General features: G+C 38.6%; 6 protein-coding genes across 11 annotated transcripts; 2 read left to right on the plus strand and 4 right to left on the minus strand.

Annotated features, from left to right (window-relative positions):
- Positions 1–11996: 11996 nt before the first annotated feature.
- On the plus strand, positions 11997–16854 carry h3f3c (H3 histone, family 3C). Its single transcript, XM_079813940.1, has 4 exons — positions 11997–12355; positions 13240–13383; positions 13473–13626; positions 14748–16854. Exons 2-4 carry the CDS (start codon positions 13256–13258, stop codon positions 14874–14876), a joined length of 411 nt encoding a protein of 136 aa, XP_079670066.1. The 5' UTR covers positions 11997–12355; positions 13240–13255; the 3' UTR covers positions 14877–16854.
- A 13903-nt stretch (positions 16855–30757) lies between these two features.
- On the minus strand, positions 30758–34435 carry crx (cone-rod homeobox). The gene is made up of 3 exons (XM_079814740.1): positions 33932–34435; positions 32692–32843; positions 30758–32326 (listed from the first exon to the last, which is right to left on the minus strand). The coding sequence occupies exons 1-3, from the start codon at positions 34026–34028 to the stop codon at positions 31730–31732; spliced, it is 846 nt and encodes a 281-aa protein (XP_079670866.1). The 5' UTR covers positions 34029–34435; the 3' UTR covers positions 30758–31729.
- A 4731-nt stretch (positions 34436–39166) lies between these two features.
- kptn (kaptin (actin binding protein)) lies at positions 39167–43280 on the plus strand. The gene is made up of 12 exons (XM_079813693.1): positions 39167–39712; positions 39793–39875; positions 40034–40118; positions 40204–40258; positions 40384–40462; positions 40557–40630; positions 40740–40846; positions 40942–41037; positions 41516–41579; positions 41656–41791; positions 41938–42111; positions 42221–43280. Exons 1-12 carry the CDS (start codon positions 39502–39504, stop codon positions 42374–42376), a joined length of 1320 nt encoding a protein of 439 aa, XP_079669819.1. The 5' UTR covers positions 39167–39501; the 3' UTR covers positions 42377–43280.
- Positions 43281–46768: 3488 nt separating this feature from the next.
- hnrnpl (heterogeneous nuclear ribonucleoprotein L) lies at positions 46769–70612 on the minus strand. Of its 4 annotated transcripts, none has more exons than XM_079816254.1 (14): positions 70502–70612; positions 69741–69859; positions 66553–66790; positions 66329–66414; positions 66067–66163; positions 65127–65199; positions 61153–61188; positions 60832–60900; positions 50852–51123; positions 48200–48321; positions 47748–47949; positions 47516–47573; positions 47269–47364; positions 46769–47086 (listed from the first exon to the last, which is right to left on the minus strand). In XM_079816254.1, the coding sequence occupies exons 1-14, from the start codon at positions 70583–70585 to the stop codon at positions 47028–47030; spliced, it is 1611 nt and encodes a 536-aa protein (XP_079672380.1). In that variant the 5' UTR covers positions 70586–70612; the 3' UTR covers positions 46769–47027. The 4 variants fall into 4 exon arrangements, with proteins under 4 accessions (XP_079672380.1, XP_079672379.1, XP_079672382.1 ...); XM_079816253.1 differs by having other exon boundaries at positions 47269–47373; positions 47513–47573; XM_079816256.1 differs by lacking the exon at positions 61153–61188.
- A 2445-nt stretch (positions 70613–73057) lies between these two features.
- Positions 73058–80416, minus strand: srsf7a (serine and arginine rich splicing factor 7a). Of its 3 annotated transcripts, none has more exons than XM_079816050.1 (9): positions 80310–80416; positions 80125–80206; positions 77389–77613; positions 76849–77028; positions 76695–76763; positions 76564–76602; positions 73976–74095; positions 73764–73856; positions 73058–73678 (listed from the first exon to the last, which is right to left on the minus strand). In XM_079816050.1, the coding sequence occupies exons 3-9, from the start codon at positions 77604–77606 to the stop codon at positions 73627–73629; spliced, it is 771 nt and encodes a 256-aa protein (XP_079672176.1). In that variant the 5' UTR covers positions 77607–77613; positions 80125–80206; positions 80310–80416; the 3' UTR covers positions 73058–73626. The 3 variants fall into 3 exon arrangements, with proteins under 3 accessions (XP_079672176.1, XP_079672177.1, XP_079672175.1); XM_079816051.1 differs by having other exon boundaries at positions 80125–80194; positions 80310–80382; XM_079816049.1 differs by having other exon boundaries at positions 80125–80412.
- A 3945-nt stretch (positions 80417–84361) lies between these two features.
- slc8a2a (solute carrier family 8 member 2a) lies at positions 84362–97873 on the minus strand. Its single transcript, XM_079815258.1, has 11 exons — positions 97793–97873; positions 95963–96100; positions 95193–95420; positions 94827–95081; positions 92381–92824; positions 91473–91822; positions 90086–90189; positions 86781–86893; positions 85837–85936; positions 85440–85706; positions 84362–84761 (listed from the first exon to the last, which is right to left on the minus strand). The coding sequence occupies exons 1-11, from the start codon at positions 97856–97858 to the stop codon at positions 84385–84387; spliced, it is 2442 nt and encodes an 813-aa protein (XP_079671384.1). The 5' UTR covers positions 97859–97873; the 3' UTR covers positions 84362–84384.
- Between the last annotated feature and the right edge of the window lie 15838 nt (positions 97874–113711).

The raw sequence follows: 113711 nt of genomic DNA on the forward strand, positions 1-113711 counted from the left end.
TGCATTCCACAAATCTCCATCAACTTGAAGATGCTATCCTATCAATATGGGCCAGCATTTCTAAAGAATGCTTTCAGCACCTTGTTGAATCAATGCCATGTAGAGTTAAGGCAGTTCTGAAGGCGAAAGGGGGTCAAACACAGTATTAGTATGGTGTTCCTAATAATCCTTTAGGTGAGTGTATCAGACATACTGAAAATCTAGTGATGTTTTATTAAAGGTCCCATGGCATGAAATTTTCATTTTATGAGGTTTTTCAACATTAATATGAGTTCCCCTAGCCTGAATATTGTCCCCAAGTGGCTAGAAATTTTGATCGTTGTAAACCGAGTTCTGGGTGTCTTTCTCTGCCTTTGAGAAAATGACAGCCCAGACGAGCTGATCTGGAATTTCCCTGTTATGACATCATAACAGGAATGGTTACCTCCCTTTCCTCCGCCCAGAGAATCTGGCACGCCCATGCGAGCGCCATATTTGTCCTCGAGAGATCATGGCTTGTGAACGAGTGAATGCTGGCAGTTTCTCAGTGTTTGGATGTACAAATGAAAACATAAGTCTTTTTTCAGTTCCTTCTGATCTGTGATCAGTGATTTCTGATGTGTAGCTAATTCAAGTTCACACATAACTTTATTATTCGTGCACACGCTGCGGCTTCTCTCTCTCCCGACAGAACAGTGTTTTCAATCTTTTGAGTCAGTGTTTTTGTACGTCCTCGTCGCGTCTATCTGTTCTAAAATGTGGATACAGTCGTGAGTTTCTGCTCAACATCGGCAGACTCACATCTCTTTAGAGATAAACCTCACGCACACCGAGGCTCGGGCTGCACTGACCGGTCGGCCTTCAACATCACCGACCCCCAGTACTGCATCTGGCCCACAGCGGAGGCACCATACACGCGCAAGATTAAGCAGAAGGGGGGTAAGCGTGAGGGTCTTCGGGCTAGGCTAGCCAGATATCCCCACAATAAACTAGATTACATTCGATTACTGCTGTTGTGTCTTTGTTTGCGCTGTGTACTCAATGCTCGTCACTGACGGTTTTCATATGATAGGAAAATATCTAAAAATAATGCTATAATCAACACTTACTCGTAACTCGTTCATATCGACAGCTGTAATGGTACATTACATGTGTTACAAAGTTGGTAGAATAATGATGAAGATGGACTCGGTGTGACTGGGACTCGTGTTGATTCAGAACTCTCAGATACAAACAAAATAAACTCGCGCTGACAGCTCTCATAACTCAGTAGTTACTATAAATAACTTTGTTAGCAATCGCTCAGTCTCTGGTCCGTGATGTCCGGTTCGTGAACGAATCATTCTTTTGAACCGGTTCTTTTTAGTGAACCGAACCAGTTCACCAAATCGGACTGAATCGTTCTAAACGGTTCGCGTCTCCAGTCAGCGCTGATCCATAATTTACTAGAGTTACTAACTTTCTGACATGAGAGACAGCCCCTCCGACTAGAAATAAACGAATAACCTGTAGTATATGCCAGTAACTACAACAGTTCACTGAACTGAGACGTGCTGAGAACTGATGAGAAGTGAACTCGGGTCCATCCGTCTCTCTGGCAGCAGACTCGTGCCTGCTCGTGCCTGGTAGACCTCGTTAAACCACGCCCCCTCCACTACAAGATCTGATACTCATTCAAATGCAAAGATGTCAGCCAATCACAACAGTGGGCGTTTTTACTGAAGTCTCACAGCAGACACACCTCTTGAAACAGGGCATTCAGCCAGAGGGCAAACATCAGTATAGAAAAAATGCCTTTTATTTCAAAATTATGACATTTTGTGATGTAAAAATCATACTAACAATATAACTACACCTCAGGAAACATTATAAAATAATAGAAAAATGCCATGCCATGGGACCTTTAACAAATTTCGGGAGGAGCATGTGCAGATCATTATACCTAATTAAACACGAGTGGAGCACATTAGGCTAATTATTTTATTCAATGATAAGAGCTATACAGCAGATTTACCTTCTTACGTTTTTATTTTAGCATCCCTCCACCACCCCATCTCCTCACTTAGATTTTAATAAACTCTTATTAGACGTCAACACAATCCATAATATAATACAGTCTAGTCCAGACTATCTCTATCACGGGGGGGGGGGGGGATACTCTGGGTTCGTGCCAAAATTCCGAGCCCGGACAGCACGCCAAATATGCATCTTTACTTAATTTAATTTGATGTAAGTGTGAACTCGTGAATCCGTTTTTCAAAATATATCTATTTCTAATTCTTTATCTTTATCATTGAATAATCCTGAAAAAAAGCTATCCACAATATAGGCCTTTATCACAGTGTAATTGAATACCGGAATACCGCTTCACTTATGGGAAATAGGAAGTGTGATAAAGGCCTATTAAAAGAAAATTCTACTTTGATAATAATAAGAAATGTTGCTTGTGCACCAAATCAGCTTAGAATGATTTCTGAAGGATCAAGCTTTGACTTAAAAGGAATAAATTAGATTTAAAATTAAATTACAATAGAAAACAGTTTTACATTTTTCATCAAATAAATCTCTTATTATAAATAAAGCCCAAATAAATCTCATTGATGCATAAAACACTTCTTTTTTTAATGGAAGTGTATATGATTATTGTGGATATCTTTTGTCATATCTCCATTGTAAAATACAATCCAAATTTGACACAGTTTTTAGGCTGCCTTAAATGCATACAGTATAGGAGAGGCCACTCATCTGCAGGGAATTTTCAGGGATTCTCCCAATTCTATGCTGGGAATGTTCCAAATTTTAAGACAAACCAATCACAGAACCCTTAGGAAACAACATATCTTTTATTAACACTCAGCAATGGTAGACACATGTATTTATTATTTATAATGATTAAATAGGCACACTAATTTATCTGACCACATGAAGAATAATGAGGACCACTGTTCAACAAAGCAAATATTAGCTGGTTTAATTAAGGTAATGTATTTGAAATATAAATCCTATTTCTTTAAGAATCATATAGCTATCAGATATTCTTGGAAGTTGAAATGGAATAATAGGGTTTATTTAGCCTGGGAAAACCCAGACAACTTCCGGCAAATTTAGATTTGCTCTGCAAGTAGTCTGGCAAAGACCCCATTCAAACCCATTTCTAAACCCTAGAAATCGCGGCACCAATTAGAAACGTTGGGGCGGGCTTTAGACGATGACGACAGCGCAGCGACATTGAAGCAGATTTGCCGCTACTGTGGAGCATCACTCGTTCGAATCAGCTATCGCGTCTGTTTTAAGCGATTTAAACTTTTCCTTTTCGTTAAAACCCGAGCAAAGAACAACACTCGAAGCCTTCATATCTAAAAAAAGATGTTATCGCTGTCTTACCGACTGGATTCGGCAAAAGTCTGATACCAGCTTGGCCCTTTGGTGGCTAAACGAATGGGTCTTAGCGAGAGCCCTCTGGTAGTGTTAATGTTTTACAAAATATAGTTTTAAGTCCTTTTCAGGCGTGAATGTAGTTGTTTAAAGCTCAAATATGTGGTTTATTTATAAAGAGAGCGCCTTTTTTTAAATTTTATCTGCCGTTTTCGGAGTTGTGAGCGCCAGTGGTTCAGCGGCGCTCAATTGATCATTGAGCCCGCCGAGAGGTGCCTTTCCTCGGCCAGTCCTTCTGCCGCTGGCTCTGATGTCTCTGTAGTGGTTAAACCGTCTCGTCTTGTGTAGATCTAACGGCTGATCTTTGCTCTCATTATTCTATAATTTGTTCCTAGACAGATCGTTTTGTCTGAGGGCAAAGTGAAGTTTCATAACTTTATATTTTTAAGATATTAAACTTTACCGTTGTAGTCTCCTAGCGCTGACTTTGACTGAATTGCTTTATTTATTGTATAGCTTCTTATACCTTTTACTTATACTTTTATGATTGCTATGGATGATCACACATAAACTGACATTTAACAAAAAGAGACTGGGTTGTGTTTTGTGTCATATTTAATTTATTACAGTGATAATCATAGCCTATATTATGTGTATGTGTGTGTGTTTTTTAAATGTAAACGAAAAGAGGCTGGGTTTTTTATATTTCGTTTTGTTATAAACATGCATTGAAGATAATATGCATTGCCTGCACTACATATACAAATATATAGCCTACTGAGTGATACTGTCAAGAACGCTGCTTGTCCATTAGCAGACTAGGCGGACTAGTTTCCTCCCGTCCTCGGGAGTTCATTCTCCGGAGTCAAACTTGGTAAGTCACGGAAGCAAGTCAGAAGTTCGCGTACGAAATATGTCATAAAAAACACCACTGCCTCATTTCATAAAAAAATAAATAATAATAATTAAACATAATAATAGCCACACGAATGTGGTTCAGGCAACGCATAGCTAGGCCTACATTGATTATCTTATATATTTATAATAAAACGAAGTATAAAACACCATGCCTCTTTTCGTTTACATTTTAAAAATAATATATTAAACATTATTATGTGGTTTAGGTAAAGTGACCAGATTTCTGAAATGGAAACCGGGGACATTTCCTATTTGAGAACACAAGTACAGACAAGAACGCATATTGAGAAACGGCCAGAGTCTCATGGTGCGTTCACACCGGACGCGATTCGCGCGAGTGATTTACATGTTAAGTCAATGCAGAGACGCGAAATGGCATTCTGCGGCGCGATTCGCGCGAATGAGGCGGCGAGATTCGCGCGATTCGCGCGATTGAGGCGGCGAGAAGGACACGACTTGAGCGTTTTGAACGCGCGATTCGCGCGAATCGCGTGAATCGCGCGAAACGCTCAAGTTGAAAAATCTGAACTTTGGCGGATATTTCGCGCCGCGTTAACCAATCAGGAGCTTGCTCTAGTAGTGACAACAATGAAGAGAAAATCTGTATATTGATATCTGGTTCAGACAATATGATTATCACTGTGATAACATTAAATTACATGAAACACAACCCAGTCTCTTTTTGTTAAATGCAAGTTTATGTATGATCAATAATACAAAAGTATCAGTAATGTATAACAAGCTATACATGAAACAAAGCAACAATGCAGTCAAACATTCAAAGTCAGTGCTAGTAGGCTAACGTTACAACTGCAACGTACAGTTATAGCCTAAAAATATAAAGTAATGAAACTTATCTTTGCCCTCAGCCTAAACGATTTGCCAGGGAACAAATTATAGATCCATGAGACCTAAGATCGGCCGTTACAAGACGAATTATAGCTCGAGACACACCACAGAGACATCAGAGCCAGCGGGAGACGGCAGAAGGACTGGCCGAGGAAAGGTTGCCCTCGCCGGCTTTCACGTGCGCTGAGCGCGCTGTCCGCTGGAGCTCACAGCTCCGACAACGGCAGATAAAATGTTCAAATAGGCACTGTTTATGTAAATAAACCACAGATTTGAGCTTTAAACAACTACATTATCGACTGAAAAAGTCTTAAAACTACGTTTTGTCACACATTAACAGTAGATATGAACAAAAAAAAAGACGTGTAAACACAGCCCATGTCAGCCATTTCTCAACGAGACGAGCTGCTGGCGGAAGCCCCGCCCATGACGCGAATTCGCATCTGTTGTGCAGTGAATGTCACACGCGATTCGCGCGAATTTCACGCGCGATTCGCGCGAGTAAACTCAAAATGTACACGCGTCCACCTTCGCGCGATTAGCGCGAATTATTCGCGCGAATCGCGTCCGGTGTGAACGCCACATCAGATGTTTCTCCGTCGCTCTGCATACGTCATCTTCTCATCGCTCTGATTGGTTTTAGGTCTATCCAATTGCGCCGAGAGGCATTTGAGCGACACCCGTTGGTGACGCCCCTTTGGAAATTATTTGTCTATGAAGCTTTGCCAGACCATAACTCAGTTACTACTGAGAATGGTCTGGTTTTAACCAGGCTAGGGTTTATTTTCCCCAGGGAGCAAATGTGACAACACATGCATTTCTTAAGGCATTGAGATTGACTGGCACATGTTCGGACAGCAGTTGTTCCCCTAACCATTGTTCTAATTAAATTACATATAGGGATTCTGTCACAGAAACACAATCTAAAAGGAGGATCAATTGGGTCGTATGCTGAGTTAGCATGTGGTAATCTATACATTTGCTTTAGTGTTAACTGCGAATGAGATTCACCTATAGACTGCTACAGAGGTTATAGTAATGTAAAGTTAAATATAGAGCTGGTTTACTCTGCTGGGGCACCAAATCAGGCCACTAGCAAAAACGGGGTTGGAAGGAAGTGGACCCGTGTGCACAAGACTAAAAGGGGAAAACATCATGTGGATAAGATTTTTATGATTTTATTGCATTAATATCATTTGCATTTAATCATGTCCTAAATTTTTTATGCCTATAAAAAAAGCCATCATGAGAATGTCATGAGGATTATGAGTATTCTGTCAGGTTAGATTGCTAAATTCTATTAACAAAGTTAATTTAGCATAAAGAAATGTAATGACTTTAATTGTTTCTGTTGCATGTGTGTGTAACCATAGAATATTAGCATTATTTAAATTTAATTGATATTTATTGCATCACATCAGTACCACTTTGGAAAGAGACATGACAATGACTAATTGTTGTACACCAGTGTACAATTTAGAATCATTGAGACACTCTTTTAGTTTTTAAATGATATTTCAAATTAGTTATATATATATATGTCTATTTAGTTTTATTTATTGTTGTACATCAAGTTAAATAAAATAAAAATGTTGCATGGCAGCTTGCTGACATAAAAGTGCCCCCTCCCCCTTTTTTTTCCAGTTAACGTTTCATTTTATTTCAGGTTACAAAAACTGTTTACAAAACATGGAAATTTGAACACACACAAAGATCAGCGGCTTTGTGCTTTATATCGTTCAGACATTTCGAACATACAGGTCTCTTACCTGCACATTTGCATTTATCTTACTTATTTACAGTGTGTGCATGTCTGTAATGTACCATAATGCACTAAATGCTTAGCCATCATAAAATAATAATAATTTTCCTAGAAACTGTAAAACATATGCAGTAGTAAAAACAGACTCTGCAAACTAAGGACATAATCCACAACTGGTTTAGCTCTGAGAATAAGAACAAAGCTTTGTGTTTTTAAAATATGAGTGTTTGAGGGCAAGACAGAAACCAACATGAATGCTGCTGGGGGTTTTCTTACTTATCTTTGCCATTTAGCAGATGCTTTTAATCCAAAGCTACTTACAGTTCACTAATTGCAGGCACAGTCCCCTCCCTGGAATAACATGGAGCAAAGTGTTTGGCTCAAGGGCACACAGAGCCAGATCCTATCTTTTGCCTTCAAATCTCCAGCTTCTGTCCTAGTCTTGGTTCATATCATTGTCCTAATGCCTCCCCAAAGGTCTAATGTCACCATTTTAAGGGGAAATTATTTAAACCCATGCTTAAATAAACTACAGACTGGCAGCTCAGCAATCATGTAATTCTGTTTCTGCAGTTAATAAAGTGCTTAGAGCAAATTCCACATTTAAATGCAATTTAATTTTTGTGTTGAATGGAAGTTATTATGTAGTTAAATAGCTGCTGGGGATGTAAAAATTAAAAAAATTGAAGGGCTGAAGCAGTGATAGTCGTGCATTTTTTACCACAGTGCTCTGCAAGCCCATAGAGCAACTTCCATACCATACTGTGTTGCTGACCACGCTCATAAACATGGTCATTGTTAAACCTTTTCAGCACTCCAGAGTTTATACTTGCTAGTAACTCAGCAGTATCATGCTGCCCAACAATACTGTCAGAATGTGACTGGTTTTGGGATAGGCTACGCCCCTTAAGCATAAAAAGTAAATGCTCTTAAATGGCACACTGCACATCGGAGGTTTTGGAAGAAACCTGGTCCAGAACTGTGGGGATGGAAAAAGTGTTCTGTGTGGAGATGAGAACATATGGGCTGTAACTGTTTTCCCACTGAGTCTCACCTTGCTGTGATACCTGGCTGACCTTTCAGAGCACAGGCGTGGGGGTGGGTGGAGGATTAGGTTGGATTGTTGTTTGCCTTATTTGTGAACTAAAGCTGTGTATATAATATATCATTTGTTTTGATGTATATATCACATTCAAAATAAGAATCTTTTCTTTTTTCTTTTTACAGTTATCTAAAGGTACAAAAGCTGTCACTTGGGCGGCCTGTCACTTAAGGCACTAATATGTGCCATTAAGGAACTAATATGCACCTATTAGAGCTAAATAAAGTACCAAGGTATTCCTTTTGAAAGGGTACCGCTCCAGTGACTCTGAGAGGCTGTGTTTTAATTCATTAAAATTATGCGTTGTCACTACTTTAAGGTCATATATTAATGTTTCAAACAAGATGTGCTCTTATATTCTTATATAGCATATGTTTAGGCAATGAGGAAAAATAAAATAGATACTGATATTAAAAATACACTATATTGCCAAAAGTATTGATACCACTCCAAATCATTGAATTCAGGTGTTTCAATCACTTCCATGGCCATAGGTGCATAAAATCAAGCACCTATGCATGCAGACTGCTTCTACAAACATTTGTAAAAGAATGGGTCACTCTCAGGAGCTCAGTGAATTCAAGCGTGGTATCGTGATAGGTTGCCACCTGTGCAATAAGTCCATTCAAGAAGTTTCCTCACGACTAAATATTCCACGGTCAACTGTTAGAGGTATTATAACAGAGTAGAAGCAATTGGAAACAACAGCAACTCAGCCACGAAGTGGTAGGCCATGTAAAATCACAGAGCGGGGTCAGTGCATGCAGAGGCGCACAGTGCGCAGAACTCGCCAACTTTCTGCAGAGTCAATAGCTACAGACCTCCAAACTTCATGTGGCCTTCAGATTAGCTCAAGAACAGTATGTAAAGAGCTTCATGGAATGGGTTTCCATGGCTGAGCAGCTGCATCCAAGCCTTACATCACCTAGTGCAATGCAAAGCGTCGAATGCAGTGGTATAAAGCACGGCGCCACTAGACTCTAAAGCAGTGGAGACGTGTTCTCTGGAGTGACCAATCACGCTTCTCTGTCTGGAAATCCGATGGATGAGTCTGGGTTTGGTGGTTGTCAGGAGAACGGTACTTGTCTGTCTGCATTGTGCCAAGTGTAAAGTTTGGTGGAGGGGGGATTATGGTATGTGGGTTGTTTTTCAGGGGTTGGGCATGGCCCCTTAGTTCCAGTGAAATTAATTCCTAATGCTTCAGCATACCAAGACATTGTGGACAATTTCATGCTCCCAACTTTGTGGGAACAGTTTGGGATGAATTAGAGCGGAGACTGCGAGCCAGGCCTTCTCGTCCAACATCAGTGCCTGACCTCACAAATGTGCTTCGAGAAGAATGGTCAAAAATTCCCATAAACACACTCCTAAACCTTGTGGAAAGCCTTCCCAGAAGAGTTGAAGCTGTTATAGCTTCAAAGGGTGGGCCAACTCCATTTTAAACCCTACGGATTAAGAATGGGATGTCATTAAAGTTCATGAGCACGTCCCAAAACGTTTGGTAATATAGTGCATGTTCGTCTGCCACTGAGAAGACTGTTTGTTGAGATACATTTTTTATAAATGAAACAGTGACATCTCTGTTCATTAAAACTGGCTCTTCATCAGCATAGCAGTTTGTGAATGGATCCACCAGAGGTTCTCCACTACCTCCTTACCTAATCAGATGGTTTGTTTGATTTTATCAGGAGGACAGTGCTCTCTGTTGTTTGTAAAAGGCACTGCAGTTGATACTAGGCAAAAGCTTTGAATGAGCCTTATATTCCCATGAGAAGCACAAGGAAGTGGAATGAAAAATACTGCAATAAAATTGCTGAATTTGCAGTATACCACACCATCTGTATTTCCAATCTACATGAAGCATCTCAGTGGGGCATCTCATGTTGTCTGTAATTAATCTCACAATAATAAGAGGTGGACATCTGCACTCATAAGTCAGTAAGTATTTTTTTTTTTTTTAAGACCACTTTGCATCTTCTACCCAGCAGCCATGGCTAATCTGTTAATGTTTCTGATGCATTACCCACTTTATACATGAATTAGAGACTGTGTCACATTAAAGACTTCAAAGCACTTTTAGCCTGAGACTCACTGATCCTTAACTAAAAGCTTTCAGGACCCTTGAGACAATCACTCAACACACCACATGATATTACAGTCCAGTCAGACTTTATAGTATCAATGCAAAACTACATTTAGTAGCTTTTCCACATATGCAACTATTACAAGGCACATTATAAAAAAACCCAATGTGTTTTGGTACATATAAAATGGCACATCCTTCCTGAAATGTCACAGAAGCCTTAAAGATAGTGAGTGTTAGAGAAAGGAATGACGCTTTTGATTAAGAGGCATAAGTTCCTCTATGACTGGAGGTTGGTTTTGAATGTCAGCCTGAAAGTAAAACATTGCATGACTGATCTGGGATCATCTATGGCTAGGGTTGCCACCCGTCCCGTAAAATACGGAATCGTCCCGTATTTACAAGCAAAATGACGCGTTCCGTATCAAACCAATACGGGACGCAATGTTCCGTATTTTTCATAGGTCCACACATAGTTCAATAAACACACAAGGATTTTGCAGTGTGGAGAATACTGATAGCAAATATAAACAAATCAATTTCAAAAGTAGTACAGGAGCTCATTTGTGCGTGATTGCGTTTTAGCGGCTTTGTTGTCATAGCGGCGGAGTCTCGAGAACATGCGCTGTGCCGTGTGTGCCTGTAAACTTGCGCGTTTTTTAAAAAACATGTCGAGCTCGCGTCGCGTGCGTCCACCGTTTAAACGCAAGATGATCTCCAGATATAGAACTGAATATCAAAAAGGTATCAATGGGTCTGTCCAGTAACTCATGATGAACCTCAGGCGAACTGCACACTTTGTGAGAAGCATTTCAGTGTCTCAGACTGACTGTCTTAAAGCAACAGCGCTGACAGACACATCTGTGCTTCTAAAGGTAGCCTATAGTTTTTTTTTTAATGGATAATATATTAATATAATATTCCATACATTATCAGAGCTTGGCAGACAGAATTATTATTTTTTAGGCAGGTTAATTAATAGATTATAGCCTAATAAATGTAATTATTAATTTATAATTTAGCTACGCTATGATCATACATAACCAATAATCCTGCCATATAAAGTTTATGACATTTAAAATTTTTTAGATAAAAATGGGACAAATAATTACATGATAATATAGTCATAATTTAAGTAAATTAATTAAAAAAAAATTACATTTTTGAAATTCAAAAAAGTGATTACTGGTTCAGAATGACTGCTTAAAGGGACAGTTCACCCAAAAATGAAAATTCTGTCATCATTTTCTCACCCTCAAGTTGTTCCAAACATGTATACATTTCTTTGTTATGTTGAACACATAGGAAGATTACTATGAAAGTCAATGGTGCCCCCGAAGAAGCCTGGTTACAAACATTCTTCAAAATATCTTCTTTTGTGTTCAGCAGAAAAAAAGAAACTCATACAGGTCTGGAACATCATGAGGGCGAGTAAATTATGACAGAATTTTCATTTTGGGCTGAACTGTCCCTTTAAAGTGCACCAAATAGGCTACTAAAGAGTTCTTTAGAAAAAGAAAAAAAAGTAAAATAATATAAAATGTGTTCTGTTGCAAGTTCACATACTTGATCTCATGTTTTCTTATGGTTTATTATTGAGCTGTCAAGTTGTCAATGTAGAAATAATAATTTCATGACGTGGTTTTTTTTTTTAGGGTCCGGGGGTTGTGAACGGGTGTCCCTTATTTTGCCACACCAAAGGTGGCAACCCTATCTATGGCCAACAAATGATGTGTGTCTGAGGCATACATTAGGGCCCCCTAAACAATTCTGTATCCATACAAAAGTATAGGCCTAGTACATTGACTGAAATACCTTAAATCAAAGGGGCCAGTGTTAAATTAAAGCTGTTTTTGTAAATAGTAAATAAACGGAAAATGCTTAAGATTTGTAATAATATAAAACATTATTATGATTATATAACCATCAGTGGATGAACCCATCAGCCTGTCTCCTCGAAACCTGATGACCTCCATGGAACAAAAAAAGAAAAACAAAGGGATTGCAGAAAAGCCTCATCTAAAAACACAGCTCCAAATGCTTAATATTAATCAATCTATTTACTTGCTAAACAAAACGCAAATCCGTAATTGAAATCGTACTGTAAAAATTGGTAATTTTGTGTTTACAGTTTTATTGAGGTGCATTCTGGGATAGAATGATTGACATCGCGGCCATTTTGGCTCTGGCCAACCCGCTCCCATTGTGTGTGAGATAGTAAATACTGACACTGCCAGACAAGCCGAGCACATATTTCACTGCGCGAATTAAAACACGTTCACCTGAGGTAAGTGCCCCAATGCATCACTGTCTTCTCTCTGATATACTTTTCAACAGCTTTGTGAAACTTTCCTCGAGAATAATGTTTATTTTAAGCGTTAAAACGTTAAAATCTCATCGTCTGAAAACGAGAAAGCCGATGGCGAGACGCGAGAGAAAACAGGCTCTCCTTTTCGTGTCGGAGGACACACTGAAATCCGTCCCACTTTCGTATGCCTCTGTTTACTTCGGTTAAACGGCGTAAATTCGCGGCAGATATTCCTTCTAATCGACTATTTAGTTGCCCACGGATGTCTGCTACCGTATTGTGTTGTTGGTTTTGCGATGCATGCATTGGATTTTGAGTTTTATTTCAAAGTTTACGTCCTCCCCTGTGCCTCAATGCACGGACGCTCTCCAGTTGCCGTTCAAATTGCAGCCATAATCTTGCGGTTTAGGGCGGGGCTTAGACGGACTGATTTGCCCCCACAGCTGGCAGAACGGCCCGTGATTGGTTCATTTTTTGAGCTCCTCAAATTCTACTGGCTACTGCTTTACTGTTCTTGTACGGTCGTCTGTGATTGGTTGAAAGGCTGTCTTAGTCTACGGCGAGTGGTTTCTTTATTTATTGGTTTTAATGTGACGTGCTGGAGGAAGTGGCCTGAAATAGCATATGAGACAGAGAGTCAAATACCAAAACAAGTGTAAAACTAGTGACGTTATTTTTAGTAGAGATTTACTCCCTGTTATAACTTAGTCTGTGCATGAGACCCAATACTTAATATTAAACAACTAAGAGTAAGCACTGCTAAATTATTGTAAGTAAACGGTTTTATATATATATCATAAATGTGCCCGTGATTTTCTGACTTAACTGTACTCTTAAACAGTAGGTGTTTTCCTTTTTCTCAGGTGATATTGACTAGCAATGGCCCGTACCAAGCAGACTGCACGTAAATCCACTGGAGGAAAAGCTCCCCGTAAGCAGCTGGCTACCAAAGCTGCCCGCAAGAGCGCTCCCTCAACTGGAGGAGTCAAGAAACCTCATCGCTACAGGTGATATTCCAGACTTGTAATTGTGCACAGCAAAAAAAAAAAAGTTTTACTGTAATGAACCCTATATTAAGCACCTTTTCTGTCTGCAGGCCCGGTACTGTGGCTTTGCGTGAGATTCGTCGGTATCAGAAGTCCACTGAGCTGCTGATCCGTAAGCTGCCGTTCCAGCGTCTGGTTCGTGAGATTGCCCAGGACTTCAAAACTGACCTGCGTTTCCAGAGCGCCGCCATTGGTGCACTGCAGGTGCGTACAGTAGAGCCCTGCGCGGGACTGTTTTCTTCATCCCGCTCCTGCCCGCACCCGCCGAATTTCTGACCATTACCGCCCGCCCCCACAACGTATGTGTTACACTCCCGCCCGCTCCCGCAATATGTATGTCCACTCCCGCCCGCACCTGCAAAACTCTGAGAATTTATTCCCGCACAATAATAGAGATGCATTGATTTTGTGTCTTCTCCCGTCCCGCAGGAGAAAAAAAAACACGTATTTGTATTGATATTATTAAAGAGATTCATGGGGTTGTTTGTTTCGTTTCCCTGGCCTGCATGTAAAAAAAAAAAAAAGACAAATACATTCAAATATAATTTCGTTTTTATCAAAAACTTTGCACATAAAAATAGACTGCTTTGCAAAACAGAAAAACAGATTGAGAAACAAAAAACAGATCCCAATTCGTCGGTCAGTTCCGACGTACGTCGAACGTGACCGACTGAAAGGAAACCTGAGAAAACATGCTTCAACAGAACGTAATGTGAACACAAAATAGCAAACGGACATTTAGAAACAATCCATTTCCACTCACTAAACTTCTATGTATTGTTTGTCAAAAACACCAAACAGTCAACTTGACCTGCAGGGAGTGCTGAGCGTTTTTGGTGAGGTATGATCAAGTATCTATGTATTTGCCAGCTGCGCAATATGTGGATACATATAACGTTATACCGCATGACTTTGCCTACCAAAACAATTGAGAAACTTCTCCAAATGTCAGACTTTCCTTGCTTAGCTTTTGTGCTGTAAATACCTCGTTTGAGGTTCTTTTCTACATCATCTATTGACATCTTCTCCATCATGTCGTTAGGCAACCTCCCTATCCCGCCGATTCCCGCGGTGTTTTTTTTAGCCGCCCATTCCCGCCCGCAACAAAATTCAAACCGCCCGCTCCCTCGAGATTTGCGTTGGGTCCCGCGGGACCCGGCGGGACTCAATCCCAATGCAGCCCTCTCGCGTACAGCCTGTTATCTGGTCTTGCTTTCATATGTTCCTTATAACTTTTTTGTATACGTTCCCATTTGAAGATTTACGTTTGGTTTTGATGATGTTTATGCATCATTAACAGACTGATTTTATGTGTATTCTTGCAGGAGGCCAGCGAGGCATACCTGGTCGGTCTGTTTGAAGACACTAACCTGTGTGCCATCCATGCCAAGCGTGTCACCATCATGCCCAAAGACATCCAGCTGGCACGCCGCATCCGCGGAGAGCGTGCTTAAACTCTCCCCTTCTTTGTATCACCCTCTTTATTTCTTTCTGTCTCTCCACTTGTTCTCCTCCTGCTTTTCTTGGTAGAGTTTAGAGTATCAGTGATGGGGAGTAACTTTGTCTCAGTCTGCTAGTGCTGTCTAAATTACGCGTAGGGTACCTATATGTGCATGTACCAGGTGCTGCTGATCACACACACACAAACACACATGCACAAACACATACACATACACACAAACACATATTCTCACACATTCACATTTGGAGCGTAAACGAGGTCCACCTATGCCCGGTTTAGGGCTACACATTCAACATATGTGCAAGGAGAAGAAGTCTCGCACTTACTCCACTGTCCAGAGAGAAAAACAGGGTGGTGTCTGGGGTCAGTCTGCTTCAGGGGAGCGGAAACTTCCACAGCAGGGTGCTACTAAAACTGCCTCAGTCCACCTTACTGAAACCTGTCCATGCAAATCTCCTTCAGAACCCAGCCCGGTTTGCCCCGCCCCTTCCTGATCCATCCTGTCCTTACTTGCCCCTTAATAGTGGAAGTGAGTGTGGAGCCAGACTTCTTCTATCTGTGAGTGTCTGTGGGTGATGTGATCAGCAAAGCAGAATCGTATTCAACTGCAAACCAGCATCTATTGGTTAAAAAGTTGTTAATTGTAATATTGATGATTACTATTATTGTTGATATGGTGTCTTTTTTTTTTTTTACAACGCATACATGAATTGTACTTTAGAAAAAAAATAAGAAAAAAAAGGTTTATCCGCCGAGAATCAGTTTGAATTCGTCTCCTTTTTTCTTTTTCATATTGTAGTGAAAGCCGATCCTGCTCCTCCTGTTATAACTTCAGGCAGCCACAGGGGGGCGCTTTAAACCAGCCTCTCATTCAACCTCACTGTTTAACCTACATCCTGATCTCCCTTCTCTTCTTTGTCTTCCTCCCTCTATTTCTGTCGTTTTTCACTCGTTCAATTCCAGTTTTGTCAAAATAAAGATCGGCATTAGAGTCACAGATTGTAGCAAAAAATATTCTTTACGTTTAGTACTCTAGTACTGAGTCTTTCACTTTATTTGGTTAGAACTTTGCTCCTTCCTTCTCTTCGTGATACACAGTGTAACCTCATGTTTGTGCTTCTTTTATTTTTCTTATTCAGAAATTTAAATAAGCTGATCTTTGTACTATCCAAATTTCTCATATTCTGGTGGTAATAAATAGATGTCACACAAATTGACTTTTCAGTGTCGTTTATAAACACACGAAACATATATATTTGGGTGGTATTCCAGCAAGGTTATAGTCAAACATACACTGAACTCTTGGTTGATTAACCCACACCTTGCTTAGTCCAGGGGCCCATACCATGAAGCCGGTTTAGCTGGCTAGCCAGATATGTTTAAGCTTAGTTTGTGCCACATTAAAGTGGTTTGGCTTTTAGCTGTGTTCATCTCCATAGTAACTTACGCTCCACGGATAACCTGCTCCAGGGGCCTGTACCATGATGGTAGTTTAACAAACTCAGGGTTACAGGATTAGTTTCGAGTTGACAAAACCAAACCAATCTATTCAGGCTTTGTTGGTCCCATGATGCTGATCATCAACTTTCTCTGTCAACTCAGGCTTTGATCCTGAGTTTAGGAATTTAGCTGTGACATCAGCAGTGAACAGCCAATCACACGCTGTGGATCAGTAAAACTGAGATTCACTTCTCGCGAGAGAAGCAGTGTGATTCACTTCACTCTTCTGCAGAATAGGCTTGTTTGAGATGCGCCTCGCCTCGCCTGCAGTTCAGCCGAGACTAGGCGGCTGCAGTGAGGGGAGGAGTGAAAAAAGTGCAGGCAAGCCGGACAGATCTCTCTTCTCGTAGTGGATCAGACACCTGCGAGATCAAAGGCGGATATCGCGGGATTCACACTCGTGCGCTTTGTTGCTGATAAACTGGATGTAATTTAAGTTCTGTTACTTTTATATGAAAATAAATATTATGAACAAGACACCCAAAGTTTTTGTTATTTATTTCCATTCGAAAGACGTGTTTATCAATCATTTTTACTTTAATTAGGCCTACATACATGTTTGTATATATATTTATAAATATGACAACAATCACATAACCCACAGAGAGATCGCCTTTTTTAGAGAGTTTGGGAATATTCACACCTAAAAACATGATATCAGAGTTTTAAAATCAAACATTTTTTAAAAAGGACCATACATCACGGTTGTTTAAACCAATAGCATTAAGCTGTGTCGTCAGCAAGTCGTTTCTCATCATGCTTTAGCTCAGCGCAGTCAGTTGAGAGCAGCTGCGCTCAACTGCAGAATCCGACACATCCGCCTTTCGCTCGCGAGAGTTTTTTGACATACGTCGGCATGACATCAGAGCAAGGCGGACCGCCCTCGGACACTTTTCTAACCGGAATGCATCTCGCGCTGATCACCGGTGATCGGTTCTGCGCAGATTTCGCTCATCTCAAACAAGCCTTATATTACATGATTGAAAAATATTAAGAATTTAAACAAATTTACACATAAGAAAATAGCTGTCGAGGACAACTTTAAGAAAAATCTTATACGTCAATGCAAGTAAAAGTTATGAAGTTAGTTTAGTTGATATATAGAGAGAATTGAACATTTATGCTCACATGTAATTTTTTATAGATTTAGTTATTGAATTTAAAGCTTATTTGTATGACCTTTATATAGGCTATTTATTTTAATATTAACAAAATGCATATTAATGATTGATTTACTAAAATTATACATGTGTAATTGATTAAGGGTATAATAATTACATAAATTATTTTTAAATAATTCAAAATTATTATTATTATTATAAATAAGCATTGTTAAAAGCCAGAGGCTTAAGTCTTTAATAGCCATTAGCTATGTAGTGACCTTTAATTTGGAGTAGAAAAAGGGGGAGTGACTTTATTGCATCAGATATGTGTCACTTTGCTCACAGCTGATTGGTCCAATTTCAGTTTGAGATCTCTTATCCAGAACATAACCTGCCCTGGAGCAGGTTAGCTGTGGAACGTAAGTTACTATGGAGATGAACACTGCTAAAAGCCAAACCACTTTAATGGTACCTAAAACCCAGGATTAGCACAAATTAAGCTTAAACATATCTGGCTAGCCAGCTAAACCGGCTTCATGGTATAGGCCCCAGGGAAGGTTGTGTTCTGGATAAGAGATCTCAAACTGAAATTGGACCAATCAGTTGTGAGCAAAGTGACACACCTCTGATGCAATAAAGTAATTCCCCCTGTTTCTACTCCAAATTAAAGGTCACTACATAGCAAATGGTTTTTAAAGACTAAAGCGTCTGACTTTTAACAATGCTTATTTATAATAATAATTTTGAATGATTTATATATAATTTATGTAATTATTATCCCCTTATTCAGTTACACATGTATCATTTTAGTTAATCATTAATAGGCACGTAGTTCAAATTAACATAAATAGCCTATATAAAGGGCATACAAATAAGCTTCAAATTGAATAAATAAAGCTATAAAAATTACTACTTTTAGCTTAAATGTTCATTTCTCTCTATATATCAACTAAACTAACTTCATAACTTTTACTTGCATTGACGTATAAGATTTTTCTTGAAGTTGTCCTCTTTCATAGACAGCTCTTTTCTTCTTGCTGTGTAAATTTGTTTAAATTCTTAATATTTTTCAATCATGTAATATTCTGCAGAAGAGGGAAGTGAATTGTGCTGCTTCTCTCGCGAGAAGTGAATCTCAGTTTCACTGATCCACAGCATGTGATTGGCTGGTCACTGCTGATGTCACAGCTAAACTTAGGACCAAAGCCTGAGTTGACAGAGAAAGTTGATGATCAGCATCATGGGACCAACAAAGCCTGAAAAGATTGGTTTGGTTTTGTCAACTCGAAACTAATCCTGTAACCCTGAGTTTGTTAAACTACCATCATGGTACAGGCCCCAGGTATGCTGGTTTTTTTATTATAGAAAAACATTATAGCATAGAAAACATCCTTTTGCAGAAAAAAAAAAAAAACATCTGCAGATCAATGATGTTTATATACACCGATCAGGCATAACATTATGACATCATCACATAACAGGTGATGTGAATAACACTAATTATCTCTTCATCACAGCACCTGTTAGTGGGTGGGATATATTAGGCAGCAAGTTATATTATAAATTATATTAGGCAGCAAAGTTGATGTGTTAGAAGCAGGAAAAATGGGCAAGCATTAGGATTTGATCGAGTTTGACAAGGGCCAAATTGTGATGGCTAGACGAGACGACAGAGCATCTTCAAAACTGCAGCTCTTGTGGGGTGTTCCCGGTCTGCAGTGGTCAGTATCTATCAAAAGTGCTCCAAGGAAGGAACTGTGGTGAACCGGTGACAGGGTCATGGGTGGCCAAGGCTCATTGATGCACGAACAGACGAGCAACTGTAGATCAAATTGCTCAAGAAGTTAATGCTGGTTCTGACAGGCGAAACCTGCGCTCACTCTCTCCTTCTCATCTCTCCTCTGCTCTGTCATCCTCCCTTCCCTCATCCACACAATTCTATTCTATGGATGTTAACACTGCAACTGACACTTTATGCTCCACTTTAACTTCATGTCTAGACAATATCTGCCCTCTTTCTTTTAGGCCAGCATGAGCTACTCCCTCTAACCCTTGGTTATCTGATGTTATTCGTGAACACCGGACGATACTCAGGGCAGCAGAGAGGAAATGGCATAAATCAAATCACCCATCTGATCTAGCTAAGTATCAGTCTTTGCTCTCATCCTTCTCAGATGAAGTACATGCAGCTAAATCTTCTTATTTCCAAAACAAAATCAGCAGCACCTCAAACTCACGCACATTATTCAGAACATTCAACTCTCTGCTCAGTCCTCCTCCACCACCTCCCACCACCTCCCTATCTCCAGACGACTTTGCACAATTCTTCACAAACAAAACAACAACTATCAGCAATCAGTTCTCACCCCCGCGCACTGTCGATTTTAGATCAGCCACTTCCACGACCGAACATACTCTCTCCTCATTTTCCACACTCACTGAGGCCGAAGTATCTAAACTTCTCCTCTCCAGCCATCCTACCACCTGTCCTCTCGATCCCATTCCCTCACACCTCCTTCAAGCCATCTCTCCTACACTCCTACCAGCACTCACACACATCATCAACACATCGCTCTGCACTGCCACTTTCCCTACCACTTTCAAGCCGGCTCGGGTAACTCCACTGCTTAAGAAACCCACTTTAAACGCATCACTCATAGATAACTACAGACCTGTCTCTCTCCTGCCATTCATAGCAAAAACTCTTGAACGAGTTGTTTTCAACCAGGTTTCATCCTTCCTCTCACAGAATAATCAGCTGGACACTAACCAATCCGGTTTCAAAAGGGGCCACTCCACAGAGACCGCATTACTGTCGGTCACTGAAGCCCTGTCGATAGCTAAAGCTGAGTCCAAATCATCAGTCCTCGTCCTCCTTGATCTATCTGCTGCCTTTGACACGGTCAATCATCAGATTCTTCTGTCCACCCTCTCATCACTGGGCATCACAGGGACTCCGCTCCATTGGTTTGAATCTTATCTCACAGGTAGGTCCTTCAAGGTTGCCTGGAGAGGAGAGGAATCCCAAGCGCATCAACTGACCACGGGGGTTCCTCAGGGCTCAGTACTTGGACCTCTCCTTTTCTCCATTTACACTACTTCATTAGGTCCCATCATACAGGCACATGGCTTCTCATATCACTGCTATGCTGATGACACTCAGCTCTACCTTTCATTCCAACCAGATGACCCCACAGTAGCTGCACGAATCTCCAGCTGTCTGGCTGACATCTCTGCATGGATGAGTAAAAATCACCTACAGCTCAACCTGGCTAAGACTGAGTTCCTCATCTTCCCCGCCAGTCCCACTATGCAACATGACTTCACCATCCAGCTAGGTACATCCCTGATCTCCCCTTCAAAATCAGTCAGAAATCTTGGAGTTACATTTGATGACCAGTTGTCCTTCAGAGAACACATTGCTAAGACCGCTCGCTCATGCAGGTTTGCGCTCTACAACATCAGGAAGATCAGACCGTTCCTAACAGAACACGCAACACAGCTTCTTGTCCAGGTCCTGGTTATTTCTAGACTTGACTACTGCAATGCGCTTCTGGCTGGACTCCCCTCTTGTGCGATCCAAACACTTCGAATGATCCAGAATGCAGCGGCACGTCTGGTCTTCAACGAGCCCAAAAGGACCCACGTCACACCACTCTTCATCTCTCTGCACTGGCCACCTCTCGCTGCTCGCATCAAGTTTAAGGCGCTGACGCTTGCCTACAGAGCCACCACGCGCTCAGCTCCTGCATACTTTGACTCGATTCTACAAATCCACACCCCCACCAGAAGCCTTCGTTCAGCTAAGGCTCTTTCCCTCCCTACTCTAGCTTGTGCTACACTGAGAAATGTACACGGACTAAGTATTTCAGGCACTTGTTGCGCTCACTCGACTCTTCACGACCAATCGCTTATTGTACCCCCAAGTTGTAAGCCGCTTTGGATAAAAGCGTCTGCTAAATGCATAAATGTAAATGTAAATGTGATAGAAAGGTGTCAGAACACACAGTGCATCACAGTTTGTTGCGTATGGGACTGCATAGCTGCAGACTAGGAAACCCTGGGTCCTGCCATCCATGTGAGTAATTTTTTACTCTAATTAATTAAACTAATTAATCTAATTAACACGCTAAATCAACAGCCCTAATTAGGACATATTAATGTTATGCCTGATCAGTGTATATACTACACTATAGCCGCGTTTCCACCGAAATTACCCGGAACTATTTGTACCAGGAACTTTTTTCCCAGGAACTTTTTCTCCCCCAGACCTGCTACAATCTGCGTTTCCACCGCGGTCTAAAGTACCGGGGAGATTAGGCAAATTAGTCCGGTGACGTGGCAATGCGCGCAACTGCTTCTCCCAGTCACCGACGGACATGAATCACTTTTGCGCGATACTGTCTGCAACAATAACAAGTGGAGGAGATGCAAGCAGCGCTGCTTTTGCATACACATTACCAACACTGCTTATTTAAACGTGCACTTTCACCTGGTTTGACCATTTTAATGCAAAATGGGATGATGGGCAATCCAAAATCTGAATGTGTTGTAATAGCTCAATTCCAAAACAAAATATTTTCTATAAAAGGATAATGAGGTTTCAGTCATTCATGACAGATGTGTGAAAAGTTAATGGAATGAAAACAATAGACTGAATTAAGCGGTTGAAAGATTAGGTACTAGACTGCAAGTATTTTATTTTTTATCACAATAACATCTCTTAACATTCACAAAAAAAAAACAAGTCACATGACTAGTATTACAATATGCTTCATTAAATGCATAATTTTAGAGACTTCTTCCTCAAATTTGAAATGAAGCAGGACCACACTTATGGCTTCACTTAAGTTGTGGTTATAAGTTATTATACTACATTCACATAGTTATACATTTAAAAATATAATATTTGGGTTTTCTAGATATGTTTATGTGCATATTCAGAAAGACTTGCGAGCAGCAGCCTTTTTATTTGCTTCCTACACTATATGAATACAATTAGAATGTGGTTATATAGTTAGAATGTGGAAATTAAAGACACAGTGACATTTTACACATTTGACTTTATTTTAGACAGATTAGTTCTTACAAAATTAAAATAAGTGTGCAAAGACAAATAAATTACTAGAACAATAAAATAAAAATATAAAATGTGAAACAATATAAAAAAAGTGTATTTTTCAGTAACCTGTCCAAGAGCTGTGCCAACACGTACAATATATAAAGTACAAATGTGGTAGTGCAAATGCTTAATTCAAGCGGCTGGTCATTGTGGCTACTTCTTGAACGACTGGACAAACTGTCCAAGAACAGACAGAAACCCGGTCTGAAAGTCCCTCTGCTTTCTTCCGCTTCTGACTGGTGGAATGCCAACTCTTGCCTCCTCATCTCTCCTCGGCCTGGCTCTCCAGTAACAGCTGCATTGGTCAGTTCTTGTCCATGCTGCAGGACGGCCCGGTTAGCATCCTCCATGTCCCTCAGTGCATCAAGAAAGTCACAGTCCCTTTTCCTTTTCTCTAAGTAGAAAAATTGCACTGAAACACATGGAAATTAATACACAAGGCAACCATGAAACAATAGAAACCATCAATTAATTATTTAAAGTGTTTTCACTACAAATAATGAACAATTGTTTGGCCAGCTTGAACAATGCCCAGTGTGCCATTTTTATCATGGGCAATTTAAGTTTACAATTAAAAACAACAAAACTACTCAAAACCATTAAGGATTACACATCAGTTTTTAAATATATACACATTTTTGTCAGCTTTATACCTCTGCGTGTGTGTGTTTTGGCAGGAGACACGGGGTTAACGTACTGGTGACCGCGGGGGAAAACATGCTGGTCTCCGTTGCCTGCAATTCATCAGGGCCACTCGTTACACCTGGAAAAGCATGTTGAAAAAAGTTACTGCAACGTGTTTAAACACTGCAACGAGTTTAATAGATGATACCAAGATGAGATATTTACCTTCAACCCACTCGGATTCCTGGATGGTTTCCAACAACGCACTAGCCGAGTCTTTCGTTACCGCTGTACCAGAAAAGGACGGTCTGTGTCCCAACAATACGCCGGTCGGAACCGCTCCGGTTGTTATCCTTTAATTTCTTGTAATCTTGTCTTAATTTCTTCAACTTCTCTCTGCACTGTTTTCCAGTGTGACTGGAACCGAGTCGATATCTTCAGGTAACGTTATACCTTTTCATTGCGGGTCACAGTTTCCAGTTCCCGCTGGATGTCCTCCTCCGCTTATATGCTCAATAAAGCCTGAGCCTCGTCGTCGGTCCATCGGTCGAATTTTTTGTTGAACTCCATTGTTGCAAAGAAAATATTTACTGAACGCAGAACCCACGAAACCCACCTCGCAAAAGACTTGTAAATATGGCGGTGAAAAAAAAAAATGCTGCGAGAGCTCAACCAATCAGAATGTTCAGCGCCCAAGTCCCACCCCCGAAAGTTCGCGAACTTTTCAAAAGTACCACCTCGCAAGCAGGGCCGTTTGGAGGGGGAAATATTTACCCGGAACTTCATTTAGACCCTGGTTCCTGCGGTCGAAACACACCGAGTTCCCCCCCAAAGTTCCTGGTTCCGGGGTAAAGTTCCTGCGGTGGAAACGCAGCTTATATTGCCAAAAGTTTTGGGATGTCTGCCTTTACATGCACATGAACTTTAATCACATCCCATTCTTAATTCGTAGGGTTTAATATGGAGTTGCCCCACCTTTGCAGCTATAACAGCTTCAACTCTTCTGGGAAGGCACATTTGTGAGGTCAGGCACTGATGTTGAATGAGGAGGCCTCGCTCAGTCTTCACTCTAAAACATCCCAAAGGTGTTCTTTCGGGTTGAGGTCAGGACTCAGTCAAGTTCCTCCACACCAAACTCGCTCATTCATGTCTTTATGCACTGCTGCGCAGTCATGTTGGAGCTGAAAAACAACCCCACACCATAATCCCCCCCCCCTCCACCAAACTTCACACTTGGTACAATGCAGTCAGGCAAGTACCGTTCTCCTTGCAACCGACAAACCTAGACTCGTCTCCACTGCTCTTGAGTCCAATGGCGGCATGCTTTACACCTGTAACGTACTGCTCTGAGACAGAAGGTAGAAGATCCAAATGCAGCATTATTAAAGGGTAATCCACACTCGTAGTCATCAAACAGGCAAGAGGTCATAACATGTAATCAGTCCAATAAGGCAAACAAGACAAGAGAGACAGGCAAACAGGTAATCCACGGAACAGGCACGAAATCCAAAACCAAGGGACATGAAACCAGGGAGAATGCTCAGAAATGCAGTATAGACAAAAAAAAAAGACTTCGCAGTGAATTACATAGTGAACATGGTATATATAGGCAGAGGTAATGAGGTAATGAGACACAGGTGTAAACAGTGAGTGCTAATGAGTCCGGGCAAAGGATTATGGGTAATGTAGTATTTTAATTGAATGACAGTCCGGGTTGGAGTGCCCTCTGGTGGTGATCACGGGCACTCACACTGGTGAATTGTGACAACAGCACTGCATCCGACGCTTTGCATTGGATGGGCTTGGTTTACACCTATCACCATTTCTAGCCACTTTTTTTTTACCTTTATTTGTCCAGGATAATTTCTTTCACAGGAGTGTCCTGGCCAAGAATGGGCAGCAATTACAATCACAAATTAACAAGACAAAACTAAAAAAATTTAAAACACTTAAAACCATTGTACATCATTGAGTCTTCTTCAAGTGACCAAATAATAGATTTAAAATGTTCCATAGACACCGGAGTTTGTAATTTCAATTTCATTTGGAGTAGATTCCAATCAGACGGTGCTGCATACGCAAAAGCCCTTTTTCCTAGTTCAGTTCTAACAAACGGAACAGAAAGAGTATAACAATTTTGAGACCGAAGGGAACAATCTGATATAAATCTTAAAGCACTACACTCTAAAAAAAAAGGTTCTATATGGCACCAAAAATGGTTCTTGGCTCGGGGGAAACCTTTTTTAGTGCTATATAGCACCAATTTTGGTGCTTCAGTGGTTCTTCAGCGGTTCTTCAGAGGTGCTATATAGCACCTTAGTCAAAGAACCTCTGAAGAACCGCTGAAGAACCATTGAAGCACCAAAATCATTGCTATATAGCACTAAAAAAGGTTCCCCTATGATTACGAGCCAAGAACCATTTTTGGTGCCATATAGAAATTTTTTTTTTTAGAGTGTATGATAAACGGCATCCAAGGAAAAGAGAAGATGAGAAGAAGCAAACTGGCACACCACATCACCGTAATCAAGTACAGGGAAAAAAAGTAGCAGAAACTAACCTCTTTCTTACATTAAATTAAAAACAAAACTTGTTTCTGTAATAAAACCTAAGCTTTATCTTTCATTTTTTCTTTAACTTAGTTATGTGAGAGCCAAAAGATAATGTATAATCAACAATGATGCCAAGATATTTATACTCTTTCACCAACTCAATCACATTGCCTTGTGAAGTCTGGAGAGGAATAAGATTATCTACTACCTTTCTCGAGCTTGAAAATAACATGAGCTTGGTTTTATCAGCATTTAAAACAAGTTTTAGTGTATGAAGCCGTGACTGAATCACAAAAGCCATTTGAAGCTTAAGCAAGGCTTGCTGTTTAGAGGGTGCACCACAATACATGACAGTGTCATCTACATAAAAGTGAAAATGTAGGCCTACTTCCTGAATACCACAATCAAGACTATTTATGTAGATAGTAAATAAAAGAGACCCCAACACAGATCCTTGGGGAACACCTTTAACAATCTCCAATTGAAGTCCTGAATGTTTACCTTCAGCCTGAACACATTGAGTTCTTCCACTTAAATAATTCTTAAACCAGAAAATAACATTGGTCTATGGGACCATAGACAGGCTAGGCCAGGGGAACTCATATCAATGTTAAAAAACCTCATAAAGTGAAATGTACATGTCATGGAACCTTTAATTTACAGGAAGAGAGCAGGTTGCACATACACATCTTTTTGTAACCTTTACTTTTTGTAACCTTCAATTTTTGCAACCTTCACTTCACATTTTACTTTCACTGTAACTGAAAATACAGGGGGAAATGTCAGAATGATGACGATCCTTTAAATAACCAGATGTTTGCTGGTTTTAACCACAGACAAGACCACACAGGGAAGTGACCGGCTATATTGACGTCCCTCCACTGAATCTCTATGATATTGTCACAGCAGAGGGAGCTGTTTCTTTCCAGCGGGATTCATAAAGCAGCAGAGAGGCAGACGGGCAGTAGCCTACACGCTTCTGAAAAGACAAACTTATTTTACATCCAACACCCAGTTTAGCCTACATCTGATCATGTGTGTTTGAACTTCTATGATACACTTGTGGGGGTACAACGAACTTCAATTAGTTTACTGTATGTTTTGTTTACCGATATTTGAGCTTCAACAGCATAATACAAAGTGAGAAAAGGACTGACTTTGATTTTTCCTTCTCTTTGTCTGATCACTCCAGTCACCATGTGTTTTTAGACCGCCTATCATTCACAACCTATATTTCTCCTTAAAGGGGTTTCACTTTTAGCATTGCTACAACACAGTTGTATAGTTTTGCGCGTGTGTGTGTGTCTGTGTGTGTTTGTGATATTTCAGGACACAAATTTGTATAATGACACGGGTATTACACTGGTATTACAATGTAGACATGAAATATGAGGACATGAAATATGTCCTCATGTTTAGAATAGCTTTAAAATCATACTAAACTATGTTTTATTAAAAATGTAAAAATGCAGAATGTTTCCTGTGATGGGTAGGTTTAGGGGTAGGGTAAGGGGATAGAATATAGAGTTTGTACAGTATAAAAACCATTACGTGTGTGTGTGTGTGTGTGTGTGTGTGTGTGTGTGTGTGTGTGTGTGTGTGTGTGTGTGTGTGTGTGTGTGTGTGTGTGTGTGTGTGTGTGTGTGTGTGTGTGTGTGTGTGTGTGTGTGTGTGTGTGTGTGTGTGTGTGTGTGTGTGTGTGTGTGTGTGTGTGTGTGTGTGTGTGTATAAACAGATAAATGAAATAATTGTACATTTTGTATATTTACACAGGACTTGTGTGGTCATAAAATTAATTAGAAAGCACACAAACATTCTGTGTTCACTGCAATTTTACTCATTAACCAGGGTCAATTGAAATGAAATTGAATCCTGTTTGGTTCTTTCTAGTGGATTTGGTTCTTAGATAGAAGTGTGATCTGACCGGACTTCTCCTCTCTGTACTCTCATTACTTCATATTCTACACAATTTTTTTCAGTCTGCTTGCTTTCGCCCTGTTTTTCCTCTGTCTCTCATTAGTACTGTATGAAGAAAGGAAAAGATGGAGTTCTGTCACTCTAAACATACTCACAGACATCTCTCTCCTCCGTGCCATCCTTCATGCCCTCTCTCACTTGTTCTCTCTCCACCCCCCCAACCCCTCCTGAGTGCTTCATAATCCCACTCTGACCTGAATAAAACCACATGCACTGTTACCAGGATGAAGGGTGTGTGTGTGTGTGTGTGTGTTTACACATTTTTATGTATTGTTCACAGTGAACATGTATATTTTTGTTTCTGAAAAGTTAATCATGTCACATTGTTTCTTCACATAAACATTTTTGTGTGTGTAACTTCTCTTAAAAATTAATAAGTAATTTACACAGTTCAGTTTTTTCCCTCATCTATCTATCTATCTATCTATCTATCTATCTATCTATCTATCTATCTATCTATCTATCTATCTATCTATCTATCTATCTATCTATCTATCTATCTATCTATCTATCTATCTATCTATCTATCTATCTATCTATCTATCTATCTATCTATCTATCTATCTATCTATCTATCTATCTATCTATCTATCTATCTATCTATCTATCTATCTATCTATCTATCTATCTATCTATCTATCTGTCTGTCTGTCTGTCTGTCTGTCTGTCTGTCTGTCTGTCTGTCTGTCTGTCTGTCTGTCTGTTATCTTTCTCTATCAACTCTCTTTTCCTCTCACCCTCCCCCTGTTTCTCCAGATATTAATCTCTCTCTGTGACAGATTGTTTGTAGTTCATACAAGACGACAAAAGGAGAAGCTGCTGAGCTTTCAATTCTAACAAATCACACACACACACACACACACACACACACACACACACACACACACACACACACACACACACACACACACACACACACACACACACACACACACACACACACACACACACACACACACACACACACACACACACACACACACACACACACACACACACACATATGTTGGGTTTTCTTGTTTTATGGGGACTTTCCATAGGCGTAATGGTTTTTATACCGTATACCGTATTTTCTATCCCCCTACACTGCCCCTGCCCCTAAACCTACCCATCACAGGAGACATTCTGCATTTTTACATTTTCAAAAAACATCACTTAGTCTGATTTATAAGATATTTTCCTCATGGGGACCTAAAAATGTCCCCACAAGGATGAGGATTTCGGATATTGCCATCTTTGTGGGGACATTTTGTCCCCATAACGTAGGGATTACCAGTCCACACACACACACACACACACACACACACACACACACACAGTGGCCCCACTTCTGTTCAAAACGTTAACTTTGGGTATGTTGGGCTAAAAAACATTTGTTTTTGTTTTTGTTTTTTTGTGTCATCTGTTTTCCATGAAACTTTACTAAACTTTGTAAAAATACATAATACATAAAAAAAATTAAAATAAAAGTTCCAAAACGGGGTTCCAAATCCAGCAATGACAGAAGAACCATTTTTGGTTTCCCAAAAGAACCTTTCAGTGAGCATTTCTTAAAATAACCGTTTTTCTTATAATGTGGAGAACATTCTGATCATCTAAATAACCTTTTGTGCAGTGGAAAGGTTCAATGGATTTTAAAGATTCTTCATAGAACAATCGATTCCAATACAGAACCCTTTATTTTTAAGAGTGTATGTTTGTACTATAATTCTTTTAAATTACAGCTCATTAGAATTTTTTATACTAATGCAAAGACATTCATACATTTGGGCAGACCACTGTAACTCTAATTATTATAATTTGTGACTAGAAATAAAGATTGATGGAATAATCATAGTGGAGGAGTCATAGCAGAGAGAGCAGGAACTGGAATCAACAGGAGGAGAGGTGTGGAGGAGGGAAAGAGAGAGAGGGAGGTTCAGTAATCCGGTTTAATTGCTTTAGGGTAGTGTTCTGTCGACAGTAAGGAGATTGAGGTGCTCTCTGGGTCATTGGCTAAAATAACCCCACACACCCGGCTACATGGGCGTGGCCACACCACACCATACCACACCATCACAGCAACACGATTACCAGACAACATCATCGCAACAAACTTGTGGACCCCAGATGCCTCCTCCGTGTGGGCCACCTGTGTATCCAACCCCAGGATGTCACAGTAATTCAAGGAGAAATACTGGAAGTATGTGAATCCTTCCACTTTGTGTTTTTAAACCCAAAGTTCTGAACTTTGCAAGGGCAATTCATCTCCTTTCCGTTTAATTGGTTAAAGAGATAGGTCACCCAAAAATGAAAATTCTCTCATCATTTACTCACCTTTAAGTTGTTCCAAACCTGTATGAATTTCTTTTTTTCTGCTGTACACAAAAGAAGATATTTTGAAGTATCAAACTACTCAAACAGCTGATGGACCCCATTGACTTCTATAGTGTGGCAAAAAAAAAAAGAAAAAAAAAAAGGAAGTAATTGGAGTCCATCAACTGTTTGAGTATCCATATTCTTCAAATATGTTCAGCGGGGGAAAAAAGAAATTCATACAGGTTTAGAACAACTTGAGGGTGAGTAAATGATGAGAGAATTTTTATTTTTGAGTGACCTATCCCTTTAAATTACGTGTTTGAATTGCCGGTTCCCTTGCTGATACCAGAAAATCCCCTATAGAGGCATGAATGCATTTTGTGTTTTAATGGTATACTTTGTTTTTATTTTATATTCATAAGTTTTAATCCTTATATAGGATATTTTACTTTACATTTTGTACTGTAACTTGTAAAGTAAGCACTGAATTTGTCATCCTGCTTGTTCTGCGTGAGGGACAGACATAGCCAAATGAATTTAAGTTCTGTGCTGTACAGACCAATTTAAATTTTTTTCCCCCCTTTTTCTCATGTAAATCATTTGTGCTACTAACTAAGTTTCCAGCCATGTTTTATTAATGAGAATAGTACTTCAACTTGCATGATCAATAAGAAACAAAGTTAGACAACTCTTGTTTGAATTCTTGTTAAACAAAGCCACATTTAATTGTGTAGTTAAACTAAGAATAAAATGTGAAACCTTTAGTTCCCATCTGAATGTATTCGGTCAAAGCAATATAACAACAATTGTAAACACCAACATTTTTCAACACAAGGTCACCCAAATAGAAAATATATATCAACATCATGACTATAATGCCATTAAATGAAGTTTAATTAAGTAAGTAACGAGTAACTCAAACTAACATAAAACAACATTACTTGTTATAAGTTAACATAATTTAAAAATACATAAATAACAGCAAGCTAAAAGCACTACACAAGAACTCCTAATGCCTCCCATTACAGACAAACCAACCAAACTTATGAAAAAAAGTAGAAAGAACTCTGTCCCACAAGAAGCTTGTATCTGCAGAGAAACCAAGTGGTTCCCCTCCAATTGTGTGTGTGTGTGTGTGTGTGTGTGTGTGTGTGTGTGTGTGTGTGTGTGTGTGTGTGTGTGTGTGTGTGTGTGTGTGTGTGTGTGTGTGTGTGTGTGTGTGTGTGTGTGTGTGTGTGTGTGTGTGTGTGTGTGTGTGTGTGTGTGTGTGTGTGTGTGTGTGTGTGTGTGTGTGCGTGCGTGAGTGAGTGTGTGATTTAGTGAATAGGGACATGTCCTCAGTGTGTTGTGAAAACTATTTGATTGTATGTGTGTGTATATGTGAGGTAAATGGTTAAAAATAATGACTGATCAGTAGACTTGAGGAGTCCCTTCACTCTCAGCCAATCACAAAGCAGATCTGCATTACAGAGAAACAATCTTCACCTGTTCCAAAATGGGCACCCCATTTCACCTCTGAGATCACATGAATCCTGCTGATTCAGTCCTGTTCATCATCAAAATGTCTCTGGCATTTCAAGCATTAGTTCTGTTTCATTTATTCTTCATGCATCTTCTCCTAATTCGCCCTCCCTCTTGCTTTTTTTTCTTCAGTCGCTCACTTTCTCTTCTACAGCACCTGGAATTTATGATCGAGGCAGTCCACGGTGCTGAAGTTGAGCTTCCAGGCCTGCTGGTCCTTGTAGTCCAGGCAATCTACGGAACTGAAACCCAGCGAAGAGGTGCTGTATCCTTGGGAGGAGAGGGAGGGTGACTGGCTGAGCGAGCCGCCCATGGAGGGCACGGTGAGGGGAGAGAGGGCACCCCCACTCACAGACAGCTGAGTGGTCATGGGAGAGAGGTACGGGCTGCAATCCAATCCACTGAAGTAAGGAGAGGAGCTGTAGCCCTGGCTATAGGTGGAGGGCTGACCGTAGCTCATGGGATAGGGAGCGGGGCGCTGCACGCAGGGCGTGCCGGAGCCACACAATGGATCGGGAAGGGGGGATAGAGAGGTGGGACTCCACACAGAAACGGGTGCTGTGCCTACACTGGCACTAGGGGGCACTGCCTGGATGGGGGCAGCCACCACCGAGGAGCTGGCACCAGGGTCAGAGGTCAGCTCAGGGGGTGGAGAGGACTTCTTTTTGGGGGGACGGGGCTTGGGCTGACCGCTGGTCTGCTGTTGCTGTTGGCGGCATTTAGCGCGGCGGTTCTTAAACCACACCTGAGAGACATAGGTTAAAGATTGAATAAATGTTTGGCTCATTTCTCTATAGGTCAAAAATTATGTTAAATGATGATCTCAATCTGGGTATTAAGACCTGCATTAATAATTCACTGTCAGAGTTTCACTGGTCACTTTCAATACTTGCGACTTAAATGAAAATAGATTCAACTTTAAACACACTGTACATATTTAGTTGCAGTGAGTGTTAGTTAGATGCTGGGATAAATGTATTTTAGTTTATTTGAAGAGCATCGTCTGTTTCTGCTACATCAGACATTAGGACAGGTGTGCTTAGAAAGACGTTATGCAGTTGGAGAGGTGTCAGAAAGATGTTTGACTCAGTTTGAGGAAGACAGACTCACCTGAACTCTGGACTCGGGAAGGTTGATTTTCAGAGCCACCTCTTCTCTCATGAATATGTCTGGGTAGCGTGTTTTGGTGAACAGGGCTTCCAGAATGTCCAGTTGGGTGCGTGTGAAGGTAGTGCGCTCCCGACGCTGCTTCCTCGGAGTGGCTATTTATAAAAACATCGACATCATACAGTAAGAAAACAACTTTAGGTTTTCTAGTTGAAAAAATACATATAAAAGAGAAAATAGAAAACTGTTTTTACATGATAGCATGATCAATGTTGATCGTTTTATGTGAGCTTGTAACAGTCATTAATATGGTTGATGTTGGTGAGAGAAAAGGGAGGGATTTGGACTATCCATTGTCATTATAGATAGATAGATAGATAGATAGATAGATAGATAGATAGATAGATAGATAGATAGATAGATAGATAGATAGATAGATAGATAGATAGATAGATAGATAGATAGATAGATAGATAGATAGATAGATAGATAGATAGATAGATGATAGATAGATAGATAGATTTAAGTGTATTTCATGGTTTTTTAGCTACAATACGTCCAGTCAGTAAGTGACTGAATTCCATCACTAAGGCAGCGCATAAACATCGTTTCTGACGTCAGTATTTTTTTATTAGTGATTTATTGATATTTACATACCGGTATGATTATTTAATCCATTCAGTATTATTTTTATTCTTTACTCAGTACTATTATGATCATTGTTTTTATTTGTAACAAAACGGGCGAATAAAACAGACTAAATATGGCAACATTTTTAATTAGATTAAGCTTTTCATAATGGGCTAAAAGTAGCTAACTTAATAAACATGCAGGAAAAAAACATACAATCACATAAAATTAAAATTTGAAAGAAATGTTTTTTTTTTATCAAATTCTTACTACGAAAAATACGTTCTATGTAGGCTAAATAACCCTCAATATGAATTTTAAATATATATTTCACATCTATTTTTATATAAGTCATTTTTGTTAGAACGGGCACTACGTTTGTTAGGCTACTATACGTGAGCAAGTTCCGTTCAAGTGGATATCAACTAACGTTAGTGAAATTATATTCACTTTGCCTAAATTGTAGGGGGAAAGGGGGACAATGCTTGTCAAACGAAACAGGAACGGTAAGGATAGCCTACCTTTTAGTTTGGTTTTTGACTTCAACGACCACCAAAATTTATAAAAAGTCTGACACAAACATATTATAAATTATTCATGAGAAATAACTGACCTGGGTAGCCGACGGCGGTGTGGAGCAGGTCCATTCCTGAGGCGGACAGTGTTAACCCGTTCACAGCATAATGGGGCTGCTTTATGTAGGACATCATTCTTGGGACGGCCGCGTCTCTCGCACACTCTCTCTATTGCTCTCTCTCCCTCTCCCTCCCTCTCTCTCTCTCTCTCTCTTTTTCTTTTGTGACGCTGTTTTTACGGGTCGGGGGTCGCGTTCTGCCTCTGACGGCCGCGTGTCTGTGCTCGCGCCTGGCGCGTGCGGTGCTCCTTCAGTCTCGCGGCTCCAAACACCTGTAGATGTTTTCCCGGTTCTCAGTGCCTTTAACAAGTTTATACGCTTGCCCGTTTAGCTATGTCATTCATATCGTGCGGCATATCAAAGATGAGATTAGTTGAATGTGAAATCGTAAAAGCAAATAGCTAAACAAAAGTTTTACACTCTTGGTCAGATTTTTGGCTATGTGGCGCGTGTCCCTTGGGCAAGACCGAACAGGCGGGACACTAGGAGAAATAAGAGACCGAGAAGCTAATCAAGGGGCATCTCTCTCTCTCTCTCTCTCTCTCTCTCTCTCTCTCTCTCTCTCTCTCTCTCTCTCTCTCTCTCTCTCTCTCTCTCTCTCTCTCTCTCTCTCCCTCTCTCTCTCTAGCTCTCTCTTCTCTCCAACTTTGACGTGTATCGTAACACGTGCTATGTAGCCTATGACAGTAAAAAAAAATTTAAGTCTGAAAACGATAAATAATAAACTATCGAATTCGAATCTATTGGCTTATAGCATGATCAGAAACCATGGCTCCGGGGGAAAATGCCTTGAAAAATGACACAAAATGTCGCATATATTTTTTTAATCTAACATAGGTTTGTAATAATATTCTCTAGATATAGTAGGCTAATCGGTTTTAGGAACCGTATCAACCATTAATTAATTACATCAGTGTAAGCATTTTACACAAATGTACTATTAGACACATAGGCTATGTTAGAAAATGTGCCCTAACAAATGTAAAAATGCCCCTGAAAACAGAAATAGTTCTTTTATAGCTAATTCTGACACTGCCTTACAAGCAATGTAAATAAATAAAAAAATATAGTATAATAGTATAATATAGGCCTAGGCTATAGTAAAATAATTTACATTCAGTTTACAATTTGCATCATAAAGATTTCGATTTTTTTTGTATTTCGATTTTTTAAAAATAAAAATTATAATTTTGTTTTTCGTTAATTGGCTCTATTTTTTTGCTATCTTTAAACGTTACTGAAATAACGCAACCGTCATTTGAATCTCATACATATTTTCATTCGTTAATCAAATGATTCCATATGAGCTAAATGTTTCTTGTGGACATTTTCTTGTTCAGTCCTCTGTTAACAGTTTACATAGCAACTTGAATAATATAAATAATTTATTTGTATCATAATTTAGTTGTAGGCCTATATCTGTTTATTGATAGCGATTACCTGATTAAAATCCCAAAGGAGTGAAAAGAAGAAAAGCTAAGATATGTATTGATAAATGATAAAAAAAAAATGAAAAAATGAAGAGAGAAGGACGAGTGTTAGGCCTATCTTAACCAGTGACGCTAAAAGAAAAGCTAAACGAAGATAAGACCATTTTGACCAATTGTGACAAAGGAGAGGATCTCGGCTGAATTTGCTGTAATGGAGCTATTTTAAATTTTAAATAGAATGTGTTATAGAATTAACATGGTAGGCTATGTTTTATTTGAAAGGATTGTTTGTTTGAGTGTAAATATGTTAGTGACAGAGAGAGGGAGAGAGGCGAGAGAAAGGCGTCAATTGGCACTCAAGATGAACTGAATGTGATAGGTTGGCTTTAAACAGACGCAGTGCAGACAGGGTTATTTGGCTGTGACTAGATGTCATCCCTACTAAGTACAGCACAAGCTCCACAGTCAAGGGACAAAGGGAAAAGTCTTCAGATTCCCTTACCTTAAACTTGTATTTGTCTTGCCGAAAGATGTGAGTGAACTGCATTCTGAATACAAGAATGAGAGTTACAAAATGTCTGCTCTATTTGGTGACAAAAAGCAGCAGAATATGACTCGCTGACACCGTTGCTTTGGATTCTATCAGCTTGCTTACTATATAACAAATAAATATTTTGTTTTTAGGTAATTTGACAGCTCAGCTCAGCTCAGTCAAGTAGTCAAATCTTAGAAAGAAATTCGAATATCTTTCTTGGTTAGAATCAAGTTTATTTTGTTACACACATACAAACAATATTCCACCTCATACCCCCTCCCACCAATCAATGTATCCAATTTTCTACTCCTTCCCAGCATTACATATATATATATATATATATATATATATATATATATATATATATATATATATATATATATATATATATATATATATATATATATATATATATATATATATATATATATATATATATATATACACAATTATTTTGTTTATATATAAAGGACAAGAGAAAATATTATTCCCAAACAATAATTGTTTATTTACTTGGTTGTCTGTTTATTTATGCAACAAAATAATAATCAGGCTACTAAACCCTTTTTTCTTGTAATTTTTTAATACTTTGCTCAGATAATCGCACCATTCAACATGGTGGTTTTTAGCAGTTGTTGTTTTTTGTGTGTAAGAGCAGTAAAATTATGAAGAGATGATTTGTTGTTCTGTGTCAGTATAGGATGTTTGTATGTTTATGTGTCCAGGATCTGGGCTTTTCCGCTTGCAGAAGGCGAAGTTTTGTGGAGGGTGGTTCAGATGGGGATGGGGAGGGGGGGACCAGTCCGTCCATCTGGCAACAACCAGCTACGCAGGCACAAGAGCAATTATGGAAGTGGACTAAACTCTAATCCGCAGGCGCACACACACACACACACTCACCAGAACACATTAGCACAGGAATACACTGCCGACACAGTGACATTGCAACAAACATTTAATCTGAGTGGAGAGTTAGATAGATGAAATAAACAAAATGTTCCTACGCAAATAGAGGTAAAGGAAAGAAAAATGTGAAGATGGATTGGGGTGAAGAAGAGTGAGTGAGGTGACAGATAGATAGATAGATAGAAAGAAAGAAAGAAAGAAAGAAAGAGAGGGGGGGGCAAGAGAGAAAGAGAGAGAAAGAGAGAGAGGGGTAGTGGGCCGCATCATTGCAGGCACACTGCATCAGTTAATCCAGATTAGGCAGTCTAAAAAGGAGCGGCTTAATCTGCAGGCCAGCCAGTAATACACAGACCGCTGTCAGCACCAATCACTCACACAATTCTAATCCTCAAAGAAACACACACGCTGGACACACACACACACACAAACACAGACGCGCTACAGTGTGTGTTAAGCATGCATATCAAATATTCTCCACAATGAGACAACAGATTCATCAAAACTTTGAATATGCGCTAAATATGTACAAAACAGTGGCTCTTCTTCTGACTACTTTAATCCCTCACAAACCAGTGACTGTAATCACTTCATAATACAGGTATTTAAAACAACTGGTGAACAATTTCTAATGCACACTGTTTCTATGTGAAGATGTTGTGATGAGGCAGTTATTTGCTGATAAGCAAAATATGTCCCATATGTGGACAGACTTTGGGTCACAGTCAGATTAAAAAGGGGTTTAATGTCAGTGGGGCTGTATGCTAAAAAGGGCCCCAATAACCAATTGACAGCTTCTCTGGCCCTCTAGTGGATATTCTGTCTATCTAGAATCAATTCAGTTTAAATAAGTTTTACTAATTTAAACAGAAGTTTAAATTTCTTGTGCAAACACACAATGCCTACATGCACCCAATAAAGGTAGGCTATTAATAATTCATTGTATTGTATCTAAATGTGCAAAATGTAAAGAATTTTTTTTTGTGTGTGCTTTTGACTTCTGCAGTTTACTTGCATCAGATCGTAGGTGTATTTTCCATCCATCATCTTCCGCTTATCCGGGGCCGGGTCGCGGGGGCAACAGTCTAAGCAGAAATGCTCAGACTTCCCTCTCCCTAGCCACTTCCTCCAGCTCTTCCGGGGGAACCCCGAGGCGTTCCCGGGCCAGCCGGGAGACATAGTCCCTCCAGTCTTCCCCGGGGCCTCCTCCCGGTGGGACGTGCCTGGAACACCTCCCTGGGAAGGTGTCCAGGAGGCATCCGAAATAGATGCCCGAGCCACCTCAGCTGGCTCCTCTCTGTGGAGGAGCAACGACTCTACTCTGAGCTCCTCCCGAGTGACCGCAAGCTTCTCACCCTATCTCTAAGGGAGCGCCCAGCCACCCTACAGAGAAAGCTCATTTCGGCCACCTGTATCCGGGATCTTGTCCTTTCGGTCATGACCATAGGTGAGAGTAGGAACGTACAGTGACCGGTAAATCGAGAGCTTTGCCTTACAGCTCAGCTCCTTCTTTACCACGACAGACCGGTAGGCTACATCGACTGCATTACTGCAGAAGCTGCCCCGATCCGTCTGTCAATCTCCCGTTCCATCCTTCCCTCACTCGTGAACAAGACCCCAAGATACCTGAACTCCTCCACTTGAGGCAGGAACTCTCCACCAACCTGAAGTGGGCAATCCACCCTTTTCCGACTGAGAACCATGGCCTCGGACTTGGAGGTGCTGATTCTCATCCCAGCCGCTTCACACTCGGCTGCAAACTGTCCCAGTGCACACTGAAGGTCCTGGTCTAAGGAGGCCAACATGACAACATCATCCGCAAAAAGCAGAGACGAAATCGTTTGGTCCCCAAACCGGACACTCTCCACTATCGGCCAAATTCTCCTCTCCAGTAGCCTACCCTGGCATAGACTTTCCCGGGGAGGCTGAAAAGTGTGATCCCCCGTTGGAACACACTCTCAGGTCCCCCTTCTTGAAAATAGATGTATGTCCCATAATATGCTTTCCATTCATTTGCGTAACAAAACATGAATAGGATCTAAAAATACTAAGGTCTAATTGGTACTAATTGGAAAATACTATATATTTAGTCATGTGAAATCTGCTGATCTTTACATTTAGATGTTAAAAAAAGAAGAAAAAAAGATGGAAAACCTCTGTGACATTGCTTATTTTCATTTGTATAGTTGATTTACTTATATAATTATTTATTTTTATTTTTAAAATTGTTGGCCAAAGTATTTAATTCCATTGTATAATTCATTGTGATGGCTGCCAATTGAAATAACATGTTTACCTGAATTTGTAAATGAAGTAAATTAATTAATGCATGTAATTTCGCCCCCTGTTGGAGGAAACAGACATTTAACTAATAGAATAATAGCAATAGCCTCCCACTGGTTTCAGTTTAATATGCATCTTAAACACAAAGAACAAGAGAAGACATATGAGAAATGAGAACAGCTGGTGTGGAATATTCACGCTAAGTGTATTGGTATCATTGTCGGCGACAGTTGATGTCGACAGCTTCCGTTGGACTCTCTGATTTGTCAGGCGGTTCGAAAAGCACAGATGATTGGTTAAATTTACTCACAGCCCGCCCACATCCGGATGTTATTTTGTCACAAGTGTGATAGTCCAGAGGATTTTATTATTTTATTTCTGTTGTGATCATCTGTAAGATGTTGCCGGATATAAAAGGCTTGTGTCCATTTATGGAAGACAGTTTTAGTCGTTTTCCCTCGCAGAGTAACATATACGGACTATGTCAGGCAGGCGAGCAGGAGTTACTGGCAGCGACTCTGAAGGGGAAAGTGGTGTGCTTCAGATACCAGGACCTGCAGAAGAAGATCAGACCGGTGGCTAGAGAGATTCAGTTCACATATATACCAGGTGACAAGCTGGTCGTTTGCTTCGAAAGTATTTTGTTTTAGCTGTCTAACGCAAAAACGTTTCTTGTTTTGTTAATAAAGTTGATGCAGAAATCGTCTCCATTGACGCCTTCAACAAAACAGCACCTAAAAGAGGACTGGTCGTAGGAATAACCTTCATTAAGGTGTGCTTCCTCATTAACTGGCATAAGTAACTACGTTAGTTTCAAACCAGATGGAAAGTTTTCCTTGCTCACTCCATTCCTTTCTCCATCCATGAGAGCTGACATTTTTTGTTGCATTTTCTGCTTCATGCATGTTATAATGATCTCTTTCCTCTCAGGACTCGGGAGATAAAGCAACTCCTTTCCTTAACATTTACTGTGATTATGAACCAGGGTCAGAGTTTAACCTGGAGTCTATTGCACGTGAGTTTGTCATGTTGGTCAAAAACATCACATCATATGAAATTGGTCCATACTGAATAATCTGAGGGTTTCATCTTGTTGACAGAAAGCTGTCTGAACCTAGAGCTCCAGTTCACTCCCTTCCAGCTCTATCACACTGAGTGAGTGTGTCATTGTGTTGTTCATTTATGTTTCAAAGAAAGCCGTTTTGTATTTAAATAGCAATGTGTTGTGGTCTTTGAAAATCAACAAAGGTTTATCATTAAGAAGTACGTTTGATTTGCAGGGTGCATTGTGGAGATGGATCCAGCGAGACCGTCTTTCTCCTCAGTGGGCATGATCAGCGCATACATCTTTACAAAGAGGTCAGCCCAGCTGAGTTAGAATAAGGCTTTGCTTTCTCTCTCTTACTTTCATGCTAAAAAAGTTAAAAGTTCATCCTCTATGTCTGATTGGTAGAATGCCTCTTTGCACCAGTTTGAGGAACAGCCGGTGGAAAGACTCTTTCCTGAACTGCAGGAGCTGCCAAGCAAGTGAGTGTTTCCTTTTCTGAAGTTCAGGTTTGGATGATGAGATGTGCTCTTATGTGAGTTATAATCAATTAATACTTGGTAATTAATATGTACTTTGTGTGCATTGCAGTGTATTATGGTTAAATGTCTTAAGTATTGATCAAAACCGACGCCTCACTGCTTTTGGATGTCAGAACGGGACTGTGGGACTTTCTGTTGTCAACCAAAAGGAGCCTGGTGAGAAACATACTTGCACAGTTTTTCTCTTCTCTTCTTAAAATGTAATATAGTCTAATAGAAGTTCTGGTTTCTTTGCACATTTCCCTTATTAGAGATTCTCCAGAACTGGCGTGTTCAACATGACAGCCCCATCTCCACTGTGTTACTGTTTCCTTTGAAAGAGCAGCACCAGAACACAGAGACAAACAGTGAGTGATACAGCTCATATGATCAACAGTTATAAAGAGTATGTAAAACATAGATATTATCCTTAGAGAGTATGCTTTTGTCTAACATGTCTAGAGTCTGAGTTTTAAAGCTCACATCCAAAACACTGTGAGTTTAGAATATAGAGTTTGAGAGCTCATATCTTTAAGGGCTTCATACAGAAATCCATACACTGCCATTCAAAAGTTGGTAAGATTTTTTAAATGTTTTTGAATGTATTTTCACATCATTACTTGAGTGTCACATCAGAAATCATTCTGATTTGCTGCTCAAGAAACATTTTTATTATCAATGTTAAAAAAATTGTGCTGCTTAATATTTTTTGTGGAAATGTCAAGGGTTCTTTGATGACAGTTAAAAAAGTTATTATCTGACAGATTTTTATGCAAGGTTTTTAATGCCTGATAAGTTATATGGAGTCTAGACTATTGTTATTAATCTGTCTTTTTTCCCCCACAGGTAGTCAAAGGAAAACATTTAATCTGTTGGTAACCAGTGCGATAGAGATTGCTGTTGTTTACAGGTTAGAGCCTCTTTAGTATGTTGCTTGTTGTGCGCCATGTGTCTGGTTGGGTGTAAGATTGCGTGTGTGTGTTCAGGGATGTAGAGCAGTATGGATTGAGCAGACAGCTGTGTTTGGAAGAAAGCGACCAGTGTGATGCGGTTCTCTGTGCTCTCGTTGTTGATCTGGACTTCGACGGGCAGCATGAATTGCTGCTGGGAACGTATGGACAGGTAGAGTGCTGGATTCAAAATACAGAAATACATGCTAGGGAACAAACATATGCTTAATGAAAGCGCTTATATGGTCATTTGAAATATAAGCAGCTAACCAGTATGCACAATGATGGCCGACCCGGATGTTGTTTGGGATTTTATAGGACCTACTCTGCTACAAATTTCCCCAACCAACAGGAGTTTTGGAGGATAAATTACAGCTGCTGTGGAGACGGAGTTTTAAAAGTCCCCTACTGTCACTGATTTATCTTGACCTGGCAGGAGACGGACTAAGAGAGTTGGCTGTTCTTACCTTAAAAGGCCTGCATATACTTCAGGTGACTATCACTGAGCTGATTTATTATTAGTAGTATCTTGATGTTTTTAGTTAATTAAGCCTCTGTTTTTTTCCTGTCACCCCCCCCCCCCCCCCCCCCCCCCCAACAGCACAGTCTGAGAACTACAGCAGATCTTGTTCTTCACCGATTGTCCACTTTAGTATCAAGACTGCCTGTTTCTTCAAAAGAACAGCCAATCAAAAACCAAGATACTGAAGAGCAGTCCATTTCAATCAGCAATGAAGAGAGAGCTGCAACCACCTAATCTTTTATGTGAATGATATGTATATATTTTTTAAAGTGGTTAAGAAAGAGATACAAATTTAATTCTGTTTGTGTAAGAATCCATGCCATTATCCTTGAAATGAAAATGACTTCTTGTTGGTGACATGTTTGTAGCCATATTTATTCAATCTTACGTCCTAGTGACCACAAGTAGTTGTTGTTGAATTTGGGATGGGACATGATGCGTGTCTTTTTTTTATTGTTTATCATAACCTGGCATAAACACGATTTCATACATTGCTAGTCGATAGGTGTTATTAGAGAGTCAAGGAACATTCACATTTGATCTGTCTTAATTACAGGGGCCTATATACATTTGTGAAAAATCATTAATTTGGTCTATTTTTAATCTGCTAAAATAATTTCTAAACCCAGGCTTTGGTTTCACGGGTTCAAGAAAATGCAAAGCTCATCAGGCAAGTGCTGTTGTGTTTTTGCCATATATCCCCAGTAGAGGGCGGCAGAGTGCCTTAAGTCAGTTAACGCTGCATCAGTGTCGCTGTTCAGTGCATTCAAAAATCCAGAGATCAGGTTTGCCTCACTTATAAAATGTTGCGTAGAAGCCGCATATTACTATAATTCCTTAAATGTGCGTAAGTGTGATACAGAGAACGTTCCACGCCTCTCTTCAGATGTTAAATCTATACATCACACATTCTTGCACAGCTGAATGGTTTCATATCTCCGCCTTATTAATGACGTTGAAACACAAAAGAGTATCAGTCAACGTCCAGGGGCCCGTTCTTCGTACCTCGCTTAATACATCTAAGATGATTTGACAGATCCCAGATCTTTTAATCGTGATAACTGATGTCTGGCTAATTTGGTTCTTCAGACGAATTTGCGGATTGGATTAAAATATCTGGATTAAATGATCTAAGATCACTGCGCGTTCTTGTTTTCCCTGAAGAGGGCAGATGCATCGATACTCGAAACCACGATCAGCAATGCAGCGATTGGCTGGCGTCAAGACAGCAACGTAATGACATCATCTAATTAAAAAAGCCACCTGGCAAAAAAAACTTGACAAATTACACAAAAAACCCCCACGAATTTCTGAACCTTTATAAGGAAACAGCCAAACGACCAAACCAACATAAAAGTTATAATTGATAAATGATAAATGTTTTTTTTTTTTTACATGATTACCAATTATTTATATTCACGATTTTATACAGTATTTGTACATCCTTTACATTTTTATTTCAATGTTGTAATGTAATTCTTAATTCAATTTGAAGCAGATTTGTAACGTGACAGTATTCAAGTTTCTTATGGGTCAAGATCAAATTATCCTCTCTTGCGCTGCATCAAGCCACTCCCATAATATCAGTCATCACTTAAATTAATACACGGCTCAGATTAACTGCACAACATGTGTCTAAACCAATAAAAATAAAATTATATAAAGTAATTATTCCATCCCAAATAAATCGTTCAATCAAGTGTCTGGCTATAGTATTATACACAACATTATACATTCTCATATAGGCCTACATAGGCCTATACAATATAAAATTTTTATATTATTTTTTAAAATTATTATTATTGCTATTATTATTATTACTGGTTCAGTAATGAACTCTTGTATTAAAGTAGCAGTGGCTGGGACAGATTTTAAGTATCACCTCAATATACAATCTAATCCTGTTTACATGAAATAAGCCTGCTCCCGAGCAGGTTTAAGCTCACGGACCTGTTACTATGACAGCAAGTCCAGGATGAGCGTCGAAGAACCAAACAATCCAAGATCATGCCAAATCGTCAACAATCAAATCCGGCTAACTGAGTTAGCGAGGTACGAAGAACGGGCCCCAGATCATTTACTTGAGAATGGCGAGCTGCTAAAATGGCCTAGATTTGTAAATACCTGCAGTATTCCTACTCTCTGCCACAAGGAAAGGGGCCATGTCTGCTTGGTGTAACGTTAGTCGACTCGTCTACGTGATCCGCAGGTATACGCCGTATACCCACTAGGAAAAGTCAATGATTTCCGTATACCCACTTAAATAAGCGCGAGGATACTTAAAAAAAATCGTTTTGTCACAGAACTTTCTCAATTTCATTCATAAATTCACCCCGTCTGTGTTGCGAAGCGACAGGGATCGAAGACACAAGTGAGATCACATTTTGTAAGTTCAGAAAAAGACCCAAATATATCCTATTCATACGCCTATTCGTTATTTTTCTCACATGAATAGGGTAAAAATTTTAACCTTTAGATATCACCATGAAAATTACTGAGTTGATAAAATATCAAGACAAACAAAAATGTATTACAAGTCTTTTTTAAATTGTTAACATGGACAAACGGTGCATAATCTAATTACAGATGTGCTAATTTGCATAAATACCACAACAGATCTAAACATTGGGTACAGCGTTTTAAAACATTCAGGGATTCAGTCAGTCAGTCATGGAGGGGTCTTGACTCTTGAATCTTGAATCAGCCTGAAGGGGTTGTTATTCGCTATAACAACCGCCTCGCTATACATTATCCCGTACTTGAGATGAATGACTTGAATTACATAGCCCACATGGCAGTAATGACTACAACAATCCATGTGTCCATATCTTAAGACAGCTAACAAGTTATTTGCTGCTGCTAGCCGTGTTAGCTATCTAATGAAACTATTCGCTAATCCTAAACATCCTAAACCAGATGTTCCCAATAAATTGTAGTTGATCACCAGGTATGTTTTATTTATGTATATTAATGAATAATCCATGTAGAAAAAACAAAAGGACATTTTTCTTATCTGAGGGACAGCTTAATGACAATTGAGAGTTGACAGTTGAGTGGACCTTGAATTAATGACTGAATGAATCTCTGAATGTTTTAAAACGCTGCACCCAATGTTTAGATCTGTTGTGGTATTTATGCAAATTAGCACATCTGTAATTAGATTATGCACCGTTTGTCCATGTTAACAAACAATTTAAAAAAGACTTGTAATACATTTGTTGTTTGTCTTGATATAAGTAATCAACTCAGTAATTTTCATGGTGATTTCTAAAGGTTATTTTTTTTTACCCTATTCATTTGAGAAAAATAATGCATAGGCGTATGAATAGGATATATTTGGGTCTTTTTCTGAACTTACAAAATGTGATCTCACTGTGTCTTAGGAAACATTTATTTCTATGGCCCTAAGGTACTTCCATACCAAAGGGGACCTTTGCATCATGACTTGAAGTTAAAGGCCTATTTTTTGGGCTAAACCTCCCTACTATAGTGTCCGTGAATATTAAAGCTAAAAAAAACTACTATTGAAAGCTGAAGTCTGCGTGTGGCGTGTCTTGAATGAGTCTACTACACACATACTGAAGTATGCGTGACCCTCGTGGTGGTTTCAACGTCTGCCATCTCACTTACTATATGGACCTGCTAAGTAATTTTATCTTCTCACGTCAAACACCGTTCTTGTGAATATGAACGTTGGCGTGGATTTTTCACGTTTTATAAATGAGTCCCCTGGGGCGAGATATGTTCAGACCTGCAGCACCATTTATGACAGCCGTCTCTTCACTACAACTGTTGGAAATTCAGCACAATGGACAGCTCCCACCACTATAAATACTTTTACAACAACTAAGTTATATAGAGTGATTCTACTGGCCAGCCTTGCAGCCTTGTATCATATCCTACAAGGATACAAATAAATAGCACAATATGCATTCTGTAAATTACTGTTTACAAAGAGCAACTTCATTTGCAATTTCAAGACAACTACTGTTGTTTGGGGATTGTAAGCTTTTGAAGTTTCTTATGCTCAGGAAGGCTACATTTAATTGATCAAAAACAGAAAACATTAATATTGTTTGATATTACGACTTAAAAAAAACCTTCCTAATTCATACATTTTAAAATACAATTTATTCCTGAGACAAAGAATCATTCTGAATATGCTAATTTGCTGCTCAAACACTTCTTGTTGACAGTTGTGCTGTGATACTTTAAAGATTCTTTGAATGCAAAGTTTGAAAGCGCAGCATGTATTCGAAATATAAATATTTTGTAACATGTATTTACTGTCACTTTTGATCAATTGAATGCATCCTTGTGGAAAAGTATTCATTAAAAAAACCTTTATGGACACTAAACTTTTGAAACTTTACAAAAAAGTTGACTAAATAATTAGGTATGTGCTGCAAAAAAAATTTGAGCTTAACATTTTTGCTTTTATACCTTAGCAATACCATGGCCAGTGCACAGCCTTGAGGTAACCACTTAGCACAATCTCCTTTCTGTTTATGTTTGGCTAAATCAAATTTGTAATAATTTTGTGTAAAAGTTAGTTGCTTGGCTGGCTGTTTCCTTGGCACACCAGCAATCCCACAGTTTTGAACCAAACCACATACACAAGGCACAAACTGTTCAAAATGATGTCTTTACTAATTTAATACATTTTCACACAAATGTACTGTTATACAAGACTGGTCAACAAAAAAGAAAATATTAATAGCAATTTAAAAATAATAATAATTAAAAGTGAAACAATACAAAACATTGAATCCAGTCTTATTCTGGAAATAACAGTCCTATTTCTTTCCCTCCAGGTCAAGAATTAAGACGTGCTAGGGTGCTAGGATCAAAAGGTCACCGGAAAAGTTAGTGGTCATTATGGGTTTCAGTTGGCATGTTGAGCAGTTGAAAAACACAGTTTAAGAGTGTAGGGGTAAGGCCCGCCTGAGGAAGAAGAGAAAGAGAAGATTTAAGGAACATATTGTGATTTACTGTTAGAGCAAAATGGCTCAAAAATAACTTCTTGCTACAGAACAAAAATACGTAGCTGCCATGACCATAGTACATTCATAGTGAAGTAGCGTTAGAGTGTGCTGGCTGGATGTCTATGTAAGATGAGTACTTACTAGGGTTCTTCATCTGGTAGTGGTTCATTAAGGCAAGAGCCTCCATAGCATCGTTTGGCGACTCCCACTCCAACAGACCAGATGAACTTCTCTCACCTGCGGTTCCACCAACACAAGAGCACACACAAACAAGTGTATTTACATAGAACAAAACATACACCCCCTATATACACACACACTTTACAAAATTCACACTCAATAAATTGACCGTTTATATACAAACACATTAAACTAATTAGTAACTCACTCTTGCCAGTGAACAGTTTGACGCTGGCTGGGCTCTTAATTCCCAGCTCATCACAAATCTGTAGGTGAAAATCCAAAAAAGACCATTAAACTAAGCCCCCACACACCCAGATCATTAAAGCAAGGGAGGGGGGGGCATGCTAATGTTTTTGTTAAAAGATTAAAAGTGCACATGTAAAAGAAATGTATGCACAGATATATCATTTAGAATAATGACAGATAATATCTCGGACCTGACTGAAAACTTCGACAGTGCTGTCTGGTTGGCTGTTGAAGAAGTGCAGTACATTGCTTGGCTGCTGGATGCGGTTCTTGGCTGCCTGCTCGGCAGTGGTGAAACGGTTGTTTCTGTTGCCATGGAAATCCTTAAAACTACAACTGCCATCTTCCAGCTGGTATGACTGACCTGGCATTATGGCCTGCTGTTTGGATACACTGCAGAAGAATAGACAAAAAAATAAAATAAATAAATAGTAGTACACACAAAGACACAGCATGCAGATTTAGTTTGTACTTATCTTGAACGGAGAAGTTAACAATGATTTAGTCCATGTACTAATTATTAAATGTAAAATGTTATTAAATAAAAAAATATATAATGGATATTTATTTTGCCTTTTGGTCTTTATATCTATTGTATTATACATTTATATGCATGCTCAAAAAGGCATGGTATTGTACACACCAGACATTGAGTTTTTGTCCAAACAGCATGTTGTTGTTAAGGTGTGAAATGGCTCTATCCACGGCATAGCAGTCTCCCATCTCCACCATCGCAGCACCTGGTTTACTCTTCATAAACTTCACCTGAGCAAACAGACATAAAATCAACACATAAGGATATTATCAGTTAAAAGATCGGGGTCAGTAAGATATAGATTTTTTTTTTTAAAAGAAATTAATATTTACTCAGCAAGGACACATTACATTTATATTGATTAAGTGTGATAATGACATTTAAATGGTACAAAATGGTGAGCATAAGAGACATTCCAAAAAAAAAAAAAAAAAGATGTATGCAGAAGCCTCTTAACAAGGGCGTGTTTACACTTGGAATGTTTGATTCGATTAAAATGAACCCTGGTGCGATTGCCCTGTTAGTGCGGTTCATTTGAATAAGTGTGAACGCTGCCATTTGAACCCTGGTGCACACCAATCAAGCAGACCAAGACCCCTGAAAAGATGGATCTCAGTCCGCTTCCAAGCGAACTCTGGTGCGGCTCGAATGATACATGAACGCAACACAAACCAAAGACATGTAAAAGAACCAAAAAACAGGAGGATGAGACCCTAAAAAGGACAGAATGCTCATGCATAACTTCTTGTCATAGTCGTGAATTTGCCAACAGTTTGTTACAGGCATCAGAACCACGTCTCTATAACGTTCTTAACGTGCGCTCTGGGGTCACGGAAAAATAGCAAATCACGCGCCGAGGACGCGCGCTTTGATATAAAAACCTGCATCGGAAACGTGTGTTTTCCTTGACCCCAAAGCGCACGTTAAGAACGCACGTTTTTGTGGTAAATCACGCATCAAGGACGCACGTTTTGCTGTCAAATCGCACGCTTTTGACGTGTCAATGCGCAATCAGACGCCCGCCCAAGTGTATATGAACACTTTGGCTTGCCACCGGCGCGCCCACTCGCGTTATTCCATTATTATCCAAAGTTCTATTATGGAATCTTATGAGGGCGCCTACTCTAGCCTGTTAGTCCTCTTAAATGTTATATAATATTGAGGAAATACAGAAATTATTTAGAAACGCACAACAGCAGCTACATATAGAAAATACAAACCCAAAAAATTTTTTTTTTTCATACCATCGCTTTGGCGCCCCCAAGGTGCTGCGCCCCTATGCGCCGAATATAGCGCATACCCACTTTTTGCGCCATTGCAGGTACCCAGTTTGTTTATATCGTGCAGGTCCTACTCTCAACATATAAATAAATCCACACAAATTTTAGAAAAAAAAAGGCCTGCACTTAACACAAATCGAAAATGTATCTAAATAAAATTGGGCTTGAAAATGTAATACCTCGTCAGATGACGTTTATTACTTTTTAATACTTTTTAATGCCCTTAACTTTGGCTAATTTCATTTACTACCTTTTACAACCCCGCGGACACCCTGTATGTTCTATATAGTATGAATGAATGTAGTATGAATGTAATCCGGACATTCTATATCCGCCATGTTGTCATGATCATGTGACCTACCAGCGTCAGTTGCGTCCCTTCACCTCCATTCATAAATCGTCTCCTGTGGCCTCATGGGATAGTAAAGTGTCCATCGTATGCGCACTTCAGAATCTAACCGGAAGTAGTACGTTAGGTCATTCGGGTCCTTTTCGCCGACTGTTTTTCGAATACTATGAATTCGGACATACTACTCTGTTGGCGTACTGTTTTTTGCACACTATATAGTAGAGAACTATTCGATTTCGGACGCAGCTCTAGTTTTTTTTGTTCTCTGGCAGAGCGCACAGCCTCAACTGAATGCGCTTCTCCTCTCAGCCACTCACTAAACAGCAGACGCAGAGAGAGGTGCGCCTGCGCAGTGGCAGGAAAGCAAGATATTGCGCTCGTGCAGCAGTAGCAGGGGTTTCAGAAGCTAGATCAGGTTAGTATATTCATCACATTGCGCTCTTATGAAGGCTATATTCAATATAAACTGGCTATCTAAAAAAGTTTAATGCCTGTAAGAATAACATTTAATGACTTTTAATGCTTTTTAATGCTCCGCGGATACCCTGTAACAACTAAGTTTTTGTTACAGACTGAGAGTCCATTGCTTTTTTTGTTTTGTTCATTTATTGTGGATATTTAAAATGCTTTCTGTTTTCAGTGTTAAATAGTCTTTAGAAATAAAAGTTTATTGATCTTTGAAATGGTGTACCTGCATTATTATGCCATTATCATTATTTTAGATGAAAATGGTCTCAGAACGGCAATATTATCGTTTATCGCAACAATTTCTTGGCCAATTTATCGTCCAGCAAATTTTTTTATCGTGACAGCCCTAATCATATGTAGGCTAGACACATACAACGAGTGCATTTCTCTCACGTCACAATAAGTTCCCTCTCAAAATAGGCAATACAACATAAAAGCTGACCAATCAGGTTGTGAACACATCCCTTGGCCTTTAGGTTTGGTGTTAAAAATCTGAACGCTAATCAGGCCAGCAAAAAAATTTGGTCCAGACCAAACGAACTGAACTAAGGTTTGCTTGATAAAATTATAACCAAGTAATGGTTGAAAGAATTTAAGGTGCAGTTGAACCTACAAGTTCTGCATCTGAGTGTTGTGGAGCTCATGATCCTATCACCCACTCACCCTTTCCACATTGCCGTAGAGACAGAACATGTTGAACACTCTGTCTGCATTGATCTTGTTGGGCTCAAGACCATACACCATGACCACAGGAGATTCAGCATGAGCGCTGTAGTCTGGTGGAGGAGGTCCATGTCCGTACTGCGCCCCACCATACCGTGGTCCGCCACGGCCACGCGCCATTGGGGGCCCCATACGCCTGCCCTCATAGTGAGCAGGTGGAGGAGGTGGTCCATAGGTGTCATCATAGTGACCATAGCCACCCTGAGGACCAGCTATAGAGAGAGAGAGAAAGAGAGAATTACTAGGGCTGAAACGATTCCTCGAGTAAAGAGTTACTCGAATTCAAAGAAATCATCGAGGTGTAGTCCATTTAACTACACACGGGCATGTTGCAGAAAGACATTTTTTGTGTAAGGACTCGCGCACACTGCGCAGATTGCGGTTATATCCGCTGGGTCAGGTGGGTAAAGTAATAAAAATGAACATTCCAAAAATTGCGGGTGGATGAGAGATAAATCATTAATGTGTTGAATTTAATAATGATGCAGAACTCATTTCACGGTACAATGCAATGAATGCGTGTCATTCTTTGCGTTTCGGTTTCAGCTCATCTCAAGATCAGAGACTGCAATGTGAGAGAGAGCGACATCAGCACTGGTAATATATAGGGATGCACCGAAATTTAAATTCTTGGCCGAAACCGAAAACCGAAAATGCTATTTTGGGCCATTTTCGGCCGAAAATTTTCGGTTGCCGAATATTCGGTGCATCCCTAGTAATATAATTTAGTCTTGCTATTTTTAAATGAAGACAACTGTGTTGAGCTTCAGTTTGCACCCCCTCCCTGGTAATAGTAAATAATATTTATTACTATTACAAATATTTTAATAAATAACAATACGCTTCTATACCATTTTACCACTAACAATATTACAAAAAGTATTTTTTGTTCGTTTTTTTTGGAGGAGGTGGATCAGTAGGCGGAGTTACCTTTTCAGCTCTATGCACGCAGCCTGCACACAGCACAGCAATAGCCGCGCGAGTTTTCAAACTACACAATCAGCAGGTAAGCTAATCCAGAAAATGTATATTTATCCTACCACCACGCTACTGTAAAGGTTGTGGTAGCGTGCAAGTTATGCTTAATTATAATAAAAGCATAACTCGAGTCTTGAGTTCAGCAGCAGCATTCTGAGTCTGACAATGTCATTCAATTTATTTTTATCCAAGACCATCACGTCCTCGTGTTTTTAGCTCGGGGAAATAAATCTAGTGAAATGAAAAAGTCCATCTCATACTCTAAATTGTATGGAATTTATATATTTGATATCATGGTAACACTTGCATGAAGGTCTCATTTGTAATGTATTAACCAACATGAACTAACCATGAGCAATACATTTGTTATTGTATATTAATATTTTAATCTTTGTGAATGTTAGTTAATAAAAATACACCTGTTCATTGTTTGTTCATGTTACTTGACACAGTGCATTAACTAATAACATATACAACTTTTGATTTTAACAATGTATTAGTAAATGCTGAAATGAATATCACCTAAGATTAATAAATGCTGTAGAAGGGCAGTTTATTATAAGTTAATGTTAACAAATGTAGTTAACTAATGAAATCTTATTGTAAAATGTTACCGCTTTCATACTTCTAATACAGGTTTACAACATTAACAAAACTGAACATGAATTCCTCACAATTACCTGCTTGATTCTCACTGTTTTGTTTATAATTAAAAGTAAAGTAAATAATTATATAAAAAAGTAAATAATTATATATATATATTTAGTAATATTATCATTTCCCTGTTTTTGTTTGATGTGTTATGCATTCTATTTGTATCAATGTCTTTTTTAACCATATATTGAAAGCCAGTGGGGAACAAAATTGACCCCCCCCCCCTTTTTTTCCGTTAAAATATTTAAAAACACAACAGACAGATGCGTACTGCTTTAAATACAGGTGATTTATGTCATAAATAAATGCATTTAAAATAGTGTAAAAAATACATTTGATTCTTGTTATTTTTTAGTGCCCTTTTGGTCCTTCTGCCCCTGAGGAGGTCTGTGCACGCCACTGTTGTGATGTGCAAGTAGGGATGAAACGATTACTGGTTTCACGATAAACCACGATAAAATTTAGTGACGGTTAGTAATATCGTATAAAATTTTATTATCATTAAAACCGCGTGTGATTATCACGGTTGTGAAAACTCGCGGTAAATCTTGTCCAGTCAGCGTCAGTCTGGCGCACCGCTGTTTTCTGAATGAGGAGAAATGGCAGAAAGCAGTGACAGCACTCGGGGGATTGTTCTGCCTTCTAAAAGGACCAAATCTGAGGCGTGGTCATATTTTGGCTTTTACAAAAGTCCTGAGGGAAACTTAATCTAAGATGGTCACCCTGTCTGCAGAACATGCCAGAAGAAAGTCACTGTAATAGGGAAAACACTTCAAAACTACGAACGCAAGGCAAGTGGACTTTGACCTCAGTACCAAACCTACGTCTGGGAAATAATAATGTGAAGCGAACGAACAAATTCAGACAAGACTAGGGTGACATTTAAGGGATAATAATCAGGGTTTGACATTAACGACAGCCATTTGCGAGTGTAACGTTATTTCGGCTGCACACTAGCCACTCTGGCTGTTGAACTTGTAATAGTCTTCTCAAAAGCCATCTGTTATAATCGCGTTGCGCATTATAAGCACTTACACGTGCTTCTATTGAGTTTATGAATGCAATATCTCATAATCAGAGGCGTTCAGATTAGCGGAGTTTTGTTCAGAGCGCGCGCCGCTCTCACGCTGAAATCTGCACTCAAAGCAGAGATAAACGTGTGCTGTACGCAGGAGATTCATTCATCATACAGTGGATGACTGTTTTTGTTCTATTTCAGCAGCGAAAATGGTTTAAAAAAACACAGCAGAACCACAGCGCATCTGATATGACTGGCATAACGCAGGCGAATTTAGGGACCGTCTGTAAAGTTACATACAACATTGGTAACGTTATACACGTTTCAAACTTCAATAGCATGAGAATGACAGTCATAAAAAGACTGTAAAGTGTTCATCTAGGTGTCAGGTATGATGCACACATTTTCATATTTAATAAAATAAACTGTCAAATCATATGGAAATATGGATATGCATTATTTCACTAGGATACTGTTTGGGCTCTAACACAAAATAAGCTAGATTTAAATGTGTCTGATAGAACACTGATGAGAATATTGCTTGGGAATATATTTACAGTGATAATATTAGAGATTATATTTACGACAAATTATTATTATTTATGTGTTATGCGTTGCTAATGATGACGGCCATTAAGGAAGGAAATCCCACCGAATCTAGCTTAAAAAAGTGTTTAGAGCTGCTTTAGTTATTTGTTGTTTGTTGAATTTCAAATATAAAACTTGTTGAAATGTTTTAAGTGTGTGCATCTGTTCTTTTTGAACACTTTCATTTCGTTTGAACAAAACCGTGATAATATTGATAACCGTGATAATTTGGGTCACTATAATCGTGATGTTAAATTTCCATACCGTTTCATCCCTATGTGCAAGTGAAATGTTTAATGGGACTTTATATATACTTGATATCTCTGAAATACACCATTAAAATGTTCTCAAAGCTAAGTGCAACAAATAGCAGAACAAGCTATAACTTAACTGCTGTGCGCGCGATTCGCAGCGCTCGTGCTTTCAGAGCTGCGTGCTTTCATTGATTTGCGTAATTTAAATCTTACACTTTAATCATAGGCCTATTTATATTTCCTAACTTAATAAAACAAGCTGTGTTACTATGATGAATGATTAGCTCAAAATGTAGATCTGTATGTGCGATGTAGGCTACTTTATCGGAATACAAACACATCGCTCTCTTTTGCTCACGTTCCAGCGGTTACTCCTCTGTGTGCTGTAGCTATAGGCTGTCGACCCTGGTTTAGGTTATTTAAGAAATGTAATTTCGCAGAAATTTTTTTAAAGCAACCTACTTCAGTGTAGTTAATATTAGGGGTGCTCCGATTGATCGGCAACCGATCTTGATCGGTCGATAATCGCTTTGGGATGATTGATCAGCGGTCTCCAAAAAGGCCGATCTCATGAACAGATCGCATGCTGACGACACATAAAACCCGCACCTGCTGTGAGAGCTAGGGCATGACATGCAGCGACACCATCTCATTCTCTTTCCGGCGCGGGTAAAATAATTATAATGCTGAAGGTGAGGTACAATTAATATTTCTATATTAAATAACTTACGCAGTCATTTGAAAACTTTCTGTGGGACGCAAGTTCACAAACAGCGCGCGAGAATCACCGCGTGCGCGCGCTCTCTCTCTCTCTCTCCCTTTCAAAATGCTCAAATGGCTTCACATCAGCGCATCGCATATGCACTAAAATCGAGTTGCTCAGTTGACACAGGATTTGCCACTTTGCAGAATCGAGGCAGTGTCGCATCGTCACTAAAGTTTATCATTTGCATTTATTTTTAAGTCTTGTCAGTGTTCAAACCGCTCAGCACTCGTGCGCACGGTCTGGAGACACACACACACACACACACACACACACACACACACACACACACACACACACGTTTGTTTTTGTGAAATGTGAGGACATTCCATAGGCGTAATGGTTTTTATTCCGTACAAACCGTATTTTCTATCCCCTTACACTGCCCCTGTCCCTAAACCTAACCCTCACAGGAGACTGTGCAGTTCACTTTCTGTGAAAAAAAAACTCATTCTGTGTGATTTATAAGCATTTTGAAAAGTGAGGACATGGGGAACGTCCTCATATTTCACCCTCTTTTTGTAATACCTATGTCATACCCATGTCATTATACACATTTGTGTCCTGATTTCACGAAAACATGCCCACACACACACACACACACACACACACACACACACACACACACACACACACAGGCCATCTCACAAAAAGCTTGCGAGTACAAATTGCGCTGAAATGGTCAGATACACACAAATGTATGTACTAAATTACCGTCTTGACGAGTATGCACGTAAACCCCATCGTGACTCGCGAGTGAACGTTTGTGCAACTGCATGTAACCGTATCCGTGTTCGCTCTTAAAGTGACAGCTGTTGAATAAACTGCTGCTGTCTCTGAGTTTCTCTTTGTCTTGTGTTGTTTGATTAACCTTTATGACACTCACTGCTCTTGAATGACTAACTTTTGCAACCTTAAGTGTAAGGATTAAACTAATTTAATTTATTCAGGGAAGACCAATATTGATTTACATTTGATTTCTTATTTAATGTCTTTAGTATTTCTTACCTCAATACTAATGTTAGACCTACCTGAAAAATTGTTTTTAAAAACAAAAATGCACTGCATGATCAAATATTTAGGTGAGATAATTATATAGATTTACTATATACATTTATTTGGGAAAGATGGCCTACAGTAGCCTTAAGTTATCTAATTTTCTAAAATAAACACTTGGTGGTTCTTCAAGATCTTGACTCAGTTAATTTAGAGTTAGTTTCATTTCTACAAATGATGCAAACTCTGCAAGATTATAGATAAAAGATTGCCATTCCCCTGCCATTCTGTGATCAGCAGTGATCGGCAGATCATGATCTTGGTGATCGGTAATCGGCCCCAAAAATGCTGATCGGAGCATCTCTAGTTAATATGTCACTATGGCATTGCGCTTAACACTGAGAATTTGAATAATTGTAATGTGACGATCGGGTGCGGGTGGATGGTTTGTTTTTAACAGTGGATTCGGTGACGTTGGAGCTGGGGCCCGTTCTTCGTACCTTGCTTAATACATCTAAGATTATTTGACAGATCCCAGGGGCCTCATTTATAAACGTTGCGTACGCACAAAAGAAGGCGTACGCCGCTCTCTACGCAATAATTGGTATTTATAAAAAGCAAACTTGACGGGAAAATGTGCGGTCCTTCACGCAAGCTCTGACCCAGGCGTACGCACAAAATCGGGTGAAATGAGAAATGGCGACACCGTCGGCAGATGGAAGAAACACGTGAAAGTGTGTGAAACTGTAGACCGTTGTGTAAAAGAAATGTCTATGCCTCTCATAAATAACATTAAGACTTCACAAAGCAAGTCTTACAATGAACAGCCTACACGAACACCCGTTTGATCGATCTGCAGTGTAAAACAAACAAAATCAAACGAAAATGACAACATAAATGCAAATTAACACATATTTGCAAAAAGAAAAGTGAAATATGTTCTGCAATAATATTGGCATGTTATGCATTGCAATTCATCCTCATAAATATGGTAAACAACGAAATAGCTAATGTACAAAACTGATATTCTCGTCAAGTGTCCGTCTGGCGGAGCAGATAGATGCAATTAGACAGATAGATAGATAATTAGGGAGATATATAGATAAATAGATAGATGTATTAATTGTCCACTGGGGAAAGTTGTTTTCATAGTAAAATTTCTTCATCAGCTACGTTCATGGTATTCATGCATATGCCTTTAGTTTTATTTTTGATAAAATAATGTATGAACTATGTCTCAACCATTCAGAAAGCTGCAAGACATTACATTTGCACGGAACTATTTCCCATTTCCACGTAGATTATAACCGACATCTGTAGCTTGTCAGATTCAATTAAATGGATGGAAATAAAATGCCCATCTCAATGCGTAATGACGCACAATGGCTGATCTTGTGCTCTAGAAGATGTGGCGAATGGAAGGATTCGGAGTGAACGCATCTTCAGACAGCAAGAGGACACACTCTGGCGATGGAGCACTAGACGCTTTTTTGCCTCGACTTTGATGTCCGATCATTTCTTTTTTATTTCGGCGATTGTCCAAGGTTGTGAGGCTACAGCATTTACGGCGTCTGCAACCTTTTGCCACTCAAGTGTCTTTTTGGCATTAGTAATGCCCACACTGTGCCCTCCAAACAACACTTTTCTTCTCTTTTCAACCTCGCCAACGATAACTTCTACCTCACATTGAGTGAAGTTACGTTTTTTTTTTATTTCCTCTCTGTGTTTGCCATGATTTCGCAACCTATGAATATTAACTTGTGGGCGTTTCACGGACTATTTATGGGCAACTATGGGCGTGACATGAAGCCGCAAAAGCTGCGCTACATTTAGAATTGATTGTGATTTATTAAGGGAAAACTGCGTAGGATGTGCGTGCGCACGGTTTTATAAATCCGAATATTTCTGTGCGTACGCACGTCCTGTTTCATCCGTACGCCAATTCTGACGCAAATCCTACGCAAAGTTTTATAAATGAGGCCCCAGATCTTTTAGACCTGATAACTGATCTCTGGCTAATTTGGTTCTTCAAACGAATTTGCGGATTGGATTAAAATATCTGGATTAAATGATCTAAGATTACTGAGCGTTCTTTTTTTCCCTGAAGAGGGCAGATGCATCGATACTCGAAACCACGATCAGCAATGCAGCGATTGGCTGGCGTCAAGACAGCAACGTAATGACATCATATAATTAAAAAAGCCACCTGGCAAAAAACTTGACAAATTACACAAAAAACCCCCACGAATTTCTGAACCTTTATAAGGAAACAGCCAAACGACCAAACAAAAATAAAAGTTATAATAGATAAATGATAAATGTTTTTTTTATTTTTTAACATGATTACCAATTATTTATATTCACGATTTTATACAGTATTTGTACACCCTTTACATTTTTATTTCAATGTTGTAATTTAATTTTTAATTCAATTTGAGGCAGATTTGTAACGTGACAGTATTCAAGTTTCTTAAGGGTCAAGATCAAATTATCCTCTCTTGCGCTACATCAAGCCACTCCCATAATATCCGTGATCACTTAATGCACGGCTCAGATTAACTGTACAACATGTGATGTGTGTAAACCAATAAAAATTAAATTATATAAAGTAATTATTCCATCACAAATAAATCGCTCAATCAAGTGGCTGTGTCTATAGTATTATACATTCTCATATACATATACAATATAAAATTTTTATATTATTATTTAAAATGATTATTATTGCCCCTGGTTCAGTAATGCACTCTTGTAATAAAGTAGCAGTGGCCGGGACCAGGGTTTCCGTTGTCCGGTAATTACCGGACATTGGCCGGGAAAAAAATTAAATGTCCGAAAAAATTAAATCTTTTCGGTCAAATTGTCAGATTAAAATTTCAGATTCAAATCTGACAAATAGCTCTCCAAGAATATGCAGAACCAGCGATCAGAAGGATTGTTTGCCATTTTACAAGCCTTCTGCGGACACCGCTCCTCTTATCGATACCGTAAGCCTGCGACGTGATGCCCTCGCTGTCATGACAGCGCTCCGTGGCTATGGAGGATTGCATTTCTCCACAGCCTGCGAAGTCCTCATATGTGATTTCAGCAAAATGTATCCAGAGTGGACCAAGCTCGCCAAGATAGCCTGTGTAATCCCGGTCTCGAGTGTTCCTGCAGAGAGGGGGTTCTCACTGCAGAATCGGATCAAGACGAAGCAGCGATCGCCTTGCGGAGAACAAGGTTACGTGGCTTATGCGCATTGCAAGTTGTGGAGAGACACTGGGAACTTTTGATTTTAAGTCGGCAGCTGCACAATTCAGCACTGCAAAAAAGCGTAAAAAGTAGCCAAAAATGACGCGAGACAATGTTATAGGCCTAGTCATTTGTTTGTTCAAGTTCATTTGACAAGGAGTCATTTACACGGTGGCCAATTTAAATGTTACCAACTAAATGAGACATACTGAGTTTATAATTAAATTTGCTTGAGTAAAAACAATGCTATATTCGGATATTTTATGTGGGGAAGGGGGGTTGGTTTGTTAAACTATGAAATGTGAAACCATAGTAAAAAAAATTGGTTGATTGACGCCAATCGGACGTTCATGTTTTTTTCCCCGTCTATTTGAAAGTTAGGCTAATAAACATGTTGCATATACGGCCTGATTATGTCATTTTTTTAAGTTACATAAACTGCTTTCAGTTTTCCTCAACTTGAATAATTAAGAGGCGATATTTGACCGGCATATCATCAAAATGTCCGGAAAACGAAACCTCTGCCGGTCACTTTGACCGGCACCATTTTTTTCTAGCGGAAACTCTGGCTGGGACAGATTTTAAGTATCACCTCAAGATGCAATCTAATCCTGTTTACATGAAATAAGCCTGCTCCCGAGCAGGTTTAAGCTTACGGACCTGTTGCTATGACAGCAAGTCCAGGATGAGCTTCGAAGAACCAAACAATCCGAGATCATGTCAAATTGTCAACAATTAAATCCAGCTAACTGAGTTAGCGACGTACGAAGAACGGGCCCCTGATCTGCGCATCTCTAGGATGCCCATCTCTACTCTTTTTCTTGTTCAAGTTTCTTTCCTGTCCAATATTTTTTACTTCTTACAAAAGCCACAAAGCCTTTAGAAGAAGACAGTAAAGGCTTGGGTCATGCCTGAGCTGAAGCTTGAAAGTTAAGTTGCACAACAAATGCAATGTTTAGGCATTATTATTTATATTACTATTATTTTGATTTATAGGTTGTAGGATTAGTTTTAGGTTGCACTATGTTTACCTTTCTAAAGTAATTTGAAATTGATTTTTATTTTTTATTTTTTTATGATTTTCTTATTTAGATATATTTGTATTTTGAATATAATATGGCAATTGAATGCACTAAATTGGTTTAGTTTTCACAGATATTAATGTCTGCAATCTCAGCAATAAAACTAAAAAAAATTCTAAAAAGGAAACAAATTAGTTGTTCATTTTAAAATACCGGACTTATTTTCTCTTATTTAGTATAGCTCTTTATTAAAGAAAAAGTACTTCTTATCCGATTACTCTATGGAATAATTGGTAGAATACTCTATTACTAAAATAATCGATAGCTGCAGCCCTAAAAAATACCCAATAAGCATTTATAAAAGATAGTGCGCCTCGATTTGGGCCATTTGTTAATGTGTGTATTAAACTGACCATATTCAGGTGGATGATCCCCTAGCAGTGCTGGCTGCCTCTGCCGCTTGTTTGGGTTATCATTGGGGTCTGAAAGAGACAGAACAACAATACAACATCTCAACTGCTGCAAACAAAAGCGCAAACAAAAGAAAAGGAAGGGTTGTGCAGTTCAGTGAGTGACATGCAGTGAGAGTTAGGCATTAATACTACCAAAATCACAAATACTGCAATACTACAGGAAGTCATAATGGAGATTTTGAATGACAACAGGTTGATCAAAGAAATTCAACTATATTTACATGATACAAGAAAATCTTTCATACACAACCAAACACACACCTTGTGAATTGTTCCAATTGCCATCTGCATCGGTATCTGCACAAACAGGTATACACACAAATCTGATTAAACTAATAAAAATAAATACAACAAGATTAAATAATCATACTTTGAAAAATAAATATGCATTTATTAATTTCAATTGGTTCAGACTGTAAAACCACAGGTTCCAAGAGGGGTTCAAAAGCACAATATTTATTGATTAATTGAAATTCTGTGCCATAAAAAAAGGGTCTGAATGAAGAATAAGCCCTTCAGACAAGAAGCCTGGTTCTAGATATGATTAAGAGTTTTATCTGTGCCTGCAAGACCAAAACAAATGGGTCTTCTCCAATAAAATGACACCCAAATTACATCAATGTCATGATACAAGATTTCACAGAAAAGGAGAGCAGAGACTACCAAAACAATACTTAGTGATATTTACTTACATTTCAGACACCGGTATATTAGTGAACACAGAATGTATTGTTTCACTTAAACTTATAAAATACAAAAAAACTTTAGGAAGGGGATTTCAAGTTGACTAGACAAATGAACATGGCTGGCAATTGATAAGGTGGTAGGTCTTTTTAGAGTTATATTAAGTTGTGATGAAATTGAAGGATCTTTTCTTCTGTATTGCTGCATCTAAATGAAACCGATAATCCAAAAAAAAAAACATTTTTAGGACAGGGTCTTTAATCCAATGGTTGTTGAAAGGATGGAGGCAGATCTGAATGAGAGTTTGCAGTCAACTGTAAGAAAGGGACAGGGTTTAAGCAGACTTAATGATTGGAGAGTCTGGCATACATCACCGGAAATTCGAATTATAACATTGATTGAAGGTCAAAAATAATAACCAAACCCACGGTGGTCACTGTGATTCTGCCAACAAAGACATGTTTCTGGATCAACATATTTTGTTGGAACAACATTCCTGTCCGAAAATGTTGTTCTAACCCTATCTCTACCATTAAACCTAACCCTACCCATAAGTTGTCCCTAAAATCAGAGGGAAATGATTTAACGGTGATGTAAAAGCACCCAAGCCTGGTTGTAAGCCTAAACTTGACACACTGTCAACGTGTCCCTCAAATCTGATTGGTTGATTGGAATGTTGATCCAGGAACATGTTGTACTTGGTGAAATCACGTTCACCAAACAGAGAGATAAACTGTTCTCAAGATCAAAAACATGCATTTACAAAACTGCAGGAGTGTATTTATTTAAAAATGCTTGATCAGGACTCTCAAGAGTATTAATTCCCATAGATAATGTTACCTGCTAAAAACAACAATGGAAATATCGGTCACTTATGCGACATCAACCAGACTCAAACTGTCCCAAAATAATAATAAATTTAGAGCTGCATATATCAACCACCAGGGAGGAGAAAAATTAAAAAATAAAAAGACAGGATTCTTTATTTACGCTTAAAAGGCCACAGGAAAGTTTTATTCAAGGGTCTTCCCTCCATGCCAAAAATGGCATAAAATATCTTACCAACAAAGTTCTAGCTGATCCAGCCAGGGCGAACAGTTAAAATGAGCAGTGTGCTATATGCCCATTTAAAAATAAATAAATGCAGCAGGCACCATGGTGGAAGTGTGATATTCTTTACCAGTCGCTCTTTTCCTGAAGATTTCGTTTTCATTCAATTCTTTAGGATATTCCTCCCAGTCCACCGCATGTGCTTTTGGTGCATTCCAGGCACATAGGTGCTTACCGTAGTAGCAAAGGTGAATAGTAGACAGCAGACGGTGAGTTTAGAAGAGACGCCACATCAGCAGTCAGACTTATCCACACCTGCGTCACACAGGGGGGCGTAACACAGGGATCAGAACACGGTCAGCCGTGCCCAATGAATAAAACAGATTTAACACAGAGAGGAAGAGGAAGAGGAGGGATGAAGAAATGAGAGAGAGAAAGCACTTCAGTCCACAAAGAGACAGGGCTTGGGGAGGGAGAGCTGAGGATCTGTCTGTGTGATCGGTGGGCAGCTGTGGTCCTTCCCGTGTGTTACGGCGGTGTTTTGTTGCTATTGTCACCCATAGTGTCTTGTCTGGTGCATTTCACTATTGTAAGCAAGATGGCGAAAGGATGTGTTTTTGCAACAATCTCACGTTGATGTCAGGGCATGTGGCCTGTGATCATGCGGTTTTGGATGTGTCACGGTGTAAAGTCGATGTCATCTGTTCGTTATGTATAGACAAATGTCTGTTCTTGGCCGGGTGAGTACTGACGATCTCAACTTGTCGTGCTGCGCGCAACGAGACCACCGCCGCTGTGTTGAAGCACTCTTGACTTGTGTCATGATGGTAATGTCAACTTGCCGTGTTGTCATGACGATCTCTGCATAAATCTCAAACGGTTTGTCTGATAGTATGTTGTCATGGCAATGTCAGCTTGGCATGATGTCATGGCGATCTCTGACCAACCCAAATCTCTGACCATGGAACTTGTGTTGTAGCAATCCTGATCTGGTGTTGTCACTGTTATGTCAGTGCGGCATGTTTGCATGATGTTCTCAGGAAAGAGGAGAGAAGCGAGAGCAAAAGTAGCCCAAACACCCAAGAAACATGACGACATTAGGCAGGGAGCGAGAAGAAAATATCTGTGTAATTCTTCTGTCATTCTGTGTATCTGTACCACTTCCCTTCATGTGTTTGCTGCTTGATCAGTCGCTTGGTCGGTGTTGATGTGTGAAAGTCTTCGGTGATAGTCTGTAATGTGTTATCCAAAGAGATTAGGCTCATGTTCCTAAAATGTGTCGTTAATTCAGAGTGATGTCCGCCACCTTTGTAGAGAATGGAAGGATACTTGAGTGTTTTCTATCCGTGCGACTTCGATAGGTCTTTGAAGTATTTAAAGTTGCCATGAGTTCCGTTTGGCTGTTCCATGTGTCCTGCTGAAGTGCTGCGAATGTGTCTTGCAGAGAAACTTAAATACATGGAAATGTTTTGTTGGATGTAAAATGTGTTCAGCAGCTAGTTCAAGCACAGGAGCTCAGCAATTTTACTCTGAGACCTGATACATAGACATTTTGCATAAGAGCAAATACATAAATTCTGACGAAATACAAACAAGCTTTAGTCTTGAGAAAAGAAAAAAATATATTCTGAATGCAAAAAAAAAAAAAAAAAAAACAGTACTCTAAAGAGAACTTAATCTGGGTAAAGTTGGTTCCTGAATGATCCATTCAATTTTGCCTGGACCATTGTGAATCTTTACGTTCACAAATCAACCTATTATATACAGCCTGGCTCTACAGCCTCGCTCAGCGAAATTCAAGGGCCAACGTCCTGCAAAGTTTAGCTTCAACTTGCCTCAAAACACCAGCCAGAAAATTTCTAGTGATCCTGAAAACCTTGAATTGCTGGTTTGGGTGTGTTAAGCTGCGGTCGGTGCTAAACTCTGCAGGGCGGCCCTCAAGGAGCAGGACTGAATACCCGTTTCTCTATTGCAAAGCAAAAATCAAATCTCCATCATGTCAAATTTGCTTGATGCAGTGTCATGCTCAGTGAGTACAGGTGAAAGGAGTGCCTGCTTCCCAGGATTTGCATATGAGAAACACTTGTGCTTTAACACGAGACAGGTGACATGCGCAACAGACCAGTGTACGTCAATGAGCTAAGCAGCATGTGCGCTTCTGCCGTCAGTATAACAATCACTCCCTCTCAAGTGCATGTCTTTCCTTTAAATAAACGAATGTGCGTTTTTTTTTTTTAAAGGCGCATGTTCTTTTTTGTATGTGCAAGAATGAGTGTCTATGTAAGAATGTCTATTTGCAACTACAAACGTGTAAATATTTTGTATTATAATCCAAAGAGAAGAACACAAGAATGAAGCAGCATCACTGAAGTGATGTACTTGGGAAAAGATTCACTACTGAGGTTACTTCCCAAGGGAATCACTTGAGGAGGCCTGTCCACACACACATCCCCATAAAACATAAGGAGCAGCACAGACAGAGTGCATGAGCTGTACAGTACCTTGGCCAGTGAGATTGGGGTTGGTGTAGTCCCATGTATCCTGATCGTTTTTGAAGACATTGAGACGGGTTGGCTGTACAATAAGAAGGAATTTTATTAGGAATCAGTTTTTAAAGGGGTAACACATGTAGCCACAATCATTTGAAATTACTTTATTCAACAATTTTGTCTCTTTCCCTGTCAGTCTCTGATGCTGTTCACAGTCATTTTTGTTCGCATCAGAGACTGACAGGGAAAGAGTGACACAGGTTCCTTGCATTTCACCGTCAAATAAGTGTTACGTGTCTTTATGGAAATCAACAGTCCAAAATAGTCATGACTTTTCACTTTAACTTTTCACCCTACCTTTGACCAGGTGTAAGATTTAGTCTCAGATGTGTACTACGCCTAGATGGTGCAACATATTAATTCTACACAGGACTTGAAATTAGCATTTTACATCCAGCCTAGTCTTACAACCAGGTGCACGTCCAGTTAGTGCAACCGGGCCCTGGTATCATACAAAAGCAAATGTTGCCTGATCATGTGATCACAACATGGCAGTCCAATGTTTTGTGTAGACCAGTGGTTCTCAACGTTGACTCCATGGCTCCCCAAAGTAAATATTTGAAGCCCGCCTCAATTTGAAAGATTAATGATAAGGATTTTTTTAATGCGTTTTACTAACAATTTCTTATCCATATTATATTTTAAAACTAGGCATAACCTCCTTTATAAAAAAGCCCATCCCATTTTAAGATTGCATGAACTTAAATCACTTTTTTCCAGGTCTAAAAAAAGTCATGTTGAGGCCCCTGGTTGAGAATCCCTGGCCTATACTTTTCAATTAATAAAACAAATGCACCTTTAACAGAATTACTTAATTTGCCATATTGACTCCAGGCCTGTAGACGGCACTGTACAGCACAAACAGTTTGATGTAATTTCATGGGGTACTAACCTTGGCATACTCAATTTTGAGGGTGCAGCAGCCCGAGTAGATGTCAGCTCCGTTGAGAGAGGCTTTGGCTCTTTGCGCACTCTGGACTGAGTCAAACGTGACCAAGAGTCAAGGAGAACAATATTTCTATTGTAAATTGGAGCATGCAGACTAAACTACACTTTAATGTACAGGGTTTAATCTTTGTTCTTGTGAAAAGCCCCACTCTACTACAACTTTCACAAATATGTTTTGTTTTATGATTAATTTTGTTCAAGGATATTCAACCATGGCTTGAACTCCATTTTTCCTGAAGATCACGATCCTTTGCACGGGTCCACAGTTATTACAAATGGTGTACAGAACATCCTAAGGACAACAAATTACAATGTATAAACAGAGGCCCAAAGAATGAAGACAATCAGCTTAGATGCAGTAGTAGACAGTAGAGTCTACTCAGCTACACCATCATAATATATGACCATGATCAATATCTAAACAACTTACCGTGGTAATGGGGTAGATGGGGTTCATGATGGTGAGGAGCAGTACATTGTTGACGCTCCGTGTATCATCAGAGTCGCTGGGCCGAGAGATTTTCTGACTGGTTGAGTAATTGATGTAAGATGGACGGCCAGCAATGTAGATTTGATTACTGTTAGCATACGTCACTGCGTTACTGGAGCCACTCAAATCCTCAAACTCCACCAGTGCCTGACGCTTCTTTGGCATCAACACAACATAACTGAAAGATAAGACACATGCACACACTCAATAACTTTGAATTCCTCAAACAATTCCAAAAAAATTCAAATAAATTACTAGAAGAAAAAAACCCCACCATCCCCATCTTGAATAGGCCTGTTGCGATTGGTCGATACAATCGACTGCGTCAACGCTGTTAATTAGTCAACGACGTCAATACTTTTAGTCGACTGGCTAAGTTGGGTACGATATGAAATTGTATTAGTACCGGTACTTTAAAAATGACAGCACTCTAATAAGAGAGGTATTTCTTAATCTGCATCGATGTGTGACAGCAGGAGTGAGGACGTGTGTGTGAGCTCTGCTTCCACCGTTCACTAAACAATGGAAGCAGAACAGTCAAATATATATGCGCAGCTCAGGAAAAAGAACGCAACGTGCCGGGACGTGCTCGCTGCCGGACTCTGACCTGAAGCGCGCACACGCCTTTCACTCAGATCGTGTGACGCCAGTTTCACAGAATATTGGGTTTGAATGGTAAAAAATATGTAAAAATGCACGTCCTGGCGAGTATTCGGGTAAATGCAGTCGGATACGTCTTTAGTGAACGTATACAGAGTTGAATGAGAAATCGGGTGTTACAATGAATTTGGTCCATGGAGCTCTTAAAGGGCCGGACCGAATATTCTGTGGAAGCAGGGCAGGAACATCCCGGCCAAGTGAGCTTTTAGGGTTTTTTAACCCTAAAACAATGAATAGTAAGTTCTGTCATATTATTCAATTACTTTTACAGTTTTTTTTGCCATGGTATCGATTCAGTATCGGTATTGAGGTCTGATATCATATCGAAGTCATAATTTTGGTATCGTGACAACACTATTCTATATAAAAAGTATTCTTTTTTTTGTTATGTTGGTTTACAAATTTGTACCTTTTTACATTTTTACTCTTTTAGTTTTACATTTTGTCAAGGGCTTGTTTACATTTTTTATAGTACACTACTGAATGCCAACATTGCAAGTTAAATTAAATGTTAAGTAAAAAATTTTAAAATTATTGTGATAAATTAGTCGATAGATTAATCGATAAACTAGTCAATAGATTAATCAACATAAAATAGTTGTTAGTGGCAGCCCTAATCTTGAATAATGGTTTACATCATGTGATTAGAAACACTTTTTTTTGGTGTATTATTGGTTAAAGTTTTAATTTTACCATTGAAGATGTTAGTAGTTTATTTTTTATTTAGTCAGATATTGAACTTGGCAAACTTCCAAGGGGCCACAGGATGACTTAATTATTTAATTATATTTTTAGTAATTAATTAAACCTGAATTAAAATGCATAAACAACAAAATGTCATCATTGCTTTTCCCCCTCAGTAACTAATGTTTTTATTGAAAAATATACAAATTCATAATCTTGAAACACATCAAGAACATTGGTTAAGGAACATTTGTTATCAGTGTTCTAAATTCATCTCAAATACACCCTTTGATAACATATCTCCGTCCCCAAAGGAAGGACTCGAATGAGAACCATAAGGGCTGAGGATACCATTTGGGACAGGGACGACTCTTACGCCCGTTTCACACATACTCCGTTTGCAGTGCGTTTGCGTTGCGTTTTTTTTCCGTACCCATGTTAACGGATTACAGCTTTCACACTAACGTGTACTGTCACGTAAATCTAGTAATTTTACCACAGATGCATATAATTTAAAATATACTAAGCCAACACATGGCTTTTTTTCTCTGGTAAAGCAAGGAAACGACACCTTACCTGGCATTTAGGTAAAAAAAAAAAAAAAAATCGAAATAATGGATAGCACTCATATGTTCTTGGAGGTGGAAAAACAAAGGTCTTTATGACCTGCTTTTAAAAGGGTTTAAAAACGAAAGAAAAGACGAGAGTCGGCTGTTTTTTTATAGCCTATAGTAAGTTTCTAATTAAATTTTTATAGGCTATAATAACCTATGTTTAAATGTTTTAACACTTGTGTGAGCTAAATCTAAAGTACTATACATAAACATAAAGTAATGAATTGAATAAAACGTTGTTTAAATGTACTACTTTAAAACGTGACATCTATGAAAGTGTAAACAAAGAGAATTGCAACTCTAACAAGCCATGTTCAGTAACAACTTTTGGACATGAAATAAAAAATAATGAATAAATATTGTGTTTGTGGTATACAACCGCGGATCAGTTGCGCGCTGCAAACGCAGCATATATGAAAGCACAACAGCGCGTACTGCTCCTGCACCGCATAGGGAGTATGTGTGAAACGGGCGTTATTCACAAGGGGGTAATCCAGCCCCCGGAAAGCGTACCTTCCATAGGGGCAGCCATTGCTAACCAAGCCATCACCTGCTGTTAGCATCCCATTGACTCCAATTCATTTTGGCCTCACTTTGACAGTGAATATCTTTACATCTGAGAAGTTTAAAGACTCCACTTGTCCAGTGTTTATTTCTAAACAAACACGACAATGTATAAAAGGCTCCATTACCTTGTATCTTACACTATCGCCCCGTAGAAGCCGTTTTTGTAAAACATAGGCTAACGATTGCATCATAACCACGCAACTGTGTCGCGCTGTTGAGCAAATTACCATATAGACCCGAGGAGAAGCTCGTAGGCAATCTTTTACTGTCTATGAGGCAATGGGGGGACGTGGAGGCATAAACGCTGAGAGATGTTGCAGATCCTGCTTCATTCATTAAAAGTTGCTCCTGCTCCTGCTCACCCTCTCTGTCTCTACAAGATTCTGTGATTCAGATTTCAATTTGCACAACTACTAGAAGACTTACAACTGTCAAGACAGGTTGCTCACGTCACATACGTCGTCAAGCTCAGTCTGAGGCTGCGCAGTACGCTCAGCCATCAGGAAATGAGTGCTTCTAACTGACTTCAGTTTCCTCCGTTGAAGTCTATGGGGTCACTGTCCATTTCTTTTACTGTCTATGGTTATTCACCATGAACATTACCTTATAGTGCCAAACTCCTGTAGCGCCTCCACCAGGTCAGCCTCGGCAATTCCGTCAATAAGCCCCCTTACGTGCACCACAAGCGAGGGCAAGGTCTTGTGCGGGTCATTGTAACCCTCCTGCACATACAAAGGAAAGAGCAAAAGGTTCAATCAAACTATAGTATAAAACTAGAATCCCTGTAAATGCTTAAAGTAAATATAAAATAGTAATTTGCTTCACAACGTTAGCCGTAAAATTCAGTTAGTAAATAAAGGTTTAAACTATTGAAATGGATCCAATTAGCAGGACATATTAAGAGTAACCGTGATGAGACTAGTCTAGCCAGGGTTAGTGTTTCGCGCGAAAACCGAAAAAGACTAACGTTACTGCATTTGAGTTTTCTCGAGCACTTTACGACACTTTCCATTCATCTAAATGAATAGAGGTCTGTTAACAAGCCGTGTGAATGATTTACATCAGAGGCTGGTCCGACTGATCAGAACAATGAATGAGCATTGAGGAAAGCACTCCTAGCCGAGCCACAGGGACCAATTAGATGGTATATATTATATACACATCATATTATAGGTAATACTTATATCCGCCACAATCGCATAGTTATTTATCATAACTGAACAGACTAACTGGAGCGTTAGCAACAAGCTAGCCTTATAGCATCACGTATTAAACGGAGAAGATGCGTTGCGAGATTTTTTTTTTTTTTTACATCTAGCACCACAAGCATAAAAAGTGCAATAACATGAATGAAATTAAAGTACCGTGGCCATTCCGTCGCTGTCTGTTTTCTGTCTTTTTGTTGCTCTGCCTCCGTCGCCGTAATAATGGCCTGCCGCAGCAGCCATGTTGTCTCAAATGAAATGTTATAAAATGGAACGCACAACTGCCTGAGCTACGGCAACTCGCAGGAGGAGGGGGAAACGCGAGAGGAAAAGGAATTTTGGGAACGAGAGCGCTTCAACACCTATTAAGCTGCTTACCTAGACAGAGAAGTCGGGTTCGAATCCGTCTGATGCACCAAAATTAGATTCAGAATAAGAAAGATCTTTATGGCCAAGTGTGCATGCTTGCACACATAATGATTTTTTTCCCTCGTTAAATAAAGCTTCCAGTGCACACATACAAATACAACAAAACGTCATAATACAATTAAAGATGTAAAAAAGACACAATGGACATATTTACAGTGTTATGGATAATACATAAAAGTGAATCAACAAGATATTGCACTAAACAGTGGGAGTATTGCACCAAGAGTGGCCTTGGAAGGCAATTAACTATTCAGTTCAGGAGAGATGGCTTGTGGGAAGAAGCTTTTTCTGTGCCTAGATGTTCTAACGCCCAGCGCCGACAGGAAGGCAACAGTTCAAATAGGTTGTGGCCGGGGTGAGTGGAGTCAGTGATGATTTTTCCTGCCGCCTGTCCGGAATACAAGTCACTGCCTGTTGTAATCTTCTAATGTCTGATTTGGAAGCTGAACCAAACCAGAGTTATAGAACAGACTCAATGACTGCTGATCTAAGCAGCTCCTGTGGCAGATTCAAGTTATTTAGTTAGCAAAGGAAGCACAACCTCTGTCGGGCCTTTTTCTATCGTGGGTGTCCCACTTCTGGTCCTGAGATGGTGGTGCCCAGGAACCTGAATGCCACAGCAGGAATGCAAACGGGTGAGGGGTAAAAAAAAAAAAAAAAAAAAAAAAAGGTGAGAACATTGCGTGGATAGAGAAAACATTCTCCGAGGTCAGGACACTTTTATTCGTTTTTACTTTTCATGCTCATTTCTAGACTATCTTTACATCTGCTTGAAAACTATTTCTAAAAGGTAAGAGGTAAAAATGTTTTTGTGTTTTATGTAGGGCAAAACAACCCTTTATAAAACAAAAAAATGATTCAATAGATGTGGGAGCTGAATACATAAAACAAAAACACGACGACAACAACCACATAAAATGTATGTTGGAAATAATCTTAGCTTCTTTATTAACACTCAAAACTGAGAACTGAAGATCCCACTGGTTACAAATGCATCAACATGGGATAGCCTACTGTGTACCCCGCCTCGTAAGTAATGCTGCCTTCACGTGCTCTCGGAATTATTGTAAATACGAGTTTCCTAGGTAAACATTGCACATGAACGCCCTCACATTTTGAAACTTGAATGCAATGCGCTCGTAATCACGACTTCAGAAGTCGGAATCATCACATTTCCGATAGCACGTGAAGGCAGCATTAAACCCTATTTCTTCTGACGTTTAGCCTTCTGGTGGTTAAACGGCAGAAGAAATGGGGTTTAACTTTTCAGGTGCCCGCTTCCTGTTTGCTGCATGTCTCAGCCTTGCCTGTTTTTTCTCCCTCCAAGACAACCCTCTTGCTCTCTGCAGCGCTACTGGATGGCCGATAATCACACTCCTCAGACCTCCTCCTGCCTGGCTCCTCCTTTGTCTGTTGCTCTCTAGCAGATTTAATATTTTGGCACAGCCTAATTATTGCTGTTGTCATGGTCACGCACAAGACGCATTTCTTTTCTTTTTTAAATTAATTATCTTGTAATGCCATTTCACTAAACGAGAAGAAAAAAAAAAGGATCAGCCTGAACACAACACACTCCGCCCCTCCACCAAAACACTCTCATCGGATCTACGCGAATCTCGTAGGTGACCTATTTATCTCAAAAAAAGTGAATTCAATCTCACCTAAAGGTGAGGAGTTTACATGTACAGTGCTGTTCGTGATGGCAAGGGAGGGGAGTGCTGGATCCACTATCATCTCCACTGTTCTGGGTGTTCAGCCTGCAGCAGACAGACAGCTTTTCAACCTCTCTTTTGTATGCAGACTCAAGGCTGGCCGCTTTACTGCTATGATATAATATACTAAAAACTCTGATCATGTAACGATTCATACAGACACACATTTGTGTAGTTATTTATTTAAAAATAAAAAAAACTAACACCACTTGCCTTGAGGCAGCCAATTCGTCATTCTAAAGGACTAAAATACAAAAATATTTGGTCTGTAGAAACTTTCCATGTTTCATTTCACTTTTTAAAAGTTTTGATTCAGCCTCTTCGGTTTGCCTAGAATATCATTCTATGCATTTTCCTCAACTATAATAAAGGCCCAATTTCAAAAACAAAACAATCCAATTTTATAATAATTATATGACTAATTTGTGCTGGAAATTGGGTCATTACAAAATTCCCTAACAATTGACACCACAGCAAAAAAAGAATACTAGGCTAACTAAAGTAAGGCAAGTTAACAGTAAGTTAAAGCCGCAACTTCCAAAAAGTCAGAAATAAAAACAAGTTACAAACCATTATGGTTAAATGTGTGCCATGTTTAATTTAAAACCGTATACCACCAATCCCTTGAAGATTAAAGATGAATAAAGAAACCTCAGGTCAGCAAAAACGATGCACTTAAACAATTAGGTTTGTAAAGCTTTACTTTATTAAAAAGATTGTTGCCATTTTCAATGCAAAAAAAACCCTTCTACAACAAACAAATCACAGCGTACTCTTCAATTCATATAATACACTGACTAAATCACAACATAGCTCATTCACCACCTTACCCACAAATCACAGACCACAGGACACTGGCTCAACACTGAAATTAAAACAATGGAGCTCTTAAAAAAAAAAGTTTAGAAGTAAAGGGGATTATGAAACAGGGAAAAAAATAAAATTAATGAGCTGCTTGAGATGATAGTGACTTTTTTACAAGTTGGAGGAACATTGTCACCGAATTGTGGGGAGGGAGGAAAGAAAAGGAAAATAAAAGCTTTGTAGCTACAGTAGAACCAGTATTGAAATCATGGGGAAGATAAAATGTATTTTAGCCCTGAGGCAAAGGTGGGGAATAGGGGTGAAGCATCAGTATTCAGATCAGTCAGCATCCGGTGTTGGACTTCTCCTTGGGCTGGCAGACCTGGAATGACTAAGAACACACACAGTGTCAGCATCCACACCTTTAACCTTGAATGACACGACTGAAATGTGCTAATGTGTAAATTTGCATTTACCCGTCTTTCTTGTGACTGACTGAACGAGAGCGAGATCTGGACACACTACGTTCCCTCTGTCTGGAACCAGACCGTGAACGAGAGCGCGAGCGACTTTAAAATAAACAAATAAGATTTAAAATGAGACGGCATGTATAAAATGAGATGTACTACTAGTGTTGTACATGTGAAACTGAAGTAACATTAGCATGAGTAAGTTGTGCATGCAGTACCTGTCTCTACGGACAGGCGTTCTGGATCTGGACCTTCGGACAGGGCTTTTTGACCTGCGTACAGGTGAACGCGAGCGCCGCACAGGGGTTCTGGATCTGGAGCGGGCCGGGGAGCCTGACCTAAAACAAAGAGGTGAAGTTTAAGAAAAAAAGCAAAAACCCAGAGTTCTAGTGTTGTCAAAAGTACTGACTTCGGTACTGAATTTTCTTTTAATTTAATTTAAAATGTGACCCTTTGAGCACTGTTGAGGGGAATTGTAAACACCTCTGATTGCCCATTGTGCTCATCAAATATGTCTGTGCTATATGTCAAATACTGCTGAGGAAATCTGACACTGCTGTCTGTGCCGTGACTCATTCGGCTCACTCACACTTTATTGAAAAGACACGTTCAGTTTTTAATTGTAGTGTTTATTCTCTAACTGAACGAAATGATTGTATTACTATGAAGATCAAAACGACAGTGTATGGAGTGGCCTCGTAGGGCAGCGAAGCAAGTGCATTCTGGGAGTTATCTTTCATCCACATGAGACAAATACATTTTCTGTCTTTTCTCAGTCTAGAAGGCACCAAATTCAAAAATAATTTCACATTTCTACTGCATAAATGACCCAGTTTATATACAAAGCTTAATGCTAAATCACTGAAGTAACCCTTTAAGTAGACTTGTTGCAATTAGAGTTGGTAGAAACTAGGGGTGTAACTATATTCAAACTAGGGATGTGACGGTGAGGACATTTTCCCACCGGTTAATTGATGTGTGACAACACCGGTAATACCGGTATCACCGGCGGAGGCTTTTAAATCACTAATTCTATCTAACCGAAAGTTACATGCACACGACCGCTCTGAACTGAAAACGCACCAGTGCGCACACACCGTGAATGACAGCTCGTCTGTAAATGCGCGCTCTGTGAGGCCATGGTCGCGTCTCAATCAGTTCCCTAGTTCAGTAGTCAGGGCACTGATCAAGCATTGGTCAGTCTATGATTGAGATGCACGCCATGAATGAATAACAGTTCGTCCGTAAAGCCTTGTTTATACTCAACCCGCCCGCACGAGCACGAGGGTGCGCGCGGCAAAAATAAATGCGCGCAGTCAGCGTAGCGCGGAGGCTCGCACTGCGGAGCCAGGCGAAAGTAAACAATGCGCGCTCTGTGCGGCCGTGCACATTTTACTTTCGGTTTTGAATTAGCGCCAATTCGGCTGCGGGTTGCTTGAATTGTGGGTTCATTAGCCTATTATTTTTAATGAAAAACACAACAACAAAACAAATGACAAACTCCCTTAAATAGGCGCTTTTAAATTTCGTTTGAAACCAAATCTTCCACGATCATCTCAGTCAGCTCCTCACTCTTAAATCTGATGAATGACTCCTGCCGCTGCCGAGACTCACGGTCGGATCCTGCTTTATTAAGCAGACACGTTCAGTTTTTATTTGTATTGTCTGTTCTCTAACTGAACTAAATTATTTTATTACTATAAAAAAAAAAATCAAAAAGACGGTGGGCGGTGCCACGGTGGGCAAGTGATGTAACCGGTGTTGAGTCTGGACACCGGTAACACCGGCAACACCGACTATCGTAGCAAGCCTAATTCAAACCGAACCGGGAAAAAAAAAAAACACGATACACCACCCACGGTTCAAACAGCGATACTCCCGTTGAACCGAACACGCCCCGCCCCCTGCTGGCCTGGCACAGCTCTCACTTCACCTTATGCCACAAAATATTTTTTTTCTTCCGTGACATTAGATTAAAACGTAATTAGTATACTTTTAACAACTTATAAGAGCTGTATTTTTTCTAAATATTATAATAGTGTTAGCTGGGAAGGATTTGCATGCAGTTATGATGTGCATTCTGTTTATCAGGAGCAGTTTTCATGTTTCATTAACAGTTCATGATATATTGTGTATTTGCCATGGTAACTGTAGTTTCCATTACCACAAAATGCCACTTTTTCACATTGTTAATTTTTAAATTAGTGTGGTGGCTACTTTATAGTATTAACAAAAATGCTATTTAATATCTTTAACTTAAAGGCCTATTTATTAATCAGTTTGAGTCATTCATACAATTAATGCGTTTGTTAAAGGTGCTCTAAGCGATGTCACGCGTTTTTAGGCCAAAAAAAAATTCACATACAGCAAACATCTCCTCGCTGTCCGCTAGCTGCCTGTCCCCTGAACACACTGTATATATAAAAAAATAATTTTTTTTAAAGCGGTCTGCAGTCCGCATAAACACCACAAACTGCAACCAAAAAAAACGTGGGCAGTCTGGACAACGAAGCATAAACAGTGCTCCAGCCAATAGCCGATAAGAATGATTTCCACCTCCCTATTGTCTGGAGCACTGTTTGTTATGCTTCGTTATCCAGACTGCACACGTATGTTCTGGCCTAAAAAAAAAAAATCATGTGACATCGCTTAGAGCACCTTTAAGTAGGCTACAGTGGGACATTACTTGTACCATGACTCCACACCAAACCGTGGCTCCAAAACCATGACATGAACCGAACCGTGGCATAGGTGTATTGTTACACCCCTAGTTGAAACAGAACTGTGAACAGATACCAAAGCTCACCTGCTTCTGCGTTTTGAGTATGAAGGTGAACGGTACTTCCTGTGAAGGGAAGGGGGGAAATTAAATCAGACTGATGCATAATATTGACTATAACATTTTTCAAACACAACTGGAGCAGAGTGAGGTCTTGCCTTTCATTGCTACGGCTCCGAGAGCGGTAGCGCCGGCCACGAGATCTGGACCGAGAACGAGATGTTGACCTAAGAATAAAAAAAACAATGAAAGCCTATTAACACAACAGGGACAAGTAGCAAGGCAATATAAATAAAAGGTTGATTCCTGTACCTGCTGCGTCGGCTTCGCCTCTTGCTGAAACGATAACAGTCATAGGCATAATGACCACTCTCCCCACACTGGTAACAGCGGTCATTGGGGTCAAATTGCCTGCGGCTGGGACGGCCATAACGGGACTTTCTGGACATGCCAGTAGACAGCTCAACTCTGACACGGGCTCCACAAAGCACCCTGGGATATTATAGATCAGAAGGTTATTTGTTTCCCCATGTCAAAAAGGTGCACATGTGTGATCCAGCTGTTGAGGCATCCCAGACTCCCCCATGTACTTTTTATTTCAGAGCCACACATTTCACCTAGATGCAGATAAAGTTCAGACAAATTAAAAACAACTGAACTCAAAAACAGACTACAACTAATCTGCATCGAGGGAAATGCCACAAAAGTTGGGGCCTTTGTGAGCGGAAAGAGAACAGTGAAACCGCCGACACTCACCCCTGCGGGTCTGAGCTCCCTGAAGAGGTCAGGGGGTTAAATGTGCTGCAGTAGCATCATGGCAAATGTAGGCAGGTAGAACTCAAGTTGACTCACTTTCCATCCATCCCCTTTACGGCATCCTCTGCATCTCTGGCATCCTCATACTCTACGAAGGCGAAACCTGGAGGGTTCCGGGCAACCCATACACTCCGCAATGGTCCGTAGTAACTGAAGGCTCGTTCCAGCTCACCTTTGGCTGCACCATTGCCAAGGTCACCTACATAGACCTTACAATCGGTGGCACGAGAGGAACTTCGGGATGAGTAAGACATCTTTCACCTGTAGTATGGACAAAATAAATTAATTGATGCATATTTGAGTCAAAGTAAAACAAATTTGCAGACCTTAAATTATAAACCAGCTAATGTTTGAAGCAAAATACAAGTAATTGATTCCCCAAATTCACTGAATGCACGTTTACTTACAAAACGGAGAACAAAAAAAAACCCCAAAGGATAAAGCCTTGTTTATACTTTCGCCTGGCTCCGCAGCACGAGCCTCTGCTTACTGCGCACACTCCTCCCCAAACAGACGAGGAGTTTATAATTGACGGGCTCGCTGTTGTACTTTTCTTTGAAACGACAGAGGGTGATTCAGTAATTGTTCTATAAACCATCAGGAAATAGTGGTGAACACTAATGTACATGCAAATAATGTAAAGGTGACAATATTTATTTTAATACACTTCACCAAAAACCACACTACAAAAGAATTGTGTAAAACTCAGTAAACCTTGATATTATTACTTGTGACAGGAGAACAAAAATGTATGTACACATGTATACAACTAAATTAACGATTTATTAAATATTTCCTAATTTTTTTATTATTAAACATGGATCTTTATTTTCAATAAAATTACTAATTTCTGCTTTTGTAGGCTCCTTTTGTAAATATAAGCAACTAATTTGTATGTGCAAAATGGGTGCTGCTGTGATGAGACGTCATGCTCGGCTAGATTCGTCTTGAACTCGCGCATCTTCGGAAAGTTACAAAAAATGTGCTGCACACCGCCAAGCGAAATGGGGTCTCGTGCACTCAATGCGCACTACTGCCCACTCCACGATGACGTCATTTTTGCAGCGCGCACCTTCACTTGTGCGGACGTGGTGACTATAAACCAAGCTTTAGAAATCAGGTTTTCAACCAGGGGTTCATGGACCACTGGGGGTCTATGAAGGTACTCAAGAAAGTCTGTGGAGAGACAGTATAAAACATCACATTTATAACTTATACATTTTTAACTCAATCTGTTAAAGGGACAGAACACCCATAATAGCTTACTCGCCTTTGTACAGTTCCAAATCTGTATATTTTCTTCTGCAGAACACAATGTCTAATGACTCCCCCCCCCCCCCCTCACCAAATACAATGAAGTTCAAGGTTTATCAAAACAGAAAGTCATACAAGTTTGTAACGGCATTAATAATATTCACTCTTTTTTCCACTTCATTTTATCTATAATTGATTATGGTGGCCTTGTTTATATGCATGCGTCTTCATTTTTAAGGACACTGGATTCTGTCTATCATGTAGCATTACGTTTTGTGAGTTGTGCAGAATCACGGACACTGGACGCAGTTCATCTTTACAATATAGGAGGACTTTGCATGTGTATATATTTATTGCTAAGGCACTTGTAGGTAAATTGACATATATTTCTAAACGCTTAATTTTATACAAACAGTTATGGTACTAGATCTCAGTTACACCTTCACCTAAAGTCCCAAAGGTATCCTCAGAAATTGGTAAACATGCTTTTCACTTCTATGCCCCTTGGGCATGGAATGACTTGCAAAACATACTTAAACTGGAGTTTTTACCACCTTTTAATATTTTTTTAATGCATTTTGAAATCTGCTTTAAAATGTCATGCAAGTGCTTTTCTTGATCCTATTTTTATCAACTGTTTTGTTTGAGTACTTAAGTTGTTTTGTCCTTGTTTGTTTTTTATGTGAAACTATGTGCTGCCACCTTGACCAGGTCTCCTTGGAAGAAGAGATTGTGACATCTCAATGGGATCTTCCTGGTTAAATGAAAATATATATATATATATATATATATATATATTGGGTGAACTTTCCCATTAGGATAGTTGTAAAGTGTTTAACAACATTTAGTTGTATACTACACGGTTGAAAACCCCTGGCTTTCTCAGAGTATACAATACTGCACATTCATCAAGCAGTGCGCACGCAAGTACGTTGGTCTTGAATGTAGCACAGCCCTGCATCTGCTAAAAACATCGCTACTCGCGGTCAGCTGTTCCCGTATCACGTGGATGTATCCAAATCGGCTAAAGCTGAAGATGTAAGTGCTGTTGTTACAACTTCGTTGCTAAACAACGTAAACCCAACCATTTTCTTAAGCTTTTATTTTGGTTTCTTTTTAGAACACCAGTCACTTCAACTAAAGAGCTACGGGCATGACGGACAGCTCAATCATGTTTATCAACATGATATTGGAATTAACAAGACCCAAACAGCGATTCCCAGAGCAGACAATGGGATAAGTGCATATAAGCATAATACATGTGAGAATGTAGCAAGTGGTTTGATAGCTGGGCAATAAACAATATTAACGCCATTAATAAGTGCGCCAGAAACGCAGGCCGCTCTTTGTTTAGCACGTTTCTGAATCAAACGGTACACCTAGCGAAACACAAAGATCCGCCAGCTGGGCCAACATTAAAACCACGAGCTTTCGTACAAGATTTTTACTCGCACGTGAAGAGAAAAGCCTTTGAAACAATACCAAATAAACAACACCATCTGCAGCACGCGGACTTACTGTGTGACTCGACGTCCTCGGTTCCGTGTGAGGGCGCGTGGACGCTTCTTCTTCCGGTTGATTAAAGGCGCTTTAACCAAACCTTGGCCGACAGGGGAAACAGCTCATGGATATAAGTTACGACAAATCTAATCCATCTAACCGAATAAACAACGCATGCATGGAACTCAAAGTAAATCTCTCACCGCTTCTCTTATCGCATGCTCCTCACGCTCTTGGCCCGGGCCCCGGAAGCGTCACCCGTCACCGGCTGCGAGCGCGGCCTTGTCGACTTCTCTCACTTTCAAGAAGGGGCGGTGTCTTTGATGCTCAAACATGATTGGCTCTCACGGATGTAACTCAAACTAAAGGCGCGTTTTCTACTGGTTTTTACTGGCGGGGATTTTCATTCATTCCAGTAGTTTGAATCTTTTGAATCTGTTCACTAAAACGATTCATTCATGAATTCAAGCGAGCGACCCTTTCTGCTTCAGTTATATCATAAGTTGTTGAATCTTTCACTCAACATATTCATTGAGAAGAACACCGAATTTTTAATGGAACTAACAAATTATTTAGTGATTAATCGTTAGGGTGGACAACTTCAGTAAAGGAAAATAAGGTACAATCTTTGTTTTTAACAGGACAAATAGGGGCAATGTAAGGGACACTCAAAATAGTTTATAGTTCATATATCTTAATAGTTCAAGAATTATTTGCATACAGTAAGATATTTTCAGATAATGGTTTTAATAACCTATAAAAACACAATAGGATAATAAAGGTGTATCAGAAAGTTAGTTTAGCAAATATATGGTATAATTTATACAAATAGATATTTATAGATAGACATTTAGAGATTCAGTTTAGGTAGCCCATGTTGTATTGAGGGTGTGCATTGACGTCACTTTCCCGCCGGAACACGCCCGCTCAGCCGGACTGAGTGAGTGACAGAAAACTGGTAGGGTAGAGTGGGGGAAAACGCCCCCCACCTGTTTTTCCCAAAATAACCACTAGAGGGAGTCAAGAGACATTTTCATTGTTGCAATGCACTACATTTGACACGGGGATAAACAAATCTCCTTGGAGAAGCTGACACCAGCTACGTATTTGAAGAGAAGAGGATCACATGGTAAACACTATAATTTTCAGATATTAGTAAACAAAAAAGTGTTTAAGAGAATATTGTTCTGCAGGATATCACAGTGATGTATGATAGATGAATAGTGAAGTCTGTAGTTTGAGAGGATATGTTATTTATAAGGAATATAATTATATTTTAAAAATGTAACTTTTTAAAAAAAAAGTCATAACTTGTGTGGTAAAACGCCCCCTACACTGAGGGGTAAAATGCCCCCCACAGGGCATAGTTTCTCTCTATCATAATTTCTATAATAACATATTTCTGTCTATCAAATACTTTGTTTTACACTTAATGCAGTATAACTAGGTGGTAAAATCAAAATATTTGAACAAAATAAAATAAAAAATACCTCAAATGAGCATTAGGCTAGCTTGATAGCACAGTTAGCTCACTGATGGAAAGTGGTTAGGTGACCCAATGATAAAACATAGTGGCTTTTAATGCATTTATTGAATATATTTCACTACATAAATATACAAATTTATAAGTTTAATATTTATTTATGTATTTATTTATTTATTACAACATATTTGTTTGAATGACTTAGTTATATGTATAAATTTAAATGTTAAAATATTGGATACTGTATGTTGGACATTCCTCAAATAAATATTAATATAAATAGGCCTATACATGTTGATACATTACTGGCCTTTTACTTTTAGAGATTAAAAATTAGTCTTTTCATTTTGCTGTTGATCTATGAAGCAAACTGGTTGGTAAGAAAGGTGGCATTTTACCCCACCTTGGGGGGCGTTTTATCCCACTGCTGGGGCAAAACGCCCCCCTTTGTACAAAAATATTTTCAGTCAAAATACTAATTAATTATGCTATTAATTATAGGCTGAGCAATTTTAATATTTGGTGAATAACTCCTGCCATAGTCACTCAAAACCGGGATGGCTATTCTAGTCACATTTATGTTTTGTTTCACTGTAATGTCACATTTTCCTTAAGGGGGGCGTTTTCCCCCACTCTACCCTAACTGCGAAAGCGCGAAACGATTATCAATTTAAACTAAAGGTTGGACTCGATATAGTGTTCCTTCCTTACAATTTACCAAAGATCTCGTCATATCATCCAGCCCTAAAACTTGTATAGTTTTTGTCAGTGTTTATTTAAAAATCCAATTATGCCGAATATAAGATACATCTCTGAATTGCAGTGATCCATTTGCTTCTCTTTTTTGTAGCTTTCGGCAGTCTATAAAAGTATACCTCAGATAAGATTTCCTGTCAGATCTATTTGTACAGTCAATCTCAAAGCTCATTCCCGTTTTAGCTTGTTTGCTTCTGAAATAGCCTACGGGTGGTCTGTTCAGGCGGGCATCCGCAAAATTTCGTTAAAACTTCATTAATTACGTTAAAACTACTACTCATACAGCATATGCCAGCGGATATCATACATAAACACATTACTGCCTCAAAGGAACAAACGTACAGAACGCTACTTTGACGTTTTGTGCAATTTCTAACAAAACGGTCAAAATGACCCAAAGCCCTAAAATATTTTTTTTTCGTCCAGAAAGCTTATTTCATTTTGATATAATAAAAAATAAAAATTACCTTTAAATTACTATATTAGATCAATCAATAAATAATAATTTAAGCACATTCTTTCAAATTGCAACAAAATAACGCACAATTCAATGCATAACCCTTTTAATTCAGCTAAAAATATCTTACATTGGGTGTCTTTGCCAACCTCTTGTGGAGAAAAAAAATGTATATACCATATTTCAAGACTCTTGCCACTAGATGGCCTTATAGCTCTTTATGGAGCAAATGAGCAGTTTCACTGGGTCCTAAATTAATTTCTCTTCAGTATGCATTCAGATACACATGTAGACATTATTAAATAATTTTTTGGTAAAGTTTTAGCATTTTTAGTTTGAATGTTGAGCATTTTTAAGTTTTTCTATGTGTATTGGCGCATTCGTCTTATTCCATTTATTCCTAAGGGGGTCAAATTGACCGCGAGGGAAGGATTTATTACTTTTTTAAATTTAAACCACAAAAAAGTGAGTTTCTGGTGAAAATGACCCAAGGGAAAGATGAGGGTTAAATTCGAGAAGATTCCGCATTATACTGAACGGTTAGCAATTGCTGTAACTTAAATGACAACAGTAAAAATTCCCTCTATTTTCAAATGCTAGACATGATTTTAAATTAACATTGATAATTCTAACACGTCCTTGATCTCATTGTTGCGACATATCGCCTCCGTATGGATTCTGTAAGCAACCTAAATGTTTAATGAATAAAATAACTGTAACTGTAATTCCACTTTTTATTTCTGAAAGCAGCATGTTCCAGTCAGAATACAGAACACAATAAAAACAAACCATTTCAATGTATTAATGATTTTACTTAAATTTAAATGCTGAAATAATACATTTGAGTGAATTCATGAAGAGACATATGACATAGACGCATTGTTTTTGTAAATATATTAATGTTAATTCTGATTATTATTATCACATACATTAGTTCCTTGATCAGCTTTGCAAGATACCTCCCATAATGTATGACATCCTTAAGTGAAACTAGTAAAAGATGTTCAGTTTCACTCGTCAAATTGTTTTTATTTTGTTGGTCATTTCTGTGGAGAGTCATATATGGCTTCTCTCTCAGAGAGAGGCCTAGCATCTCTTAACTGGTACATCAACTGCTGTCATGAGTCAGCATATAAAATCACATCACAGTTCTGTCAAAAAAGTGCTACATCTTGCAGTGTGTTAAACTCCTCTATGAGGGTCTGGTGGTGTCAAAAGTTCATAATACCTCTAATGTGCTTTGAAACCAAAGCCGAACAACAGTTAGAGATGCCCCTGACAGCTGTGCAGTCATATCTTGCTCTCTCTCTCTCTCTCTCTCTCTCTCTCTCTCTCTCTCTCTCTCTCTCTCTCTCTCTCTCTCTCTCTCTCTCTCTCTCTCTCTCTCTCTCTCTCTCTCTCTCATTTTAGGTATGTTTGTTTATACAGAAAGTGCAAACTTATACCTACTGCATGTACATATTACCATGGAATGGACAGTACGTTGTACATTTCTCTCACAGTTTTCACAAAACTCATTTAATCTGAATACCATTAGTGTAAGTGTATGTGTGTTTATTGAGTCTGTATGTCTTCTCTGTCCTCAGAAGCCGGTGATGTGACAGTAGGCCTCTAGGCTGGAGAACGTGATGTAGAGAATCCACAAACCGAGGAACAACGCTGAAGTCAGAATCTTTAGCATTTTGGGCCCGCCCAGCTCTCCACCCACCGATTTCCGCCGCCGTAGCATCAGCACACCAATGTTGATGAAGGCGAAGATGGTGAAGAGTGTAACAGAGAATGCAAGCGAGCCAGGGTCTACATAAAACACCTGACCTTTGACCTCCCAGTAAATGGCTGAAATGGACCACGCCACGCCAATCCCCAGGAAAACATTAACGGCGTTGCTACCGGTTACATTTCCAACTGAAGCATCTGCGTACTGATCCTGTTGAGCAGCGACCTTGCTTGCAAATGTGTCTAAAAAAGGAAGGGAGATAAGTCTGATTGGTAAAATGATGTTCGCACAGCAACAGAATACGGCTGTCAGTCCTGTATTTGAGTCATTAATACGGATACGTTCACACACAGTTCAGGTATTTACGGGAGTGACAACTTCTCTGAAAACTTGCACTGTGTGAACAGAACTGGATCGGACAAATGCTTGTCTACCGTGTGTTGCGGGTATACCGTGTGTATAACATATATATTTAATATATATATGTATAATGTATAATATATATATATTTTTAGATGAGGTTTTAGATCCAGTCACTGTTCTCCACCAGTCGGAGCTGCTTCCATCAGTTGTGTGTTCTACACCCTGCTCCCCACAAGCTGCTGTCTGCTGGTTTATGAAGATTTGATGGATGAACTCGTGGCTCAATTTGACTTGTGTCAAAAGTAATAAAACTTTTCAGTTTTATGGACGTTGCCATCTTTGATATTACTTTAGTCACTGTCGCTATGGTTAATGGTTAGAGAATAAGGTCTTGACTCCCGTTGCATGTGCATACAGACAGACGCTACTGTAAGTCGGTGTGTGAACGGGACATTTCGAGACTCGTACCGTAAAAGTGGTTGTCAATCCCAAAAACGGGCAGTGTGAACGTAGCCTTTTTCACATAATCAGACACACAATCTACCCTACATATTTACCTGGTATGGAGGTTCCTAAGGCGACGAACACTACTGCAGTGACAGTGTCACGGAGGCCCACTGTGCAGCCGAAATGAGATGCCAAGTCTCCAATGACAGCAGTTAGCATCCCAATGACCAGAATGCACACAATGAAGCAGGCCCAGCCGTTCCCGTACTCTGTGGGTGGAACGAACGCAAACAGAATCTTCCAGAACACTGTGACCATGTGCATGAAATAGTCAAAGCACGAAGGCTGCTGAGGCTCCCCTCCTTCCTCATCACCATCTCCTAAGAAAAAGAGAAAGGTAGGAATTATCATCACGTGAAAGAATCCCTCACAAGTTTTTATGCACACAATAAAACACAGCATAATTATTTTCATATATATTAAAACACATAAATTGTTTGATTCTACCTGCACTGACTGTTATAGCCTCAATGAATTGTTCCCTCCAGGAGTGTGTGCCAATTACTTCAGCAAGATTGGTATCCTTCAAAAGGCGCTCAACTGTATTCTAAACACATATGCACACCATAGTAGAGCTCAGTGATTGAGAAATATATTATTAAACAGTTGCTCTGTATAAGTCATTACACTTTTTTTTTCCTGTTTGTAATATTGACATATTATTGATTCATTTGCACGAAATTACTGTTCTTGTGTAACGGAGGCCAGCTAGTTAAGAGCTGTTCAGGTGAACCTCACACCCCTGGCCTCAATAGGCAGGGCCATCCTTAGGGCGGGGCAGCCTCGTGGTGAATGGACCAAGAGGGGAACCCCCCGTCCCTCCCGGAAAGCGATCGTGACAGACAGAGGAGGGGCCTCACTTCCGCTACCTCTAACTGGGCCCTGCCCCATGCTTAGGATGGCCCTGTCAATAGGTGCAGTAGCGTCTGATGCTAGAAGCTGCGGTCTTTACAGCCCTTGTTAGGTCAGCTCTTGAGGCCAGTGGAGGGCCTTTACAATTGCTCAGCCAAATTAACATTTACTTTAATTGAAAAATCATATGATAGGTTGTGTATAAAGCTTTAGTTTTAAAGCATTCAATTAGCGAACACACAGATTAAAACAAAGAGTTGCGATGAGGAAATGGAATTTTAACTTCATGCATTTAGGTGTGATTAGTTCAGTCAGAGTGTTTAAAGGTTGAAGATAAGAGCAATCCCATCACACACTTCACACTAAGGCAAGTGGTCTACTACCGCATCTAAAACTCCATTAGGGGCCATTCCCTGTCGGACCTATATGAGAGGGAAGAAATCACAACTTATACAATTTCTGCCTGCACGTGACAGGTTAAATTGGGCACTGAGTTTCATGTGTTTGTTAATGTATGTATGCATATGATCTGTGTATACCTTGAAAGCCAAGCTCTCCTCTATAATGACCTCTAGCCTGCTGTGTTCTCCCAGAATGGGCTTCCCCTTCTCTGCTATACGCCTGGCTTCCTCCACTTCTGGACCAGGAGTGGCTGGGGAAAATGAGAGGGAAAGCAAATGATAAATAATGAATGCTCAGATGTGAGGTGTAACTATTCTTTATGTGTAGACAAACAAAATTGCTTATAGACTGCATAATAAATGTAGAAAGAGTTTGTAAAATCGTCTTACCCTGATTCAACAGCAAATCTACTTGCAGCATGCGAGTAGAGAATGAATGAATGAATCATTGACTGACTGATTGATTCATTGATTGAATCAATCGGTCAATAAATCAATCTACACTACCATTCAAAAGTTTGGGATTGATAAGATTTTTTCATGTTTTTCAAAGTAGTTTCTTATCATCACCAAGGCTGCATTTATTTGATCGAAAATATAGTAAACACACACACACACACACACACACACATATATATACTGTATATATATATATATATATATATATATATATATATATATATATATATATATATATATATATATATATATATATATATATAGTAGAAAAACCTGCAAAATCGGCAGTGTATCAAATACTTGTTCTCCCCACTGTATATATATATATATATATATATATATATATATATATATATATATATATATATATATACAAAGCAAACAAAGCATGTAGAGGTCTGTAATTTTTATCATAGGTACACTTCAACTGTGAGAGACGGAATAAAAAAAAACATCCAAAAAATCACATTGTATGATTTTTTAATAATTAATTTGCATTTTATTGCATGACATAAGTATTTGATCACCTACCAACCAGTAAGAATTCCGGCTCTCACAGACCTGTTAGTTTTTCTTTAAGAAGCCCTACTGTTCTCCACTCATTACCTGTTTACCTGCACCTGTTTGAACTCGTTACCTGTATAAAAGACACCTGTCCACACACTCAATCAAACAGACTCCAACCTCTCCACAATGGCCAAGACCAGAAAGCTGTGTAAGGACATCAGGGATAAAATTGTAGACCTGCACAAGGCTGGGATGGGCTACAGGACAATAGACAAGCAGCTTAGTGAGAAGGCAACAACTGTTGGCACAATTATTAGAAAATGGAAGAAGTTCAAGATGACGGTCAAGCTCCCTCGGTCTGGGGCACCATGCAAGATCTCACCTCGTGGGGCATCAATGATCATTAGGAAGGTGAGGGATCAGCCTAGAACTACATGGCAGGATCTGGTCAATGACCTGAAGAGAGCTGGGACCTCAATCTCAAAGAAAAGCATTAGTAACACACTACGCCATCATGGATTAAAATCCTGCAGTGCACGCAAGGTCCCCCTTCTCAAGCCAGCGCATGTCCAGGCCCGTCTAAAGTTCTCTGGATGATCCAGAGGAGGAATGGAAGAAGGTAATGTCTTTTGGTCTTAACTCCACTCGCCGTGTTTGGAGGAAGAAGAAGGATGAGTACAACCCCAAGAACACCATCCCAACCGTGAAGCATGGAGGTGGAAACATCATTCTTTGGGAATGCTTTTCTGCAAAGGGGACAGGACGACTGCACCGTATTGAGGGGAGGATGGATGGGGCCATGTATCGTGAGATCTTGGCCAACAACATCCTTCCCTCAGAAAGAGCATTGAAGATGGGTCATGGCTGGGTCTTCCAGCATGACAACGACCCAAAACACACAGCCAGGGCAACTAAGGAGTGGCTCCGTAAGAAGCATCTCAAGGTCCTAGAGTGGCCTAGCCAGTCTCCAGACCTGAACCCAATAGAAAATCTTTGGAGGGAGCTGAAAGTCCGTATTGCCCAGCGACAGCTCCGAAACCTGAAGGATCTGGAGAAGGTCTGTAAGTCGGCCAAAATCCCTGCTGCAGTGTGCAAACCTGGTCAAGAACTACAGGAAACGTATGATCTCTGTAATTGCAAACAAAGGTTTCTGTACCAAATATTAAGTTCTGCTTTTCTGATGTATCAAATACTTATGTCATGCAGTAAAATGCAAATTAATTACTTAAAAATCATACAATGTGATTTTCTGTTTTTTTGTTTTAGATTCTGTCTCTCACAGTTGAAGTGTACCTATGATAAAAATGACAGACCTCTACATGCTTTGTAAGTGGGCAAACCTGCAAAATCGGCAGTGTATCAAATACTTGTTGTCCCCACTGTATGTATATATATATATATATATATATATATGTATATATATGTATATATATATATATATATATATATGTATATATATATATATATATATATATATATATATATATATATATATATATATATATATATATATATATATATATATATATATGTATATATATATATATATATATATATATATATATATATATATATATATATATGTATATATATATATATATATATATATATGTATATATATATGTATATATATATATATATATATATATATATATATATATATATATATGTATATATATATATATATATATATATATATATATATATATATATATATATATATATATATGTATATATATATATATATATATATGTATATATGTATATATATATATGTATATATGTATATATATATATATATATATATATATATATATATGTATATATATATATATATATATATATATATATATGTATATATATATATATGTATATATATATATATATATATATATATATATATATATATATATTTATTATTATTTATTTTTTAATGTAATATATTCCTGTTAATTCATAAATCATTATAATATGCTAATTTAGTGCTCCAAAAATATTTATTCTTATTATTGATGTTGTGCTGATTTTTTTGTGTGGAAACCATGATACTTTTTTTGTCAGATCTATCTATATATCTGCACTTCTCTACAACAGTGTTTGATTAATCGTTAGATTAATGAAGAAGGCTCCAAGTAGCTTATTAACTCACTAATGAACCTGGCGTTAATTCTCTCTTTAACATTCACATTTATTAGCACACATCGGCTCATATTACGTACACACACACACAAGCTGAGGCTGAAGCGTGTGCGTAGGTGAGTTGGATCTAGTTACTATGAGTGACGCATGTCTAGTTTGTCCCCCTGTTGTGCTGTTGTTTTTTATCTGAAACTGGACACTGGTCATAGAAATGTGTGTACTTAGCTATTAAGGTAGGATGCTATTAAGGCTATTATCAAGCATTCACAGAAATCATAGAAAATATGAAAATTCAATAACACCTGTGATGATTAACAAGAATAGGTACACACACAGACCTGAGATGCCTCTCTTGAGCCATTTGGGTTCTTCAAGAACAATGTAGAAATGTTCTCGTTTCTCATATTCCTGCATGTTTATGATGTGCACCTGTAGTGTCTTGCTGTGGACACACGCACACAAAGAGCAAAGGACAAATAATCATTTCCTCTTGGTTTTACCACTGAAATATTAAAGGAGACCTCAGCATTTAAATCACATCAGAGTTGGGCCTACATGAATACTTTAACACACATTGCATAAATAATTAACCCACACACAGATGAACTGAGGCAAGCTTTTGGTTGAGTACATGCTCTCCTTTCCACAAACCACTGCTGCATTGAGGATTTAAGATTGATCTAATGATGTTTTAACAATAAAAAGCACATTGATTCAGGTTGTGTATGTGGCATGATTTTAGTCTGTGCCATGTAGTCTCTGAAGCTTCACTTTACGGTAGACATAACAGATTTCAACCTCATCAGATTTCACATGCACATACTAAATTAACAAAATAATAAAAATCCTGTCAAAAACGGATTCTCACTGTCAGAAAAAAATGCTATTTAATGTGAATTTTAACCACATTGTTTATCAAAATACTTGTACTACAACCTATCATACATGTTCTATTTTATTTCAAATATAATTTTATATTATATTAATTAATTTATAATATTATTTGTATAATATACTGTATATTTATAATATCTTCACATTTTTTGAGAATATGTAGAGCTATGGATGGATATATGGAATCACCTTGTGTCATCAAAAACCTTCTAACCCTGGATGATTTTTTGACTGAAAAAGACATTTACTGTATTAGCGTATTACGCTAGCAGTATTAGCGTAGCAGATTCAGTCTGGAACACTAGAGGACACTAGAGAACATCTCAGAAGTGATGTTGTACAGAAACACATCCATTCAGAGTCTGAAAGTATGAGGCAGGGATTATAGACCAAACAGCATCAAAGGTTAGTACTGGGGAGAAAGAGACCTCTAGTGGCTCAAATGAGAAGTGAGGGCATAGAGATAAATAATAGAAGTTGTTTTTATGCGGATGGCGATGCATTAGCTACAAAATAATTTCAACTAAAGTATTTAATAATGCTTACATAATGATTCATATACTAGTATATTAATGGACTGTAATGGCCCACAATTAGAGGTTTGTAAGTGCTAGTGACAGACTGCTTATTGAGATACTTACCAAGATACTCCACCATCAATAATATAACACATGCATTAAACCACACCACATTTTTACATAAATGCAAACTTTGTGTGATTGTGGCAGGGCTTTGTGTGCATGTGAGAAGTAAAGAGAATATGCTTGAATTTTGTAGTTAAAGTTAAAATAAAAAGTTATTTGGATTAAAACATTTAATGTCGACAATTACCTAGTCTGCTCATTGGTAAACTCCAGCTCTCCTTGTGTGTGCTCATAGTCAACACCCTGTCGAGCAGAACCGTCCTCTGTGTGATATGGAATTGTTACTGTCCCACGCGTACCTGATGTCCGTTTCACAGGCACCTCCACCACACCTGAACATTCACCCACGCAGAGCTTCTGCTGATCAAATGCGAAGATTCCTGCATGGTCATCGTCCAGAATGGTTACCGTGGTTACAAGGGGTTCAACCAGTCGGGCACCGTCAGTGTTGGTCCCACCTTCTCCCTCGCGCAGGTTTGAGAGACGCACAAAGAAGTGTTCGTTTTCTTCAAACACATCATCATCAATAATGCCCACCTATAAAAAGCACACATACACACATGCATCTTAAGACAACTCTCATATTCAACTCAAATACATACACTACTGTTCAATAGTTTGGGGTCAGTACGATTTTTAAACTTTTTTTGTAAAAAGTTTTTGAAAAAAATAAATACAGTAAAAACTGTATTATTGTGGAATGGTAATAACATTTTCTTTATGAATATATTTTAAAATGTTATTTAGTCCTTTGATATCAAAGCTGAATTTTCAGCATCATTACTCCAGTCTTCAGTGTCACATGATCCTTCAGAAATTATTCTAATTTGCTGATTTGCAGCTCAAGAAATATGATTTATTATTGTCATTGTTACAGTTACAGCTGCCTATAATATTTTTGTGGGAAATGTGATACATTTGTTCCAGGATTCTTTGGTGAATAGAAAGTTAAAAAGAAGAGCATTTTTATTTGAAATACAAATATTTTGGATCATTATACATGTCCTTACTTCTATTTAAATGTTATAACTGATTTTTTTTTTTTTACTGAATCACTTACAAATCAATGATTCTCAGACATCACCACTCTCTCACCTTTATTTCCTTGCGTGTCTCTCCAGGCTGAAATATGATCGTTCCCTCACAATACTCATAATCTGCCCCAGAACTGGCCGACCCATTCTCTGTCCTGTAATCGACGTGGAAGGTTCTGGTGCCGGTTCCCCCCTGTAAACAGACCCATAGACTCACATTCCTGCAGTTCTCACTGCATTGATATTGCGCCTGCTCAAAAGCGATCTGAGAACAGGTAGCCAGGTCATTGTCAGTCGAATCTCCAGCGGCTTTCTTTGTCTGTTCAGATGCGGCATGTTTCTTCAGTACGTTCCCAGCACCAATCATCATGCGTGTCGCCTGCACGCGGTAAAAGGCCCGGCTCTTATGCTGTTTCTGCATGGTGGCATAGTTTGCCATCTCAATCAGCTGATCCAGGTCTTTGTCCGGATGCTTCTCTCTCAGTTCCTTCAGCATACGGATCACCTACAACCATAGACAGTCTCATTACCATCCAATAACCTTTCATTTCAGTGTCTTTATATGTAATCATATTCAGTCGATCATTAGCGTAAAAAGCTCTGGTAGGGCAATCAGGGGTCAGTTGCATGAACTGCTTGGGGTCATCTCATTTTTTTTCTTCAAGACTGCTCATAATACTGCTTTTTAAGGTCAGTAACCTAAAAAAGTATATTGGTATAATTTGACTTGGAAAAGTAAAACTGATTACCCTTTAGTTAATTACTAGTTGGTCAAACTAGTTCTTAAGACAGTCTTAACATAGTGGCTATGTCTATGCAACTGGACCCAGGTCTTTTTTCACCCTGTTCATTTTGAGACAATGACAGACTGACTGTACATTATCCCACTATATGGCTCATTGATTTGAGTTTAAATTATGTGAGATAATTATACACTTAATACTGTTTAAAAGTTCAGTAAAATTTGTTTTATTTTTCTCTTATGCTCACCAAGGATGCATTTATTTGATCAAAAATATAGTAAAACAAAAATATTATTATGAAATATTATTACATTTTAAAATAACTGTTTTCTAATTGACTGTATTTTTGCTGTGATCAAAGCTGTGATTTTCAGCATCTCATTCTTCAGTGTCACATGATCATTCAGAAATCATTCTAATATGCTGATTTGCTGCTCAATAAGCATTTCAATGTTGAAAAGGGTTGTACTGCTTAATATTTTTGTGGAAACACTTCCACAAAGTGTAAGTGATACACTTTTTCAGGATTAATCGATAAATAGAAATAGCATTTATTTGAAATAGAAGTCTTTTGTAGCATTACAAATATCTTTACTATTATGTTTGAATTTTTAATTGGTCAGTTTAATGAGTTCCATTTAATGTGTCCTTTCTAAAAGTATTTATTTCTTTCAAGAAAAAAAAATCTCACTGACCACCAGTGTTGGGGAAAGTTACTTTGAAAAGTAATGCATTACAATATTGCGTTACTCACTTAAAAAGTAACTAATTGAGTTACTTAGTTACGTTTTAAGAAAAGTAATGCGTTGCGTTACTTTTGCGTTACTTTTTCTCACCTGGGCTGGGCTTGTTTTTGTTTTTTTCTATAACAAAAAAGTTATATTTTTGTAAAGACCTCTTCATACCAAAATTGAAATAATAAGACCCAGGCTGAGGTAAAAATGCAGATTCCCGCATGAACAGTAGAGGGCGCAGCTCTGGATAATGGGAGAATAGGACGCAGGAGAAAAAAGTTTTACCAATAAAAACAAAAAATCTAGTAATATTCATCATCAAAGGTCAGCAGCAAGACATTGGTAAATTAAATATAAAGGTAGATTAAATGCATAAAAATAGTTGGTTTGCACAGTACTCTGATTTTGCATTTGACTGATTTTATTCATTTTGAGGAGTACAGAATCTTTATTGTGCAAGTGAGATAAATAAATGCTCACATTTAGTCTAGAACTACAATAACCATCATGTTCACACACACGCCTCTCCACTTATTTTTCTCAACATGGGGGCAGGAGAGCTGTCAGTCAAATTAATGTGAAAAAGTAACTTGCGTTACTTTTTTGAAAAAGTAACTCAGATATTTTGTTGTAAATTTGAAAAGTAATGCGGTACTTTACTAGTTACTTGGAAAAAGTAATATTATTACGTAACTCAAGTTACTTGTAATGCGTTACCCCCAACACTGCTGACCACAAAGTTTTGAACAGTAGTGTATCTTAGAAAAAGGAACCCGCAAAGTTATTTGAGAAACATTTAACGTCGCAATGTAGGACATTTGTTGTTAGGGACAACGGTCAAATATATCTTTGTATATTGATCGAAAATTTGTATATAATCATAGAATTCTGCGATTGGCCGATTAGAATCAAGTAATATGTTTACTAGTCTCCCTGTAGCACATGGAATCTATTGGTGCACAAGAGTATTCACCACGATTTCACTCATAGAAGAAAAACATGTTCTTCCGGTTTTGTTTTGCCCTCTCACCTCCTCTCTCTCCTGTTCGGGTTCTTTGGTTTTTTCCATATTGATGTTGGTGGTGCTGTTTTGATATTTTTCTCCCATTATGGCATCAATGCCTCTGGGTGCTTGCTCACCCTCCATCTCCACAATGATACCATGACGTTTATCAGCACGGTATCGTTTGTGCAAATACTTGTAAAAGAGCAGGCGCCGGTCAGCGATCCATGCCATTAAGACACACACAGGGAAGAAGAACAGAGTGACCAGAGCCTCCCAGACCTCACACAAACACGCACACATAAAAGAAAATTAGCCACAAAATTTACATCCACATATACATATCAACATACACATTATGCAAACATGTTCTGCTAACAAACACACACACACCTCTACCACGCCAGGGCTTATAACTGCAAGGATGAGGTAGAGCCAGATGTAGGCAAAGATGCTCCAAGTTGCAGTAATGAAGAAGACTCTGAGATGTTTAATCTTCCTCACCTCTCCATCAGGTATCACCCACACACACACTCCGATTATCACGAACATATTAAATGCAGCACTGCCCACTATAGTGCCAGGACCCAGTTCTCCAGACTCAAAACCATGTCCACACACCTGTTAGACACATACAAAGCAGAGAAGAATACTACCAATACTAATACTTTCCAAAGCAATTAGTAATGCACAATTAACTACATTATATATTTTAAATTATGACATATGACTGCATATTTATAATTCATTTAGGGACTTTTTAAGACTATTTTTGATCTACCAATGACAGTTGAATGTCACTGGCCGTTGTAGGTTAGAATTATTTTTTTTACTACCCTACAGGTTGCTTAATTTCATCAGGTTTTAGGAGAGACTGAATTCTTGTAAGAATAATTCCTTAATTCTCCAGAATAATTTTTAGAGAAGTAAAATGATAGTCTGACAGCTGAAATGTTTAACTGTGTGAAACCACTTTGAGGTAAATTATATCTTTACATGGATGAATAGCAGCGGATGTCATCACTTTAAAGTGATGAGGTGAGTGTGTGAGTCAGTCATTTAATAATTAACCTGAAAAACAAACAAACATAGGCCTTCACTTCTCTTGTGATAAACTACTGAGCAATTCGAGTTGCTGGTTTGTTTTTAAGTTGTGTGCTTACCTCTATTACAGACAGCAGGATCTCAGGGGCTGATGAACCCAAAGCCATGAGTGTGAGGTTTGAGACAGTTTCATTCCAGATTCTTACTGTCATGACCGTTTTCTCTCCATTCGCACCTGTCACAGTCACCTCCTTCTCCTATAGGACACATTAAGTTTATAAAAACATCATATGGGTGGGTTAAATGACCAAAAACATCTATCACGCTAGATATTTTTAAAACAATAAAAGTACATCACAATGTAGTAGTTATTTTAAATAGTTTATATTTTAATAACCATGTAGCAATGGATTTTTAGATAAATGTAGCCATGTGGACCATGTAGATAAAGAATTTTTGGATAGTTAAGTGAGTGTGCTTTATAAATAAATGCACTTCTTTTTTGAAGTAGATGGACACAAACTACAACCTTAAGGACTTAAAACCATACAGTATATATATATATATATATATATATATATATATATATATATATATATATATATATATATATATATATACACTGACCAGGCATAACATTATGACCACTGACTGACAGGTGAAGTGAATAACACTGATTATCTCTTCATCATGGCACCTGTTAGTGGGTGGGATAAATTAATAGAAAGGTGTCAGAATACACAGTGCATCACAGTTTGTTCCTTATGGGGCTGCATAGCCGCAGAACAGTCAGGGTGACCATGCTGACCCCTGTCCACCGCCGAAAGCGCCAACATGTGCATCAAAACTGGACCACGGAGCAATGGAAGAAGGTGGCCTGGTCTGATGAATCACGTTTTCTTTTACATCACGTGGATGGCCGGGTGCGTGTGCGTCGCTTACCTGGGGAACACATGGCACCAGGATGCACTATGGGAAGAAGGCAAGCCGGCGGAGGCAGTGTGATGCTTTGGGCAATGTTCTGCTGGGAAACCTTGGGTCCTGCCATCCATGTGGATGTTACTTTGACACGTACCAAGCATTGTTGCAGACCATGTACACCCTTTCATGGAAACGGTATTCCCTTGTGGCTATGATTTCTTTCAGCAGGATAATGTGCCCTGCAGCGCCCTGTGGGATATGTGGGAACAAACAAGTCCGATCCATGGAGGCCCCACCTCGCAACCTCCATGACTTAAAGGATCTGCTGCTAACATCTTGGTGCCAGATACCACAGCACACCTTCAGGGATCTAATGGAGTCCATGCCTTGACCAACACAATATTAGGAAGGTCATAATGTTATGCCTGATCTGTGTATATGTAGTTAATTAAAGCCACAATATGTAGTTTTTCGCAGCTAGAGGTCGCTTATTCAAAACAAAAGTGTAGATTAATGATGCCTTGATTTCGCTGAGCTTTTATTATGCCGCAGACGACCACTTCCGCTTTTTCTGGTCATGCGTATGTGGGGTGACGCAACACTGCGTTTTATCATATTAGATACATCTGAGTGTGTTGAAAGTTGTGTTATAATGCTACTCTGTGCATTCGCTCGGCGGGTACTATCCAAACAGTTGCTCACCTGTCAAATAAAACACAATATATTAAAGCGTCTTGTATTTCTGTTTTCATGGTTTCTACAAAATAAAACCGATATCAATGGTTTGATATCATTGATACACATGGACACGGTCCATGTCCTAGTTAAAATTGCTTAATTCTCTGGATTTAAACATTCTTGGAAACATTTGGGATAATGCAAGTACACAAGTCAACAAAATATATAACATTTTTCAAGTGGTTTTTGGACATTTTAATCCAAAAATCTTACATATTGTGCCTTTAATTAATGGACCTTTTGTTGTGTTTTTTTTGTTGTTGTTGTATTTTTGTGTTGCTGACACACACCTGTGAAGTGATGACCTCGATGGCAGACATGAAACGGTCAGCAATGATTGACACACCCAGGAACATGTAGAGAAGACATGAGAAGTAGATAACTGCTCTTATTGTCTGCATTCCCAGTGGGGGGCTATGTGGCAGCCACACAGGAAGGAGAATCCCTGGTTGACATTTGACTTTTTCAGAACAGGATCTTTTGGGGCTATCTGCACTACTGTTGCTGTTCCCATGAGCATTGCCACCCAAACACACCTGTGGAGAGAGGAGGAGAAGGAGAAGAAGGTGGAGGAGTAGAGGAGGAGCCATGACCAGATATGGCGAACAGAAAGGCTTTCCTCTTGAAGTTGGGAGATTGACAGGGAGAGAAAAAGAGATTGTGGATTATTCATACAAAGCATGATCAATCAATAGTGATACATATTTGTATTATATAATGCAACAATGTACATAAGAATGGTTTTACAAATAATTCACACAGAAATTCTGCTTGTGTTTTATGAACACTGTCAGAAAAAAAGGTACATTGCTGTCACTGGGGCGGTACCCTAAGGTACATAACAAAAAAGGTACTAATATGTACCTTTAAGGTATTAATATGTACCTTTAAGGTACTAATATGCACTCTTAAAGTACTGATATGTACCTTTTGAGGTACTAAAATGTACCTTTCAGGGGTGAGTAAGGTACAAAGATGTACCTTTTCACTTTTGTACCTTAGGGTACCGCCCCAGTGACAGCCCTGTACCTTTTTTTCTGAGAGTGAATGAGGCCCAATCTATATATGTGGATACCATATATGCTTTAGAAGAACAATGTGAGTGAGTGTGTGTGAGGCCATCTCAGTCCTAATCGAAACCACAGGTTTTATCAATGGTTCATTAATCATGCCTGGCTCACACTGGAGACAGTCAGTCTAACCTAATGGATCCATGAGACTAATACAAGTGGACTGGCAGCAGTGGCACCATAAAGATTTAAGACAGTCATAAATACACAGCATGCTTTCAGTTTAAATAAGTATATGATTTGTAAAATATTTACACTAAACCATTTACACAAAAGAAAATTCCAATGGTTGTGAAGTAGCAAAAGAAAAGTGTTTTAGGTAAAGAATTATCACAAGAAAAGTAGAGAAACAGAGACTGCCAGTAATATACAAAGATGAAGACAAATTAACTACTGTTCAAAAGTTTCCGTTCAGTGCGATTATTTTTTAAATAATACTTTTATTCAACAAGGACACATTCAATTGCTCAAAAGGGACAGTAATGATATTTATAATGTTACAAAGATTTATATCTCCAAAAATTGTTTCTATCAATCAAAGAATCCTAAAAAATCAACAAAAATATTAATCAGCACTACTGTTTTTAACATTATGAATGAGAAATATTTCTTGAGCTGCAAATGAGCATATTAGAATGATTTCTGAAGGATCACGTGACTGGAGTAATGATGCTGAAAATTCCGCTTTCCCACCACAGGAATAAATTACATTTTAAAATGTCAAATACATGCAGTCATGGGGAGCAGAACATTCTTTAAAAATATTACCAACCATACATTTTTCAATGGTGTATAATACAGATATATATAAACTGTAATAATATTTCAGAAAAGTAATATTTTTTTTACTGTATTTTTTATTAAAAGATTAAAATAGACTTTAAAATATCCCTCTCTCTATTTTGAAAATAGAGAAAAGTACTGCACCATGGAACAACAGTATTACTCGTGCTCTCGAGAGAAACTTTTTTAGAATTGCATGGAAAGAGAGAATGTCCCGCTATAAAAAGGCTCTAAAAGCTGCCATGGCTGAGCATCTCCACAAACTCATAGAAAAGAACCAAAACAAGGTTATTTAGTATAAGTAGCTTAAAAAATGAACATACGTCAATGAACTGAATATTCCATCACAGTTTAGTAGTAATGACTTTATGAATTTCTTCACTAAGAAAATCGAAAGCACCAGAAATACAATTGTAAATGTACAACCTTTGACAGCGTTTTATGATTCAGACTCAATTATCGCCCCTCAAGAACAATACCAGTGCTTTACAACTATAGGTCAGGAAGATCTAAATAAACGTATCATTGCATCTAAATCAACATGATTATTAGATCCAATACCCACTAAAATACTGAGTTGTTTTCTGTAGCAGAAGAGCCTCTTCTCGATATTATTAACTTGTCTTTATCTCTAGGTCATGTCCCAAGACCGTTTAAAAGATGGCAGTTATTAAGCCTCTCATTAAGAAACCAGATCCAAATCAATTGGCAAATTACAGACCCATTTCAAATGTTCCATTTATGTCTAAAATACTAGAAAAGTTGTGTCCGCTCAGTTGTGCTCCTTCCTGCAAAATAAAAATAAAATTTAAAAAAATCTATGAACATTTTTAGTCAGGATTCAGACCTCACCATAGAACAGAAACTGCACTAGACATACTTCTAGCTTCTGACGATGGGTAATTGAAGGGAATTATTTATTCACAATTTTTTAAAATGATGTCCCTAATAAAGGTTTGAGGAAATGTATGATTTAAGTTAGTTGATTATTGATTTGACCAATGAGCACTGTTTGTCATCATGCGTGTGTGTAACATCAGGAGAGAGCTGAGCATCACAAAGTTAAAGAAATGTAGTTAAAAAAATTCTGAAAGTGTTAAGAAATAGTAGTTAAAAGTGTTTAAGTTCATTTATTTCGTCCCATCTGAAAAAGCCAAATGAATATTGTTGAGTCCCATTTTACTTGGTGAGTTAGCAGCATTATATAATCATTCCGTTTTTCATGTTGTATTTTGAGTAATTATAACCGGGTTACTCCTTGTTCATTGCAGTTAACCGACGCCATTGTTGGTCATATGCACCTGTGTAAGAAAAAAACAATTAATACACAGTCATGGTCAGAGTTATTGGCACCCCTGGTAAATATGGATTCTCCAAAACACGCTGGCCATATTGGCACCCTTTTGTTAAATACTTTTACTTTTTGGATGAGCGAGAAGGATTTTTCTTGAAACCCTCCCAAACAACATGTGGTGATGTAAGGGTTGTTTGATTTTTTTTTTTTTTTTTTTTTTACTTTCTGACCCAAAGGCTCAATTAATCTCTGCAGTTCTCCATCTGTGATCCTTGAAGAGTCTTTGACCACTCAAACCATCCTCCTCGCCGTGCATTAGGACAATATAGGCACATGTCCTCTTCCATGCAGATTCGTAACATCTTTAGTTGATTGGAACTTCTTAATTATTGCCCTGATGGTGGAAATGGGGATTTTCAATGCTTTAGCTATTTTCCTACAGCCACTTTCTATTTGGTGAAGCTCAACAATCTTTTGCTGCACATCAGAACTATATTCTTTGGTTTTACTCATTGTGATGAATGATTAAGGGAATTTGTGTTTCCTCAAATTTATACTCCTGTGAAACAAGAAGTCATAGCGGATTAAAGGTTAGACTTTTGCATCAGATTTACCAGCGGTGCTAATAATTCTGACCAAAACTGATCTGAGAAGAAACTGATCAGTATTTTACAGAACATTGAACTATTGATGGTGTATGGTTACCCATAACCAATTTGGGTAACCCTTTATTTTACAGTGTCATTGTTGCAGTTACATGTACTGACCATAGTAATAACAGTAAATTACGCATAATTACATGCAACTTAACCCTCAACCAAACCCTTGATCCTGGAGGGCCAGTGTCCAGCAGAGTTCAGCTCCAACCCTAATCAAACACACCTGAAGCTAATTAAGGTCTTCAGGAATACTAAAGTTACAAGGGGTGCGTCTCAATCAGCTCCCTAGTTCAGTAGTCAGGGCACTGATCAGGGAGTTGGCCATTTTAAGGGCTGTCTCAATCACAGAATCCTTCCAGTGCACTGAAATGTTTGCTCCCTAAAAAGCCCCACAAAACCCAGGGTGCATCGATGCTCACTATGTTCCTTTAACGAAAGTTCCGAAGCACGAAACTCAAATCACGTGAGCCAACTCACTACACATAATGACCGATAACGACACGCGATATGTGTTTTTAAAAAACAGAAACCATTATTTTATTATATTTCAGCATTAAAATACATCGTTAGACAGGTAATGAAAACTATTTAGCTAACATTTATATACAATACATGATATTAGCTAAGAACTGTACATTTGTTACATATGGACATCTGTCACCTCTGATAAAAGATTACTCTAAAGTGTAATGTAGAAATATGCATTTTTCTGTAAAGCTGCTTTGAAGCTAAATGTATTGTGAAAAGTGCTATACAAAAAAATTTGAATTTTAATTGAGTGTGAATTCAAATAAAATGGAGCCTTTGTGAGCATAAGAGACTTCTTTCACATTTTTTTCTCATTAACTGATTGCAAACTTTTGAACAGAAGTTGTTCGAAAGATGTAAAAAAGACGAGACCAATTGCAATTTAGTATGCAAATATTACAACAGCATCATCATTTTTTGTATATATCTTAGTGCAAGAGATTTTACTTTAATTTTAAGATAGAATATGAGAAAGTGCTGCCATGCACCAAAAGTTGTGACATAACACATCCATTTATAGATTTTTAATCTTCATTTCTCTCCTTCTTATTTTCCTCTGATTGTTTCTCTGACCGTCACCTGTGTGGTAGAGATTGAGAGTGACGTGCTGGACTGAACCGTGTGTTCATATTTCACTTTCTAAACTGCGCTATGGTTACCTGGACATCAGCTATGCTGTGTTACTCTACACCACTGTCCAAAAATAACCTGCCCATCACACCTGGCCCTACAACACAAACACACACATACTCATATGTACATGTGTATTAAAGTGTCTTGTATGTTATTGTAGATGTTGGGTGACCGTGTGTGTTTGTTTGTGTGTATGTGTGTAAGTAAAGTGAGTATGTTACTCTCATACAGTTATGTGTGTGTATGTTTGTGTGCAGGTGTGTGCGTGTGCTGAAACTGAAATGTCTCCGATTACCACGATGACACTGTTTCAGTCTGCCAGTGCCGCTGATAAGTGATTGGCCGGATTGGCTTACACACAGAGCTCTGACAGCTTAATAGGAGTTAGCACCTTTTAGTGGTTAAGATTACCACCACCAGAGAGAGAAAGTGACAGAGGGAGACAGAGAGGGAGAAAGGCAGAGGATCCGTTCTAGGAAACGTGAGAGTGACAAAGAGAAATGAAGAGGATGTTTAGGTAAAAAGTGAAAGGAGAAAAACCATCAACAATTTTACTAAATGCCTCATTTTTAGCTGATTTGCTAAAATACACATGTATTTAATTAATTGATTAAAATTGATGATTACAAAAAATAAGTTAATATTTAATAATGATTTTAATGTTAACACTACTCTTATTTGACCCAAAACTTTAAGGTGAAATAAACTATTTAATTTAACTTTTTTTTTTTAATTGAATGATTTCAAAAAATGTTCAGCATCCATTTGATTTTTTATATTAATTCCATAAATTAATTAAAAATTCTCAGCCACAATGTCTGTTCCAGCACACCGACAACTACTAAGCCATTGCCCTGTGGAATGTGAGGCGTTTATGAGAGCGAGTGTGCTTTAACACCTTCTCTCTCTCTAGGAGGCTCTATCGTATTTGCCATCCAATACTGATTACACACACTTGACTACATAATAGTGGATGGACAACGTGGATCAATTGACCTGGAATTGTGTAACACAGCCACATAGACAAACACTCACAGAAAGCACGATATACCAAATACCTCGCCATAGTATCAACTTGTGTAAAATAAAAGCAATGCTCTCCTTTATGAACACTTACACAAATACAAATACAAACTAGTTTAATGGACAGTTACTTTTTATTCAGCGGTTTTATAGAAGTCTAATATCTAATGTTATAGCTATTACTCCTTTAATCGGTCATAGAATTCTCTCAAAACATCCATCAATCACAATGGCACTGAACCATAGCCAATCAACTTCACTTGAAGCTGTCCATGTGTGACCCACAAACAAAACACCATTTAAGTCAGTCTTTTAAAAGTGAGTCCTAGTGCACACACACACACACGCGCACACGCACACACACACACACACACACACACACCTAATTATCAGCATGGTCACACTACATCCAAAAATTATTGTTAGGTACTTTAGGTTATTATGTTCATGTTGTACTGAAAAACACTTTTGATGCTATTAAGGTGGGATTTGGGTAAAGTCAGGGACAGGTTTAGTGGTATGGTTAGGTTTAAGGGTGGGTTAAGGGGTAAGACAAGGGTCAACTGTGTAATGGGGGTAATGCAAAACAAACTTCTGTAGGCTATTCTGTAAAACAAGTCGCGTCGCTTACGGTACAGGTCTTTTGCATGTGCTTCCTTAAATAAAGAGCCATTTTATTCAAGATACCTTCAAAGGAGCGGGCAAAGATGAGCATAACGGATGACTAGTATCGCATATGTAGAATGATAGTTTTTTTTTATTTTTCTCATTAACATTTAGACATTTAAAAGCGAATCACCAACAATAGTCCATAGATATCGGCATCAGTTTGTACTCCTGTTAACACTTTCTCCAAGCGGATTTCCTGTTTGTTCATGTGACGTTCGGCAGATTTAGATATAATTAAAGAAATGTACATTTTACATTTGTACATTTTTGTACAATGTACATTTTTACAATTTACATGCACATTGTTTTTAAAGGGCTCGAAATTAACTTTTTTTACTTGGTAGCACTGGTGCTCCCGTCAGGAGCTCTGTTAGGAGCTCTGTCTTCTGTCTTCTGCGTAACTTTCTGTAATTTTAGTGTAACTATAAAGTAAGTATGTGTAGGTATAAGGGAACAATGTGTAATATTTGGGGAATAAAGGGATAACTATCAGGAAAAGTAACAAATTATTTATACTGTAAGTATTTTTTAATTAAGGTGTAATTATCCATGTAGTTACAGGGTAAGGGGTGCTTGTTATTCCATGTAGTTACAGGGTAAGGGGTGCTTGTTATTCCATGTAGTTACAGGGTAAGGGGTGCTTGTTATTCCATGTAGTTACAGGGTAAGGGGTGCTTGTTATTCCATGTAGTTACAGGGTAAGTATGAATCTGCAGGCAGTAAATTAAAGTGGTGTTTGTTCCCCTCTTGTTTCATGTTACAGGGTAAGTACAATAAGAAACACGTACAAAATCTGATTTTACTCTGAAACATTTATTTGAAAAACAACTTAATTCACGACAGATTTAGAACACTTCTTATTCATTTTTTTAAAATAAACTTTTCATTTCAAATAATAATATCCTGACAGAAAGAGGCACGTTTTGTCCCTTTTTTGTTTCTCTTGCTTGTCTTCCTCTTCTTGTTCATCTTCTTCCTTTTTGTTATTTCCACTGATGGATCTTAGGAGGAATCCCATGTCTTTTAATATTCTGTATTATTTTTTATTAAAAGAAAAAGTACACCCAGAAATGCTCTCATTATTTACTAGTCTTTTCGCATCCAACCAGCTGTTACCAGCGCATGCATGAGTAAAGAAGATTCAAGCTTTCATGACGTTTTTGCACGAGTTTCACGCGAGAACTGCCGTCTCTGTCTTCTAGTCTTGTTTGTTTCTCATTTCTATTATCATACATTATGTTATTGTTTGTATACTGTTGTGAGCATTAATTAGAAATAATAATTATAATACAAACGGACGACATCTAACTGTCACTGTCTGTTTTTAGGTCTTCTCTGTGTGTTTTGATTCAGTCACATGTTCCTTTGCTCAATTTCCCGCCACCTCAGTGTTTCCTTGGTTAACCTCATTATGTTAGTTCTGTTCAGCTGTGTGTAGTTAATTAGTTAATTAGTTCTCTGTTTGCCATGTGTATAAATGCCCTGAGTTTCAGTCTGTTCTTTGTCTTGCGTTGATGTTGTTTAAAGGTATTGTGGTTTGTTCGGTTTACTCCAAGTTTTCTCCTACGTTTCTCCTCGTTTGATTCTCCCATTAAAGGACTGTTTATGTTCTTCCTGAGTCGTGCGCTTTCTAACAGCCACATCCACCGTGACACTAACATCCGCGTGACCAGAGTTTCTCAGCACGCTTACATCATGCTTCAAGTTACGTAAAGTGTGAACTTGACTCTCTCATGCGAGCACAGATGATTGTTGGTCGGAAGCGATAGTCTAGTTTAAAAAAACTTAAATATTGGTATTTTTCTTACAAACACTTATCGTTTCACTTCAGAATACATTGATTGATCCATTGGGATCATATAGATACTGTAGTTATTGCTGTATGTGCTGTTTGATGCTTCAACTTTTAGGAACCCAAATGAGTTTTCATTAGCAGAGATTATTTATGTTTCTGTGTTCATCTGAAGAAAGAAAGTCGTATACATCTCGGATGGCATGAGGGTAAAATACAAGTAAATGGTGAGGACATTTCGGGTGTACTGTATTTTCTTTCAATATATAATACAGATTAGCTAAAGACATAGGATTCCTTCTTAAAATTAATTTGTGGCAAGAATGAAAAAGAAGAGGAAAAAAGCCAAGCAATAGAAACGAATAAGAAGTGTTGTTAATATGTTTTGAAATGTTTCTGAGTGATATCCGATTGTGTACATGTTTTTATTGTACTTACCCTGTAACTACATGAAACGAGAGGAACAAACACCACTTTCATTTACAGCCCACTGACTCATACTTACCCTGTAACTACATGGAATAACAAGCACTACTTACCCTGTAACTACATGGATAACTACTCCTTAATTAAAATTATTTGTTAATTTTCCTGATAGTTACCCCTTTATTCCCCAAATATTACATATTGTTCCCTTATACATACGTACTTTATAGTTACACCATAATTACAGAAAGTTACACTGTAAATTCGCTTTACTTACGCAGTACTTTCCGGGATGTAATCTAAAGCGTTACCAAATATTTCTCTTCTTCAGCTCTTTACATTTTGCGTGCTAGTTAGCTCCCTGTCAAATGACAACAGAGCGCAGTTGCATAAAGTCTGCTTTAAAGTTAAGAACATAAAGATGAAGTTTAATTTATAATTTATAGTACGGTGGACCAGTCACTGTATTCGCTCACAGCGGGCACATACTGTGCAGTATAAACAAACGTTTTGTAGAGAAAAGAAAACAGGTCGCACCTCAACAATTATTTGTTCCCAAATGCTCCTAAATATTTTTTAAGATCGCACAGATTCAATTTCGGGCAATTATGCGACCAAATGGTCGCAATTTCGAGCCTTGTTTTAAATACATGTACAATGCAAAAGCATGTATGTACTTCATAAGTAAATTGTATAAAATTATTAATTTAAATGTTTGTATAAAGTAAAGACACAATATAAAGTCAGACCACTTTCTTTTTTTATGAAGAAAGATGTTATATCTGGGCCCGTATTTATCAAGCATCTGAGAATTACTCACAAGAACACTGCTAAGAATTGACTTAAGAGTAAAAAAATTCTTAGCTCAAAGCTGCGCTTAAAAGTTAGTTATCAAGCATCTCAATCATACTTTAAGTGAAGTGTAGGACTAAATCTTCAGTGTCAGTCTTAGTCTGATTCACGACACTTTGCTGTGCAACAAATGGGAATTTGGATGATGTCATAGGCATGAACCAATCACTGAATAGATTTCCTTATTTAAGAATATTCTCAGATAAATTCACATTGAATGGTGAAATTCCTAAGAGGAGTATACATTCAACCCACATTTGACAATAAATAATTTTCAAGACAATACATTATAATATACACATTTGAAATGAAAGATGAACACGTTTTCCACCATGTCTTAATTAAAATTTTTAAACTGGTGTGCTGTTAACTGACCTGCCTATATATAGCCTATATTTTTTTATATAATCAGTCCCCATGGATTCCTAAAGAAAACCGAACTCTGTCCAAACCATACCAAATATCTGATTAACTGCTCATTGTCAAACATTTCAAAAACATTCTTCCTCTTCTAAAAAGATTTGCGCACGTCTCTATCTCCACAGTGCCATCACAAGCCCCTACTGGCAACTCCTAACCACTTTTTGAGACCTCTTGAGCTGTCTTAAATAACTGGGGGAGTAAGAGTGATTCTTAGCTTTAAGAAATTTGATAACTTGCTTTTACTTAAGTTTGAAAGTAGGAGTAAATTTCATGAATTCTCAGCACTTAAGACTAAAATGGCACTTTGAGAAGCTTGATAAATACGGGCCCTGATGTATATATGACATCAGCTTGTAACATGGTCATCAAACATGAGGTTAATTTTCTTGACAGTAAAATAATAAATATTTTAACCACATTGTTTTATAAAAGTGGCTGCTCTTGGGTCTGACCTGGTATTTTAAACACAAACACTCACAGTCACGTGTACACACTCACCGGGACACATGCACACAGACGTTGCAAGTGACTGACACACTGACATGGGCATTTGGATTGAGAAACTCTACTCTTGCTTTTATGGTCTCCATCCATGCATTAAATAATTAACCTATTGCAGATCGATCTAAGATCAGGTGGTTAACTAATGACAGGTTTAGATCAAGTGTTCGGAACGGAGACTGTGTGTGATCATTTGACCTGGACACACGTGATTAACCTGTTACAGTTTTTACATATTACATGCTCCCCTATAAGTGGAACGTACCATACCAGCGGATCACCTCACAGACCTAAAATAGGACAAAGGCGAAGCAGATCGACAGACATGTGCATGTGAGAGAGGCATATGTGCTCACACATACATAGAGAGACAAATAAACCAGACTGCATGTGTGAGACACACATGCATACACACTCATCAGACTGCAGTAAGAAGGCAGAGAGCTCAGGTCTTATGGTGTGTGTTACGGTGGCCCCTCATCCTGGCCAGCGTTACTCTAGAAGGATCCGCAGTCTCAACTTCACCCGCCACTCATCACGACACTGCCGTTATGCAATATTTAGCACAGCACACACACCAGGTACACGCTCATTCTCAGACAAATGCTGTCTAAATCACATTTTGTCTGTCTGACACACATGAACATAAACTTCTGTCCGAGTTACTAAATCATTCCAAATATTTGTGGTGGGATGACACTTTTTAGTGAACGTTGCCCACGGTTGTAGGCTGAGATTTACCAGTACAGGTGTGTTGTTGAGCTTACTTAGATAACTGACGCCTTGATTTCCTCCCATATTCTTCAAAGAAATACAGAATATGTAAATGCGGTTGAGGCAGCTCAAGTCAAAACAATCTCAAATGACTTACTAGTGCCTCATGGGGTGGTATTTTGGGGTGGGTGGACTCAGGTAACCTCAGGAGGGCAGATTTAGGTAGCTCTGTGTGAGAGCCAAAGCAATGGCAAGACTTCAGCAGCAGCTGCAGAGCTTCAGCTCAGAACCTGCAGAGTTTCATTATCATCCCACACTGAAAGAGAGCAACTGGAAGTCAATAGTGTGTCTGTGTAAGAAGCACATCAAATATTTCAATTTAGTAAAACATACATGTCACATACATATTAATACATCAGAAATATAGAACAATGAAATGCAGAGTACAGATACACTATCGTTAAAATGTTTGAAGTTTGAATCCTTTCATTCAACAAGTATGCATTAAAAGTGACAGTACATATTTTTGCATTTTTTGGTTACAAAACTATTTCTAATAAATGCTGTAATTTTTTAATTTTCTAATAATCTTTCCAAAAAAAATATTAAGCAGCACAAATTTTTTGATAATAATATAAAAAAATAAGCTTCTTGAGCACCAAATAAGCATATTAGAATGATTACTGAATGATCATATGACACTGAAGATTGAAGTAATTATATATTTAAATAGTATATTAAAACAAGTTATTTTAAATTGTAATATTTTACAAAACTATTGTTTTAACTGTATTTTTGATCAAATAAAGGCAGCCCTGTTAAGCATAAGCATAAAAATGACAAAAATCTATCACTTTAGAACTCTATTAAACCACGAGTAGCATGATTATTTGCAAGTGGTTTTACAAGTGAATTTTTGTTGGTTATTGCTTGACATTTGATTTCAATGTTGCAAAACATAAAACAGTAAGGATGCTGAAATTCTGCCCAACATATAAGTCGGATATATCTATACTACTGTAAAAAAAAAAAAAAAAAAAAAGACAATTAAAATGCACTAAAAACTACAATTAATAGTTTGAATGCTACAGGTAAATTTAGGCACCACAACATTAACAGTACAACACTACAGTATAAAAGATGGATAAACAATCCCTTTGCAATATTTCCTGCAAGTGCACATAATGATAATGGAGGGAGCACTTGGGTGCCAGTTAGATTCAGAAAGAGCTCAGAGAGTTATAATCAATGGATATGAATGATTAGGTGTTATATAATAAAAGAGTTTTTGTTACTGCAAAAGCATTAAAAATAAGAAATTCACTTTTTTTTCATAGCTCTGTTATCGCTACTTGTGCACAGCAAATCATTCCATTATGTGGAGTGAAAGGAAAGTGCTATTTGAGGGTTACATTTCTGCCATAATCTATCACCATCTCTATAAGTTATAGATGATGTTCTATATCTTAAATTACAAACAGGCAGAAATAATTGAATGTACAATTTCAGGTGATAGAGTTCATCACTAGATTACTGAAATGTAATTATCATTAAAAAACTCTTCCTGGCAATACAGAAGCAGCATAACTCTACAGTAAAGAGTAAAGCATCTGTTGTTTACTCTTACAAACACACTTCCACAATAACAAACATGGTGAATCACAGTGCAAACACACATTCCATCACAGAACACCATATTTTTCATGTATATTAATTATGTATTTGAGTGTATTATGCGAACCGAACCACCATCAAAGTACTCTCATTTATTCACAATCTCATCCCTTCTGTTTATATTTCCTCCAGTGCAGATGAACTCTCCAGAGCTCCATTTCAGTCCATTACCTCACTCCCAGAGTATCACATTCTGCAGGCATGCAAACACTGCACTACCTGTCTAAAGAGCAGAAAACACACCTGTTTGGCTGCATGCTCACAACAAACCACATCCTACTTTACAGCCCTGAACAGAGAGAAAGTGAGTGTGTGTGTACGAGTGGGAAACAGGGAAAGAGAGAGAATGGGTTGGAAAGGGTTTGTGAAATCTCCAAGTAGTTATTCTTGTGCAACTTCACAACCAAACAAGGTGCAAAGAAGTAGCAAACCACATGTAGAGAGGGTAAACCAACAACACTTTCTTTAAAATGTATATAACAAGTTTTCATTAGAAAACTTAAAAGTGAGTAAAAAGAAATCCATTGCATTGACCAAGGATGTAAAACATCAGCTAAAAAAAAGAAAAGACTGACCATATCAGGAAGAGGAAGAAGTACTTTGTGGTTTTTCTGTTGTTAAAGGTTTGTTAAAGTTAAGTTAAAGTTGCTTTTAGAATTTAAAGGATTTCTTTATTTCTTCTAACTCTGATGAAGGGCTGTACACCAAAATGCATTCGTTTAAAATGAATACATTATTAAAAATACATTTATAAATAAATATTAATAAAGTGTTGTTGGTTTACTTTTTTTTAGAAGGAAAGGATGGATGGAGATTAAATTTTGGCATCATCAGTCTCACATAAACAATACCGATCAAAAGTTTGGGGTTGTTACGTTTTTGAAAGTATCTTATGCACACCCCACATTTATTTATTTGATCAAAAATGCAGTAAATAATATATTTTAAAATGTAATTTATTCCTGTGATGGTACAGCTGAATTTTCAGCATCATTACTCCAGTCTTCAGTGTCACATGATCATTCAGAAATAACTCTTAATATGCTGATATGCTGCTCAATAAATATTTATTATTATTATCAATGTTGAAAACAGTTGTGTTGCTTTTGAACGCTAATTTATGCATATCTTTGACTGAGTGTGTTCATGGTATATGTCTTCAGTTTGGGCTGCTGTAAAGATGGCCTGTCATACTGGACACATGCCGAGTCTCAAGTTTCTGTCTCTTACAGAACTTCATGGATGCTTTACCGTTTAGAGGTGCCCCTCCATCCCAGGGTGTGTGTGTGTGTGTGACCATGTGGGAGATATTGCTATTGAATAGTGTCTGCTTTGCTTTTGCATTTCTATGCGAGTGCTCTGTATGATTTTCTCAGAAACAAAACAAGAAAATGGAAGACATTTGGGAATGTAGATTCTGGGACTAGAGAATGTTAAAGTAACTAGAATAAGTGAAAGTATAGTATAGAGTAAATTATTAAGATAACTGAACTCCTGTATTGACCTGAACACCCACTTTCTCTGTCTTCAGGACAGAATCACTTCTACTTAACCTTCATCATCATCCTCATCCTCACCACGGTCTACTTGCAGTCACGCTTACCCACATTACTGACTGACCGCACCAAGGATTGTAACTAAATATTCTGTTTCTTTTTTCCATTTCGAAAGACAACACCTTTTCTGAGCTAGACGGGTTACCGTTTAATCAGTTCCACTTTGACCTCGCAGAGACTTCCACCAGACAATCGTGACTTTCATGTAATCCAAGACTTTAAGTATTACTCTGCTACAGAAATTTTTAACAGACCACTTTATCAGTGAGACACATGATCCACTAACTGAGAGGACGTGAAGTGTCATTTCAGTAGACAATAGAAGATCTTAGAATATCATTATAACTTTAAAAAAAAAAAAAAAAAACTATTGAGCTATTCAAGGTGATTGGTCTGTAAAATTGCCTAGAAACAATGACATAAAACCTGCACTACTCAAACTAAAATGTGCTTCAAAAGGTAAATTAACTGATTCACATAAAAAAGATAAATAGTTCAATAAGACTGAATCAACCTGAATACATTAAGTTATGACAAAGAATGTTATCTTTAAGATCAGTTAAAGTGAACAACTGCTAATTTTACATTGCATTTTCAGTTACATTAAGTTTATTGTTAGATCACATATACCCTCTTTTAAATATACAATCAAGTGAGTGGTTGAAAAAGATACTTCAATCTATCTATGTTTTCCATCTGTGAATTTTTAATAGATTAAAAGGCAAGCAGTGAACTGACTGTCAGGCCATCACTCGGTTTGAAGGGTACCAATGGGGGGGGGGGGGGGGGGTATTTCTGCTCGAAATACCCACTGCATGTTTTCATAACCTAAAATGTGGTGACTAAAAAAAACACTTATTATGACTTAACATGAATGAATCAAACTGCAATCGTTTACACCAACAATTAGTAATTTTAAGGGTCAGTGCTAATGGAAATAACTCTTGTGTAGGGTGAAAATGACTCTCGTTTTTGCTTTCATCGACTCCTAAATAATACAAAAGAATCCTAGCAGACCCAAGGCTGAGCGGCTCATTAATAACTTGTGTAAAACAGCCACAGCCTGAGGCACATGCGACTGCTAACAGATGCGACTCTGTGAGGTAACAGTACAGTATAAAAGACAAATAAACACTAGCAAACATTTAAAGAGTTCATTTCATTCTTAGATTCATGATACCAAACACACAAAAGCTGTCAAGAGCGTATTCCGTTCTGACAGATGTAATGACAATTAGTAAACCAATGTGCATGCCTGAACACCAGCTATTAAGCCCAAGTGAGTGTGGTTTATTTAAGTCACTCAACATAACTTACCTTAACATCTATGGCAGACCAGGGATGGCTGGGACGGACATGACCGGGGTCGTAGAGGATGCTTTTCGAGTGCTCAGAGGAATCGCGCCATTAGTTTTCGTGGTGTATCTGTTTCTGTCCCGAAGTTTGCCAGCATCCCAAACAAGCGCGCATCCTCCACGCGCACAGGACGCGATAGAATGCACAACGCGACGCTCTGATTGGTGCGTCAAAGCGTGTCGCCCTCAAAATACCTGAACACTGGTCTTTATACACCCTATAAAACTGGATCAGGTCCAGGGGGTAGAATCACCCA

This window comes from Gobio gobio (assembly GCF_949357685.1).
Source record: "Gobio gobio genome assembly, chromosome: 4".
Classification (NCBI taxonomy): domain Eukaryota; kingdom Metazoa; phylum Chordata; class Actinopteri; order Cypriniformes; family Gobionidae; genus Gobio; species Gobio gobio.

Bases quoted from the DNA above. Each gene is read 5' to 3' on its own strand.
- h3f3c (XM_079813940.1), top strand. From the start codon at position 13,256: ATGGCCCGTACCAAGCAGACTGCACGTAAATCCACTGGAGGAAAAGCT. The intron at 13,384-13,472 runs GTGATATTCCAG...TTCTGTCTGCAG, and splicing joins AAGAAACCTCATCGCTACAG to GCCCGGTACTGTGGCTTTGC. The intron at 13,627-14,747 runs GTGCGTACAGTA...GTATTCTTGCAG, and splicing joins CCGCCATTGGTGCACTGCAG to GAGGCCAGCGAGGCATACCT.
- crx (XM_079814740.1), bottom strand. From the start codon at position 34,028: ATGATGTCCTACATAAAGCAGCCCCATTATGCTGTGAACGGGTTAACA. The intron at 32,844-33,931 runs GTCAGTTATTTC...TTTTATAAATAG, and splicing joins CACCGCCGTCGGCTACCCAG to CCACTCCGAGGAAGCAGCGT. The intron at 32,327-32,691 runs GTGAGTCTGTCT...TATGTCTCTCAG, and splicing joins TTCCCGAGTCCAGAGTTCAG to GTGTGGTTTAAGAACCGCCG.
- kptn (XM_079813693.1), top strand. From the start codon at position 39,502: ATGTTGCCGGATATAAAAGGCTTGTGTCCATTTATGGAAGACAGTTTT. The intron at 40,259-40,383 runs GTGAGTGTGTCA...TTTGATTTGCAG, and splicing joins TTCCAGCTCTATCACACTGA to GGTGCATTGTGGAGATGGAT. The intron at 40,631-40,739 runs GTGAGTGTTTCC...TGTGCATTGCAG, and splicing joins CTGCAGGAGCTGCCAAGCAA to TGTATTATGGTTAAATGTCT.
- hnrnpl (XM_079816253.1), bottom strand. From the start codon at position 70,585: ATGGCTGCTGCGGCAGGCCATTATTACGGCGACGGAGGCAGAGCAACA. The intron at 69,860-70,501 runs GTACTTTAATTT...TTGTATGTGCAG, and splicing joins ACAGCGACGGAATGGCCACG to GAGGGTTACAATGACCCGCA. The intron at 51,124-60,831 runs GTCAGTTTAATA...CTCTCTCTATAG, and splicing joins GGATCATCCACCTGAATATG to CTGGTCCTCAGGGTGGCTAT.
- srsf7a (XM_079816050.1), bottom strand. From the start codon at position 77,606: ATGTCTTACTCATCCCGAAGTTCCTCTCGTGCCACCGATTGTAAGGTC. The intron at 76,603-76,694 runs GCAAGACCTCAC...TTCCCTTCACAG, and splicing joins CGGAGCCGTAGCAATGAAAG to GAAGTACCGTTCACCTTCAT. The intron at 73,857-73,975 runs GTACTGCATGCA...TTTATTTTAAAG, and splicing joins ACGCCTGTCCGTAGAGACAG to TCGCTCGCGCTCTCGTTCAC.
- slc8a2a (XM_079815258.1), bottom strand. From the start codon at position 97,858: ATGTTCCTGGGTGTGTCAATCATTGCTGACCGTTTCATGTCTGCCATC. The intron at 95,082-95,192 runs GTGTGTGTGTGT...TGTTTGTGTGAG, and splicing joins TAAGCCCTGGCGTGGTAGAG to GTCTGGGAGGCTCTGGTCAC. The intron at 90,190-91,472 runs GTAATTGTCGAC...GTGTGTCCACAG, and splicing joins TTTACCAATGAGCAGACTAG to CAAGACACTACAGGTGCACA.